Source organism: Gossypium arboreum, chromosome 5 (assembly GCF_025698485.1).
Source record: "Gossypium arboreum isolate Shixiya-1 chromosome 5, ASM2569848v2, whole genome shotgun sequence".
Classification (NCBI taxonomy): Eukaryota; Viridiplantae; Streptophyta; class Magnoliopsida; order Malvales; family Malvaceae; genus Gossypium; species Gossypium arboreum.
Genome location: NC_069074.1, coordinates 17,775,933 through 17,902,899, shown reverse-complemented (window position 1 = coordinate 17,902,899; position 126,967 = coordinate 17,775,933). Strand labels below are relative to the sequence as shown.

The following is a 126,967-nucleotide window of genomic DNA, read 5'->3' as shown; positions in this document are numbered from 1 at the left end:
TATATATATATATATAGATATGCTTTAATTGATTAGTAAATCTCTCTAATTGCTGATTAAGTTAGTAGTAAGACCAAACTACAGAGATGAGAAATTGAACGTTATAGCAGCTTGCGATTTCAGAATCCGGAAATTGAAGGAATTAGGGATTTGAAAAAAGAAATACGGCAATTTCATTGACTACATGCTCCCTTAATATAGGAGAATTCAACATCATAGGCTTGTTCTTCAACTGGCTGTATTGGGTTGGACTCCTTCTTTAATATGGGGCCTGCTTCCTTTTGTATGAGTTTGGTCTTGGTCGTCTGATTCAACTCTGCACTTGGGCTTATACCATGGATATTCCTCGACCCAGTTTCTTCATTTCCCCATATTTTGCTTCATTCGTAACAAGAAACAAGAAAGTAGAATTTACACGCCGCTCAAGTAACAATAGGTACCAACATTCTCAAGTAGATTTATCAGTTTTCAAGAGGATTGAGGACCTGCCCAATGAACAGAACCACTTCAATCACATTCTCATATCACCAAAACTAACAGCATCAACTTTTGTCCCTTCTTCACTAACTTCTATGAAAGACATGGAATAGGCTTGAAACATAATACTTATCCTCAGGCGAATCCACTATCTTTACAAGACCTCCTCCACAGAAAGGCAATTAAAGCCCTAATCTCTTCAAAGTCTAAATGAAGTTCCCAATTCTGAGATCTTGAATCCACCCACCTTAATTTGTAGTGGCCTTCTAAGAAACCAGATTCAGAATCAAAGCTTGAGGACATGTTTTTACACCCGAAAGACAGAAATACATGAAACAACAACGCTCAACTTCTCTTTGTTCATATGGAGTCTCTAGAACATTGAAACTGTCATAAACATTGATCCATTCTGCTAAGGCACCCTACCACTTTTACGGTAGAAGTCATCGTCTTTTGTTTTTAACGCAGCGAAAGTTTCATCGTGCATTACCAAATATAAGTCTGGTTGAAGGATCAACCGCTCTTGGAAGAACACCGCTTTTATAAGACCCCTAACCTCCTTTTCAATCTGAAACTTTTACTTTCTAAACCAAATAAATATACCAACCACATAAAAAGTGATTTTCTTTATATATCAATTTCAAGGAATATGAAAATTTTATTTTAAAATTTGAATATACCCATTCTAAAGTTTCGATAAATATACCTTGAAGATCTTTAGATTATATTTTTATCTTATTTATTTAAAAATGAGTAAACTTATCTTTAAATATTAGATTAAAAATAAATTAGTCCATTTGGTTAAAAATTTTGTCCATTTTATTGTTAACAATTGACGTAGATGTTAGAATAATGAAACAGTTACATGTCTTTTTAACAGTAAAAATAATTTTAACAAAAAGATCAATTTGTTGATTGATCTAACCTACATAGACTACTACTATTTTTTAAAAGGAACAAAATGTAATTTGAATTATAATATAATGACAATCATGATATTTTACCCATGCAATCCACAGATGTGAACAAAAATTCTAACTTTTGCAACGATTTGTTAAATTACCTCCTTCGCCGTAGAAACCGCAACACAAACTCCTAATCCTCTAAAGCTTCAGAAATCTTGAACCTTTCATCCAAATTCACCCACCCTCCACTTCTACCTATCTATATGGAATTTGGGTTTCTAACCCCTGGAATCCGATCATCATCATCTAATACGTAATCCATACAATACAAATAGTCCAGAAAAATTGTAATTAATGAGCACATAAGCAGGAGAGCTAAGAGTCAAAGTAATTAACACGTTAAAACCCAGGAGATCGTAATTTATTTCTCGGGTGAATTACATTTAGTAGTGAAGTAGTTAAACATGAATTGAACAGCTAAGAACAACTACGAAAACCAAACAAACAACAAAGCATAATTTACACTGGTTTAACATGCAGACCACTCAAGTAGCATCAGGCTCTAGCATCTGCAAAATACAACACATATTCTCCTGCCTCATGACCACAACGGAGTCATCAGTTTTCAAGAGGATTGATGACGTGGCCAATGAAGAGCACAACTCCAGTCGCATTTTCCCTGATCAAGAAGAGGAATGGATGGTCTGCCACAAAGTCTATAGTTTGTGGAATAAGCAGAGACCTGAGTGCTATGACAGCAGAAGTAGCAGCAGCAGCTTCAGTCCCTTCTTCATTAACTTCTACAAAAGACTTATGGAATATGTTTGAAACAAATAGGTCCCGACCTTGAGGCGAATCCACCATCTCTGTCAAACCTCCTTCACCAGAGAAAGGTAACACAAGTCCTAATCTTTTCAGAACCTCAGAAGCTTTAAGTCCAAATGAGATCTTGAATCTCGGGATCCTGAATTCACCCACTTCAACTGGTTGATGTGGAAGGTGGCGTTCTAAGAAACCAGACTCAGAACTCACTTTCTCTACCAAAGCTGGCAGACCATCTTTTGCATCTGGAAGAAAGAAATACATGGAGAAATGACGCTTATCGTTGCCTTGTTTATATGGAAGCCCTAAAACTTTGAAACCATCGTAGGCACTAACAGTTTGTTTCTTTTTGCTGGTCATAAAAGGCACCTTAACAGAGCTACCATTTATGAGGTGGAAGTCATGGTCCTTTGTTTTCGAGGCATCGAATGCTTCATTCCAAGCTCCTTTGAAATAGAGCGCATTAGCAAATATAAGTCTGGTTGAAGCATCAACTGATCCGGGAGGAAGAACTTCTTTAATAAGACCATTGGTCTCCTTCTCCGCCCACATATTTACTTCACCCGCCACTTGAACCGCCTTCAAACAAATATACCAACAAAATAAATGTTTTTTTTTCTTTGAGAAAATTGATAAAGAGCCCATTAACCTATCTTAATGCATTATTATGATTAAAAAAAAAAAGGCTCGAGCATTACTAGCCTACTACTAGCTAGTTGTACTGGAAATTGTTCATACATTTTCTATAGATAGTCAATATTTAATTATCATCAGTTTCAAAGAATGTTTGCAATTATTTATATAAAAAAATAACTCGAAATTGTTATTTTTAAAATTTTGGCTATGCCTTTCTAAGATTGGGACACAAAGTATCCACCATGTCAGAGACAGATTTGATTTTCAACTGTAAGGAACTAAAATACGAGACACTGTAAGAGCAAGAAACACATAGCAATCCAAATCTATCGGCAGAAACTAATTCTTAGGCACTTATTTTTCGTTCACTCGCCATTACTATTCAATAAGCAAGCAAAATAAGAGAAATAAATTACCTTGTTTTGAAAATCGACTAGCTTAGAAGCAGCCTTGTAGACGTTGTCCAGAACCTGTTTGAAAGAAGGCTTGAGAGGGAGAGACCGGTCAAACCAAACGCCGTTTGCAAATGACAATCGGGGACCACCGGCTGGATTTCCATCCGCCAAGACAACGGAAACCAGCTCGGAGGAGAAGGAGCTGAGCTGGTCGTTGGATTTGGACTTGAGGAAAGAGAGGAGCTGGTCGAGGGTTGGACCCTTAGCAACAGCGGCGATCAAGCTGAGCACAACATGGATCGACAGGGGCGAGAACACTAGGTTCGAGTCCTTGGCTTCAGTTTGGAGAACGTGTTTGGTCAGGGTCAAAGCGACGTCGGTTTGGCTAGTGATCGATTCACGGAGATCCATCGCCGGAATGTGAGCTGGAAACAACAGGTCAAGAGTTTTGGCTTTGATTAGCAGGAGTCAAGCAGGGCTGGTTTAGTTTTACGAGGAGCTGTCTACCGACTAGTAATTAATATTGTGAAATGGGATGTAAAAATGGACCGTCAGTGATGGCCGAAAAGAAAATGAACCGTCAGCGGCTTTGCCGCGTAAGCTTAGGACAACTTGTTTTGCTTAGGAATTAAGCGAAAGAGTCGATGCTGTCCACTCTATTTCTTTGTGGATTTTAAGGCTCGTTTAACAGCTCTCATTGGGCTCAAATCCAGTTCATATTCACTTTTCTAGTCCGCCCATGTATACTATTATTTAAGTTTTGATTAAATTTCACAAATTCATTTCTTACTAATTCCATCAGATAAATCATAAGAATGTCAAAAGAATTTTTAATCTTTAGGAATATTTTATTTTTTTATTTTTATAAATTCAATAATAATTTTCATGTGGTGAGATTTAAACCAATGTTATTTAAATTAATAAAATATTAATTTTATCATTTAACCATAATTTTATTTTTATTATAATATTTACATTTTAATTTTATTATAAATACTTTATTATCTTTACTATTATTTAAATAATTAATTAAGTTAGTGTCACGAGTCAATTGTGCACCAACTCTATTAGAAAAACTACGTTCATGTTCTTTTGTATTTAAAATAAATTATATTATTTGAGGTATTTTAGTTTTTATTTTAAAAGTTAATTAAGATAGGCATATACCGATATTTGAATCCATGCCCATTGCACTAGTAACATATTAAATTAATCACTCAACCAAAGTCTTATTTTGGTAATTTTGTACATTTTAATTTTACTCAATTTAATATCATACATATTTTATGAGCTATTATTTATTAGTTTTAAACCATATGTTTTATTGTTTAGTGTATGTCATTTCTAAGCACACATTTGCATTCGAAATTCGTGGTTTCTACATACGTGTGTGATAAAATATTAGTATATATAATGAGTTATTTAGTTAATATCACAAGTTATAAAATATTAATTTGATTGATGAATTTACTTAAACAACTAAATTAAAGTTGTTGATACAGTGATACAACAATGAGTGAATATATAGGAGAGGATGATGGTTGCTGTAGAGGTCGGTTCACCTAGTCGATAGTTGGGGTGGAGAGCCTGAAGTTATACAAAATGAAGATGAGGAGAGTATAAAGGTTGAAGGTTAGTTAGCAGAGTGTAGGGTTGGTATCTTAAAGAGTCTGTAACGGCCTAATTTTCAGTGGTGTCAGAAATGGTGATTTGAGATCACTAAATTCGACAAATGAGATTGAACAAGATAGTAATTTAATATTTATGAGTCAAGTAAGAATTTAGAAGAATTTGTGAAATGGTGAAATTAGTGAATTAAAAGAATTTATTAGGTCAAACGGGTCAAAAATGAGGTATCGAGACCTCAAAGTTGAAAATCGAGCTATAAATATTTTTATAAATATTTATGGAGTGTCATTGAGTTAGTATTAAAGTTTAGTTAGAAAATTTTAACGTTTGGATGGCTAATTAATTAAAAGGATTAAATTGAAAATAGCACAAAATTTGTTAAATTGTGAGTAAATAGCTTAAGTATTTAAAAGATGGATTTAAAGAGCAATTAGACCCAAAGGTTAATGGCTGGACGGTTTGGGTATGAAATAAGCAAGAAAACAATGTGAACAAGGGCAAAATTGGAAATAGATAAAAGTTAATAGTTAAATAATGATGTAATTGAAAAATCTAGACATTTCTTCATATTTTCTCAGCCAAAACGCCATAGAAGGTCTGGAGAAAGCTGGTTTTCATATTTTTACATCATGTGAGTCTAATTCTTGCTTTTTCTTGATAATTTTTATGTTTTTATGACTTTTACAATTAGGTCCACTTGTAGAATTCATTAGTTTTTGATTTTATGGGTGAAATTGGAAGTTACCCTGGATGTATAAGGAATTTTATGATGAATTATTATGAAATTTAAGTTCTAATTTCATATTAAGGTGGTTTTATTAAGTGATTTTGATAGGAAATGATATTTAGGACCTAATTGTGAAAAATTTGTGAATTGAAGGTTGCTGTTGAAATTCAGAATATAAAAGGTTTTGAAATAGTTTATAATGATAAAATAAAGTGTTAATTGAGAAAATTAGTTCAATTGATGGGTGAATTGAGTAGGGACTAACTTGTGAAAATAAATTTTGGGGTAAAAGTGCAATTTCAAAATTTGAACAGCATAAATTGTGAAGTGAAATAGAAATCAAATAAATGCTAATGAGTAGAAATATTTTATATTATAGATCAAGAATCCAAAGAAGAACGAGGAAAAGAAAAAGTTGCGGAATAGTCCCAAAATTTCAATATCTTCTACAAATTAGCGGGTAAGTTCATATGGTTGAATTTAGATGTTTATTTGTGAATGATTGAAGTTTATAATGTGTTATTATATACGAATTTGTTGTGGGATTGTGTAGATTTTGTTAATGAAAGAATAAATGTGGAAATGCAAATTAGGAAAAACGCAGGATTGGGTACGTTCAGTATCGTGACGTGTGATGAATTGATGGATAAGACCATGGTTGTTCCATGGCAAAGTGTGAAATGTAGGTATGGTATTATCCATCTTGAAATGTGAAATGTAGGTATGGTATTATCCATACTTGGTGTGAAATGTAGGTATGGTATTATCAAATCCATCTTGAGTTAAGAAATGTAGGTATGGCATTTCCCATACCGAGTTGAAAATGTAGGTATGGTATTTCAATAAGGAAAACCATACTGAGTTGTGAATCGTGGCATTGAGCAACGACATACTCAATTTAAAAACCGTTTCCTAATTTGATTATAAGAAATAAAGAGAAGTGATCCAAATGGAAGAGATTGAGTAGTTGTTCTTGTTGAGCTCAACTATGTGAATTATTATAACAATGGTTGTGAATCGCAGGAAACTTTAGTAAATGTTTTGGTATTGTTTGGAAATATTATGTTTGGTAAGCATTACTTTTAACCTATGAACTTACTAAGCTTCAATAAGCTTACTTGTGTGTGTTTAATATTTTTATGTAGATTGACTTGAAGTGAAGTGGGTAGATCGGATCAACACAACAAAGCACACTATCCAGATCAATTCCGGTAGCTTTTGTTTTATGTTTGAAGATTTATATGGCATGTATAGAGTTTAAATGAAATGAAGTAAAGATGTTATAAACTAGTTAACAACATTTTGTACTAAAATAGTTTTTGGTTAGTAGCAGTAGTCTGAGTTTGAAAATTCACCATAAATCATAAAAATATAATTATAGGTTGAATAAAATATGAAATTAAATCTTATTGAATCTAGTTTCACATAGAAGAAACGGTGTAAGCAAAAGGCTTTCATATCAGGAGATATTTGAATTTTGTGAGACAAGGTCAGAGTGATTTTGAACTCCCTGTTCTGATTTGTAAAAATCATTAAAATTATAAAAATTAATTAGGAGTCATACTATATATGTATGGATTCCTTATTGAGTCTATTTTTAATAGAAATAAACGTCTTGGTTATTTGAATTCTGTACATGGAGAAATTTGGTTCGTAGTGAACAGGGGTCAGAGCAGCCGAACCCTGAAACAGGGGAGACTTCAACTAATAAACTGTACTAATTGGCCCAACCAAAAATTCTAGAAAAAAATTGGTAAGTAGATATATGAGTATAAATTCAGAGAAAATTTACGGATTTAGATTTCGAGTTTTGTAACTCGAGATATGATTTTTTTTGCATCTGTAATGCAGTTGGACAGCTTGTCTAGAAAGTGTGATATAAATTGTTTGAATTTGTTTAAGTGCTCAAATAAGTTTAGTAATGCCTCGTGCTCGACTCCGGCGACGGTCTCGGGTAAAGGGGGCGTTACATTTATTGGTATCAGAGCCTGGTTTAGTCGATTCTCGGAACGAATTTGATGTGTAAAGTGTTTAAAAATACATGCCATATAAATCATGATAGTGTGATGTGAATGATCCGATCTAATTACTAATTTTTGTTATAGATTGTAAAGATGTCGATAGACCCGATGGTGCTAGTCGGGAAGAGGAAGTTAATAGTAGAATACAGACTTACGAAGGGAACAAGTGGTAATGTCCCGATTTCTTTGATGAGAGAGGAAGAACTTAAAAATATGATTTACGGATTAATGAATCGGTGGTATCATGAAACAATACAAGGAAGAAGTCAGCACAACAACCTCCTCCCCCCCTCTGTACCACGATTACAACCCCGGTTGCTCCTCCTTTAATAGATGAATCTAGCAAAAGAACACCAATTGAAAAACTCGAAAGTTTGGAGTGAAGAATTTCGAGGAGATCGGACGATGATCCGGTTAAAGCGAGTATTGGTTAAAGAGTTTGGAGAGAGTTTTTAAGCAGATGATGTGTTCTCCGGAGGACTATTTGGGATGTGCGGTTTCTTATTGAAAGAAGAAGCGTATAATTGGTGGGAAACCATTGAGGCGATGGTACTGCAGTAAACTTACACGGAATTCTTCCAAAACGAATTTAAGAAAAGTATGTGGGAAAAAGATATTTAGATAAGAAGAGAGAATTTCTTGATATTCGACAAGGGAATAAAACAATGGCGAATATGAAAGAGAATTTGTGTATCTCAGTAGATATGCTCGGGATGTTGTACCGACAGAGGAAGAAATGTGCATTAGATTTGAAGAAGGGCTTAATGATGAAATCAAAATGATGATTGGAGGTACAGAGATTCGAGAATTTGTGATTTCATCGATCGAGCTCAAAAGATGGAAGAAGTGTATAACGAGAAAGATGCAAAGAGAAAGAAGAGGTAAAGAGGTATACAAAAGAAGTTTCTCTAGACCAACTTCGACTTTTCCGCCAAAAGTTCAGAGATGATTCAGTCGACTGTTACAATCCCAAACGATCGAATAAAAGTAAAACGACTCAACAAGATGTCGGAGTAACTAAGAAACCAGCAGCTAGTGTTAGTAGTGTGCAAAATATTCCGAGACTTAGATGTAAAAATTGTGGTAGATTTCATATTGGTGAGTGTTGGGGAAGAGCCGGAGCTTGCTATAAATGTGGTGGAACTGATCATTTTATTCGGATGTCCTCAATTATTAAAAGAAGATAGAGAACAAGGGAGAAGCAAGCAAATACTCCTCGAAAGGTAAACGTTCGGGTCAAAGTAGTCTTCTTTGGACTGTTCATTCGGGAACGAGATCTGCTGACTCGATCGAGACAAGAGTACCAAGACGTATATACGCTTATCCGGCAAGGGAAGAAGCTTCGCTCCGGATGTGATAGCTGGTAATTTCTATCTTTTGATGATTCTGTATGCTTTAATTGATCCTGGATCTACACATTCATATATTTACCTTTGCATTAGTGTCGAAAAGAAAATGATATTGAGTCCATCGACCTTGAATTGCAAGTCACTAACCCACTAGAGCAAAGTGTGTTGGTTAATTTAATATGTCGGAATTGTCCTTTGAAAATACAAAGGTGTGAATTCTCTGCTGATTTAATGTTGTTACCTTTCCGAGAATTTGATGTTATTCTTGGAATGGATTGGGTGATTGAACACGATGCCATAGTGAATTGTAGAGAAAACGGATTGATTTAAAATGTCGATGGGAAATAGTTTCAATTGAGTTTGGGGATAAAAGAATGATGTCGAATTATTTCACTTTACTGTTCGGAAATTGATTCGAAAGGTAATGAAGCTTTTTAGCTTATATTCTTGATACTCGGGGTTCGAATTGAAGATGGAACAATTGTCGATTGTTAATGAGTTTACTGATGTGTTTCCTGAGGAATTACCTGGTTTACCCCCAGATCGTGAGGTTGAATTCACAATTGATGTAATTCCGGGTACAGCTCCAATATCAATAACACCGTATAGAATGGCACCAGCTGAGTTAAAAGAGTTGAAGACACAGTTGCAAGAGTTATTGGATAAAGGGTTCATCAGACCGAGTACATCACCTTGGGGCGCACCTGTCTTATTTGTGAAAAAGAAAGATGGTTCGTTGCGATTGTGTATTGATTACAGGCAGTTGAATAAGGTAACAATTAAAAATAAATATCCATTACCTCGTATCGATGATTTGTTTGATCAACTGAAAGGTGCTGCAGTGTTCTCAAAAATAGACCTTAGATCTGGGTATTATCAGCTGAAGGTTAAAGAGTGTGATGTGCCAAAGACTGCTTTTCGAACTCGGTATGGTCACTACGAATTTTTGGTAATGCCTTTTGGTTTAACGAATGCCCCTGCTGCATTTATGGATTTAATGAATCGAATTTTTCAGTCTTATTTGGATAGATTTGTGGTGGTATTTATTGATGACATATTGGTCTATTCAAAGACAGAATCCGAACATGCACAAAGACTTGAGAATTGTACTCTGATTTTGAGAGAAAAACAGTTATATGCGAAATTTAGTAAATGTGAGTTTTGGCTTCATGAGGTTGGATTTCTGGGTCATATTATATCAGCTGAAGGAATTCGTGTGGATCCAAGTAAAGTTTCAGCAATGGTGAATTGGAAAACACCGAAGAATGTAAGCGAAGTGCGAAGTTTTCGGGATTAGCGAGGATACTATCGCCGCTTTTGTAAAGAATTTTTCCATGATTGCTTCACCAATGACTCGTTTATTACAAGAAGAATGTTGAGTTTATGTGGTCTAGATGAATGTCGCAGAGCTTTGATCGGTTAAAGAAAATGTTAACAGAAGCTCCAGTCTTAACTCAACCAGAATCAGGTATACCGTATGTTGTGTATAGTGATGCATCTTTAAGTGGTTTGGGTTGTGTGTTAATGCAGTCGGGAAAGGTGGTGGCTTATGCTTCACGGCAATTAAAACCACATGAAAAGAATTACCCTACACATGATCTTGAGTTAGCTGCAATTGTTTTTGCCTTAAAAATTTGGAGACACTATTTATATGGTGAGAAGTGTTATATGTATACGGATCACAAAAGTTTGAAATACTTAATGACTCAGAAGGAACTGAACTTAAGACAGAGACGGTGGTTAGAGTTCTTTGAAAGACTATGATTTGGTTATTGACTATCATCCAGGAAAGCTAATGTAGTTCTTGATGCATTGAGTCGAAAGTCATCCTTGTTTGCACTTCTGCAATGAATGCTCATTTGGCTCTTAATGAAGAAGGTGTTGTATTAGTAGAATTGAAGGTAAAACCAATATTTCTTCAACAAATTGAAGCTGCAGAATGAAGATCCAAAATTGGTCTTTGAAATGACAAATGGTTCGGGATAATTTAGATTCGAGTTCAAGATTGATGATGAAGGTATATTGCGCTATCATAATAGGATTTGTGTTCCCAATAATTCGATTTAAAGAATGATATTCTTTCTGAAGCACATAATAGTATGTATTCTATTCATCCGGTAGTACAAAATGTATGGTGATCTCAAAAGACATATTGGTGGCTGGTATGAAAAGAGAAATTTCAGAATTTATTGCAAAATGTTTGATTTGCCGCAAGTTAAAGCAGAGCATCAAGTGCCAACGGGTTTATTACAACCCATTATGATTCTGAATGGAAGTGGGAGCATATTTCAATGGATTTTGTGTCAGGATTGCTGTGACTCAGAAAGAAAGATTCGATATGGGTGATTGTTGATAGATTGACAAAGTCAAGACACTTTATTCGGTCGAATAGATTTTTCACTTAATAAGTTAGCGAATTGTATGTGTCGAGATTGTGAGATTACATGGAGTTCCAATATCTATCATTTCGCATCGGGATCCGAGGTTTACTTCAAGATTTTGGAATAAATTGCAAGAAGCCTTAGGCACCGGATTGAATTTTAGTCTGACATTTCATCCTCAAACAGATGGACAAATGAGCGAGTGATTCAAATTTTAGAAGATATGTTAAGATGTTGTATACTCGAGTTTGGTGACAGTTGGGAAAGGTATTTACTGTTGGTGAGTTTGCTTACAACAATAGCTATCAGTCTAGTATAAAAATGACACCATTTGAGGCTCTTTATGGTAGAAAATGCAAGACTCTATTGTGTTGGTCTGAATTGAGTGAATCAAAATAGTTGGGGTTGATTTGATTCGAGAAACCAAGAGAAAGTCCGGATTATTCGAGATAGTCTAAAAGTCGCTTGGATCGTCGAAGTCATATGCGGATTTAAAACGAAGAGACATAGAATATGCAGTGGGTGATCGAGTATTTTAAAAGTTTCACCATGGAAAAGGGTGTTACGATTTGGTAAAAAGGAAAATTAAGTCCGAGATTCATAGGGCCATATGAAATTGTGGAAAGGGTTGGTCCTCCGCTTATCGTTTGGCTTTACCTCCGGAACTTGAGAAGATTCATAATGTGTTTCATGTGTCTATGCTAAGGCGGTATAGGTCAGATCCTTCACACGTAATTCCCCATACTGAAATTGAGCTTCAACCAGATATGACTTATTCAGAAGAACCAGTGAAGATTTTGGCTCGTGAAGTTAAGGAATTGCGGAACAAAAGAGTACCATTGGTTAAAGTATTATGGCATCGACATGGTATGGAGGAGGCAACCTGGGAAACAGAGGAGTCAATAAGATCACAGTATCCAAATCTATTTTCAGGTAACAAATTTCGAGGACGAAATTTTTAAAGGGGGAGAGTTGTAACGGCCTAATTTTCGATGGTGTCGGAAATGGTGATTTGAGATCAATAAATTCGACAAATGAGATTGAACAAGATAGTAATTTAATATTTATGAGTCAAGTAAGAATTTAGAAGAATTTGTGAAATGGTGAAATTAGTGAATTAAAAGAATTTATTAGGTCAACGGGTCAAAAATGAGGTATCGAGACCTCAAAGTTGAAAATCGAGCTATAAATATTTTTATAAATATTTATGGAGTGTCATTGAGTTAGTATTAAAGTTTCGTTAGAAAATTTTAACGTTTGGATGGCTAATTAATTAAAAGGATTAAATTGAAAATAGCACAAAATTTGTTAAATTGTGAGTAAATAGCTTAAGTATTTAAAAGATGGATTTAAAGAGCAATTAGACCCAAAGGTTAATGGCTGGACGGTTTGGGTATGAAATAAGCAAGAAAACAATGTGAACAAGGGCAAAATTGGAAATAGATAAAAGTTAATAGTTAAATAATGATGTAATTGAAAAATCTAGACATTTCTTCATATTTTCTCATCCAAAACGCCATAGAAGGTCTGGAGAAAGCTGGTTTTCATATTTTTACATCATGTGAGTCTAATTCTTGCTTTTTCTTGATAATTTTTATGTTTTTATGACTTTTACAATTAGGTCCACTTGTAGAATTCATTAGTTTTTGATTTTATGGGTGAAATTAGAAGTTACCCTGGATGTATAAGGAATTTTATGATGAATTATTATGAAATTTAAGTTCTAATTTCATATTAAGGTGGTTTTATTAAGTGATTTTGATAGGAAATGATATTTAGGACCTAATTGTGAAAAAGTTGTTAATTGAAGGTTGCTGTTGAAATTCAGAATATAAAAGGTTTTGAAATAGTTTATAATGATAAAATAAAGTGTTAATTGAGAAAAATTAGTTCAATTGATGGGTGAATTGAGTAGGGACTAAATTGTAAAAACTGTAAATTTTGGGGTAAAAGTGCAATTTCGAAATTTGAACAGCATAAATTGTGAAGTGAAATAGAAATCAAATAAATGCTAATGAGTAGAAATATTTTATATTATAGATCAAGAATCCAAAGAAGAACGAGGAAAAGAAAAAGTTGCGGAATAGTCCCAAAATTTTAATATCTTCTACAAATTAGCCGGGTAAGTTCATATGGTTGAATTTAGATGTTTATTTGTGAATGATTGAAGTTTATAATGTGTTATTATATACGAATTTGTTGTGGGATTGTGTAGATTTTGTTAATGAAAGAATAAATGTGGAAATGCAAATTAGGAAAACGCAGGATTGAGTACGTTAGTATCGTGACGTGTGATGAATTGATTGGATAAGACCATGGTTGTTCCATGGCAAAGTGTGAAATGTAGGTATGGTATTATCCATCTTGAAATGTGAAATGTAGGTATGGTATTATCCATCTTGAAATGTGAAATGTAGGTATGGTATTATCAAATCCATCTTGAGTTAAGAAATGTAGGTATGGCATTTCCCATACCGAGTTGAAAAATGTAGGTATGGTATTTCAATGAGGAAAACCATACTGAGTTGTGAATCGTGGCATTGAGCAACGACATACTCAATTTCGTAAGCCGTTTCCTAATTTGATTATAAGAAATAAAGAGAAGTGATCCAAATGGAAGAGATTGAGTAGTTATTCTTGTTGAGCTCAACTATGTGAATTATTATAACAATGGTTGTGAATCGCAGGAAACTTTAGTAAATGTTTTGGTATTGTTTGGAAATATTATGTTTGGTAAGCATTACTTTTAACCTATGAACTTACTAAGCTTCAATAAGCTTACTTGTGTGTGTTTAATATTTTATGTAGATTGACTTGAAGTGAAGTGGGTAGATCGGATCAACACAACAAAGCACACTATCCAGATCAATTCTGGTAGCTTTTGTTTTATGTTTGAAGATTTATATGGCATGTATAGAGTTTAAATGAAATGAAGTAAAGATGTTATAAACTAGTTAACAACATTTTGTACTAAAATAGTTTTTGGTTAGTAGCAGTAGTCTGAGTTTGAAAATTCACCATAAATCATAAAAATATAATTATAGGTTGAATAAAATATGAAATTAAATCTTATTGAATCTAGTTTCACATAGAAGAAACGGTGTAAGCAAAAGGCTTTCATATCAGGAGATATTTGAATTTTGTGAGACAAGGTCAGAGTGATTTTGAACTCCCTGTTCTGATTTGTAAAAATCATTAAAAATTATAAAAATTAATTAGGAGTCATACTATATATGTATGGATTCCTTATTGAGTCTATTTTTAATAGAAATAAACGTCTTGGTTATTTGAATTCTGTACATGGAGAAATTTGGTTCGTAGTGAACAGGGGTCAGAGCAGCCGAACCCTGAAACAGGGGAGACTTCAACTAATAAACTGTACTAATTGGCCCAACCAAAAATTCTAGAAAAAAATTGGTAAGTAGATATATGAGTATAAATTCAGAGAAAATTTACGGATTTAGATTTCGAGTTTTGTAACTCGAGATATGATTTTTTTTGCATCTGTAATGCAGTTGGACAGCTTGTCTAGAAAGTGTGATATAAATTGTTTGAATTTGTTTAAGTGCTCAAATAAGTTTAGTAATGCCTCGTGCTCGACTCCGGCGACGGTCTCGGGTAAAGGGGGCGTTACAGAGTCAATTCTTTTTTCTTCGCTCCTGAAGGTATTTACAGGTGAGGATTCCGGGTAAGGTGGTATTTATGGAAAGTGTGGGTGGATGTCTTTGATGGGACGAGGATGTCTGCAATGGAACAAATCTTGTTATTTATTCAAACTTGATGGTATGGAGTAGTTGAACGCATATGGTATTTGGTGACCAACAACTTTACGTTCCTAATAAAGACTTTGAAACCTGGACAATAGTTGGCCTGCACTTGCGCAGATGGTCATCCTAGCAGGAAAAACTTGTAGGGGTTCTCCCAGTTTGTTAATGGCAGGCCTATTATTTCGGTGCCTTTCTAGCTTGTTACGTGTCTTGACGGGTATAACAATATCTCCTTTCAAGTCAAAATGAGGGTATAATTAGATGAGTTTAGATTAAATTATTTTGAGTTCCGGACATAATTTATATTCAAATTTGAGTTTTTTTCTTTTTAAATATAAATTCAAATTAAAATATGGTTTTATTCCATTTTTACAGGTTGCTAAGTCATTTAAAGTCCTTTTCTTTTCAATAAAAGAAAAAAATTATTAATAAAAATCATAAAAAACAATTAATACATGAATTTTGTACGCATTAAAATTTACAATTACAACACAATAAACTACTAAAAGATACCTACTAGGCTGAAAAATTCAAAAATTAAATAGGGTACAATTGTGAAATTGTAAGAGAATTATGCATGTGCAAATCGCTTAGAAAAATAAATGTTAGTTGCTAAGTTATTGCTAAGTTATCATCAGAGTCATCATCTTCTTAGTAATTTAGAACATAATCATATAATTTCATACTATCTTAGCTTTTTTTTTTTAAAAAAAATTTATTCCTAATTCAAATAAACTTTTGGGAAAAAATTGATCTATGTTTCCTCTCTATATCTGAATGGGTATTGAAAATATCTGTATCCATGAATATTAGCTGCTTTATACTTGTTAGATAACAAGTCCAAGCATCATGTGGAGCCACAATAAATGAGTTCAACCCCCAAAGAAAGAGCTGGCTGACCCAAAAAACATCCAAGCTTGAAAGGCATTTCAACCTAGACAAGTAGGGATGAGGCTCAAAAGCCTTACACAGGCTCTCAACCCCACAAGCCATACTCCTAGCTTCTCTCTTGTTAGCATCCCCAGTTTAGCAAAGCAAATAAGGGTTAACATCCTTAAAAGAGCGGGAGAAACTAATCGATCTGAGCGGAAGCCCGGACAATCTTGGACAGTCAAGAAAGACCTATAAATACCAAAGCCATAAAGTTGACCATGGCATCACTAATTCTATATTACTTAATAGAATCTCTTTCTATTTTCTTCAAGACTTTCACTCACGTAAATATAAGAGGTGCTGCCTCAGAGCAACCCACCTGGAATGTTGATCTAGCTCAGTCTAATAGCCCATCATAAGTCGACCTCAGCAATACTGTTTCACTTTGCTTCAAATTTTTTTGCTAAGGATTTCTAATGTAATATAAGTTCATTTATGAGCATAATTTCGGTATATGTAATTCTTTTTCATACAGAACAGATTCATGTATTTATGATTTTAGTATATATGTTTATACAAGCGGTAAAATAGTGGTTTTAAAAATCTAGTAAAGCTGTGCGGAGCTTGGCTTTACCACAGAAAAAACCTCTGGTTCCTAATCGATTAATGTGAAGTTAGTAAAGTGATTTAGATTTTGTCATGATACTGGAAATACAATAACAATATATAAATATAACGGAGTGAAGAGCTGGAGCATTTGCTGTTAGTTATCCCTGTACCTTGAATTAGGGAGATTTGCGGATGCTTTGAATTCCACTGGATTAGAGGTACCTTGTTTGGTAAACCAATATGACCATGATTTCTTTATTCACCCAAGAAATGCTTGGCATTGGCAATTTGTTAAAGCCAACATGCATATGCGTCAGAATTTTTTTTAAAGAGAATCCAAAATAGCACACAGCCCCAAATGTTTTGTTCCAGAGCTCCTCACATACGAGGAAATCTATTTACCAAGCAAATTTTATATAAAAGAAATTATGCCTTTGTTGTTGTGTATCTATGTATTTTCTAATTTTAACAACAAAATAATGAAAATTTAATTATATTTCACTCCTATTAGAGTTAAATATTTTAAAATTATATTTAACTTAATTAATAACGTATTATTTAATCTAAATAAGAGTTTATCATCAAAGTAATCAAAGATTCAAGCACCAATGGCATCATGACAAAAGGTAATGGTTTTTTACGCCTCTAATTGAGGGCAATGGCACTGTGTGAGACGTGGATTACTTATTGTAACAGGGAGGAATATCAATTTTAAAGAACTTATTGCTGGAGTTTGAGATTCTACCTAACTCCATGAATAAAACAAAGAAATCCCAACAGTTACAGAGTGCACTTTGTATGGAATTTGTTTTGACCAGTTGCTTTTTTTTAGGGGCAATATTTGTATGCGAGTAGTTGCACTTTTTTTCTCTTTTTATTTCATTCAAAACATATGATCTTTCTTGTTTTCAAGACTTGTAGCTTTATACTATCATCTTCCTCTCTCTATATGTTCAAACCAAACCAATTGATCTGACATTAAGCAGTAGCCATCTCTTTACACTCTCTTCACCAGCAACATGCTAAGTTGGTCTAGCCAATTATTTTACATCTTGAGGATAAGGTACATTCTGTGCTCTCGGTTCTTAATCTCTTTGTTTTTGTCGTTGTCCCTTGACATGTTTCATTTGCTTTACTCAGGCTAATTGGTCTTGTATGGTATTTTACAGGGTATTTTAAGGGCTTTTAATGACCTGGCCAAGCAAGAACCAAAACGTGGAGGGATAAGGGCTACACTTTTTGTCTATGATAACCATTCATTTCTTTTAATTTCTTTCTTTCCTTTCCTTCTTTACTTTAGAAATTTGCTTGTCTTGTAATGTCTTTGATTCCTATTTGTTTATGATTTTCTTGGCAGCCATGGAATGGCTGGAGAATATGGCATTTATCTCAAATGTCATAAGCCTGGTAATTTACTTTTATGCCTACATGAACTTCAGCCTAACCAAATCAGCAACCACCCTTACAAATTTCATGGGTCTTTATTTTTAGTAGCACTCTTTGGAGGGTTCATCTCTGGCACCTATTTGTCAAGGATCAAGACTTGTGTCTTGTTTGGGTCCATAGAATTGCTGGTAAGCATATATTCCCATCATGGTCACTAATTTAGAAATAGAAAAATATTATTCATGTTGAAATTCAAACTCTAAATTTAATAATATGTTACATGAATCAATTATGTTAAATCTCAAATTTAATTCTACGACATATTTTTCATCACATGCTTCAACATAACTATAAAAAAAAAATGAATATCATGATCACCAATCAGAACAATTTCTATCATCAAAACATTTATTTTTCTTTCCTTAAATAGTTGTTGTTGTCTCAACTCCATGATTTGGCTCAACAAACCATTAAAAGAAAAGCCAGCAGCGTAATAGTATTACCAAAATGAAAAAGGGTCATATGACTTTCAATATTAAATATTCATTTGTATTTCGAGGTTTACATGCCAAATTCACTAATAGCGTGCTATCGAAAAAAATAGTTAGTATGTGGAAAGCCCTCTTGGTATGGAAATGTTTGATTTAATGCTTAAATTTGCAGGGATATGCAGCCTTAACTGCACAAGCTCATTTCCACCGACTAAGACCACCCTCATGCCAAGGTCTTGCAATAAGCCAAATAACTCAATGCCAGGCCGCTGATAGCGGCCAGGCTGCGATCCTTTTCACTGGTCTATACCTCGTTGCATTTGGCGCTAGCGGGGTTAAAGCAGCTTTGCTATCATTGGGAGCTGACCAGTTCGATGAAAGGGATCCTAAACGATCAAGCTTATTTTAACTGGGTTCTTGCTTAGTTTCGCCGTTGGAGCCATAATTGTGGTGACTTTCATCGTATGGATAAGTAAAAATCAAGGGAATGGCCGTTGGATGCATGCACGACAGCTGTTTTGGTTTCCATTGTATTTTAAAGCATGGGAAAGTCATTGTAAGGTAACAATGTTCCCAAGGGAAGCCCTCTAATTTGTATTATACATGTAATTAGTTTCATAAATTATATATATATGCTTGATAAGTGATAACCAAAATATGATTTTGTTCCACTTTATTAGGTATTTGTGTTGGCTATCAAAACCCAAAAGTTTCTACAACTAGGGATAGGAGAGAATTGCACTAGGTAGTAAGTGTGCACAATAAAATTCTTCCCAAAACTGATCAATTCAGGTAACCGATTTCGATAATTTTATTGCATATATTTTGTTATAATAAGTTGTAAATTTCACTCACATTTACCATCAAATTCAAACATGCAGGTTTTAAACAGAGCAACATTAATTGAATAAACCTCAGACGATGGATCAACATCAATAAACCTTGAACCCTGAAGACTATTTACAGTAACATAAGTTAAAGAAATAAATATCATAATTCGGGTGCTTCCAATTATACTCAGCGTTGTTTTCATGAATACTTGTTTAGCCCAACTCCAAATTTTCACCATCCAACAAAGCACAACCATGGGATACCTATATCGGATTCCATGGATGTCCATGGTTGTGCTTTGTTGGATGGTGAATGTAACGCCCCAATTTTCGGGAATTCTGTGAATGTTGACAAAATTTCATGCTTTTATTTTGTCATTTGTGAGTGAAATTATGAAATAGGACCTATGTGAAAATGTTTGAAAATGCTATAGGCTAAATTGAAGTGGCCAAATAAATAGGAGTGCAAAATAGGAGGATTTGCATGACAAACCTCTCATTTTACATGAAGTGGCCAGCCATCATGTTGTTGTAGACAAAATGCACACTTGATATCCATAATTTATGGTACAAATTGATACAAATTGATAATGGGTTAGGTAAATGTTCCATGACAATGGATTAGGTAAATATTCCATGATAATGGGTTAGGTAAATGTTTCATGATAATGGGTTAGGTAAATGTTTCATGATAAGAATTACATGTCTTTTGTATTAAAGAATTAATTGGATGAAATATGAAGTTTTATTAAAAGAAAAAGGGGTGTAAAGAACAAAGTTTTGTCCATCTTTGTTCATCATAGCTGAAGGTTAGAGAAGAGAAAGGAGAGGAGAAAGCTCTTGAGTATTCGGTCATTAGGAGGAGGAAAATTGAAGGTAAGTTCTTGGTACCTTGCTTTTATTTTGAGGTTCATGAGTTCTTCTTGATTCTACCTTAACTCTTGAAGTATATTTTGATTTTTGGTTGTGTTGTGAGCATTTGGTCATGAATTAAAATGAAGGAAATGGTTGTTGTTTCATGTTCTTTTGATGAAAAATGGAAGATATGTGAAGTTGAGCCAAACAAATGAGCATGCATGTGCCCTAGATGCTAAAGGGAAATCGGCTAACATGTTGTACTTTAAAATGATGACATGGAGATTATGCTTAAGTAAAATCATAGATATGTGATGATTGATTGGTGATATACATGTTTAAATAACAAGCATGCAAGTTAGGTGTGAAAGAGTGATTTGGTAATAAATCTGCTTGGGACAGCAGCAGTAACGTGACTTTGGGAAATCACCATAAATTGTGGGAGATGAATTAGAAGCTGAATAAATTATGTAATTAAAGCTTAATGAGTCTAGTTTCAAATGAAATAAACTAGAACATATTTTGAATTCTGTACAATGATAAATTTGATTCGTAATGAAGAGTGGTCAGATTAGTCAAACAGTGAAACATGGGAAACTTTGAGAAAAATCTGGTATTTATTGGCTAAACCAAAAATTCTGAAAATTTTATGGATAGAAGATATATGAGTCTATTTTCAGGGAAAATTAACGGAACTTGATTTGGAGTTTTTTAGCTCCAGTTATAAATAATTTAGTGACTGTTGCTCAGGAAGACAGCTTGCAGTGAAATTATGATTATGTGGTAAACATTGACAAAAATTTGTTAATGAGTTGCTTATTAATTTCTTATAAGCTTACTATGATCTGTAGGTGTGGTTGGTCGAATATTGTAAGGGGTTAATCGTAGTTCATATTTGAATAGTTAGATTAGCGTGTTAGTAATCCAATTGTAGGCGGTTCGTGTGTGGATCTCACAAGATATCGTCGCAAGCAGTGTGTAACTAACACCCTCTTTCTTAGTCTGGATCGGCAAAAGTCGAAAAGCGAAATGCCGAAAACCGGTATTTTGTAGATTTGCGAGTGTCGAATGCTCGTGAGGTAAATCGATTAATGTTTTTGGTAAGCTGCAATGTTTGGACCGCAAAGTGCATGATTTACGTGCTTCGATATTTTTGGGCTTAATGGGCCAAAATTGGAATGATGGGCCAACGGCCCAATTGTAAGAACCCTCGGTAGTGATTCTGTTAGTACGTGAAAAGTAGGAATATGCATGAAAAACCCTAAAATAGATAAATTCTGAAATACCTTTAAAAGTGGAAAATTTACGCTTTTACCCTAGTAGATAAATTACCAAATACCCCAGGGTTAAATTGACCTAAATGTATGTTTGATTGTTGTTATTTACTGCATGCCATGTTGTTATTATCGATGCATGGGATTGGGATATTGACGGAGGAAATCTTGAAAGTGGCTTGTCCACGTCTTGGAGGCTTTGCCTCAATTTATGATAGCCGAGCAGCAAGGCCGCACAGAATGTGTGGAGTGTTAAATGGGTGGGTTGAGCTATCCCACATGGAGTGTATGGCTGGTACGGGTGGAGTGTAGTGGTTGGTGGGTTGAGTAGTCTCCCCAAATGGGCTTGCATATGTTATTGATGTTGCATGTATTTTGAAATGGGCCTATGGGCCATACATCATTATCTGAATAAGGGCTAAGGCCCGGTTTATTGTAATCTGAAAGGGCTCGCCCATACCATTATTACTGAATGGGCTTAGGCCCAATAGGCTTGAGCTGACTTGGGCTTTGAATGGGTTTTCCTTACACACGAGTTTCCCAAACTCACCCTTTTATTTTCATCCACGCAGAAATCCCCAACCATAGTGGGCTTGGAGTCGTGAGGGAATTTGAGTGGCCACCCGCTCGAAAGTTTGATTTTCTTCCGGTGAATTGGACATCCTTTTATTTACGTTTGAAGTTTTGGGTTTTAAATGTAATAAGGCCGCTTAATTATTTTTGATGGTTTTAATATGTATTACTAAGATAGGTAATACTTATTTTAACTGTTGAAATTGGATAGCTTTAGGCGCGTTTTCAAAAACAACAGTTGATTTCAAAATAACACGACAACAAGCAAAGCTTAGTAATGAAAGTATTTTCCAAAATTAATCACTTTTCCTAAAATGACTTAATCAAATCGGTTTCCTAGAAATATCCATGACGTTAAGGTGTGGCAATGGCGATATGCATGTCTAGGATTGGATCCGAAGGAGCTTGGTACTTTAGCAATCCGATGGACTCACCACCTCTTTTTCGATTTCCTACCTGGTGCACAGCTTCCATTCACTTTAACCCTTAATGAATTAATCTTTTGAACATTAAGTACGATTTTCTGGACTTAGAATGGAATTTTTTTTTAACGTTTTTGATGTGGCGTGCCGGATCCGGCCATAACTTCTGAGCCGGATTTGGGGTGCTACAGTGAAAGTTTGGAGTTGGGCTAAACAAGTATTCATGAAAACAGTGTTGAGTATAATTGAAAGTGTCCATAGTTGTGCTTTGTTAGATGGTGAAAGTTTGGAGTTGGGCTAAACGAGTATTAATGAAAATAGTGCTGAGTATAATTGGAAGCATCCGAATTATGATGTTTGTTTCTTCAACTTGTGTTACCGTACATAGTCTCCGAGGTCTAGGGTTTATTGATGTTGATCTATCGCTAGAGGCATATTCAATTATTGCTTTGTCTAAAAACCTGCATGTTTGAATTTGATGGTTGTAAGCAAAATTTACAACTTATTATAACAAAATATATGCATTGAGATCATTGAATCCAGTTACTTAAATTGATCAGTTACAGGAAGAATTTCATTGTGCAAGCCTACAACCTCGTATAATTTATCTCCCATCCCTAGTTGTGGAAGCTTTCGATTTCTGATAGCCACCACAAATACCTAAAAAAGTGGAGTAATCTTTTGGTTATCACTTTTAAGCGTATATCTATATATAGTTTATGAAACTAATTACCTGTATAATACGAAGGAGAGGGTTTCCCTTGGGAACATTGTTATGGTACAGTGACTTTCCCATGCTTAAAGCCACAATGGAAACCAAGACAACTATTGTGCATGCACTGAACGCCCAATTCCAAGCCTGATTTGTACTTATCTACACGATCAAAGTCACTAATCGAAATCCGATATCTTTGAAGGATCGGGATGGTGTTGGTTTTGTCAACCATTTCCATGGCGGTTTCTGAAATTGTCGAAACGCGACGCAAATCCGTGGCTTGTCAGCACGATGTGATGGATTCTCTTCAGCCTCTTCCAATGAGTGTGTTTTGGCTTGGATACGAATATGCAATATTGAGTTATGGTTATATGATTGAGTATATGCTATTTTTCGAAACCATTTTTTTTTAAAACGGCGGTGTCGACTTAATTTTGGAAACGAAAACTAAAAAACGGGAATCGCCACCAATCCTTTTTGATGAGGTATGATCGGGTCACCTCGTAAAAGTGGTTGTTTTTAATAAATGATTTGATTTATTTAAACAACGATTTTGGTCCACGAAATTCAGAAAAAAAGGGGTTCGGGAGTTGGTTACGTACGAGGAAGGATTAGCACCCTCGTAACGCCCAAAAATTGGTACCTAGTTGATTAATTAGTGTCTTAGTGTCGAAAATTTGAAAACTTGAAAGACTTTAAAATACGATCCCTCTTTTTGTAAAAACACTCGAATATTGAAGACCTTCTCGTCTCGAAATAATAAAATGTCACATCCAGTAAGTTAAGACACGACATTTTGAACTTTTGAGAATGAGCTTGCCTTTTATTTAAAATTCGTGTATTTTAACCCCTTTTTTTAAAAAATAATATTTGATTATTTAGGGTAAACGAGGAAAATCAAAACTCAATAAGTTAGGGCACGATCTCTCGAACTTCCAAATACCGAAGATCGTCTTTATTTACAAAAATCTTATCTCGAGGTGACAAGATGTGATGCCAGATAAGTTAGGGCACAACACCTCAGATCTCAAAGAGTAAGCATTTTATTCAAACTCGTATTGCAATTTTAAAAGAATATTCCGTTATTTAGGTTAAATGAGAAAAATCGAAACCCAGTAAGTTAGGGCATGACTTTCTCGAATTTCCAAATACGAAACATTGCTTTTATAAAGGAATCAATTTTGGGTCGGGTAATAATTAATGTAACATAAGTTTGTAATAAAATGAGATAATAAAGAATGCATAAACAAATACAAATTTCGGTATTGACAGGCATAACAGAATAAACATAGACGCGAATGTGAAAGATAATGATAAAAGCAAAAATAAAATAAATGAATAAAACGAATAAGCTAAAATAAAAAGAAAATAATAAATAAGCTAAAAGTATTTAAAAATAAAAAAGAACTAGTCGTAAATAAATAAAGATTATATGAAACTATTTTAAAAAGGATAGTAACAGTGATGATAATAATAATAATATGAAAAATATAACAATAGTAAAATAATGATATTAATACCTAAATATAAATATGGATATAATACCTAAAATATAATAATAACGAAAATATAAATAGATAAGTAATAAGAAAATAAATGTAGATGAAAATATAATAATAGTAATAATACAATAGTAATAGTAATTACAAAATGATAACAATAATAATAATAATAATAATAATAATAATAATAATAATAATAATAATAATAATAATAACTGTAGTAGTAATTAAAACATAATAGTAATAATAATGACAATAAATATTAGCAGTAAAAAAATAACAAAAATAGGAATAATAATGATAATAAATAAAATAATAATAATGATAGTCGTAATAATGATAATGACAATAAATAATAATAGTAAACAAATAATAATAATAGTAGGAATAATAATGATAATAATAATAATAATAATAATAATAATAATAATAATAATAATAATAATAATAATAATAGTAATGATAATAAATATAAGTAATAGTAAAATAATAAAAACATATAATAATATATATTAAATTAGTTAATTTAATACTAAAATAGTGAAAATAACAAAAAAAATGGACTAAATCAAACTTAAAAATAAAATTTTGGGGTAATTCTGGAATAAAAATAAGGCAAGGGACTGAATTGAAATACGCCAATAACAAGGAGGGACCAAAAGGGAAATTTTCCCTTTCCTTCCAAAACACACAGCATCAAGAGGGACCAATTTGAGATCGAAACAAATTTCGGGGTAAAATTAGAAATAATGAAAAATCTAATTACAAAACAATAGAAAAGCTGAAGGGTTAAAAGTGAAATTAGTCCTTTCACTTAAAAACACGAGGATCCTGAGGCGGGTCGGGTCGGCCAAAGCAAAATGACGTCGTTTTGGGTGTTTAAGGCCAGCCCCAAAATAACGTCGTTTTGAAGGCCTATAAAAGTCAGAATTTTTTAAAAATAAATCTTTCTTCATTTGTTTTTTAAAAAAAAACTCCCCCCTTAATTTTTCTCTCTGCGGGGCTGAAAGTCCGACAAGAAATCCGGCCGATCGCCGCCTTGGCCTGCTGTGCACGGCGGTCGGAACTCCAGAAAAGGTATTTTTTTAAAGAAAAATAAAGAAAATATAGAGGTATTAATATATTTGTGTAGATTCAAAAAGAAGAAAAAAAGAAAATAAAATAAAAATGAAATCACCTCTTGAGTTGTTAACTGGAATTTCGTTTTTGGTTCTCTGTTTGTTTAATATTCACTCTCTATTTTGATTTTGAAAATCTATTGTTTTTGTATTGATTCTCCAAAAGAAAGAAAAAGATGCTTACATTGTATTTTTGATGGCTTTTATAGCCTTTTTACATTATTTTTTTTATTATTTGCTGTCTTTTCTTCTTGCAGGCGGTGGAGCAAGTGGAAGAGCAGGTGGCTGACAGGCGGTGGAGCAGGTGGTCAGAAGGCTAGGGGCAGCTAGCATTAGGGATTCTAGGTTTTTTTTTTTTCTGAAAATTTTAAAGTTTTGGGCTTCTTAGGTTTGGGCTAGGGCTTTTTTTTAATTTGGTCTTATTCATTTAATTGTTGGGCCACGCAAATTGGGCTTATAACACTATTATTGTATGAACTTATTAATTTATGCATATGAATCGAGTTATGCTTATATGATTGTAAGATGCTATGATCGTATAATTTGTGTTATAAGTTTCTGTTTCGTTTTTGTAAGTTGAACTTCACTCTTTAGTTATATCTAACTTATGTTACTTTAGGTATATGTGCAAATCCTGATGTTTTAAAAAATAATTTTTAAAAATTTCATCAAATGTTTAAAATATGGTTTCGACACTAGGTTTGATCGGATGTATTAGAGTTCAAGCTAGAAAGGTTTTTAACCATCCATAAAGATTTGGATGTTGGGAGAGGTGAGTATTTCGAATTGATTCCATTTGGTTTTGGTAGAAGGGGGTATCTTTGGCCTTCAAATTGTTCACTTGACGTTGGCTAGCTTTTTATAGGCGTTTGACATCTCCACTCCGTCGAATGCGGTGATTGATATGATGGAAGAAGCATATATGATCTGAGAACGGACAGCCTGCAAACTGATTATACCAAGACCTTTGAGAAATCTGATCACATAGTCAGATTCTTGATATTTCTTAACTATTTCCAGTACACCATAACAACAAAGGTTTGAGCAAGAACAAGATGGAAGTGGTCGAAAATTCAATCAGAGATGCAATAGATGCCACCTTGAGAAAAACGTTTGCAAAGATCATTCCAGACTTCGTACGCTTTATCGATCCAGAGATGAGAAAAACGTTTGCAAAGATCATTCCAGACTTCGTACGCTTTATCGATCCAGAGAATGCTACTCATTATTGAAGAGGAATCAACCAAGAAAGCACCATGGTGTCAGCATCTCTCCCAAACAGGATATGATGGAACAGTGCTCGGTACAGTTTTAAACATAATGAACATGAAAATAATGTAACAAGGATCTTGTTTGTTTTCAAGTAGAAGTCTAGATATTGAAATATTTTTTGGGAATTAGTTGGAATGTGTTCTTATCTATTAATAGGTTTTTGGTTTACACGACCCGCTGCGGCAAACGCTTGTCAAAAAGCATTTGTAACTAATCGAATAGGCGATTTTGGTTTATTATTAGGAATCTTAGGTTTTTATTGGACAACGGGAAGTTTTGAATTTCAAGATTTGTTCGAAATATTTAATAACTTGATTTATAATAATGAGGTTTATTTTTTATTTGCCTCTTTATTATTTTCCGCTTAATTGTATAAAAATTCATTAAAATCTTGTGAAATTGTACTAATAAGATATGTCTATGGTTTATTCAAACGGGTAAACATAGAATAAAATAAATAAATTTAATAACATATTCTACATTTGATATGCAAGCTACTCTAAACAACCGCTGCTATTTTTTAATTGAAAAATTGAAAAGTCTGATTAGGTATGATTATTTTGATGAAATAATATGTTATACAATAATTAGATATAAAATAAAAATAATTAATATATCTTAAATTTTAAATTTTAAAAATAAATAATAATTCTTATAAAATAATACTTTTATTAAAATAAATAAAAAATTACTAAAAATAAGTCATAAAATGACTAAATATTATAAATTAAATTAATTTATTACTAATCCATATATTAAAACATATATAAAAATAATACTCTTATTAAACGCAGTATTATAATGTAAGGAATTAAAGAAAAATATTTATAAATAAACTTCCAACATCAAACATCAACCATAAAAATATAAAAATAAATGTGTTAAACTCCCACAAGATTAATTGGATGATGAATATAAAATAATCAAATTAATGGTATACCACTAAAACTAGTTTTGTCCGTGTTAGGCTGCCCTTTCAAAAATAAAAAAGAGAATTCAGTGTTAGGCTGCGGCAAAATTGGAACGGGTGAAACTTGACTGTGCCCCAAAGTCGTGTTAGGCTGCGGCAAGTTTGGAACGGACGAAACTTCACTGTGCCCAAAATTGTTTAGGGTAAAGTTTATAAAATAGTGATTCTAATATTAGTGTATTTTTGTTTTGGTTATCTTAGTTTAAAATTTTTAATTTTAGTCATTGATATTATCTAAAAGTTAATATTTTGGTCACTTATTCGTTAAATCACTAATGAAATATTGATTTAACTTTTTTTTATTAACATAATAATAAATTTAGTCCTCCAATGTTTATGGATTTTATCAAATTGATTCTAATTCTAAAAAATTCAACAGATTTACACCTCAACTTTACACATGATGTCAATTTAGCATTAATTTTTGAAAATTTAAAATTTAAAAAATTAAAAATATTTAAATGTTTATTTTCGATCAAATACATAAGATTTTATAAAAATACATACAAAAACATAAAAATATTTATAAATAAATAAAATTTTCAACCTGAGGTTGAAAAAGATGATAATAATCAAGAACGAGTTTGTTGTGCTTAAGGTAGGGGTCTGACTGAGATATACAAGTGGCATGAGGTCTTGGAGACCTAGTAATTAGAAGGCCATATCGACAACTCAACAACTAATTCCTAGTTGCATGGTACAAGGATGGAATATGTAAAAATCAAGGAGTTCAAAGCAAGGTTATTGGTGCTAGTGTTTGCAGATGAAAACAATACCCAACATTTGAGAAATTTGACAAAAATTAAAGAATAAGTCCAGATGCATAATAAATAAATTATTATTATTTATAAAATAAAACAAAAAAAGAGAGAAAGTTTTGAATATGGTTTATGTTTTGATTGTGGATTTTAAAAAAATATTTTATTTATAAATTTATTATTTTCATAAATCAATGTGATGTTAGAAAAAATAGAAAAATGGGTTGTTTATAATTTTTATGTATTTTTATCGAAAATAAATTTTAAATATTTTTATTTTTTAAAATTTTAAATATTTATTTTGAAATTTTAAATATTTAAAATTTTACGAATCAAGATTAAATTTGACATAATGTGTAAAGTTGAGAGTTAAATTTATTAAAATTTTTAGAATTGAGATCAAATTAATAGAATCTATAAATATTGAAAAGCTAAATTTATTATTACGGCAATGAAAAATGGGCAAGTTGGCACTCCATTAATAATTGAATAGATGAGTAGTGATCAAAATATTAAATACTGATAACATTAATGACTAAAACAAAAAATTTCAAAATTGAGTAATCAAAATAGAAATATAATAATATTTGGGTGACTATTTATAAAGTTTACCTAATTTAGAACCGACGCCATGTTTTGTACGTTTTTATAAGTTTTTTCTTTCACATCACGAGACTTCGTTCAAAAACGCTTTCTAGTTTTATCATGGAACATGCAAAAAATTGATGAGTAATTTCATTGGGTTGATGCAATTGTATTCACAAATTCCTTGCTAGCTAAAAGATATCTAAATGCTTATATAGTGAAAATATGAAAATTTTTAGGAGAAAAAAATAGAGTTAAAAAATAAAATAAAAATAATAAACTCTCCTATTTTAATTCATTTCACTTTTCTTTCCGTACACCCATTATCTCCCCATGTCGTCCTCAAACAAAAAACCACAAGAGTAAAAAAGAAATTGAAAATTATAGATTCCACTGCATGAAATATCATCCTAGTAAATACTACCAATAGTAAAAGAAGTCAAGACAAGAGTTGACTGTTGTTGTGAAAGAGAAAGGTTTCAGAAGAAACAAAATGATGAGTCCAATACAAGATGTTCAAAACATATGATCCCTTCCTGTTTGTTAGACTTATAACTTTATACTATCATCTTCCTCTCTATATATAATTATCAAATCAAACCAACTGATGAGTCACTAAGGAGTAGCCATCTTTTTACACTCTCTTTACCAGCAACATGGTAAGTTGGTCGAGCCAATTATTTTACATCTTGAGGATTAGGCACATTTTGTGCCCTCGATTCTTGCTCTCTTTGTTTTTGTCATTGTCCCTTAACATGTTTCATTTCCTTTATTCAGGCTAATCGGTCTCTTATGCTATTTTACAGGGTATTTTAAGGGCTTTTAATGGCCAGGCCAAGCAAGAACCAAAACGTGGAGGGATCAGGGCAACACTTTTTGTCTATGGTAATCATTCATTTCTTTTAATTTCTCTCTTTCATTTCCTTCTTTATTTTAGAAATTTGCTCGTCTTGTAATGTCTTTGATTCCTATTTGTTTGTGATTTTCTTGGCAGCCATGGAAGGGCTGGAGAATATGGCATTCATCTCAAATGCCGTCAGCCTGGTAACTTACTTTTATGGCTACATGAACTTCAGCCTAACTAAATCAGCAAACACCCTTACAAATTTCATGGGGACTTCATTTTTAGTAGCACTCTTTGGAGGGCTCATATCTGACACCTATTTGTCAAGGTTCAAGACTTGTGTCCTATTTGGGTGCATAGAATTGTTGGTAAGCATATTTTTTCATAATAGCCCATAATAAAAAATAATCAAAAGATTGTGCATGAAATTTAAATTCTAAATTTAAAAAATATGTTGTATAAATAAGTTATATTAAATTTAAAATTTAACCTCAAGACATGTTTTGTTCTCGTCATATTCTCCAACATTATAAAACTAGTAAAAAAAAAGTCATATAGTTGACTAAGAGCATGTTCTGTAGTGCTTAAAAAAAGTACTTTTAGAAGAAAAGCTGCGCTAAACAAGTTGTTTTTTGTTGAAATTTTTAGCTTTTCAAAAGTACTCCTGAAAATGAGAAGTTAAAATTTTTAGCTTTTCCTCTCTCAAAAGTACTTTTAATGCTTAATTACTTTTTCATCCCTCCAATAACATAATACTTTCCCTTTTTGTGTGCTTAATTACAAATGTGTTAAAATCATTAATTAAAAATAAATTTTTAAAAATATATTTAATGGTTATATTTAAATATTTAAAATATAGTTTATATACTCTAATTAATTTTATAAATAATTAATATTTATTGCTTAAAATATTTAAAATTTATATTTCATATATTAAAATATTAACAACAAGTTATAATATTTTTTTATATTTTTACTAAAATATAATAATATTAAACAATTTAAATATTATTTAAGTGCATATTTGTTACTTGATAATAACATATCTAAAATGAACATTTTATTCCTCAAAAGCACTTTTTGACAGCAATGCTAAATATTCAAATTTTACATTAAACTTTCAAAAGTACTTCTCAACAATACTTTTCTACAACACTTTTCAAAAGCATTGTCAAACTAGCCCTAAATCAAAACTATCATCATTTTTAATATTAAATATTCATTTGTAGTTCGAGGTTTAGGTACCAAATTCATTAAATTGTGTGATATTGGAAAAAAAATCAAGTTAATACTTGAAAAGTAAGAAACAAAACTTAATTATTCGAAAAGAATTTTAAATTTAATCCTCTTGGTATGGAAATGTAGGATTTAATGCTTAAATTTGCAGGGATATGCAGCCTTAACAGTACAAGCTCATTTCCACCAACTAAGACCACCCCCATGCCAGGGTCTTGCAATAAGCCAAACTACTCAATGTCAGGCCGCTGACAGCGGCCAGGCTGCGATCCTTTTCACTGGTCTATACCTCGTTGGATTTGGCACTAGTGGGGTTAAAGCAGCTTTGCCATCATTGGGAGCTGACCAATTCGAGGAAAGGGATTCGAAACGATCAAGCTTTTTCAACTGGTTCTTGCTTAGTTTCACCGTTGGAGCCATAATTGGGGTGACTTTCATCGTGTGGATAAGCACAAATCAGGGTTGGGACTGGGCGTTCGGTTTATGCACGGCAGCTGTTTTGGTTTCCATTATGGTTTTAAGCATGGGAAAGTCACTATATCGTAACAATGTTCCCAAAGGAAGCCCTCTCCTTCGTATCATACAGGTAATTAGTTTCAAAAACTATATATAGATATACACTTCATAAGTGATAATTAAAACAATACTTTATTCTGTTTTATTAGGTATTTGTGGTGGCTATCAGAAACCGAAAGCTTCCACAACCAGGGATAGAAGATGAATTACACGAGGTTGCACGTGTGCATAATGAAATTCTTCCCAGAACTGAACAATTCAGGTAACCAATTTTGATGATTTTAGTGCATATATTTTACTATAATAAGTAAATTTCGCCTATATTTACCATCAAATTCGAACGTACAGATTTTTAGACAGAGCGGCAATTAAACATAGCTCCAACAATGGATCAACATCAATAAACCTTAGACCCTGGAGAATATGTACAGTAACACAAGTTGAAGAAACAAAGATCATCATTCGGATGCTTCCAATTATACTTAGTACTGTTTTTATGAATACATGTTTAGCTCAACTCCAAACTTTTACCGTCCAACAAAGCACAACCATGAATACTCATGTCCTTGGTATCAAAATGCCTGGTTCCTCCATCCCGGTTATTCCCCTAGTGTTCATGTTCATTTTTATCCCCATATATGACTGTGTTTTCGTACCTATTGCTCGCAAAATAACTGGAATCCCAACCGGAATCCGGTACCTTCAAAGGATCGGAGTTGGGTTGGTTTTGTCAGCCATTTCCATGGCGGTTGCCGGAATTGTCGAAACGAGACGCAAATCCGTGGCTCGTGAGCATGGCATGGTGGATTCTCTTCAGCCTCTTCCAATGAATGTGCTTTGGCTTGGATACCAATATTCAATATTTGGGTTGGCTGATATGTTCACATTTGTGGGCCTCATACAATTCTTCTACGAAGAGAGCTCGGCAGGGATGAAATCATTGGGCACGGCCATTTCGTGGTGCTCATCGGCTTTTGGTTACTACTTGAGCTCGGTGGTGGTAGATGTGGTGAATAAGGTGAGTGGGGGATGGTTGGATAATAACAATCTGAACAGAGACAAACTCGACTATTTTTACTGGTTATTGGCAGGGATGAGTGTGGTGAATTTTGGTGTGTATTTGGTTTGCGCGTCATGGTATAGGTATAAGAAGGTCGAAGTAATCTACAAAGAAAAAAATCATGCTGAGGGAAAGCAAGTTGAGATGTTAAATGCAGTTTAGTAGCACCAGCTTATAGTTGTATTTTCTACTCTTATCCACCTGTATTTTTCTATTCTCTGTGTACTTTTTACTATCAATTTTCGAAGTTTGTGGTTGCCCTTTCTTATTATGCCATTTTTAATATTTAAACCTATATCTCTTCTTAAAAGTATAAGTATAATATGTATTTTGAAAAAGGAAAAAATCTTGAAAATCAAAATAGAATCAATGAAAATTGTTTGTGTGTTCTGTAAATTGTTATTATTTAAATAACAATATATTAATTAAAATTATTGATGAATCAATATTTAAATTGTAATTTTATTATATACTTATTAATAATAATATATTAAATTATTTTATATTTTTATTAAAATATGTAAATTATATAATAAAGATGTTAACAATAAATAGTAAATATTATTGCCTTGTATTAGTATTTAAAATGTTTATTAAAAATTTAGAATATAAGATACTAGTTTTAGAAAAAAAACTGAAGTTTTAAAATAAAAATCGAATAGTTAGATGATTATTTTGCAAATTTTTCATAATTTGGTGACCAAAAAGAAATTTACTAATAATTAAGTAACTACTCGTGTAGTTTAGCCTATAGTATCATTTGTGTGAGAGAGATTTGGAGTTGTAGATGGGTTGGATGGGCCATTGTATGGTGTTTCTCAAGTTAGGCGAATTTAAAATATGAAATTTAATTTTACTTGAGTTTATTTATTTGTAAATGATTAAAGTTTTTCATTTTCATTTTTTAATAAAATAATCCTAATTTAAATTAATATTTGATAATCTTATATTTTTATTAAAATTCTAAATATGGAAATTGAACATATTTTTTAATGTTTATATTGTAGTATTATATATTATTCTATAGTTATTTTTATATGATATGATACGATAAAATATATTATGATATTAAAAGCAAGTTGTGCCAAGCTTAGGCTTTAAAATTTAAAGTCCAAGTCTAACCAATATTTTAAATGGGTCTAATCATCTAGTCCTAACTCATTTTTCCTACTTAAGTATTTTTTTACCTAAACCCTCTAAAAGATGAGGTTGGGCTTTAGGTTTAGAAAAGTAAATATACTTCTATGTGAAAAAATTTTACCATAAAAAGGGACAACACAGACAAAAGAACATGATGGAACATAACAACAATGTGAGCATTTAGTTACACCATGTTTAGGATCTTGCCTACCCATGTAACCCATCTCATCGTTCTAGGGCTTTATTATAAAACCATTTACCTTGGAGAATTTAAATGCCTTCGTCTCCAAGGAAATCAAGTGGCTCATAATTAATCCATATTGTTGCCTACAATGGCTTCCCTATATGGAGATTAATTATCATTCTCCACCCTAAAAGAATGTGAGAGAAAATTTCAATCTCTGAAACAGGATAAGTGATCCCTTCCCCCGCCCGATTGCATTAAAATATGCTACCGGCACTATAAAACTATGTTCATTATCAAATATATTTATGTAATCTTCACCAAATTAGTGGGTATTTTAAAAGATATATGTTACTAAAAACGGCAACCCTAGCTAGGTTTAGGGTTTCCAGCTGGTACATTTTTCCTATTATGAAATTCAAGAAGAAGCCCTTCCAGAAGACCAAAACCTGTTGAATTATTGAAGGTATAGAAAACATAATATTAGAGTAAAATACCTAAAAAATGGGGTTGAAAAGGAAGTGGTGGCCAGCACATGTAGAGATGATAAATTTGTAGTAAGTATTCATTTATTCCTAGTTCTGCAATCTGCACCCAAGTGTTGGGGATAATATTTTTATAGTAAATATACATTCAAAACCTTGATTCACGATCAAGAATAATAAGCGGCGGGAAACAATGGGTAGTAATTTAAATGTCAAAAATGATGATTGGAGGGTTACAATTTAACAAATGAAACAAGTACACAGCAAAGTACTAAGAAAGTCTTAAAAAAAAAAAAAGAGGGTGGTGGGGATTGGATCCAGATTCGCGGCTATTAGAATATCTCCCTGTATCTTCCATCGAGTCAAACTAATAAGGTGAAGTTTAGTTTACTCATGAGAGACTGAGATCAGGTAAGTGCTGAGATTTGGGAGAGGGAACACAACAGAAGCCAGAAAATTATTTTTTTTTTCCGTTTCCTACGTACATCTAGCTGCCCCTTGTTTCCTTGTTGTTCATCTTCTTAAGATTTACTAATTATTAGAAAATTTTGATTAGTTTATATGGAAAAAGAAAAAAACAAGTGATAATAATTAGTGTCTGCAATGATGGATGTAGTCTGTAGAGGCTCTGATTAAAGGTTTTGAACCAACTTGAATTTTAAAATTTGATAGTTTATGCAAGGAAAGAAGGGTTGTTCATACGAGAGGGAAGGAAAGGCTGGATAAATGTACTTTACGTATATATATATATATATATTCATAGGGGTTTGATGTGTCATGTCCCTCTAGACAGACACTGACCCACAACCAGCGTTCTCTTTCTGTATTTCTCTTTTGCATCCTCAAAGAAAGAAGAAATTACAAGCTCTCAGAACAAAATGGTAAATGTCTCTCGTTCTTCATGAACTGAAAGCATCCGCCATCCTTTTTTTTTTAATCATATTTTTTTGCTAATAACCATCACTTTCTTTCTTGTGACACTGCCAACAGGAAATCAGTAGAGATGGTGATAATAAACAGTTATCAAGGCAGGACAAAAGAGTAGGAGGAACTAAAGCTGCACTTTTCGTCTACGGTAATTAACCATGATATGCCCTAACCTTCATGAAATAATTTGCTTATTATTAACTCGATTGTGAGAATTGATTGATGTGTATATGCAGGGATGGAAGGGCTGGAGAACATGGCGTTTATTGCAAGTGCAGTGAGCCTGGTGACATACTTGATGGGGTATATGAACTTTGGGTTGACCAAATCTGTAAACACAGTTACAAACTTCATGGGAACATCATTCATTCTAGCACTCTTAGGAGGAGTCATTGCTGATACATATTTGACAAGATTTACCACCTGTGTCCTGTTTGGATTCCTGGAATTGTTGGTACGTTATTGTTCATCCTTACTCTCTTACATGGAAATTGGAATCACCCCCATTAATATTATATGATTAACCCCATTCTCCTGTTTCTCAAACGAAACTGATCACTTGCCGCAAATCAAAGCTTCATACCATTTCAACTGTCTGTTTGAAGTCCAATTCCGAGGGCTTTTTGGCCTAGAAAATAAAAGAAGAAAAATTCCAAATATATAAAAAGTAGATAGAATTAAAACAAATTTTTAACTTCAAAATTATTATTAAATTATTCAAGAATTAGCGTTTTATAACAATCATAAATTTTACTGTATATCCAAATTTATGGCTTATTTATATGATATATATAAAATAGTTATTTCATGATCATGAAGATAAGTTTCAAACAAGAACTAAATTATATATGTTTTATGATATTAAATGAAACTGGCAAAGGTAAAATTTTATCGTTTCTACAATCAGCTCTAAAATACTTTTCATATATACGAGTTTGAGAGGGTTTTTTTTAGGTAAATTACACAACTGGTCACCCAACTTTGATTTGGGCGCGTATCAAAAATAAAAAAAAGTTTGTAATATAGGCACTTTCGTTACATACTTTTATCATATTAGTCACCCGTAATTAATTTGTCATTATATACATTCATTTTATTAACTTAACTTTAGTAATTTTTTAGAGGGAATTGAGTTATTCAATTGTTGATGAGATGAAAACTAACATTTTCACATATAAGTCAATTCCATGTAAAAACTCAAAATTTTCCTCCAAAAACCCAAGTAATTTTCTATAAAGCCACATGTTTTTCACTTTTATTGAAAAAACTAAAATTAATTCTAAAAAAAAAAAGAAACTAGAAAGACAAAATGGTTTTTCCCTATACAAATCAAGGTTTTTAGAACCGAACAGGTGGTTGGATTGGACAGACTACCAAGTCGCTAATCCGGTCAATTCGATTAAGTAAATTATTAAAAAAATTCATAAAAAAAATTGGTTTAATCTATTCAATGTTACACACTATCATAAACTATTCTGGCATATATTTCTAAACTCTACTTACACTACAATTCAGTCCTAAAATCAACTAAATCATAACTCTTATACCAATAAATGTAACACGTTCATTTCTAGGTCTTACACAAGCTTATAAAGCTCTTTTGCTAAGCTGAGTATGAAGCAAGATCAAAGTGTAAAGTTTTTAAAAGTTTAGGACCGATGCCACAACCTTAAGATTCCTTGTCATGACGTCACTCACTGCCGAACAACATCACGACTTCAAAGACCTCTCGTCGCAAAATTGCCCCTATTTTTAAGTAATGTCAGTTCATTCCGAACATGTTTTCATCCCATCTTCAACAAAAATAAGGTCATTTAGCTAAACCAATTAACAACCAAATAAATTGATCAATCAACCATTCAATACCTTACCAACTAATTATTCACATTTAGCTATATACATGAGTATTACATCTAAACCTACCAAAATGCATTCAATTTCCAACTCAACACAATCATCTTACCAATTGAAAACCACCAATTTAAGAGATTGGCATTAATAAGTCAAAACATATACTAAATTACACAACATACTTATCATGAACCTTACCATTCCTACAACATTGTTTAGTTTACTCAATTCAAATGGCCTAAATGATAGTTTAACATACCAAACCATTCAAAGGTCAATTAATCATTCATACATTATCAAGCTTAACCAAAATATGTATTATTAGTTTATATACCAAAATATACATCCAACATTAAATCTCATTATAAGCACATGATGCCATCCACTTCAAAATAACCACAAGCATACTAGGACCCATATGTGCATGCTGCATAGCCTAGACTCAAAATGAACATATAATTATCATCTTTAAATAGTGTGTGCTTCCTAGTTGATCAGACTCGGCAATTCCAGGAGGTGCAAATCTACAAGGAAGTAAACAACTAAGGTAAGCATCTGGAATGCTTAGTAAATTCAAATTGAAACTAAAACATACCTCGATTATTAAGGCATAATTAACTAATCTATTTGGCAACCAACTTAACTATCCTTTGGCACATTATGACATATCTATAAATATATCAACATCATCAATCAAAAGCATTAGTTATATTCTAGAATCATAAGAAATATCAAAAATTAAACAAATTCATGTAACCAGTCATATATCAAGTATCATCAGATACCCTTTCATTTCTGTTCCATAATTTAATTTTCATTTTCAATCAACTGAATATCACCCGATGGAACTATAGTAAAACAAACTCGAATACACGGGAGCATGTTGTACACGCAAGCTGCCATTATAACAAAAATGCTCACACAAGCTGGCATTATATCGAAGTTACCAGTTCGGGCTAAACCTTCGATATGTATAACCCGAGAATCTGCAACAAATGCTAGATCTCACAATAACATGCATAATCCCTAATTAAACACGCATATAACCCTAATGACATGCCATACGTATCCTAACCTTTTACTAAGTTCACTTGGGCATCATTTCCATATAATTGTCAACACCAATTTTTGTATGTAATTTAATTTCTCATTTCCGAGTCATATAATTAATCAATATTCACATTTACATCCTGAACCAATTCCATGTAGCTAATATTTATGACTTTACAATTCAGTCCATTTTGAGACATGTGTGTCAAATTCACTAATTCTACTCAATTCTAATATATAAGTAAAAATTCAAGTTTCATTCGTATATAAAATAAAATAGAGGGGTAAGTTTCATATGAACTTACCTGTTCAAAACACATAAAGTGGATACTATAGGGACTTAATCCGCAATTTTAGCTTTTCCCCTATCGACTCCACTTCGATCTAATTCTCGATCTAAACAATTATTTTATAACATTAATCAATGCCAAATATCTCCATTTTGTGTTATGATATGCATGAACCTATATAACTTGGTTTTTCAATATCCCTAATTTTTTCATTTTATTCAATTTAGTCCTTAAACTCAGGATAGTCATAACTTTCAATTTCAAACCTCAAATTAAAATCTAATTTCAATATTATCATTAGGGACCTTAACTTTCAATTTTTAACATAATTTTATAATAAGTTTTACAGTTATTCAATTTGATCCTTAATGCAATGAAGTTAATAAACAAGCTAAAGTAACTTTACAATCTAGTCCTTTTTATATTCTAAGCTCAAAATCTATCAATTTCAAGCCTAATTCTTCAAGAAATCAATAATGACAACTTCCACAAATTTTAACAGTTTTACAAATTGTACATGTGCTAGCTAAATCAGTCTCCCATGACTCCAAATTTATAAAAATTACAAGAAAAAGACTTGGAATCAATTTAATATTGATGGTCGAATGTGATTGAAGCAACAAACCCTTTTCTCCTTTGTTTTCTTAGGTTTGGACAGTAGAGAGGAAGAAAGTGGTGACAAAACTCAACTATCTTGCCCTTTTATACTATGCTTGGATGTTAATTAACTTGGTTTAATTAAGTTAATCATGTTTTAACCAGATTAATTAATCATTAATCAAGAATTAGTGGAATCTTCTGTCATCTTCCACTATTTCCTATTACAAAATGGATTTATTATCATTTTATACATTTTTCTAATTGCTATTTAAGTCCCCAAGCCTCTTGACAATTAAAGCTCTATAACGATTAAAATTTTATAATTTAGTCCTTGGACCTTAATTAACTATTAATTCGACTAAATTTCTTGAACAAACTTTAATACATTTTTATATTACCCTTTTAAATATTAATGTTTAACATTTACAAACTCAGTTTACGAAAATGGGGTTCCAAAATTGCATTTTTCAGTACCATTAAAAATTGGGTCATTACATTCAACTAGTCCAAACTGGTTTCTAGGTCAGTTGGTTTGATGCCTTTCTCCAAACCAAGAACTTAGTTGATTCTTGATTCAACAAATCGATTCAATCTAGTTCAAACAACCCTAGTAAAAATCCAAGTTTTCCTATAAAAATCAGATAATTTCCTGTAAAACCCCAAGTTTTTCCTTCTTACTTTAAAAATTAAAGTTAATTCTAAAAATGAAATGAAAAAAATAACCTACTTTTTTCTGTAAAAATTCAAGTTTTTCTACAAAACTTAGGTAGTTTCCTATAAAATGTCATGTTTTTCCTTTTTCTTTTACTAGGAAAAAACTAAAATTAATTCTAAAAAGAAAAATAAAAGAAATAAAAAAGATAACATGGTTTTTCTAACTCAAAATTTTCATTATAAAAACTCAAGTTTTCCTTAATTGAAAGAAAAAAAAACTAAAACGAGTTCTTAAAAAAGGAAATTAAAGAGATAAAGTGAGTGACCAAAATAAAAACTTATAAAAATTTGGTGACTAAAATGAGTGTATGTTATGACAAATTAGCGGCTGGTGACTAAAATTATAAAATTATGCAACGACAATGACCAAAATGTTAAAATATGAAATTTTATGATTAAATGATCAACTATGTAATTTACTTTTTTTAATGTATTATCATTTTGCTCTTACGTGTTAGAACTCGAGGAAAAGAGAGGTCAATCCTTGTTACTATGGGAAATTAGATTAATTGCTTGAATTATATAATTAATAAAGCTTATGAATGGTGGGATGATTGGCGTGATGATTTTTTCTTTCATTTACTGTATATATATCACACACACACACATATATATATATTTAAAACACTACTATGTATATATGATGCTTTCATGGAAGATATAATGCTAGAAAAGAAGATGATTATGATTTTAAAACACCCAAAATAGATTAAATTATCTTTATTAACATGAGCATTCCATGAGCAGCTTGCTCCACATGCTACATCTCACGCAAACATAGCATTAGGTCAGGATTCCATGTCACAACAAATGCACATTTTGACAATGGCTATATATAGATGATCAATCAATTTCTAGAACGTTGATAGTTAAAGCCATGGTTTATTTAGAATTATATATATATATATATATTAGCTTGTCTTGATATAAATAATTCAATAATTAAAATCATCTTATCTGACAAAACTTGACATGATGCTTTTGAATATTAAGGGATATGCCCTATTGACAGTACAAGCACATTTCGATCAACTGAGGCCAACTCCTTGCACAGATATTTCAAAACAATGCGAGGCTGCAAATACTGGCCAAGCAGCAATTCTTTACACAGGTCTATACTTGATAGCGCTAGGAACCAGTGGGGTTAAGGCGGCTTTGCCACTATTGGGAGCTGACCAGTTCGACAGCAAGGACCCTAAAGAGGCTGTGCAACTTTCAAGCTTTTTCAATTGGTTCATGTTTAGCCTGACGGGTGGATCTATAGTTGGAGTCACTTTCGTAGTGTGGATAAGTTCTAAAAAAGGTTGGGACTGGGGTTTTGGAGTGTGCACCATAGTAGTCTTGTTTGCAATTGTGTTGGTTTGCATTGGCAAGCCATTTTATAGGGATAATGCACTTAAAGGAAGCCCCATAATTCGAATCCTACGGGTAAGTCTATTTCTAATTTTCCATCATAATAAATAGTAGTAATTTTATTTTCCAAGTGAATCATGGCCTCTATTTTGCTATTTGAAGGTACTTACTGCATCCATCTGCAACCGATACCTTCCAATACCAAGAAAGGAAGATGAACTTTATGAGGTTTATGACAAAGGAACACAAAATGAAACTCTTCAGAGAACCAATCAGTTTAGGTACACATTTTATAATTTAGCATGTTTCATTCGTTGAAAAACTAGCCTTAACCTGAATAGATTAACAAAATATACAGATTCTTAGATCGAGCAGCAGTTCATGATTTGACCACTTGGGGTACATCAGCAGCAATGACTCCAGGACCTTGGAGGCTTAGTACGGTGACCCAAGTTGAAGAAACCAAGATCTTGCTGCGCATGCTTCCCATCGTATTCAGCACAGTTTTCATAAATACTTGTTTGGCTCAACTCCAAACATTCTCCATACAACAAAGCATGACATTGGACACTCATATATTTGGTTTTGAAATCCCTGCTTCCTCCCTTCCTGTCATTCCCCTAGGATTCAACCTCATTTTCATTCCGATTTATGAACGCATTTTCGTTCCACTAGCCCGAAGAATAACAGGAATTTCAACAGGAATCCGGCATCTTCAGCGGATTGGAGTTGGATTGGTGCTTTCAACAATTTCCATGGCAATTTCTGGTGTGATGGAAAACAAACGTAAATCTGTGGCTGTTAAGCACAACATGGTAGATTCTAATGAGCCACTGCCAATGAGTGTGTTTTGGCTTGGATTCCAATTTGCCGTGTTTGGGTTGTCTGATATGTTCACATTGGTAGGGCTGCTAGAGTTCTACCATGCGGAGAGCTCAGCAGGAATGAAAGGAACAAGCACAGCCCTCTCCTGGTTTTCACTAGCATTTGGGTATTTTATAAGCTCGATAGTGGTGGAGGTGGTAAACAAGGCCAGCGGGGGTTGGTTGGCTTCAAACAACCTCAACAGAGACCAATTGAACTACTTCTATTGGTTATTATCAGGGTTAAGTGCTGTTAACTTCGTCATTTATTTGGTGTGTGCATCTTGGTACAAGTACAAGAACGTGAAGGAAACGAAACAAGAAGAAATTTCTATTCATGGTTTTGCTGCTAATTAAGGTCTCAAGAGGCTACTACTTAAAGATTTTACCATCAATGATATTGATGTAATAATAAGTGAATCACATGAATAAGATCTATATTGTAATACCTCGAAAATTTTTATAGTCCTTAATATAGTAAAATAAGGAAATAAAGTGACAAAAGGGAAATTTTGAGTTATGTCAACATTGGGAAGTATATTATGATATATTAATTTAAGAAAGGACTAAATCGTAAAAGTGAGAAAATTTTTGTTACACAAGAGTAAATAATCAAAATTTGAGGGGTTAAAACATAAATATGAAAAAGTTAAAGGACCAATAGTGTAAATATTTTAAGGCTGAAATGATCTAGAAACTAAGAAAAATGGATGAATTAGGACCAAATTGAATAAGTGAAAAATTGTGAGGGACTAAATATAATTATACAAAATTAAATGATGACTCAAGGATGGAATTTTAAAAGATCATAAAGGGCAAAATGGTCAATTAGAAGGAGAGAGAAATCTAAAAAGCAATGATGATGTGAAGATATTTTAGATTAATTAAATAAATATTAGTTTATTAATATTTTAATTTGATTTTTTTAAATTATATTTTATTATTATTTTATTATTATTTCATGTAATATATAAGGAAATAAAGATGAAGAAATCTCTTCATCTTTCCCATGCATCAACGTGAGAAAAAGAGAGAAAGAAAGAAAGTTTGGTTTTCTTTACAATTTGGTCATTTCATAAAAAATCCACCATTTTCATCTAGAAATCAAAAGAGTTTCCATAGCCATCAAGAGAGAAAGATAACAATGAGACTATGGGGAGCTAGAATATCAAGTTAGATTCAAGAAATAGAAGCTGGAGGAGAGAGAGAAACAAGTTAAAGACTGAAATCAATAGAACAAGGAAAGAACATCAAGATTTCAATATATTTTAATGTTTGATATTATTGAAAAAGCATGGAAACGATGTTATAGTAGAGTTTTCTTATATAAGGCTTTATTTTCTTGATATGTTAGTGAAGATAAATAAGAGAGTGAAGGGAAATATTATAGAGAAATGGAATGAGAGTGTTATAAATTTGGTAATTAATATTTTGCATTAAAATAGTTTTAGATAGCAGTAGTGGTCTAAATTTGAAAAATCACCAAAAATTTTGGAAATCAAATTAGATGTTAAATAAAATATGAAATTAAATTTTGTTGAGTCTAGCTTCTCATAGAAGAAACGGTGTGAGCAATGGAATTGTAAATTATGAGATATAATAAATTTTGTGAGACAAGGTCAGAATGATTTTGGATTCCCCTGTTTTGAATTTGAAAAATCATTAAAAATTGTATAAAAATATTTTGGGGTTTAAATTTATATGTTTAAATTTTTAATGAGTCTATTTTCAATAGAAACAAATGGGAACATCATCCAAACCCCGTACTAAGAGATAATTAATTTTTAGTAAAGAAAGGTCGAAACTGTCAAACAGCAAAACAGGGATAAATCCAAAGATTTTACTGTACTTATTGGATGAATTATAAATTATGAAATTTTTATGGTATAATTATATTTGAGTCTAGTTTCAAAAGCATAAAGCGGATCTTAATTTGGAATTCTGTAGCTCAAGATATAAATAATTTAGTGACTATGACTTAAGTGGATAGCTTGACATGAACATATACGTAACTAGTGGAATTATGTATATATTAAGGATGTGGAATGGAGAGAGGAGGAGGAAAATAAATATATGAATATTTAGCTAGCAAGGGTTTACATTAAAAATGGATAATTTACATGTTTTATGCTCAGGGATTAAATTGAATAAAAGTAAAACTTTAGGGGTAATTTTATAAAAATGTCAAAAAGACCAAATTGAAGGAAATGAATTGTTTTATTGTTTAAATTAATAAATTGAATGAAATTATTAATTTAAGATTGGGTGAAAATCGGGGGAAATAGAAATTTACCAAAATACCCCTGAATCTTGGTATTTCTGCAATTTAGCCAGGTAACTTTGTGTAACTAAATTTTGTATATTTTTATGCTTGTATTGTATGTGTACATATAAATTATATATATACTATGAATATATTTGAAATTATTCGCATATGTCTAACAAAGCCCAATAAATGATAATGCTCGATAAGTGACAAATTCTAGTTGAATATAGATGGATGAAGGTGATTTCCCATATGGAATGAGGTCCTGCATGTGTTACTGTAGGATTTAGCTCGGACGAGTAATCCTTGACCTCATTACAGAAAGAATTTAGCCCGAATGGGTAATCCTGATATAAGCCTTCTCGAGCATATGTTAAAGACAGAATCTAGCCTAGACTGGTAATTCTGATCTTATGTTGAAATCGGGATTTAGCCTGGACTGGTAATCCTAATTATATGTTGGAGATGAGATTTAGCCTGGACTGGTAATCTTGATCTCATTGATTATATGTTGTAGACAGGATTTAGCCTGGACTGGTAATCCTGCTACATAGTTCTTGCGAGCATCCTGATTGGTAGTGAACCTGCATGTGTTGCACACTACCATAGCTCTTTGTGAGCATCCTGTTACATGATTCGATCGGTTGTGATCCTGTATACATTCTGGACACAAACGCAGCTCTTTGTGAGCGTCCTTACATGGCTCGCTTGAACTCTTTGAGACATGGCTATCCGGTGCTCCTGTTACATGGCTCTTTGTGAGCAATTATGAGTTTCCTGATTTAAAAGTTCTTTGTGAACTTCTTGAGATTTAGCCTGGATGAGCATCCAGATATGTGGCTCGAGAGTGTGCTTTCCAATTATGTGCCCTAAAGGGGTAGTACTGGATACAAATTGACGGATTACAGACTTGTACACTTTAAGTGTACTATATGAGTATCCATCGATATTTCAAATAAATTTAACGGGTAAAATTCTGACAAGGTTAAATATAAACTAAAGATAAGTTACCATGGAATGAAATATGAGATATGAAAATATGACATAAGTTAACCGAAATTGTTCCAAAAATTTTGGTAATACTCCGTAACCCTGTTCCGACGACAGATACGGGTTAGTGGTGTTACATATGTACGTCATAATGAATACGTTTTAATCCAGTTTTAGGCATTTCTTTCTCCAAAATATAAAGGTCAAGCTGCCAAGGGTGCATGTAAAGATTTCATGCGCAAGACAAGGCTTTTGGTTCGAAAAATGTGGAGAAAAATATTCTCCCTTTGATCAAACGAAGAACAAGACAAAGGTATTTTCCTTGTTACAAATGAAGATAAAGTTCATAATCCAAATATAGGATTGACATTACATTCACAGGCCCACCAAAGTTGGGAATCGGCCTGCACAAACATTGACCATCAGCTAACACCTTTCTTCAACAATCTCCTATCTCTACTTTTACTTAGCTTAAGACCTCAGATTATTCTCAATTCAGTTCAGTACAAAAGGGATGCCCAAATCCTTTTAATAAAAATTATATTAAGTACCCAAGTTTGAAAAAGCATCGGATATGAGAGAAATCATTTGGTTTTCTTTCCTCGATTCTTCCAAATCCTTGTCAAAGAAAATTTGACACTCTAATTACAAGAAAAAATGTGAGTGGCCTACAATTGACCGTTAATAAAATTAAAAAAAAAAATGATGAATGGATTATCCATAATAAAACATGCACCATGGCAATAAATCCAGGTGCGAATTCACTGCAGCTTAGACGCATATAAAGTCTTTCAAGTTATTTCAAGTGTCAAGAAACTGCTACAGCATTCTTCCCCACATTCAAGTCATATATAGTGGCTGAAACTTTGGATGGAGGCCAATAGCAAAATACAGATCTACCCACAATGTTTTTGATGGGAAGTGGACCCCTGAAAAACAAGATAATTGGAAATAAGATGCAAATTATAAGAGCTTACAGTCCTAAAACAGCAAGGCACACCATGCATACATTCTTTTTGTTAGGTTGAAGAATCATGTTTGTAACAAGCCGATTTTATTCAAATCGGAACAGTGGTTTTGGGACCACAAATCTGAAGTCAAAACATTTATTTTATTATTTTATTAAAGTTTACAGCATGATAGAATTATTGTGTGAAATTTTCATAAAAAAATTTCTCTGTTTGAATGCTTAATTTGGTAAAAAAGGACTAAATTACGTAAAATATAAAATGCATGTTCTACTAGTTAAAGATGTCAAATAGCTTTGGATTTTAATTATGGTGGCCTTAAATGGTAATTATACCATTAATTTTGTAAGTGGACTTATATGGACATATTTTTGGTGTATTAAATGGTTTATTATTAAGGTTAATTATGTAATTTGGTTATTAATCATAAAATAAATAAAACAAAGTTAATTAAAAGTCCGCATTATCATTTCATAATCGAAAATTAAGAAGAACAAGAAGAAAAATAGTGTTCTTCATTTGGCTAAGCAAAATTCAAGCAATTAGGTATGTATTTTGATCCGTTTTTAATGATTTCTATGTTTTTGATATCGTTGCTTCGTATTCTAGCTAGCCTATACCTTAACTTTCGAAACTGTTAAAGATTTATCATGTTTCTATTGTTGAATATTTGAGTAAATTGATATTGATGATAGATTATGAAGGTTTATCGATAGATTAACTAGTTTTGTAAAGTGATTTTTGACAAAAATGTCAAAGAGGGATTAATTTGTGAGAATGTAAAATTATATGGGTAAAAGTGTGAATAAATTGAAGATATGGACTGCTAGTATCATGTAGTATATTCGAATAGTATGAAATTTCACTAAATTGCATGAATTTGCAATTTTATGTGATAAGGACTAAATTGAAAAAAATGTAAAAGTTTAGGGGAAAATGTATAAAATAGCCCTAATGTGTGTTTTAGACTAAATTGAATAAATAGTTGATTAAATAAGCTGATTTTGATAATATTTAGATCAAGATAAGCAAGGATTGAATCTAGATCGGAGAAAAGGAAAGGTTGACGATTAGCCAATATTCGTTATCCGAGCGATACGAGGTAAGTTCGTAAAATTAGAATCGAACTTTTAAATACTTGTAATTATTTAAAATGAATGTATGTAATTGAATAAATGATCTACTTGAAATAAGAATACCGATATAGTCTGATGCTTACCGAGCTCCGTTTGAACCGTAGGAATTCGTAGGATGTGAGTGACATGTCACTAGGGTTACTATTTAGGTTGAGATCCTGCATTTGTTGCGGACTCACCTCATCTCGTATAAGCTTACCGATATATCAGCTCGTAAGAGTTTACTGTTTCAGCTCAATAGAGCTTATTGTCCATTAGCTCAGGAGGAGCTTACTGATCATAGCTCGAAAGAGTGAATATGAAGATGAATTGACGGATTACCGAATTAATACACTTAGTGTGTATCACCCGAGTATCTATTGATATTCTAATAGGTTCAACAGGCATAATTCTGTTAACAATTATACGGATGAATTCCTGGTTATATAAATGAATTGTCGATTATATGAATGAGAATGAATTGTTACATATGTTATACAAGTTACATGAATTGGTATGATATAATATATTGATGTATGAAATTGAGATAAAGGTTGATTATATGTACTTATAAGACTAACATTTTGATGAATGCTTGTGTATAGGCATTTGGCAAGTGAAATTGATATACTTTTTTTAATTGTTTGATTATGTTTAAATGGTAAGTTAAATTCTGAATTGTACGGGCTTACGAAGCTATAAAGCTTACTCTGTTTCTTTTCCGTGTTTTATAGAGGTTCGATAGCTCGCTCAATTCAGATAAAGTTGGAGTTACGCATCACACTATCCAGTTGTTGATTGGTAATTTTGAACTTATGGATATTTGTAAATATGGCATGTATAGGCTAGTTATAAAGATGATAGTTATAGTTACTTAAGGTGGTAATTTTGGTACATGTTGTGGTATATGTTAAAGCCATGTGATTTGGCTTAACTTAGTATAATGTTTTGATTGTATATAAGTACTCAAATATGGTATGTTTTGGCAAGTAGAAGATGAAATAGAAATATGCAATATTGTCTTAATATGTGATGGGCATATGAATGGTAAATGCATGATTTTAATTAGGTATTTGAATATTATGTCAAATTGGTATAAAATGTGTATGAAATGTTATGGATTGGTTGCCTATTGGGTTATAAAATGTTGCAAATTTGAGCTTGATTAGGATGTGCAAAATGGGTGGCAAAATGGCTTTGTAAATAGCCTATTTTTGTCCACACGGGTAGAGACACGGGCATGTGTCTTGGCCGTGTGTGACACACGATCATGTTATACGGTCATGTGCCCCCTGGTGTTGAAATTAAATGAAGTTAGTATGCTCTACATGGTCTCACACACAGGCGTGTGACTAACCGTGTGGTACAAGTCAGTATACCCCCTAATTGGCAGACGGCCTAGCACATGGGCGTGTGACTTGGCCGTGTTGCATAAGTTAGTATACCCTACAGGTTTGGCATGGCCTAGCACACAGCCTGACGCACGAGCGTGTGTGGCCACTTTAAAGGGCACACAGGCTAGACACACGGATGTATGGTTGGCTGTGTGACCCAAGTCAGTATGTACCCCCTGTTTTCACACAGACGTATCTGGTGGTCGTGTGAGACACACGGCCTGCTCACACGGGCGCGTGTCCCATGTTTTAAAAAAATTTTCAAAGTTTCGTGATAGTTTTATAAGTTATCGGTTTAGTCCTGAACCGCTCCTAAAGCATGTTTTAGGCCTCGTAGGTTATTTTAAGGGACCAATTGATTGAGATTGATTGACAATTGTATGAATTTATTGAATGCATAAGAAAAGTACGGTTGTATGTGTTATAAGTCTAGTAATGCTCCATAACCTTATTCCAACGTTGAATACAGGTGATGAGTGTTACAATGTTGCATCTTTTGCTTTCATGGCTTTTCCAATGCATTCTAAAAACCAAATAGTCATTAGTATAATGTTGAAAATTTTGAATTACCAGTAATGGGAATCAAAGCTATTGTTACAATTATCCCCCAACACGAAAACATAACCTTCAGGCACAACCTGTAAAATCATCCAAAATAAATGATGAACTCTATTAACCACTGTGATTGACCCAGTGACCATGTAGTAAAGTATGATGAAGAACCAAAGAAACAAAACAAATAAACAAAGACAGTGTAAATTTATAAGACACTAACCATTTGATCCATTTTGTAAGCTAATGGCTCTAGAACAAAATCTTCATCTTGTGCAACACCGTTTATAAATAATTTGCCATCACAAGCCTACCACAAATTCAATATGGAATGTCAGCAACAGTTATCATTATACCTTTTACAGAAATATCGGGATAAAGTTAAAGAAACAAAGAAAAAGTGAAAATGAATTACATAATCTTAAGAGCTTACTTCAACACAATCCCCAGCCTTAGCAACTATCCTTTTAAAGAAAACATCATTTGTACTGTATCCATATTCCTGCATATTGAAATAAAATCAATAGCTATAAATTGATGCAAATGATTAAGTAATGAAATTAGAGCTTAACGAAAAGCAAACTTCAAGACCTACTTGCAAGATAGGAGGTGCCCTGAATATAACAATATTGGAAACTTCAGGCTCTCTAAAGAAATATGAAACCGGTTGATATAAGAATTAATGAAACAAATTAAACAAAACATTCGAAATTTCATTGCTATTAAGGTGGTTGTTTTAGAAATCAAAGATTTTTACCTTCTCAGCCAAAATGCGGTTGCCAACACCCAAATTAGGGTACATAGAAGCCAATAAAATAGACCTTGGCTCGGCCATAAACGACTGAAATAGTAAATTAACAGTTAAAGTTGTAAAAGCAGCTTTGGCATCTTCGGAGCAAACGTTTAACACCCTCAAAATCCAATGCTTTTAGCAAGCGCTTTGGGATCCAACTCCAAGCTCAAATTTCGGTCATTATTGCTTGTTGTTCATCCTCCATCCACCTCACTACTGTCCAATTTGCCAGGAGTCGGTTCATAACACGGAAGCCACTTTGATCCCTGCAAGAAAGGGATAATCGAAGTGGCTTTAAAAGATGCAATTCCTATGGTGGTGATCGAGGAATAAGAACCATATGCCGTTGACTTTATCAGAGAGATCAAACCCACGATAATCAGATTCTTGCAACCGTCGTTAAGGATCTCGGTGGGCAGGGTAGAGTACATGCCCGACTGAGGGTGGTGCAGATCGGCAGCGGCATGGTAGGTACAGGGAAGGTAAGAGTCGATGTCGGCCTTTTTGTTTGGGGAAAGGAAACGGAAGTGGAGCCAAATTCATGGGCGGAACGAGAGGAGCACGATCTGAGACAGAAGCCAGCGGTGGAGGCAAGGTTCTGGGCAACGTAGCTGGAGTAAGTGAAGGTAACGCGGATAGCCATATTTAGGAATTGGAAAAAATAGATTAAAAAGGAACGGACTGGGTTCGGAAATGAAAAGGTTGATCTTCAAAACACTAACAACAAATGAAAACTAGTTTGGAGTAGATGATCAGTGAATGAGAGACGAGGGCAGGGAATTGGAGAGTTGGGCTAGGTCAGTGAAAGAGAAAAGGAAGCGTTTTTTTAAATTGTAGAGTGGGGTTGGGTTTAATTCAGGGAAAGGACGGTAGAGATTGTGGGAAACCTGAGCTTTATCGGCACTTCCAAGAAGAGGGAACCAGGCTCAGCTGGACAGGGACAAGGTTTGCGATTTTTGGGAGGCAAAAATTGAATAACGTCCTACACCAGACTGCTTTTATAAGAGACGACGATTATTTTTATGCACTCAACTTGTGAAAAAAAAATAAAATAAAGAACACACAAATTCTTACGTGGAAACCCTTTCGGGAAAAAACTACAGGCAGAGGAGAAGAAAATTCACTATGTCGAATTCAAATTATTACAAGAGGAATAGAATATGTCTATTTATAAGCTTGTAAAGCCATATTCTAGTAAGACTGAAATACCTTATTCTAATCAATATCAAATAGATGAAATTTAATAAGGTTCAAAAAACCTTATTCTAAAATAAAATAAAAGAAGTTTAACTCTATATGGATTCTTCTTTTATTTTATTTTATCACTATATTTTATTTAAATAAGAATTGGTTACTTAATTCTAACACGACTAGTGAACTTGTTTGCTTCCATATTTACTGAAATTTATCATTTAAAAAATCCAACTCAATTAAAATACGAAAATTTAAAGTTAATCAAATTTTATTTATGAAATATTATTTTTGACTCTGACAATTTTAGTATATTATGAATTCTACTTACTTAAATCTCTCCATTATATTTATATATATATATATATATATATATATTTATACTATAATAAAAATTTTAATAAAATTCATCTCACCACCATCAATTATATCATGAAAATGGCAAAAAAAAAAACAAGTACATAATGAAAGATAAAATATATATAGTAAAATTAAACTTAAAATATTTATATAATTTACTTAAAAATATTTACCATGGCATAATCATATAAAAATAAAATAACCATCCAACTAAACTATAGTGAACCACAAAATATTTGTGTTCAAATTTTAATTAACACAATTTTCAAATTTAATCTTTAAAATAACTCCAATCACTTAGAGGTAATAAATAAAATATTATATTATTTAAACATTACAATATTACAGTACATCCACAATATAAATGAAAGAAAAGAGTTATATAATAAATATATTTTAAAAAATTGATATAATTAATAAATGAGTTTTCGATTGAATAGATATTTGACTTCAAATTATATCATGTGTATTTATATTTCTATTCTTCTATATGAAATTTATATAAAATTTCAAAAACTTCATTGAAATAATATAATTTACTTTGTAAAGTAATAGTATTTTGTCATTGTTCAATTAGGTTGGTATTTAATTAACTTGCGATATCAAATTCAATAAAAAAATTAATATTAGTAGGGATAAGCATTTAATTTAAAATATTTTTAATCATTTTTTCACCATGCACCACATTGTCGTATGTAATTATATGCGTAGGTCTCTGAGTTTCATTATATATGTGAAGTTTCAATTTGTTGACATTAGTTTTAAATTGTATCGGTCGTTAGTCCATTAATAGCTTGATTTTACTTAGTGATTACTCAAACAATTAGTTTGTGATAATTTGATACTTTAGTTACTAGGATTTGTATTTGTAAAACTTAAAAAATATATATTTTCTTTAAATTTCGTTATTTATTAAAAATTGAGTTTCGTTTGAGGTTGGTTTTGGGATTTGTGCAAAATGGAGGGTATTTTAACAATGGATTGCCAATTCCAGTTTGACCAATATTTGGGTAAGAAGTGAGAAGACGAATGAAATGATGTTGCTTCTTGTGTTTTTCTTCTTCAATTATCCAAGCAATTTGGAAATTTGTGCTGCCCTATTTCACAACAGCAGCAGCAACCCTCTTCCTCTTTGGATAAACGCTTCCAGAATTTGAGGCTACTCCAGAAAAATGATGGATTCCCTCCAAACTTGGGAAAACTAGAGGTCCCCAGTTTTTTCAAAACCACGTAATATTGAGATTTCAAGGGTTTATCATAATGCAGCTATAAGGTTGATTGGCATTCAATGTTTAATTATTCATTTGAAAAGTAGAATAAAAATGAAAAAGAAATTCATATAATGTTGCTGTCATTCTTACTTATCAAAATTTGAATTCTAAGTTAGTGGAAGCTTTTGGGGGATTGAAGACAAAATGTGAAAGGGGGAGTGGATGAAATTGCAAAGCATGAAAGTAAAGGGAAGAGAAGCGACAAATTTGGGGTGATGTTTTAACTTTAGGAAGTGATGTAGGTGTGAGTGACGTAAGCGCATACATCAGCTGTGAATGGCTAACCAATCATATTGACTCATCCCATTTTCACCTCTCTTTTTCATATGTCTTGCTAACATTAATTTATTTTCTATTTTTAAATTATTAAAATCATTTATCCTTTTAAATAATTTTATTGTTCCACTTAATCACATGAAATATTTATTATTTAAGTTGGAATCAATTCTGTACAGACTTTCTCTGTATTTATTTTAAATTTAATTTATCTTGTGGTTTTTTATTTTATTATAATTATAATTATTTAAAACTATAGTAGTTATATGCGTAACTTTAAAACAAAAACATTTTATTGCTCTTATAAAAGTACATTTATTGTTGATTACATAATTTAATTTGTATCCACCTCGTTAACGATCGAAGTTAAAAATAATTTATTTTTATAAAATAGATGCATTTATAAATGTCATTTAATGTGCTAAAATCATTATATTCGATATTTACTCATTCATTTCATTTATATTGCGTTTGTGTAGGATTATCATTTTTCTTCATCTTTTACTATATAATTTAGCAATAAATTAATTTTAATAAGTAATACTTAGCTATTTTTATGACTTATATTTAGCGAGAGGTAGATATTATTTTACTTATTTTGAAAATATCTTATTTTTTACAAGAATTTTTACTCATACTTCCAATTTTAAGTTTAAATTTATTTAAATTACTCTTTATTTTATGTTTAACTACTTTAACACATGCAAATTAAATAACCTTTTTCTCGTGTTATTGTACAAGTAACCAAACATAGCATTAATTGGGAAATGTATTGCCAATGAGGTTTTTGGCATAAGTTGCAAAAGCAGAGGCCTTAAATTTGAGTATATAGATTCAAGATCTCTAATGTACAATTAAATGTGTGGGTTTTCGAGTTAGATCATGAGTTATTGCCATGTGTGGATTTTAATCTGGCTAGTCAGTTCGTAGTTTACTCGTGTTGTCATAATTTGGTTTTTTGTTTGAGTTCGTAGTATATTTTGTGTTATAATAGTTTAATTACAACTTTCAAAAAAAATATAAATTCATTAGTCTTTTAAAATTTCATGTCCTCATCTATTTTACGGTCTGAGACTAATTTATTTGGGTTAGAGGTAATATTAAGTAAAGTTCTCCCAATAAGGATATTCTAAAATTCAAACGTCCAAAATGTCTAAAGAAGAAGTCCAGTGCCACTTCATATTGGTTTTCATGTTGATAAACATTTGTTCAACACTATCGACTAAAAGTTTATATATGGTAGAAGAGCCACTTATGTGATTGTTGGGTCAATTGACCTAAAACAAATCAAAAGAATATTTATATATTTTAACTGTACTTGTAAACTTTCAAAAAGAAATTGTAAATGTAATTAATTTTTTGAAATTCATGTCCTCATCTATTTAATGGTTTAAGACTAATTCTATTTAGTCGGGAGATGATATTCAAAGTAAAACCCATCTAAAATCGATGAATTTAAGATTCAAACTTGATTTAAATACCTAAAGAAAAAGTATACTACCACTTCGTAATGATTTTCATGGTGATAGATGTTTATTGAACACTACTAATTGGAAGTTTTTACACAGTGACAAAGCCACCTATGTGACTGTTTGGTCAATTGACCTAAAAAAATTCAAAAATAAAATATTATATATTTGTTGAATTAATCAAGCAAAATTTTGAAAATGGCACACCGAAATTTTAAAAAATATATTTTACAAAGCAAAAAAAAAAAGGTAAACTCCAAATTTAGTCACTTATATATGGTTTAAGTTACATTCTGATTACCGAACTTTAAAAATTATGATATGGTCACTAATATTATTAAGTTGTTACATTATGATCACTAAACCGTTAACTATCACTAATGATATAATGGTAAGTTAATATGACACATTATATCATTATTTTATATACAAATCTTAATGGTCGAACACTCCAAAATTTTAATTCCATTTTTTTTATGGAGTTTTCACTCCAAAATGTGAATAAAATTTTGGTTTCAGAACTACGTATCATAAAGGACACTAAAAGATGGCAAATAGCTAGAATTGTTAAAAAATCCAAGGATATAATAACTAGTTTTCTGGATGAATGAAAGACAGAAAGACCCTTTGAATTAGGCAAAAGAGAAAAAAAAAATCCTTCAAAAAGGAAAAACTTTTCCCGAAGTTAATATTATGAACGGTATACCAAGAATGCTAGTAAATAATGATTCCTCATAATTATATAAAAATCATATACGTATTCGCATGCAATCAAATATGAAGTTGTCAAAGGATTCAAGATTTTGCCAAGAATCCTTTGGTATATCCCCTTAATAAGCTTGCATTGATTTTATGAGTTATTATAGCAAGTTTAATTAGAAAGAATATTTTTGTGAAATCCATGAGTGAACAATAAGAAAAAAAATAATTTAATAGATTCTAACACATAAGAAAGTGTCACAAAAAATTATAAAAAGAAGTAGGAATTATTAAATTTATTTGATGTGGTTTATTTTATTTAACCATATTACTCTACGCCCTATATGTACATAAATAAAAGTTTAGCCTACTTTTATCTTTAAAATGTGGTGAAGTAGTTATCTTTACCAAGTTTCTAGGAGGTTTACCTTGGTGTGTTTTTGTTAGTATTAGTTTCTATTTGCGTTACGTCCCATATTTGGGCTAAATTTTAGGAACATGAGATTTATAAAGAATTAAGAGTTTTGGGTTGGTTGCACTATATTTTAGGAAAGAGAAATAAAAATGCGTCCAGCAAAGTATTTATTTTAATTTTTTTGATACATTAGTTCCTTTTGTCATATAGTTAATATTAATGGTTTTGTTCTTAACTCTCGAGTTTGATTCTTTTTTTACTCACATTTGTTTTTTTATTTCATATTATTTCAAGTTTTTTTTAAATTAATGTTTTAGCATAACATTTTATTTGATTAGATGGTTAAATAATAGATATTTCATCTTTGAGTCTTAGGTGTGATTCTTCTTCTAAGCACATTTGTATTTTTATTTTATGTTGTTTCAAATTTTCTATTTTAATTAATAACTCTTTTATTTATAAAATCAAATAATAAATATGTAATTATATAATAAAATATATAATTTATATATATCATTATCTTAAAAATATTTGAATTTAACAACTATTTTATTTATATAAATAAAATAATAATTATATAATAAAATATATATTTTATATTTATCATTATTTTAAATATATTTTATTTTTTAAAAATATCAACTAATTTTTTGATATAGTTTTCTTTATATATAATATTTATATGTCAAATATTTATTTTCTCCACCTATATTGTGGGTATGGTACTTTTTAATATTATAAAATCAAATAATTATTTCAAATATCATTATGTTTATATGTGAAATATTTTCTAAAAATTACAAAGTTAATTATTTCAAATATTATTAGACCATTCAAATATCATTATTTTTTCAGTTACAATCTTTCTCCAAAATTAACCTATTACCTTAGATATCACAGAAACTGACCCAAAATACTAATTGTTTTTTTAAATGGCATTTTCCTAAAATTTAGCCCACATATATGTGAGTTATAAGACAAGTGCATTGCTAGATAGAGGAATATGATATTGAACATAAAATTGAACTCCAAGTTACTTAAGAGAATGATAGATAATTTGAAACTTGATTTTCGTGTATCGTTAATGTAAGGGGGTCTTTTACGGGTTTTTGATTGTCACCAATTGATTAACCAGAGTTTATCATTAAAACAATCTAATGATAAAAAAATTAGGATACAGTTATTAACGGTGAATCAAAATAATGAATTTTTGGTTAGTTTTTAAAACTTTCAATTTTGCGGTAAGATAATGACATTTTATGAAGCAATTTGTAGTGTTTTACTCATAGTCTATCATTTGTGCGATGTCCATGTGATGTATTAATGATGGTTTACTGTTCTTAAAATATCTCTTACTAAAATTGTAAATGTATATTTTTAAAAGCAAAGTTTAACAAACATCTTCTTAAAAAAAATACTAAACCCATTTTTTAGGTTAAAGTCTAAAAGCTTTTAAATTGAAATCAACTATTTAAAATCAAATTTTGAAAATTTTTAAATTAAACATTTTTATCGATCCTTGGAAGATTTTTAGAGTACAGATCATTCTTCAAAATCAAATCTCAACTGTTCTTGAAGCATATCTCATTAAACTATATAAAATCTCGAACTAGTCTTAAATAATTTCAAGAAAGTAATTTTTCAAAATCAAAATCATCCTTAGCATTTTTATTGAAAAGTCTTATTTTGATACGAAATTTGTATATAAATTTTAGCTAATTGTATTAATACTTTTAGTTTTCACAAAATATGATGAATTTTTTTTTATAAATTAAATTAAAATTAACTTCCAAGTGTTTGAGTTGATGTGCACCATAACGTAAATTAAGTTTTTAAACTTAGTGAAGTATACCTTTCCAAAAAAATCATCAAAATTTTGATGGTGAATATAATATCTTAAACCCAAAATCACCTCACATCTTCTACATGAATCTAATGTTAATTCTTTCTTTGAAAAAACAAAAGATAAATGTAACTGTTAAGTAAAGATTAGATTAAATTAATCCCTTTAATATTAAATGAATCAATTTGGTCCCTTTTCTATTAAAAATAATCAAATAAGATAAAATTTCAATAGAGTTAATATTTAGGGTTAAAAATATCATTTACTATTTAACAAAGTTATATTTTGAAAGCTTCTTATGATTTTACAGATAAAATATTTTGTTTGGAGTTAAACTATAAATTAAAAAATAATTTTTATGTAAATTTTAAACTAGTAAGTGTTAATTATATTCAAATTTGGCCTCATTTGATTCTTTTTAATGGTAAAAGGATTAAATTGATCCATTTAATATTAAAGGGACTAATTTGGTCTAATTCCAATAATAGAGGGACTTCTTAAATCGTTCACCAAAAAAATCTAATTTTAATTTATGAATAAAAGAAATATTTTGTGCGAAGTTTAGTTTAGTTTAGTTAATTCATATTATCATTTTTAAAGAATTAAATTTAGTTTAGTTAAGTTTTAATCTTAATATCTACTGTTGTTTTCTTTTGAATAAGAAAATAAGAACAAAGCTTGCCTTTGGGTATTGTTGGTATGGATATATTTTCCATCTCTCAAAACCAACATAAAAATCTTATCAAAGTTCTAAGGTTAAAAAAGGATGGCAGGTTGAGGATAGTACTTTGACAAGTCTTTAAGCAAAACATGGCGAGGGGTTTGACTGGAATATTACAGTAAATGGGATATAGAGTTTGGTGTTCCCACTCTGTATATATTAAGACAAGAAATTTTCGAAGCAATATCCAAAATAATATGCAAGGCACCTTTGAATGTTGTGGTTGACCACGGCAACATCTGAAGGAGACATTGCCCATGGGCCCACACCCTCGCATATTGGGCTCGCCGCGGTAGCCTCAACCGGTAACTTTTCCTTTATGTTTCATATCCGAGTTAGTAGTAGTCATTACCCAACGGCATCCTTCATAGAGAGAAAAGGCAAGAGTCCAATACTTCCAAGGATGTTCACGTTAGTTGTGAACCTGTAAATTGAAATTACATTCAAATCCCAGATTAGGTAATTCAATTTGGGTAGTGATACAGGGAGGGACACAATGGAAATTACATGGTGAGTTTCCTAGGACTTTGGGTGGTATTAATTTAGGGAAAACGTTAGACTACCCATTCTGCTGAAACAAGACGTGGTTGGCGTTGTTGATAAGCACGTCTTTTCGAGTTTGAATGTCCTATTATAATAATCACCGAAAGAAAGTTTTTGGTTATTAAGGGGAAATAGTTGGTTGCTTATATTGTCCAAATTATAATTTTAGTTGTACTTGTCATTATAAACTGAAATTTATAATGTGAAAACAATAGATAGAAATCACTATAAAAAAACGATGATTAGGGTTCATCCTCAAAATTTCTTGGCAAAAGTATTTTCATTACGACTTAGAATGACAAGGAGATGAACACATGATCACATTGGATTGGGTTTACTTAATGCTTTACGAATTACTTTAAAATTAAGGTTTTATCCCATCACTCCTATTGTTTATCCTTCTTTTTTTTTAGTATTTTTTGGTAAAATTATATTTTGGTACTTATATTTTTTTGTCTAATTAGGTGCTTGAACTTAACTTTAAAGTTCAATTTAGTATCTAAAGCTTGATCCAATTAAGTATTTGAACTTAACTTCTCGATTCAAATTGATACATGAAATTAATTTTTTAATTTTTTATTCAAATTAATGCTTACAGTAAATAAATTATTTTAATTATAAAACTTAATTAAGTAGTAAAAACTTGGAACCAAGTGCATATTTACCCATTATTTTATATACGGGAAATGTTGTGTTATTGGCTCATTAGAAAGCCAAGTTAGGTATAATGTAAGAATTGAACTGTTTTGGTGTTCATCTTGATTTTACTCATTCCTTGCTTAAATATGGTGGGAGTGAGGGTGTAGTAGATTGGACGCATGCGATGGCAGAGAGTTTGGTTCCTGTCCAGGGCGCCTGTTCTGTGGTTGTAAAACCTTGGGTTGGAACTGGGTCGCCACTCGCGGTTGGATTGGTGCATGCTCTGTGACACAAGCGTCAGTGACTGAGTGATGGAGTTGAAGCTTGGTTGGTGGAAATGGAAAGGGTCGGTGACTGTTTCTTCTTGGATTGGAATACTAAAATTAAACATATCAACATGATTTAAGGATATACTAAAACAGCTCAAAATAACATTGAATGGGATAATGGGACCATCAACCCGATTTCATTAAATTCTTGAAATATGGAAGAGGCAAAGAAGGCAATAGTGCCGGTTCTTGGATTTCCTTTCGGCGGGTGAGGTCCAATTCCTTACCTTTCTTTTTTCTAGGTTTCCCAAAGTGGCAATAATAAAATATAGAAAAAAGTAAGATTTTAAGGATGGAGGTAAGAGTTGTGAAGCAGTCCACGTGAGACTATGGCACGTGGTCTGTCGGTAAAATCTGACATTTTCCCATTCCATTTTTTCAAAGTTAGCGCCTCACAAATATCGATAGCAGTAGGAGTAGGAACATTACATAATCCTCTACCGCTTTCCCACGCGCGCTTTTTCTTTTGCCCTTTCTCCTACTGCTGCTAATTTTGTCTAAAGTCTTATGATTTTCCAAGACGTACTGTTTTTCTTTTAATATTTTGCAAGATTTTTATCCTAAAGCTGAAAAGAAAAAAGAAACATAAGGATGAATTACCCATAAGAATCCTCAGAAGATGTAAACATTCAACTAAGCATTTAGTAGCCTTCATGCTTCTTTTACTCTTCCCCTATTCAAATAGCCAAAGAGAAAGTAAAAAGCGGTCTAATGTAATCATGAAAAAGGCAGTTTTTGCAATAATAATAAAGATGTAAAACGATTAGCTTTATCAAAGTATAACATTTCTATAACACAGTATTTGGCTCAAGTAATTAACAGTCAATTCTTTTACTTATTCAAATGGAAAAAGGAAATACATAACGTGTTAATAGTTTACAATTAAAATGGCGAGAAAAAGTAAATTAAAAAAATGGTTGGCTACTAAATTACTTACTGCAATGTGTTGATGACAAGGGTTTGGATTTGTTAGTTAAACTGAAGAAAAGATTGACGACAAGAGAATTACGTCCATTAGTCTTAACACTCTTTTGCTTACAACTTCACGCCCAAGTGCAACGTTATTATCTCGGTCACCCGCCCCACATCGCGTGTAGCATTCCCGGCATACTCTATAACCGTAAAATCCGGGAACAAGAACATCGGACCCACCAAACCAATCACCCCTAAATACAGTCTCAATCTCTCTAAACCTGACTACTTTATCATCTAATGTTACTTACCCTCCGCCCATCAATCAAAATCATACCCGTCCACATCAAATCTGGTTTTAAAGATTGTAGACAATAGATTGAAAATGCATCGCCACCGTCAAATTTGGTTCTATTCTTTTGATCAACGGTTGTGATTCAAGATGTGCAAAATTTGATGCTACCAGCTCTTTTTTTTTTTTTAATTATTATCTTTTTTCTGTCCAGTTTCACGTACTGCAAAACCACTGGGAACAAATATAAAGGCGACCCAGAATGCTCCATTATTTCTTCTTTTCAGTTTCAGGTGCACAGTGAAACACAAGGCTTTCACTTTTTGCATTTTCAAGTGATGGATGAGCGGCCTGAGACAGAGTTGATATCCATTCCAGCAACGCCGCGAGTGTCAACACCGGAGATACAAACGCCGTCGGGGCAGAGGTCGCCGAGGCCAGCCGGGCAGAAGTCGTCGACAGCATGGACTCCAACGTCGTTTATATCTCCCAGGTTTTTGAGTCCGATAGGGACTCCAATGAAGAAGGTTTTGATCAATATGAAAGGTTACTTGGAAGAAGTGGGTCATCTCACTAAGCTTAACCCTCAAGATGCTTGGCTTCCCATCACTGAATCACGCAATGGGAACGCTCATTACGCCGCGTTCCATAACCTGAATGCTGGGGTTGGGTTCCAAGCTTTGGTCTTGCCTGTTGCTTTTGCTTTTCTAGGCTGGTATGAATATTTTCCCCCACTAAAAGCACTACCCTTTTGGACTTTTAAATTTTTTAGCACTAGCTTGCATGTTTAACGTTCATTTAGAAGTTGCATTTGCAAGCAATTTCTATTATTAATGTTAGAAGGAGAATATAGGAAAAGCAAACAGACTCCATGGCATAAAACAATGGTGTTCCTATTTGACTCTTTTTTTTTTTTTACTCAAAAAATAACAAAAAACTCTAGAATTATTGTTGATTACTAATGATTTTTTGTATCCATTTGCTAGTTTGAAGTTGTATTATGTTCAGCTACTGTTTCATTTTCTTGCAAGTTTATTTCCATTTTTACAGCTTTTATCACCTAGGAACATACTGCTATCCACGATATCACATTAATGTCTTTTGTCTCTTTAAGGTGACCACTGTCTTTTTTTTTTTTTTGGTGGAAGATACTCTGTTTCTGCCTGCCTAGACATGCAGTCATGGAATTGGACTAAAGTTGGTGTGGATGTGGTCCTTCCCATTTATCCTTATTACCCTCTTTTTTTACGCTAATATCAAAGATTTGAATTTAATAAAAGAAAGAAATGATCTCCTTGCAACAAGTCTTTGTATTTAGATTTATCACTAGTTGAATTACTGTAGAGAATAAGATATTCCGGGTCCACGTATTCTTTTTGGTTCTTTTTATGGGTGTTTCCTTTATCATTGATTATTATTATGATTTTTGCTTTTTCCCGGTCTAAGATTCCTGATATCCATTTCTCATGATTTTATACCGCATCATATAATCTGATAAGCATGTTGCAGAATAAACTATGTTCGCCTTTATGTTTTGAATTTATGAACGGGTGCTTTTATTTTTTATGCTCCCGGGAGCATTGACTTGAACCTAATTGACAAGATTAACCAAACTTTGGTTGAATTCTGAAGAAACTCAAAAGCTGTTCACATTACCCATGAATTTGTCATATACAGTTGGCTTGGTCTTCCAGTACTCTAAATGCAACAACTATAAAGGCAAATAGAAGAAAATTTGAATACTGTTAACATGATGTGGTTGTTTGTGTAGGAGTTGGGGTATATTGTCGTTAACTATTGCCTACTGTTGGCAACTTTACACCTTATGGATTCTGGTTCAGTTGCATGAAGCTGTCCCAGGAAAGAGATACAATAGATATGTGGAGCTCGCACAAGCTGCTTTTGGTGAGAACAGAAGATCCCCTACACATTTAACCCTTGTCTGCTTGTTTAAACTCTCTATTTATAGCATGATAGAGGAGGAAGAAGAAGTTAACATGCATGATCATCGTTTGTCATGAATGGCTGTAGCTAGTGTTGCAACGTTGCAAGTTGAGTTTTCATGTCAAATGCTAAAGTTATGCAGCTGACTTTGAGCTTTACAAGTTACTTATTTTCTGTCGTTTTTGTAACATTTGGATACATAGGAAACTAAACGACTTGGAAGACCCTTTCAGCTCATGCATTCGTCTCAAGTCTCACAGATTACTTCAATACAACTAGAATTTTGTTATGTGACTTTTAGGAGAAAATTTTAAGTAAATCAACTTTATGCAACATGTAAACTTCAATACATGTAATATTACTCCTTTTTTTTTTCTTTGCAGGAGAAAGATTAGGTGTTTGGCTTGCTCTCTTCCCTACAGTTTATTTATCAGCGGGAACTGCGACAGCTTTGATTCTCATAGGAGGGGAGACCATGAAACTGTTCTTCCAGGTTGTCTGTGGCCCTCTCTGTTCATCAAATCCTCTGACGACGGTTGAGTGGTATCTGGTGTTCACGTCATTGTGCATTGTCCTGTCTCAGCTCCCCAATCTTAATTCAATTGCAGGGCTCTCTCTTGTAGGAGCCATCACAGCCATCACTTACTCCACTATGGTGTGGGTGCTCTCTGTTAGCCAACAAAGGCCACCCACAATCTCTTATGAACCTCTCTCACTGCCATCCTCTTCTGCAGCTCTCTTCTCAGTCATGAATGCACTTGGAATCGTAGCCTTCGCATTCAGAGGCCATAATTTAGTTTTAGAGATCCAGGTGTGCACACTGTTATCTATGAGATTTCTTGGAAGCCGATGGTCATTCTTATTTTCCAAGGATGATAATTTTATGTGGCTTCTTTTCAGGCAACAATGCCATCAACATTCAAAAATCCAGCTCATGTGCCCATGTGGAGAGGAGCCAAGGTTGCTTTTTTCTTCATTGCCATGTGCCTTTTCCCTGTTGCCATTGGAGGCTTTTGGGCTTACGGAAACCTTGTAAGTATCCTATCTTTTCTACATTGATGGATTAAATCGTCTGCAATGTCAATCTATTGCTTATTACACTTGTTTGTCTTTATTTAGATGCCTTCAGGAGGGATTCTGAATGCACTTTATGCATTTCACAGTCACAGCATTCCAAGGGGACTCCTTGCCCTCACTTTTCTTCTTGTGGTATTCAACTGTCTCAGCAGTTTCCAAATATATTCAATGCCGGCTTTCGACAGCTTTGAGGCTGGATATACTAGCCGTACGAATCGCCCTTGCTCGATCTGGGTTCGTTCTGGTTTTCGTGTTTTCTACGGATTTGTGTCCTTCTTCATAGGGGTGGCACTCCCATTCCTTTCAAGCCTTGCTGGACTGTTAGGAGGACTCACCCTTCCAGTTACATTTGCTTATCCTTGTTTCATGTGGGTTCTAATAAAAAGGCCTCCGAAATACAGCTTCAACTGGTACTTCAATTGGATCCTGGGTTGGTTGGGTGTTGCCTTCAGCCTGGCCTTCTCTATTGGTGGCATTTGGAGCATAGTGAACAATGGACTCAAGTTGAAGTTCTTCAAGCCCAATTAAGAAGAAAAAAAAAAGACACTTCCTTATATATATAAAATCTATATATGTACTATTGTGATGCAAAGTTCAAATCGAATGATATATAGTTTCCTCCTGATTCCTTCTTCTACTCATTGCATTGTCTTCACATCTCTTCATCCTGTCTCAGACAATGAAATAGACTGTCCATAATGTTACAACTATTTGGAGCCTTATTTTGTAAAATTATGCATACAATAAACTCCACAAACTTGTTGAATCTAGGATTTGAGTTGGACATTATTAAAACATTGCAACTATCTTAGCTAACAAATACCTTAATTTGAAATGAAATTTCATGAATTAAGTTTGATGATTAACCATGACAAATATTGAACCTACCCTACTTCCACTCCAAACTTAAAACCTCACTAGCTTTCACCTGTACCACGCAATCAGTGATGGCATTGGATTGGTTTTCAGTCCCACCTCAAATGTCACTAGTTGATCTCGATGGAACCATATTATTAGTTTTTCAAAGGGTCCAAATGACAATGAAAGGAGAGCGGTACCCCTCCCTCTGAATTCATAATTGAGTGCTATTATTACCACTCTTAACGTGCAATTTCTTCTCCCTAAATTACTCTCCATGGCTGCTGTATGCTTTTTTTTTTTTGTAAAATCTTGTCAGCTTAATTATAATAAACCAAGTGCTTAAACATTTGTCAAATGCCCATGGGTGATCAAATGAGCCACTGCAATTATCATGTTGACATCATGATGAAGCAAAATGGGGATTGTAATCAAAACACTGTATAACATCATGTATGGATAATGAATCCGTCAATTACGGGTGCGCATGCAGACATATAGTAACTAAAGTTTTCATTGTCCCTGTCCTTTTCTGCAGGGGAACTCATCTAACATAATAAACAAAAAGCAAGACAGAAATCACCAATGAAGCTACTTGGGTTAAAACACTTGGAGTTGTCCTCATCAGTCCTCACTAATGGACAACCTGGAACATTCTACACATGCTGTAAGGTTATAAAAAGTGGGTGCATTTCAGTTTCTGATTTGGCAAAAGCTGCCGAGCATTTGACTTAGCACATTTCAGCTTCCAGTGGTATTCTTGGTTTTTATTAAAGTAGGTTTGAGTGGCGATGGAATTGGATGGTTCTTGGAAAGACAGGTCTTAGCTCCTTGCACTTTTCTGTTCATTTTTTTTTAGTTTTTAATTGCTTCACCCCCATTGTCTATATGGTACTAGAAAAGGGATGAATATGTCTCGTATATAAAAGTGGGTCTAACACCAATCCCCACATAGATGATGGAAAATGATGAATACACCTGACAAAGTTCCATTTTTTTAAACATTTAAAGAATGCACTTTGGTGCATATTACCAGGCTGCTGCCTTAATAACCAACCTCCCACTATCCCAGAGGAAATGATTTTAGGACATAATAATTGACCCCCCCATCGTTATAATCATTGAATATCAATATCAATACTATATGTACTAATTTGTTTATAACTACAAATAATAAACGTCTTATTTAAAATAGCATATATATCATAAGCTAGAAGGTTAAGCCTATGAATATAAACATAAGATAACTTAAAAAAAGAAGTAATATGTAATTTAATCCGCCTTAAAAAGGGTAAAAAAGAAGAGAAAACCCGGAAACATGGTCAATATTCTATTGTGTTGGTGTTATGTCGAATCGAATAGCAGTTAAACAACTGTGGTAGTCAGAGGCCATTCTATTTATTCTCACATGCAAAGCATATTTGGTTTCTTAAATGTTAAAATCCAGTCAATTTACAACTTACGGCATGAATGATGAAGCTTCATCATATTATATTATGATGGGGTCGCGTATATGAGATGACTGGAATTGGAAGGGCCCAACTAGGCTTGGGGGAATGGTTACGTTTTCAGGTTTGAATTCAATAGCTTCCGAAATGGGAAGAGTTTTTGGAGAGGAATTTTGCCCTACTGATTAGTGATAGATGGGCATGTAGGGACATGAAAGCAACAGCTTTCACTACAGAGCAGATGTGAAGAAGATGCTTCTAAAACGGTCCCTTGGTTGGTGGAATGTCACTCAGGTAACAAGCAAATTTTCAAACCAGACAAAGGGGTTAATTAATAATTTCTTCTTCTAGGTGTCATTCTAAATTCCATGCCACTCCAGGTCCACCTGCTACCTGTTTTCCTTGTCTGGAATTAGTAATTTGAAAGCTCAAATGTTATGCCCCTATGGTTAATGTTAACCGTCCGTATCTGGTTCAAAAAGTGATCAAATCAAATAATAAGAATTTGGTTGCTTTTGAGAACGGTACAATTGGTAGTATAGCATGAGCGGATAATCAAAATGCTTGAAAATTTTGGCTAGATTAGAACCTATATCATGTTAAAGTGAAGAAGTAGTGGGTGACTAGTGGGAGCTGAAACCTGCAGACAATTCTTCGAGAACCGAAACTCAAATGCTCAGACTGTTCTCCTGCAGATCATTCAATGGAATATGGAAATCACACACATTCCAAGGGAAAAAAACAAAGAAGCTAGTGTTGAGATTTTATGCAAAAATAAAATAAAATCTATTCCTATAATGAAGAATATAGGAATCCATAACAAAACTCTGAAAGAAAAACTGTGGTTTATGCATTCATTTCTTCAAAGATTTACAGAGTCGTCAAAAAACGAAACCCTAAGAACATAGGAATCCACTACCCACCACAACAAGGCCACACTTTGATCAACAGTCTATTATCTACTCTATTATAATCGTTCCTCTCTATAAAAGCCACAACACCACTAACCAGCAAACTTTTCAATCGCGATGGCACAAAAACAAACAGTTAAAATCGACACCTTCGTTTTTTTACTCGAAATGGCTGAATCCTTTTTCCTCACTTCAAACCTTTCCCTGGTGCAGAAATTGCAAGCCCTGGCCAACCAAAGCATTCCCCATCACTTAATCCTCCGCCACCTTCAACATCGCTTGTTGCTTGCCATGTGTTACACCCCGAATTATTTCCACCTACGGCACCACCGGACCCACCACCACCACCTCCACCACTAAAGCCACCAAGATAACCATTTCCAGGATAAGCCCAAACCCCATCAAACCCTGAACCAGCTCCAAATCCGTATCCACCAAGCGTCAAGTACCCTTCTCCCTGCGAGTTCAAGAACGAAGTGAAGCCTCCATTGACAGGAAGGTCCACGGTTTCATTCAAATTCACGTCGGCCAAACCCATTTCAGGTTTAATTCCGAGTCCAGGCATAACGGGGGCAGGGTTAACAACAGGAGCGGACTCAGCTTCATGCGTCAAGCTCGAGGAAGAAGAAACTGCAACGGAAGGAGAAGAGCCAGAAGAACAACGTGAGCGCTTGGAAGCCTTGCGGGTCCCGCCACCTACCGGCACGTTACGGAGAGTTCCTCCTTGAGTCCAGTAACGGCGGCATGCCTTGCAGAAGTAGCGAGGCTGAGAGAGGTTGTAGTTGTTGTAGTAGCAGAACTTGGTGTTGGTGGAGTCGCACCTAGGGCATGGAAGTGGCTCCGTCAGCTTAGGTGGTGGGTGGGACGCCATAGTTCCTGGAACTGCAACCTGACGCCTATCGCCGGAATCAGCAGGCATTGTTTTAAGTGGGTGTGGAGAGAAAAGAGATGAGTGAGAGAATGAAAGGGAAGGGAGAGATGTTTTTGGAAGTTATAAAAGAGAATATGGGAGGAGTTTTGTTAATGTTGGATTGGATATAAAAGCTAGAGCAGAGGAACTGAGAAACCTGAATATAATAATGGCTTTTTCGCTGCTATTTATATACCCTTCTACTTCTACATCCCCAATCTACCTTTTTCTTTTTCACTAAGTGCAACAATTTCCCAAGCAATTTTATTTCATAATTCCTCTGTTAAATTTTGAAACGCTGACGGTCAAGCTTTTACTATAATGTGGACTGTTGTGTTAGAAGAATATAAAATATTTTATTCTTTTAATTTTTTTTTAAAATTTGTTAATGATATTTTCAATAATCTTGTTCCCATCTTCTATTTACTAATTCCAAGTTTTAAGTTATAATGTGTTGGATGAATATGTCACCTCATATTTTACACATTTATCACATCATTTAATGAACCAGATTTAATCATTTCTTTTAAGGATTCATGTAATTTTTAGCCTTCAATATGTTTGCTTTCATATCTACTTTTTCCTTTATTTTGAATTGTTTAAACATGTAATGATGTCATCTTTTAAAATTATATAATATCATTGTTTAGAATTTTAAAAGAACTATATTTTAAATTTAATTTTATTTCAATTTTTAAATTTTAAATAATGATACGGGATAGTTTTATTATATGTAAATTGTGTTGTTTGTGATTCCAAAAAAATAAAAATAGACAAAAAGAAATACAAATATAAAATGGGTCTAAGTTAACAAATTAAAATTATATTCTAACTATTATAAAATAATAATTTTACCTTTTTAACATTAAAAAATAATATGAAAAAATAAAAACGAAATGTAGTGGGGCATTATAATACAAAAACGTAGAAATGTAAGAGAAGGGGATTATTTAATGTAGAACGTAGGAGGAGAGGTATAGTTAAAATACTAAAAGTGGATGGACAATATAATTTTGTCGGGCAGCGTGAGAAACAATTATTGGGATTGCCTGTTGGCCGGCTACTCTGAACTCTGCCCCTGTTAGCCGGATTTCTCGGTTCCCGAGATCTCTGCTCCTTTGATTTTGCTACTCTCCAATTTCTTTATTCGCATATGTTGGAGTTCTCAGTTTTCACCCTTTTGTATTTCTATATTTACATATTACAGTATCATTCTTTAATTCTAATGGTGTCTGTATTTCGTATGGTTTTGGCTTCTCTTCGCTGTGGGGACGCTGCTTCACCCTTTTTCCTTCGGGTGGGCGCATATCAAGAGACTGGGTTTGCCTGCCATGGACACCGCAGACAGGGTTCGAGAAGGCTATGACCGTTCAATAGGAGACGTGGCAGATAGAATGATGGTTACTGTTAATAGCCAAGCAGGCGTGCGGCTCCAATGTCTTGCACCAGTCTACCAAACAGGAACTCTGACTCGCATCTCTTGTCTCTTGTCAGTTTCGAGGTGCGTATACTTCAAATACGTTGGGCACGGCTTTTAGCTAAGGGGACCTGTTTTAGACTGCCCATGCCACAGTGTATGACCCTCACAAGAACCAAGGTACATTAACATTGACTTTCGCTGGTTGTGCATTAATTCATAAGTTGCATGAATATTGTAAGAAACGAATATTCGAGGTGAAGGTTAAGGGTGTGTTATACTTCACTTCTATTTGGGCCCAACGCTAATCCTCCACAAAGTAAACCAATGCAAGGATACTCCACTCATAGAATTTAGTCGCGGTCTCAAATATTGACAGGTAATTACTTAGTGGCCCAAAGGCATACATTAGTTCTTACTATAAGCTGATGCTTCATCGAAGCTTTATTTATTTATATTTTTTTAAATTAAGAAAGCTGAAGGTATTCCCTCTTATTCTCTAGGTTTTAGCATTGCAAACAGTGGATGCAGCTTCTGAGATGTCAACCCGACTGTATCCACTTTCTCTTCTTCTCCATCATTCAATCTCCACTCAAATTCCTGCACCAACCTACCAATCGTTACACAAATCAGAAATATCGCCTGAAGAGAGCCTGCACATGCCCTTTTTCCAGCTCCAAAGGCCATCGTCTTGTATATATCCAAAGGGTCGTATTTCTCATCCATAAACCTCTCTGGATTCCACTCTTCTGGGTTGCCCCAGTGATTCTTGTCCATGTTACAGCCATAGATATTAACAGCAATCTGCTCAAAACATAGTGTCACTTTAATATGCTTCCTTTACAGTGACCATTTTAGGTAAAAGAAAAATCAACCTTACTTCCTGCTGGTATATAATACCCTCCTATTTGGGTATCTTCATGAACATGTCTTAAAGGAACCAATGGAGTCGGACTGTGCTTCCTCAGGGTTTCATGGAAAACAGCATCCAAGTATCGGAGTTGGGATAAATTTTCTTCCTTAACCTTGTTACAACCACAAACCTTTCTCATTTCATCATACAGACGATCCTGTTAAATTTGAAACAAGAAATTCAGAATCTTGTCTAAAAACAACAAAGGGAATTTAGTAATTAAAACAACCTGTCGGGTTGGATCTTTAGCAAGCTGATACATGGCCCACTCTGTTGTGACCAAAGTAGTATCTGCTGATTCAGCGATTGTCTCCCAAACCAACATTGTTATTTGCTCCTTTGTAAGTGTCTTTGCTTCAGATAACAAGTAACTTAGATAACAATTCACTTCCTGTATTGATCCAGCCAACTTATTAGAAATGATAAATATCAAAAGAAAAGAAAAATTCCAACACTAAGCTAAGAAGAAAAAAGAGTACCTCCACCGAATCGATTCGTTTAATCTGTTCCTTGATAAGGGCATTCATGACTGTCATCATCTTGAAAAGCTTTTGTTGGATACTCATTTCAATTCTCGCAGATATTTCGATTCCAGCAAATGATGACGCTATAGCTTCAATTCGATTAAACTTTGTTAGGAATCCATTTCAAGTCGGGGAAGAAATCTCGCCAATCTACCTCAATTATACCCGCCATCATGTCAATGACTAGGATTTTATACATCTCTTTTCTTGATAAAGTTGTACCAAGCTCCTCCACATAAATTGATTGCACATCTTCTCCCAAAGCCTGCAAATTCAAACAAATTTTGTCATCTATGAATTCCTTACTCCCCGTATCTTCCATTAGCACAAACTCACCTGCTTCATTGCCAATCCATAAAGTTCGGACTCGAATATTTCCCTGAAGTTAACAGGGCGGAGAGGATCTTCCTTGAGCAAAACATGAAATTGGCTTGATATGTTTTCAATCATGGTTTCTCTATGATGTCGATGTCGTCTCTAAGAATAAAACGAACAATACATGATGAACAAGGTAAAACCAAATGGAGTTGGTCAAAAGTTTGAAACGAGAATGGCACAGAAAACACAAACATAGAATATCATATAGTTCATAGACTCCTTGACAGCCAACCTGAGCATTTGAACCCAAAGTATTTCTCAGTAAAAATCGCTTGGCCATTTTGTGAAACTCGTTGTAGTCACTTGTTGCAACCACGCTTTTATCAATGGTTAGAGTCTTCAAGGCGTTTGATAGATTCTTTGTTGAAATGGACGAAAACCTGGTTACCATGGCCTGCACAGTAAAAAAAAAAAAAAAAAAAAGAATTTGACAAAAACCAAGATAATATCTTTAACTTAAATTTATTTTATATATTATCAATAATTGCCAATGCCTAATAAATTTTTTTGCTTGACCTAATTAAACTAAAATTAAATATTATGGAAGCATTACCTTTTGTCAACCAAAATTTATCTTATATAAACTTAATAATAATCTATTGCCTAATTAGAAATTAAATTAAATATTATTGAAGCATATCTCTTTGAAAACCAAAATTTATCTTACCATAACTATATATTTTTATATTTACTTAATAATAATTAATACTTAATTAAAAATTAAATATGAAATTTATCTTACAATAACTATATTATCTTATATAGTCTTAATAATATTTAATGTCCAATTGAAACTTAAATTTTAAGTTGTATGAGAGTTGATAGTGACACATTAGAGTTGAAAAATAAATAGAGTTAAGAAGAATTTAAACAAATATTATTTTATATTATTAAAATATTCATAATTTATGTTAGAAAATATTTGTTACTAAATATTTATAAATTATAATCTATTCATTTATTATTAAAACATTAATCTAAATTATTTTCAATAAAACATTAAGGATATTATTTAAAATTTAAAATTATTTTTCTAATTTTATTATTAAAATAAATTTTTAATATTTAATATTTGTTCAAAATAATAAATTATATAAACTATATTAGTAATTTATTATATATGATTAATGATAAATTTTACATTTTGTTATTAATACAATAATATTTTGCATATTTATATTAATTTTATATAAAAACATGTTATTGATAGCATAGTTTTTTTTTCTTAATATCTTATGCCTTATAAAAGAGAAATTCATTTTCATAAAATAAATATAAGAAAATGCACAAAATATTTTTATAAATCATTTGTCACAAAACAAATACACTCTAAATAAGTTTTGAGAATTTATGGAACTTAAAGGCCCAAAATTCTGCTAGGTTTAAAGGCCCAAAACCTTCAAGAGATCTCCATGCTAAGATACTGAAATATCGCAGTTTGATTATTGTAAATAAAATACTTTTTAAAGATGATTAAAATATTATAAATTATAATTAAAGTAACTGCACATTGTAGATTAATACCATTCCATATCCCTTTTTGCTTTTCTTTTAGTTAATGAATTATGCATAAATATTCTTTTTAGTCCGTCAATTTAAAACCTAAATTGTTAAAAATTCAATTTAAATATAGATATCATAATATTTGAAATTATCTTTCTTCTCTCATTAAGCCATGATTTTATCTATACAACAACTTATGAGGTGCTGCTATGATTTTATCTATTTAACTTTTTATTTTTATTTTTACTATAGATGAAGATGCAACGAATAACTTAAATTTTACTTAAGAGATGGGAAGGAGTTTTCCAAAGGAAAAACTTGAGAATAACATTGTTTGCGTTCTCTGTCCCATCAAAAATAAAATTGCTATAATCTTATTATCAACTATATTATTTTAAATGGAAACTTTTGTGATATAATTTACAACGAATGATATCGTAAAAAGTTTCTTTACACTAGTTTCAAATATCATGTGCGTTACATGAAATATTATACATTTTTAATTAATTAATATTTTATAATGTTAAAATATATAATGAGAATTAGTTTAAATTTATATTAAAAGTCAATTAATTTTGAAAAATGATTGAGAGAATAAAATAAAATATTTAAAATAATGAAAAAAAAGAATTAATACATAACACTATTAAAATAATACACAAATTCAAAACTATATAAGACAATAAATACAAAAGATATTTACACTAAATTAATAAGAACATTTAATAACAATGATTAGAAAATAATGGTTGAAATTTAAATTTATTTTAAAATGTTTTCCACCAGCACCAAACAAATTAATAATGGATAACTAAAAGACGAATTTAAGATTGTTTGATTCACATAGTATAAACAATTAAAAAATATTTCTCTCTTTGGTGCTATTGTTGTTAGAATATGATTCAATATTTTCATTTTAAATAACCTTTACTTTAATGCTTCATTCTTTTTATATAATTCTTACTTATTATTATTAAAATTTTCTAATCTTTTTATTCATAAATTTTCTTAGATATTGCTTGATTGAATATATCTAACTACTAAATTTACTTTAAAAATTAAAGTTAAATTTTAATTGGTATATAACTCTAATAATAATTAATATGCTTAGAGTTCTATTCAATTAATAACTTTAATTTACATAAATTAAATTATAATCATTTTAACTAATAATTGTAAATTAAATTATAATTATAACAACTTTTCTTATATTTAACGCTTAAAGTTTTATTAAAATTACAGTTTTATTTTAAATTAGTAAAACCTTGTTTAAATCAAACTTTTAATTAATTATTTTAAATTATAATTATATATAAATTTGTAATTATCACAATTTTATTAAATTATTATCATTTATGAATATATAATCATCCCAATTTATATTTTACAGTAAACTTTTTAACTAACAATTCTAAATTAAATATATAATTATCTTTAAATGTCAATTTAATAATATGATGAAAAATAAAGAGTACATTAGTCGATTCAAAAGTTCCTCTAAACTCGTGCTTATATATAATATATTATAGATTAGTTCTCGATATCTCATTCGTTGCATGTGAGTTGAGATGTTTAATTTTTTTTTAACATTAATTTCATTATAGGTTCTCATCATATCTGTTCTTTTTATACCATGTCTAAAACTACCCATAGCCTTTTCCCAACCTTTAAAAATGAGGATAACGCGCTTTAGTGCACTCGAATTCACGTTCTCCTACACTAACAATAATGCCATTACTAATCAAGTCAATCGAGTTTTAACCCAATTTTCTATTATGCTATTTGAATATAAGTAAATTATATTAACAATAAAAATTCAAAATACAATTAATGCCTATATGTAAATAATAATGAAATTTTTAATTTTTATAATGAAATTATAAATATAATTATTAAACTTATATAATAACGAAAATATAAATATATATAATAATTATTAAACTTATATAATTAATATAATATTTTTATAACATAATATATTCGGGCCGGGTCGGGTAAAAAATCTTACCCAAGGCCTGACCCATATAGAAAACTAGCCTTAAATTTTACCCAAACATATTTTTCGAATATTATATTTTTGTCTAAACCTTCTATTTTTTTTTTGAAGGACGTTTGAACATAGACAGATGAAAAAGGATTAGCAAGTCTAGTCACAATTTAGATTCAAAATACTAAATTTAAATTAAATAATTGAAATAATAACAAAAGTGCAGTTGAATAAGCTAGAAAGGGTAATTTTAGATATAATAAAATTTGCTATATTTCTGCAAATAAAGAACTACCCTTCGTAAGATGTCCATGCAATGCACTGTTATTTGTGAATGTTGGAGTAATGAATTGGCTGATATCAGGAGTGATGTTGAGAGTAATGAAGCCAAAATAAAAGAAGACAGGAAGGAAGCAAAGCGCTAACCTCTTTGGCGGTCGGGGGAGAATTGAGCACAACCACAGTAGAAGCCCCGGTCCTGATTGAATAAACTGCTCCATATATTGTCGAAACCATCCTTAAATTTTCGGAAATAAAAGGGGGAATCGACTTTTTAAAAAATGAAAACGTGGAGTAGCCACCAATCTTTTTTGTTTAGGTGTGATTGGATCACCTAAGAATTTGGTTATTTTGATAAAATATTTCTTTTTATTAAAACAACGATTTTGGCCTATGTAAATATGAGAAAACGGGTTTGGGAGTTGGTTACGTATGAGGAAGGATTAACACCCTCATTACGCCCAAAATTGGTACTAAATCGATTAGATACTGTCCTTATGTCTAAAATTTAAAAATGTTTTTGAAATGTGGTTCCTTTTAATAACATTTGAATAACTTGAGTTGGTCGTCAAAGTCTTCTTGTTTCAGAGGAATACAGCATCACATCCAGCACGATAGGACATGATCCTTTATACCCTCGAAAACACTATAAATTTTTACTTCCAAAAGTTTATAAGTTGACAATTACAAAAGAGTGCCCAATTATTAAGTCCAATGAAAAATCGAAACCCAGCACAGTAGGGCACGATTCCTCGAATTTCCAAACATTGAACATTGCCTCGCCTTAGAAAACACGAGTGAAATTCCAAAGGAATATTTGATTATTTTGAACAAACGTGAAATCAAAACCCAGCACGATAGGGCACTATTCCCCGAATTTCCAAACATCGAATATTGCCTTTGCTTTAAAGAGTTTTTAAAGACGTGAGTGAAATTCTAAAGGGATATTCGATTATTTTGAACAAACGGGAAATTGCAACCCAGCACGATAGGGCACGACTCCCCAAATTGCCAAACATCGAACATTTTCTTCATTTTAAAGAGTTTTTAGAAAACATGAGTGAAATTCTAATGGGACATTCGATTATTTTGAGCAAACGAGAAATTGCAACCTAGCACGATAGGGCACGATTCCGCGAATTGCCAAATATCGAACATCGCCTTCGTTTTAAAGAATTTTTAAACGAATGATTATAAAACTAGCTTAAAACGCATTAATTCGACTTGAAATAAAACGGAATTAATCTTAAAAACTTGAACCTTATAAAACAACATTTCGCAAACCAAGTAGAAAACAATGATATGGAATAATGTACACACATAAGATACAATACCAATTAACAAACTAATAACCAAGTATGGCTAATCTAAGGCAAATGTAGTCGAAATTCTAAACATGGATGGAGAATAATTGATATAACAATAAGATGAATAAACAATATACGACGATAATATACATGGCATAATATAAAACTATCAATGCAAGATGTATAGAACAAAGTAGTAATTTGAAGTTAAGGTGATATAAGACATTTCTTTAAATAATGATGAATAAATGAACACATAATATATAATGTTGACCAACTTACATAAAAACTAAGGATATATAATTTTGAAATAGATTTTATAGAATAAAAGTTTGAATCAAATTACATGTAAAATGTTTTAAACATAAATTCATTCAAAAATTGACAAAGTACATGTCAACTTAAATAATATATATAATATGAAAGGATAATAAAATACATGATAATCTATAATACACAAAATAGATTTACAAAACATATATACATAAATAACTTTAAAATAATTATTTGTAAAAACATAGAAATACATACGAGATTATGTTAACTTTATAATAAATTACATAATAGATTTAAGAACGTGCTTATATATATATAAAGAAAACTATATGTATAAAATACATAAATTTAATAATATATATAGATCAAATATAGGTATCAATAAATATATATAATAATAATTTAAAAGATATATTACGTAAGACTATATAATTAAATACAAGAATAAATTTAAAAGGAATTATATGTATAAAATAATATAATATTAATGGTATGCATGAAATAAAAATAACTTTGTTATACGATGTGTATATACATATATCTATATAATGGTGTATATATAAAAACATTTATAAAAATAGTATACAAAAATGTGAAAGTATGATTACCAAAATTACAACAACTAAGAAAATAAATGATACGAATGATGCAACTTATACAAATAAACAAACACGAATAAAAAAACATGAAGTGAATATAAAAAGAAACCAAATTGAAATCAAATTAAAAGGAGGAGGATAGTTTAAATAAAATAAACTGTTGAAATAAAAAGGAAGGACCAGCGCGTAACGTGTGCGAATGCGCTGAGACCAAATCTGGAAATAATTCAAACCCCAAAACGCAGCGCTGAAGCACGGACCAAAGTGCAAACACACGCAAGTTGTAAGGATAATTTTAAAAAACAAAGAAATACAAATAGGAGCTGATTAAAATGCACCGCGAAAAGGGAAGGACTAATATTGGAAATAGCCCTCAATGACCAAACACGCGGATTTTGACCATGTGCGGGTCGGGTCATCAGGCTGTAGCTCCTTGAACGCTGTCGTTTTGAGACCATTAGTTTGGCTTAAAACGGTGACGTCTAAAGGGCCCTTATAGTCACCGAAACAAACCCTAAAAAAGTTTGCAGCCATTTACAAAAAGAAAAAAAGAAAACCTAGGTTGCTCTCCCAACCCTTCGCCGACTAACAGCCTTTCGAAGGTCTGTTCTCCTGCCTCTCCTTTCTACTCATACAAGGGTCAATCGAGGCTTCATCGAACCGAAAGATTCGTGAGTCTTGCTCACAAACCCCGAATCGCCATTTAGTTTCGATCGTGGTGGAACCAACGAGGATTCGAAGGCATCAAACGCAGGTAAGTTTCGTTTCTTTTTTAGTATATTCGATCAAAAGGGTAAATCAGAAAGTAAGAGAGAAATAAGGGAGGAAAATCGTGAATAAATCACCTTCTCTATTTTCGTCTATTCTGATTGTTTTTCTATTGCGTATATTGCCTGTTTTCGTAAAAAAGAACCCATTTACAATCGAAAATAATAGGCTTTATAGCCGAATGTTTAAAATAAAATACAATTTTTTGTTTTTTGTTTTCGTATTGCCTATTGTTGCTGCTGTTGTTCTGTCTGTTTCTTCGCAGGTACGGAGGCCCATTGGCGCTGTGGTACGTGGCGCTTGACGTGAGGCGTGACTGCTGGAGCGCTGGAGCGTACGGAGTCAGTCTTTAGGTGCACGGAGGCCGTACATGGGGGGTTGTCTGGTTGCAGTGCAAAAGTAGGGAAGAAACCCTAGGGTTTTGGTTTAACTGTAACACCCCTTACCCGTGTTTGATGCCGGAACAGGGTACGAGGCATTACCGAACTTAATCACTAATCATCGTATAAAAACCGATTCATAATTAATAACATAATCAAGACTATCTACATTAAATGACTTTATACAATAGAGACCTTCAAATAACATAGGTCAGTGTTTTAAGCCAATTCCTAGCAACTTAATAACAATTAAATGAGTCTCCATACATGCCAAAGACTTTAAATACTTTAAAACTTTTATATATCGATCAATAGTTTGATAGTGTGATTTAACCTCCAGCGACTTCCAACTCGAGCTAACATCTGCGACACTATAGGAAAAAGGAAAGGAAGGGAGTAAGCATTATAGCTTAGTAAGTAAGTATGTAAATATTAATAAACAATAAATTATCATACTTTAAACAAAGTCACAATATGTTCCCTGAATATTACCATCACAAACACATATACTTTCACTATTACAATCTTAATTTTCCTTGAAACTAGATTCACATATATTCTTACCATAAAATTTTAAAAATTTTTGGTCTAGCCAATTAGTACAGTTTATTCATTGAAGTTACCCCTGTTTCACTACTCAACTGTTCTGACCACTCTTCACTACGAATCAATTTTCTCCTCGTATAGAATTCAAAGGATGCTCTCGTTTATTTCATTTGAAACTATACTCATTAAGGATTTCAAGAATATAAATTATATCCCATAATTATTTTTTTTACAATTTTTAATGATTTTTCCAAGTCAGAACAGTGGATCACGTAGTCATTCTAAACCAGTCTTTCAAAAACTTAAATATCTCATAATATAGAATTCCTTTGCTTGCTCTGTTTCTGTTATATGAAAATAGACTCATTAAGCTCTAATTTGATATCTCATTCAGTCTCTGATTCAATTTCTACTATTTTTGGTAGATTTTTAGATTCACGTCACTGCAACTATCCAGAACAGTTTTATTGTCAATTTTGATCTTTCACACTTCAATTATATTCATCACTTTCCCATAACAATCTTTCCAATTTCCAATCACATATCGAGCATATTTCTCATAAGTTACACATGTATATACTGAAACTTATCATCACAAAGTCATACACAATTTTATTTAATCAATTTCCCAGTTGAACGCTTTGAAATAATAACAGATACGCAATGGTATCGCACACAGCCCACCTTTAAAATCGAAGCTCTCTTGTACACATAGTGGCCTTCACTTAGCACCACTCATGTGACCTAGCTCGATTGTACACATAATTTTGGCTCTCTTGTACACATGGTGAACACTTAGTACCACCCATGTGACCTAGCCAGTTTATCTCGTAGCTCTCTTGTCTACATGGTGTCCTTCACCTGGAACCACGCATGCGACCTAGCTACATATATCCCGTAGCTTTCTTGTCTACATGGTGTACACATAGTATCACCCATGCGACCTAGCTACAACATAATGTCTCATAGCTCTCTTGTACACATGATGTGCACTCAGCACCATACATGTGACCTAGCTACATACCATCTGTATCATCCAATCTTTCTGAAGGTTCAACCGGGATTTCTCTCTCTTTCTAATACTTGATTCCATACTTTTAATAGTCAATTATGATTCAAAAATCAGCTAAAATACATAAAATATGCTGAAATACAAAAACATAATAAAGATAATGTATTATTTACATACAAACTTACATACTTTCTTATTTCCATGTCGAATTAATATTGAACATTTAAATCATCATAATTATACTTACTTTCAACACCTCGACAATCATAGTAAATATATCAATTTTACATTGAAACATGCATAAATTAATGCTTATTATACATATGAACTTACCTCGATACTAAAACGGCCATTTTACCAACTTTCCCGATTTCGCTCTTTCTCCCATTCTAGATTCAAATCTCGTTTTCCGGGATTATTGAGCTTGGAAAGCTTGAAAACCCTATCCATGGCTTCCCCCATGCTAATTTCGGCCTCCATGAAAAAGATGAGTCAATTTTAGCTTTATTTTCCCTTTTTATTTCTTTTAATTGCCAAATGACTAAAATGCCCTTAAAGCATTTCTTTAAAATTTTGTCCTATTCATGCCCATTTTTGTCCAAACGAAATATAATGGTCTAATTCCATTTAAGGACCTCCTCTTTAAACCCCCATTTCAATCAAGTACTAATGAATTAAAACACATATTTTGCAACTTTTGCAATTTAGTCCTAAAAGTCCAATTAAGCACTTTATCAGTAAAATTACTTAACGATATTTTTATACAATATTTTAATCAATAAATAAACCTTAAAACATAATCGGAATAAATTTTTTGACTTCAAATTTGTGGTTCAAAAACCATCGTTCCGTTTAGGCCCTAAATCGGGCTATTACAGCAACTTCTGCAAATAAGCCCTAATAGGCAAATTAAACATGCAATCTATAAAATTTCTTATCAATACTCTAACACATGCATCTAATCACTCGGTTAATCATAAAAATTAATCGAAATAAACTTTTCTATCTCAGATTTGTGGTTTCGCAACCACTATTCCATTTAGGCCCTATTTCGAGATGTTACATTAACATTTTTGGGCCATTTGGGCCTTGTAACTTTGGGCTGTTTTACAAATGGGTTTGTAACTGGGCTATTGGGTCTGATATGTAATGGACTGATAATTGGAATTTTATTATTTTGTTTTTTTATTTTATTTTGTATTTTAGTTCTTCTTTGGGCCCGGGCAAATTGGCCTGTCTACATATATCTCTGCCCATTTTGTGAACGTCTTGTGAGGCTTCTTCTCTTTCAGCTGCAGCAAATTTCCTACAATTGGCAGCCCCGGTACCACTGCACCAACCCCATCATAATACATCTCAAATCTCATTCCTTGTTGATAATCACTCAGAAACTAATAAAGATTTCAGTAGAAAATTAATATCCCCAGAAAGAAAATGGTACCTGGGACGGTTGGAAGGGTGGTAGATCCTATCTTGCGACCCCATAGCACAAATCTTTTGAGGAAAATTAAGAAGAAGACAGCAGCGAGAGAATAGAGAAAGGGGAGAGTTTGGCAGTACTCAAAGATACGTGCCATTGCCATTATTTTTACAAGCTTTAGCGACTTGTAATTAACTTGGATCTGGTAGTAAAGTTGCAGTGTGATGTAGGAGGACAAGTGATGAGTAGCAAATTAAATATTGCGGTGCTTTTGCATAATGACGTTAGCTAAAAGCAAGTCAAAATTGCTCTTTTATTCTTCCAATAGTTAGTGAGGCGGCTAATACATTGAAAACTTAATAAAAGTCCAAGGAAAGCAATAGTTAAAAATTAACTATGTTCTCTTGAATTGAATAATTATTGATTTCAATGCGGGTTTACATTTGGGAAGCATGTGTTATATAGAGGACCCCAATCTAGTTTGAAAACTTTTGACAACTAAATAAGAGCTTTGGAAAAACTACCAAAGGCCTGTTTTCATTCAATAAGCTGTCCTTTGAAATATCATTTTATTCACATATATAATAACGGTAATTACATGTTATTATTAACTATCATGATAGGTCAGCCCAAATTAAAAGTGATCTAATTTGGTTAAAATAAAGTGTGGGTTAAATATGTGTAGATACTCTAGTAATTGAGTTCTAATTAAATTTTAATTAATAATGGGCTAATTAGAATTTGATCTGTAATACCCCATACCCGTACCTGAGACCGGAATAGGATACGAGGCATTACCGAGATTTCAGAATAATTTCAATTAATTTATATTATTTAGTATTCATTTTCATGTTTCATGTAACATCCTTTTCATATATTCAATTCAAAATATCATATAAAATACGATACAATACTTAGATTGTCATATTTACATGATCATCCAGGATATACGAACCTACCTGACTAAATTGTAGAAATACTAAGATTTAGGGGCATATTGGTAATTTATCATTTTTCCAAATTTCACCCAATCTAAAATTGATAATTTCATTCAATTCATTAATTTAGATAATAAAACAATTTATTCCCTTCAATTTAGTCATTTTTGACATTTTTATAAAATTGCCCCCTAAAGTTTTACTTTTATTGAATTTAGTCCATGAGCTTAAAACATGCAAATTAGCCATGCTAACTGAATATTCATATATATTTTCCTCCTCCTCCTCTCCATTCCACATCCTTAATGTATATAACAGACTTGTAAGTAACATTATCTATAATTTTTATTATTTACTTTTATGGATATTCAAGCTGTCCATCTGTGTCGTAGTCACTAAATTATTTATATATGGAGCTATAAAACTCCAAATTAAAATCCGCTAATTTTTCCTGAAACTAGGCTCATATATATTCTTACCATAAAATTTTCAGAATTTTTAGTTTAGCCAATAAGTACAGTTTATTCTTTAAATTTACCCCTGTTCTGTTGTCTGACAGTTTCGACCCTTCTTCAATAAAAATTAATTATCTCACAGTACAAAACTCAGATAATATTCCTGTTGATTTCTCCTAAAAATAAACTCATTAGGGATTATAAAAATATAACTTTAAGCCTCTAATTATTTTTCTCCAATTTTTGGTGATTTTCCAAAGTCAGAAGAGGAGAACCCGAATTCATTCTAACCTTGTCTCACAAAATTTATTATATCTCATAATTTACAATTCAATTGCTTATACTTTTTCTTCTATAAGAAACTAGACTCAATAAGCTTTAATTCCATATTTTATTCATTCTCTAATTAAATTTATACAATTTTTGGTGATTTTTCAAACTTAGACTACTGCTGCTGTCCAAAATAGTCTTAGTGCAAAATGTTGATTTTCTACTTTTAATTTCAATTTAATCCTAACTAAATTCACTTGTTTTTCTATCTTAATTCATACTTTACTTCTACTCAATTTTTAACCAAACTTAGACATAATTATCTATTTTTCGTCATAAAACCATAATTTCAAAATTCTTTCAATTTAGTCCTTAAAGCATAAAACTTATGAATCACTTTACAATTCAATCCTTATATCATTTCTAACTTGAATTTCTATCAATTTAGCCCTTAATTCATCATTTTATTTAACATGGATAGTATCTAGAAATCTAATAACTTTCAAAATATCAACTTAATTTCATCAAAACTTTGTTCTGAAACTTCTAAAACATCAAAATTAAGTAAAAAGGGCTTGATTGACTTACCTATTAAAGCTTAAAGCTTCAAACCTCAATTTTCCCTTTTCCCCCTTTCTTTCTTTTCTTTCTTTCTTTTTCTCCCCTGCTCTCTGTTTCGTTTCATTCTGTTTCTTTTCTATCTTCCTTTTTTTTTCTTTTTCTTTTTCTTTTTTTTTTATTCCATTTGTTTTATATATAATATAATAACAATAAAATCTATTAAATAACCAATATTTATTTAACATTTGTATCCATTTATATCTTTACATTTGCCTTTCTTTAATCTATTTATTATATAAATATCTTTTACTTAATACTAATATATAATTTAATAATATACTTATATGATAAGTAAATATACATATATTTTACAATTGTATGTATATTAATATTACACATGTCACCATATCCATATACACCATACATTTGTCTTTTCTTAATTTATTTCAAAATATAATAATATAATTAATTTAATTTGTAATATAATAAAATAATAACATTAATAATATATTTATAATTTAAACAACATAAAAATCTTTGATTTTTATGTTTTGCAGCCTTATTCTTTAGAATAGGCTAAATTCCTATTTAGTCCCCTTATCTTGTTTAATTCTGTAATTAAACTTTTACACTTCATTCAACTCAATCATTTTTCCTAATCACTCTTAATTAAGTTAAATTTACTTAATTAAACTCTAATTAACCACTCATTTTACTTCGTAAATATTTTTAATAAATATTTACGAATCCATTTTTCATAAACAGAGATCCGAAATTACACTTTTTCAGTATCGGTAAAATTCGGGTCATTACATGATCATTAGGAAAGAGAGAGCAGATATTCTCTGAATTTCTTGTGTGTTAATTTGGAAGATCAAATCCCTAAGATCTGGTAAAACTTCAAGCAATTCATGGATCCAGGTACGCTTCTACATCTAGTTTTTTTCTTGATTTATTCTTGATGATTTGAGATGATAGATCTTGGTTTATTAAGTTTTATTTCAGATTTATTTTACAAATTCTAATACGTGGCATTCGAGCTTTGTCATATTGAATCATTGAGAATGAATTGATTCTTTATTATTTTGGATTGATTCGTTTTCTTTTTTAATTTTATGGATTTGATATTTTAATTATATATTATATTGAATCTTTGAGATTCTGATAAATTTTTGGGTTTTGATTCTTTAAATAAAGTTTTAGGGTTTTATAAATATAATCTAGTTTAATATTTGCATATGCTATTCAAAAGATGAAAGTTTGTTTATTTATTTATTTATAATCAATTGATAAAAATGATTTGTGAGATTTCTTTATCTTCTTTTCACACAATTATTTTATAAATTTTGGTTAAAGTCATTATTAAATTAATTAAAGTTACAACTTACAACTTTTTGCAATTGAAGAATTCTAATTGGGTTGTATAATTGGTTTTGAAAGTTAATTCACTTGATAATCGAATAAATGAGTGTTTGTAAAATTTTTTTTCACACTATTTTTTAAATTTTCTGTTTGTGGTCGAATATATATAGAATTATTATCTTTTGTCTTTATTCATAATGAATTATATTCACCATTGAATTTAATTCATATATCTGAAATGATTACTTTTGGTTTCTGTTATAATTATTTTATATAAGTTTTAGTCCTTATGGAACTCGACTAAAATTAAAATATTTGGGATTTTTTAAAAATATGGTGGCTATGAAATTTCATAAATAGTTGCTTGTATAAAGACTTATATAATTTTGGATTCTTTTTATATTTAGTGGTTATAGATTTTTTTAAGTATGTGTGCGTATAAAAAGTTTTATGATAATGTCTTTAGTCATGAATATAATTGTGTGTATATTATTATAATTGCGTGTATATATTATGTGTGTATATGTATTATATGCATATCAATGATTTTGAGGATTAATGCATGATTATAGTTTGTATGAATAGGTGTTTATAACCATTATTCAATAAGATATCTTTTATAGTTTAATTGGTGAAATTAAGTTTTGATGGATATCATTGATGTTATGATTATTTTTTTTTGTTATGGTTATATATTCAATTTTATGGATGTTTTGGTGCAAATTCATGTCAACTATATACACAATTAAATATTTTGGTTTTAAGTTTGGTTCTATAATCTTAGGTTTTGGCATCTTTTGGTTCCAAATATTTGGTTAAATTATGATGATTTGGTTTATTGTATGAATTGTAAGATATGCCAACTATTATGATTTTGTTTTTTTGAGATTTATTGGCTTGAAAATATTTTTCAAGTATTCATGTGAATATTTGTTTAATCATAAATACAACTTTGGATTTACATGGTAAATTTAGGGTAAGTTTTTCTATTTAATTATGAATACATGTATATGCGTGAATTGCTTTGGTGTTTTTATCCATCCCAATATTATGAATACATGTGCTTGTTAATTATTTGGCTTTGAACCATTACATTATTTATGTTTGGTTTTGATATATATGGTTTTGGAACAAAAAAGAAAATAGTTAAAAATTAAGGTTTTTGGTTTTTATTGTATTATTAAGACAATCTTATTTTCAGTTATTTCAGAGTCTATAAAGCAATAAAAAATAGTTTTGACATTTAACTATTGGAGAAATTTTAAATTTGAATATTGGTATGTTTATATATTTTTAAATTAACTTAATTGAAGCTATAAGTAACCAAAGTGATTTTTTTGTATAAATTATTTTGTTTTAAAATATAAAAGGTTGTGTGCATGTAACTTAAGTTATGTTAATATTGATCAACCCAAATAAAAGTTAATAATATAACATGTGCAACTATAGTAATAAACATGTGACAATTATTCGGTTTTACATGTAAGCAATAAATTGGTCCAAAGGAAGATTTATGGTTTGACATGTTCTTATTGTCAATATTTGATTATTACACCAATATATCACTTACAAGTTAATATTTTGTCTAAAGATAAAATTTTAATGGAGTGTTCGATATCTTAAGACAAGGTTTACCTTTATTCAAATTATTTTGGTTAAAATTGAAGTCTTATATGAAGTTGTTTATGGTTTATGATTTATTCAACTATTGTTATATTTGCCAACATCATTGTATATTGTTTTAGGATATATATATACATATATATACTATTATCTTTTGATTTGATTGAAAGATGAAATTAAGAGAAATATTTTGAAACAAATAAATTTAGATTTTGGCTTTAGGTTTTAATTAAGAATGTCTAATATCTATAAATAGATTAGTTGAAACAAAATGCCACCAAAGTGACCTCTTTTGTGTAGATTAGTTTATTTAAAATATCAAGATAACTATATGTTTTTGTACTGATGCATGCGTTTATTAATTGACCCAAAGGTAAGTTTATTTGGCAGAATTTCAACGACATCTGTGGTGATAAATGTGTGACAATTATAAAGTACTTTATGTGAGCAATATGTTAATCCAAAGATTAATTCATTGTTTGACATAATTTATTGTTAATGTTTGATTGCTACAACAAGAGTACCGTTTACTGTTAATTTTACATTCCAAAGACTTGATATTGATTTTGTGCTTGGTATCTTGAGATGGGATTAGCCATTATCCTAAATTTATTGTTTACTTATGAATATTGATGTGAGCTTATTTTTATTTATTTTTTGTTCTATATTCAGCTAATTCATCTTCTACTGCCACAATATCTGCTAATATAAATTCTATACCCATGCTTAATGGGACTAAATTCCCTTGACGAAATTGAGAAACGTTTTGCTAAAAATAATAATGTTGAAATGACATCACTTCTGACTTCTTTGATGTCTATAAAGCATAATGGTTAAGGAAATTCTGAGTGATTTTGTAGCACCCCAAACCCGGCCCAGACGTTATGGCTGGATCCGACATGCCACATCGAAGCGTTAAAAACATTTTATATTGTTGATCCAGAAAAACCTACTTAGTGTTTTAAAAGATAATTTCATTATAGGTTAAAGTAAATGGAAGCTGTGCACCAGGTAGGAAACCGGAAAAGAGGTGGTGAGTCCATCGGATTGCTATACCAAGCTCCTTCGGATCCAATCCTAGACATGTATACCGCCATTGCCACACCTTAACGTCATGGATATTTCTAGGAAACCGATTTGATTAAGTCATTTTAGGAAAAGTGATTAATTTTGGAAAATACTTTCATTGCGGAAGCTTTGCTTGTTGTCGTGTTATTTTGAAATCAACTGTTGTTTTTGAAAACGCGCCTAAAGCTATCCAATTTCAACAGTTAAAATAAGTAATACCTATCTTAGTAATACATATTAAAACCATTAAAAATAATTAAGCGGCCTTATTACATTTAAAACCCAAAACTTCAAACGTAAATAAAAGGATGTCCAGTTCACGGAAGAAAATCAAACTTTCGAGCGGGTGGCCACTCCAATTCCCTCACGACTCCAAGCCCACTATGGTTGGGGATTTCTGCGTGGATGAAAATAAAAGGGTGAGTTTGGGAAACTCAGTGTGTAAGGAAAACCCATTCAAAGCCCAAGTCAGCTCAAGCCTATTGGGCCTAAGCCCATTCAGGTAACAGTGGTACTGGGCCAGAGCCCTTTTCAGATTACAATAAACTGGGCCTTAGCCCCTTATTCAGATAATGAGATGGCCCATAGGCCCATTTCAAAATACATGCAACATCAATAACATATGCAAGCCCATTTGGGGAGACTACTCAACCCACCAACCACTACACTCCACCCGTACTAGCCATACACTCCATGTGGGGAATAGCTCAACCCACCTAGCCCAACACTCCACGATTCTTGACCTTCTTTGCTCGATTATCGATAGAATTGAGGCAAAGCCTCCAGTACGTGGACAAGCCACTTTCAGTACTTCCTCCGTCAATATCCCAATCCCATACATCAGATAATAATAACATGGCATGTAGTAAATAACAACAGTCAAACATGCATTTAGGTCAATTTAACCCTAGGGGTATTTCGGTAATTTACCTCTTAGGGGTAAAACTGTAAATTTTCCACTTTTAAAGGTATTTCAGTAATTTATCTATTTTAGGGTTTTTCATGCATATTCCTACTTTTCACGTACTAACAGAATCATGTACCGAGGGTTCTTACCAAATTGGGCCCGTTGGCCCATCATTCCAATTTTGGCCCATTAAGCCCAAAAATATCGAGGGCACAGAAATCATGCACTTTGCAGTCCAAACATTGCAGCTTACCAAAAACATTAATCGATTTACCTCACGAGCATTACTTTTCATAAATCTACAAAATACCGGTTTTCGGCATTTCGACTTTTCGGCTTTTGCCGATCTAGACTAAGAAAGAGGGTGTTAGTTACACACACATTTGCGACGATATCTTGTGAGATCCACACATGAACCGCCTACAATTGGATTACTAACACGTTAATCTAACTATTCAAATACAAACAACGTATTAACCCCTTACAATATTTGGCCAACCACACCTACAGATCATAGTAAGCTTATAAGAAATCAATAAGTAACTCATTAACAAATTTTTGTCAATGTTTACCACATAATCATAATTTCACTGCAAGCTGTCTTCCTGAGCAACAGTCACTAAATCATTTATAACTGGAGCTACGAAACTCCAAATCAAGTGCCGTTAATTTTCCCTGAAAATAGACTCATATATCTTATATACATAAAATTTTCAGAATTTTTGGTTTGGCCAATCAATACCAGATTTTTCTTAAAGTTTCCCATGTTTCATTGTTTGGCTAATCTGACCACTCTTCATTACGAATCAAATTTCTCATTGTACAGAATTCAAAATATGTTCTTGTTTATTTCATTTGAAACTAGACTCATTAAGCTTTAATTACATAATTTATTCAGCTTCTAACTCATCTCCCACAATTTATAGTGATTTTCCAAAGTCACGTTACTGCTGCTGTCCCAAGCAGATTTATTACCAAATCACTCTTTCACACCTAACTTGCATGCTTGTTATTTAAACGTGTATATCACCAATCAATCATCACATATCTATGATTTTACTTAAGTATAATCTCCATTTCATCATTTTAAAGCACAACATGTTAGCCGATTTTTTCCCCTTAGCATCTAAGGCACATGCATGCTCATTTGTTTGGCTCAACTTCACCTATCTTCCATTTTTCATCAAAATAACATGAAACAACAACCATTTCCTTCATTTTAATTCATGACTAAATGCTCACGACACAACTAAAAACCAAAATATGCTTCAAGAGTTAAGGTAGAATCAAGAAGAACTCATGAACATCAAGATAGAAGCAAACTACCATGAACTTACCTTCAATTTTCTTCCCCAAGTGACCGAACATTCAAGAGCTTTCTCCTCTCCTTTCTCTTCTCTAACTTTAGGCTATGATGAACAAAGATGGACAAAACTTTGTTCTTTTCACCCCTTTTTATTTTAATAAAATTTCATATTTCATCCATTTAATTCTTTAATACAAAAGACATGAAATTCCCATCATGGAACATTTACCTAACCCATTATCATGGAACATTTACCTAACCCATTATCATGAAACATTTACCTAACCCATTATCAATTTGTATCAATTTGTACCATAAATTATGGATATCAAGTGCACATTTTGTCTACAACAACATGATGACCAGCCACTACATGTAAAATAGGAGGTTTGTCATGCAAATCCTCCTATTTTGCACTCCTATTTATTTGGCCACTTCAATTTAGCCTATAGCATTTTCAAACATTTTCACATAGGTCCTATTTCATAATTTCACCCCCTTTTTCTTATGGAACAAAAATTAACTAAAATTGCCGGGTTCTATCTTAAGCTTAGGCCTTCTAGAGGCCCACTAACATAATTAAACCTATGCCAACATTCACAGAATTCCCGAAAATTGGGGCGTTACAGATTTAAGGGCTATAAATTTTATGATCCCATAATAAGGAATATTTTTGAGACGAGAACTGTAACTTTTTTTTAGGATGTTGAGTTTGGGGGGAGAAATAAGGTTAGAGACATTGCTTTTGAGGAGGAATTGGATTCTAACTTAGTTCCTATTATCGCTTTTAATGATGTTTAGGTTTTCATAACTATTATTGATTAAGAAGTGAATCTAGAACCTCAATAAGACAATATTGAATAACTCCTTATTCAAGATGAGGTAATTGTTCCAGAAGAACAAACTCAACAACCTCAAGAATGAATGTCATTAAAAAGGTCCACTAGAGAAATGATTATAATGAATTTAGTGGAATATTTTGACATTAAGCTACATCAGATGAATATTAAGTTAATGATTTCTGAATGGTAACATTGATCATACATTTTTATGGTGCAATTAGAAAGTTTTGTGTCTAATGATGCAAAGTTAATGATTTGCAAAAAACTTCTTCTATGGGCTTAAGCAAACTTCTCGTCAATAATATTACAAATTTTAACAAATGATTATCTCATTCGGTTTAGAGATGAATTTTATTGATAATCGTATATACCATAAGTTTAGTGGGAGTAAGGTTCTATATTTGGTTTTATATCTTAATGACATGTACTGCTTGTCAATAATAAGTATAGTCTCAATCAATGCCCTAAGAATGATTTTGAGATTACAAAAAATGCATTAGATTTTTTACATTTTAGCAGTAGAAAGTCTAATGCATGTTCAAGTTTGTATACATTGGAATATTGTGTACACTGTTGGGATGTTAGGCAGATATTTTAAGCAACCCTGGTTTGGACCATTGGATAGCATCCAATAGGTTATAAGGTATTTTCAGAGAACAAAAGATTACATGCTCACATATCGGATGTCTAATCAGTTAGAGATCATCAGGTATATAGACTCCTATTTTGATGGAATATGGATACAAGATTTTGTCATTAAGGTGTAAATTGTGAAAACAAATTGTAGTCTTTTATTCCAATAGCAACAAGAGCACATCAAAGTAAAAACACATAGACTTTAAGTTCTTGGTTGTTAAAGTAAAAGTTCAGAGTGGTTAAGTGCTTATAAAGTATAGTAGGACAAACTCTATGATTGTGGATCCGCTTACTAAGGAATTACACCTAAGGTTTTATAAGAGTGCATTGCTTATATGGGTGTAATGTCATTTAAAGGATATTTAGTTTTAGTGGGAGTTTGTATTTTTGAATGCTTTTATGTTATAGACATATTTTCGGTTATTTCACACTACAGGAAAATAGGGCTTTAGCGGCGTTTTATCAAAAAAACGCCACAAAAATTATAAAAAACGGAGCAATAGCGGCGTTTTTTGTTAAAACGCCGCTAAAAACAGAGCATTAGCGGCGCTTTTGGTAAAACGCCGTTAAAAACCAGAGCATTAGCGGCGCTTTTGGTAAAACGCCGCTAAAAACCAGAGCGATAGCGGCGCTTTCGATAAAACGCATGAAAGTCATATAATCCCTAAAAGGGATTATATACTAAATATATATTTTGGGTAAAATATAGGCCCAAAATATGGGTTTGGGCAAAAAATGAGGCCCATTTAGAAAATGGGCGGGCTTGAAATAAACTTTTTGCCGGGCCCGGCCCGAATTATATACTAAATGTATATTTTTTTATTTTTAATCATATTGATATTTTATTTTTAATTTTAATATAATCACTTTTTATTATATTTTCAATTTGTCTATTGTTTTAATAATTGTTTTAATATCATTTTTTATTTGTTTCTTGTTTTAATATTTGTTTTAAATGTATTTGATGATTTATTATATTTTAAAATTTTTATTTAATTAAATAAGTTAAAAAAATTAATATGGGCCGGGCCGGGCCGTGCTCAGGCTTAACAATTTCATTTCGGGCTGGGCTTGGACAAATTTTTAGGCCCATATTAAATGTATTTGTTTTAAATGTATTTGATTATGGTTTAAAGGTGGTTTAAGGGTTGGGGTTTAAGATTTAGGTGTTAGGGGTTAGAGGTTAGGGGTTAAGGGTGAGGGGTTCATGGTTCAGGGCTTATGTTTTAAGGTTTAAGGTTTAGTGATTAGAAGTTTAGGGTTTAGATTAGTTAGTGTTTTTTAATTATATGATAAATATTTTCTTATATAATTATAAAAGAGATAGTATTAATTTTAAAATATTGAATTAATTATCATTATAGTTTAGGGTTTAGGGTTTAGGGTTGAAAGTGTATGAGTTATTATTTTAAGGTTTATGGATTATGGGTTTATGGATTATGATTTATGGTTATGTAAGAGATAATTTCCCATTTTCCTAATCCGAATCTTTAAAATAATCACCCTTTTTCCCCAATTCAAAATCCAAAATCCCGATAAATGTTTCTTTTTCTAACAATGGTTTAGTGTGCAATTGTATACATGAACTTTAATTTGATCCAGTTCTTGTAAATTATTAACTCAATTATTGATATAACATCATTTTATATTTATATATTGCATACATAAATATTTATATTTATCCAATAGAAAAATATATTGATGTATTTATTTTTAAAATTTGTATGATTAAATCAAAATTAAAGTTTTAACTATACATTTAAACCACAATTAGAATTTCACGTCTACAATCACACATTAAACCGAAATTCATATATAACTCTAAGATGTATCTCTATTAAAATTTAGGTGTATACATATAATTAAATGCCATTTATATAAAAATCTAAACAACTAAAGCGGACCATACTTAAAAGAATAATACTTGTATTACTATGTCATTTTGTATTTTTTAATTCATCGATTTCATTTTATTTCATTAAAGTTTCCTTTTGTATTTTATATGATAATTTAAAATTAAAAAATCTTGAAAAAATTTTAAAATTTTAAAAATAAAAATAAAAATAAAAAATAAAAATAAAAATAAAAAATAAAAAATAAAAACTTAAAAATTTAATATTTAATATTTTAGTTCATATTTCAGTTAAAAATTCAATATTCAAAAATTAAAAAATTCTAAAAATGATAATATCAGACAAAAATTTATAAGAAAAATAGAAAAAATATGTTAAAAATGAAAAAAATCAAAATTGAGCGAGTAATGGCGTTTTGAGTAAAAGCATACAAAAAATTGGACTATAGTGGCGTTTTATTAAAACGCCATAAAACACTTTTTATCCCGTTTTCAAAATCCGCTCAACGAAAAAAAGAATTTTGGTTACCCGCTTCTCATCTTCTTTCTCATCTCCTTTTACTCTCAAAATTTGCCCCAAATTTCCCTAAAGAAGCTTTGCTTTTTTATTATTATGTTTTCAATTATTTTCAGTTATTGAATGTCTTTCCCTAAAGAAGCGTAGATTGAAGAGTACAGTGTACTAAATTAGGGTTTATTCGGCTATGAATTTTAATTTCTATATTATGTTAATTGCAGGATGATTCATTACTTGCTGATGAAAAGCTTAAGGCTCTACAAGAGGAGGTTCGTTTTAAATGGTTTAATATAAATATAATCCCTAATTCCATTTTTTCTAATATAATCCTCATTTTCTTAATAGCAACTTCACTTTTTTTTCTTTTTATAATGTTAGATACAACGGTTTCTTCTTGTGAAGGAGTTGATTGTTTGAAGCTTAATAGGTTTCATAAATTTTGCAAAAACCAGGTTGAGAGAAAGAGAGAGTTCATCATATGTTTGAAGAAGCGAAGCGGAGACTTGATTTAATTATTGCATATGGCATCGAATACAAAAACTCTCTTGCATTTCGAGGATCCGCTCTCCTTCGGTATGTTTTCTGGGTTCTTTTCTTTTCATCAAAGTTTGTTTCCATTGATCATCATTGTCTAAGGTTTAGCTTCTTGGTTCTGCATCATTGGCTTGTTTCTCTACTTTTAGGAACACCTTTGGTGTTATATAACTTTTTGGTTTTCTTGAGTGGTAGTATCTTGATTTCTTTAACTTCTTTTGGTTCTTCCTTCACGGTTATATGATGTTTCTATATTGAATTTTTTTATCAAAGACCCTCTAACAGTTTCATCATGACCATGAAAAAAAGGGTAACTTCAAGCTTCGCAATCTCAAGAAGAAGTGTGAATTGCACACATGCAAGTATTCTTTGTTTTAGAGTTTAATTCACTAATTTAGAAATCACATTGCTTAAACTCCGGTTTCAGTTATAGTGATGAGTGCAAACAAGGGTGCGCTCAATGCAGAGAAAGTCTCTAAAGTTACTTCTAAAATGACTGGTAGGAACTTTGATGGGTAAACCTCATATCATAGCAAACTAATCTCTTTAAATTGTCCATCTAAAATCTTCAAAGCTAAACTCCATTTCTAAATTTTCTTGAGAAGATTTCATCAACTCAAAATTGAGGATAAATTGGTTTGGAACAGATAAGAACGTTCAGAATAAAGGAAATTGTTGTTTATGAAGGGTAATTACTAATGAAGTGAGGGAGGTGGAATTTAGAGATCTTTGATAAATTAAGCTTAAAGCTTGGGTTGTTTATGTTTATATGCATAAGCTAAGTAGAGGCTTAATAATGTATGGATGCTTTGTGGAGTCCCTGTTTTGAATTTTAGAATCATATGTAATCTCTTTAAAAATTGGCATTAAATTGTTTTTAGGTTTTATAATAACATTTCTCTTTGTGATGTTATTATGCAACTTATTTGATTTAACGTCTGGATGCTTTTAGGAGTACTTGTTTTGAATTTTAGAACCATATGTAATTTCCTTAAAAATTGGCATTAAATTGTTTTTAGGTTTTATATTAACATTTCTCTTTGTTATGTTGTTATGCAACTTATTTGATTTAAAATTTTAAAACATTTATTTACTTAAATGTTTTTGCAGGAGCAGGTTTTATTTGGTTTAAGATTCTCTAGCTTGACAATGTTAAAGCAAAATTCGGTTGGGTAATTTCTTATGTCTACTGTAATGTTCTTGATTTTCATTGTAATTTTCACAGACACATACTCTCTTCCACTTTGTCATAGGGACACGAAGGAGTCAGTTATTTGAATTTCCTCAACTTAATGGCAATAATAGTTGTGGCTTGGCTTACATGTGAAATTTACCTTGTTCTGCATTAATTTTGTGAAGTACCACTAACCAATGACAAATTTAATTTGCATTTTGTTTTCTTTTGCTTTTTTATAAGTTTTGCAAAAATTAAGTCCAAATGTTGATTCTTAATTTGATATGTAATTAGCTCTAATTTCAAATAAATTTTTTCTTACCTTATAATGTAGGCTGAGAATGGGTCAGGTGAGCAAAGTTGTGGAGGTTGAAGGTTTGGAAATTTATTGTAGCATCTGCAAGGATGCTGCCAAGGATTTGAGCTTGAGCAATACTAGGGTTCGAATCTGGTTCAATTCACACAGTGTTGGTGATAAGTCTGAACATATAGTAGAGCCATTCAATGTATCACTGTCTCTTTTGGTATGCAAATTTTATTGGAGCTTTTTAATTCTTCTGCTCAAGATTTATCCCTATTTGAATTTCATTGTAGTCTCTATGTAATGTTGGTATTGGTTGGTGATTTCTATATATCTTTATATGTCTTTGAAATGAAAAGAGTAGTCTGTAGCAAAGCTAGGGAGCTGCTTTAAGGCAATCATAGTTATATCTTTTATGAACTTTTCTCTTGTGATTTTTGTTGATCTTTGCTTGTGATAACAAGACTCTTTTGTTCTATTAGTCTCTTTTATGACTAAAATCGGTTAACATATAGTGATTTTATTATTCGTAACTCTCTCTGCCTATGCCTTATGTTTTACTTGCATCCTTAATGTGGGCATCATGTGAAGCATGTCAGCATCTTGAAAGCGTTTTTTTTTTTAAATTTCATTACCTTTAGCGGCGTTTGTGGGAAAAGCGTCGCTACAGGTCATAACCTTCAGCGGCATTTTTTTAAATAAACGCCACAAACTTTAGTGGCGCCGTCTATAGCGGCGTTTTTTGCGGCGCTTGTAAAAACGCCGCTAAAGACCTTAAAAAACACCGCTAAAAGTTAATTTTGCTGCAGTGTCAGTTTAAAGATATTAGGTTTATTTTCTGCAGAAATGAAGTTTATTTGGTTTATTTACACTCTGATTTTGGTAAAGTTTGATCTCACTAAGGAGGATCAGTTGAAAATAGAAATGTTTAGATCATATTGCATGTAATTTTCATGTTACATATCCATACTATACTGAATTTTAATTACAGTACTTGTTTCTATGCTTTACTGGCATCTAGCATATCTAGATAACGTCCCTCTAAAATCAGAAATGCTTATGGTTTCTTTCTGTTTTCCGCTACACTAAAGGATAAGAATACGAACGTAAGGTCAAACCAACAACAGTATGAAAACAAAGTTTCTGCTTTATCTGGTGCTAAGAAAGATTTGCTTTCCTGAATCCTACTTACTTTCAAATAAAAACTTTTAGAAGCCATCTTTAATAAAAGAATATAATATACCCCAAGTCATTGTCACCCAACCATTGTCATTTTGACCCGCAAGCCTCCATGAAGTTTTCTACCTGCTCCTATTCCAAAAAAAAAAAGGGTAAATAATAAAGAAAGGAACTCTACAATAATACTTTCAATTGTAAAACCTTGTTCACCACCTGCTCTTAGTCAACCATTGCATAAATTTGGGTTTTACAAATAATTAAGAAATGCCATTAAATCAAGAAATAGCTCCGAACACGCCATGCTAACTTATTTTATATTAATTAATAATTCATTCACTATTTTATAAACATTAAAGTATTTTTACTAAATAAACTCTCAAAAATAATTTAATTAAATTTAATATTGAATAATATTTGTTTACTATTATTAATTTTTATCAAAGCTCGAAATCTTTAAGTTTTTTTGGGGTTAAAAGCGAGGATATTTTGTGATTTGGTAGGTCAAAATATGCTATAAGTTACTTTTCATAAATTTAAAATTTAGTTCTTATACTTTTATTTTTAAGAATTTAGTCTCTCTATTTTTCAATTTCAAAATTTAGGTATAAAAACCTAAGCATAAGTAGTAACTAATTCCCTTGTCGTGAATATTTTCCAAAGAGATAAATGGCTGGTCATGAAATGAACTTTATTCCCATGAGCGGGATCAAAATCCCAACCTCATAATTAAGGTATGAGGTAAGCAACTACCACACCGCACCTCATAATTTGTATATTTTCAAACCTATACATTACTTTTAGATGCTTTTTTGAGAAAATAATTGCCAAACCATTGAATTAAATTAAGATATCTACCGTAAAATAAATCAATTTAATCTTTATATTCTTCAAAAGACCATATAAATTAAAACATAGTTCATATTCACTATTTAAAATATGATATCAAAATTATTATTTATTTACAATCACGAATTCAATTGCTTGGTCTGCTAATGAAAATAAAATCGATCCAACCCGATAAAAAATGATAGAATACTAAAAATATGAGGAAGTATAAAAATTTTTGAGGAATACAAAAAAAATGAAGAAGTATAAAAAAATGAGAAAATATTAAAACTTACAAGGGAATACAAATATTATGAGAAAGTACCAAAATTTTGAAGGAATATAAAATATATATATAAGGAAGTGCAAAAGATTATGATGGGATACTAATTTTGGTTTGTCTTGATAAATTTATTTATTTTATTTAAGTATTTATATTTTTAAAAATTATCGTGAAATTACCCAATTTTGTTGAAAATATAATAACTTAATTTGTCACAAAATCTAATTGAAAATTCTTAATATTTAAAAATAATTTTTTACTCCAAAATCTTATCTCATATCAAATTCTAATTTCAAAACCATACAAAAATATAAAGAAATATCAAATATTATAAAAAGGAATTTATAACATGTAAGGTGTTGAATGGGTAAAAGCTTATGATAAACATTTATTATTTTTCAGTTACAAAATTGAGCATGAAGATTGAAAGAAAAGAAAAAAATATTATTAGCAAGTGATCAAGATACGTAAATTATATTGATATTTGGTATTTTAATTTAATTGTAAGACAGTGAAATGGATAGGTAAAGTGAAATTGATGATTTGTTTGATCAATTGAGAGGAGCTTCTGTATTTTCGAAGATTGATTTAAGATCAGGCTACTACCAGTTGAGAGTAAAAGAAAGCAACGTTCCAAAGACAGTTTTCCGTACAAGGTATGGTCACAATGAGTTCTTAGTAATGCCATTTGGATTGTCAAATGCTCCAGCTGCTTTTATAGATCTCATGAATCGTATCTTTCAACCGTATTTAGACTAGTTTGTAGTAGTTTTTATTGATGATATACTAGTTTATTCGAAGTCAGATTCAGAGCATGATCAGCATCTCAGGATTGTACTACAGATATTACGAAAAAAACAATTGTATGGAAAACTCAGCAACTGCGAATTTTGGTTGTCAGGGGTTGTATTCCTAGGTCATGTAGTATCTGCAGATAGAATCCGAGTTGATCCAAAGAAGATTGAAGCGATTGTACAATGGAAACCACAAAGAAACGTATCAGAGGTACATAGTTTTCTTGGTTTAGCTAGGTATTATAGAAGATTTGTAAATGGATTTTCGAAGATAGCTTTGCCGATGACCAAGCTACTACAAAAGAATGTACCATTTGTGTGGGATGATCAATGCCAAGAAAGTTTTGAAAAGTTGAAGCAAATGTTAACAGAGGCACCAGTTCTAACATTACCAAAGTCGGGGAAAGATTTTGTAGTGTATAGTAATGCTTCTTTGAGTGGTCTGGGTTGTGTACTGATGCAGGTTGGAAAGGTAATAGCCTATGCATCTCGTCAGTTGAAACCACATGAGCGCAACTATCCAACTCATGATTTGAAACTAGTAGCTGTGATTTTCGCTCTGAAGATTTGGAGACATTATTTGTACAGTGAAAAATGTTACATCTATACCGATCATAAAAGTTTGAAATATCTCCTCTCCCAAAAAGAATTGAATTTGCGACAGAGACAGTGGATCAAGCTTTTAAAAGATTATGATTGTATCATAGACTATCATCCAGGAAAAGCTAATGTAATGGCTGACGCTTTGAGTAGAAAAACCGCAATTGATTTGAGAGCAATGTTTGCACGGCTCAGTATCTGTGATGATGGGAGTTTGATAGCTGAATTGAGAGTTAAACCAATGATGTTCGACCAGATTAAATCAGCTCAATTGAAAGATGACAAATTGTTGAAGAAAAGAGAGATGATACAGACAGACGGTAGAAAATTTCAGCATTGATGCACATAGATGCTTAAGGTACCGAGATCGAGTTTGTATTCCTGCTAAATCTGAATTAAAAGAGTTAATACTCTGAGAGGCACACAATGGTTCATTTGCTTTACACTCGGGAGGCACAAAGATGTATCGTAATCTACGAGATTCGTATTGGTGGCCCGGAATGAAAAGAGATATAGTTGAATATGTTGGTAAATGTCTTACATGTCAGTGAGTAAAGGCGGAACATCAGGTTCCTACTGGGTTACTTTAGCCGTTTAGTATTCCTAAATGGAAATAGGATCTTATCACAATGGATTTTGTTATGGATTGCCACTGTCGACGAGCAAAAAGAATGCTATTTGGGTAATAATTGATCAACTTACTAAGTCAGCGCATTTTGTAGCAGTGAGAACCGATTGGTCACTTTAGAAACTGGCTGAGGTATATATTCGAGAAATAGTTAGATTGCATGGTATTCAATATCTATAATCTCAGATTGAGATCCTCAATTTACATCAAGATTTTGGAGAAAGTTATATGAGTCACTAGGCACACGGCTTAATTTCAGTACAGTATTTCATCCGCAGACTGACGGACAATCCGAACGGGTAATTCAAATATTAGAAGATATGCTTCGGGCTTGCATCATTGATTTTGAATCAGGTTGGGAACCTTATTTACCTTTAGCTGAATTTGTGTATAATAATAGTTTCCAATCAAGTATTCAGATGGCTCCGTGTGAAGCATTGTATGGACGAAGATGTAGATCACCTGTGTGTTGGACTGAACTGAATGAAAGAAAAGTTATTGATCGGAATTGATTCAAGAAACATAAGAGACAGTCAAGAAAATACAAGAGAGATTAAAAGTTGCATTTGATAGACAAAAGTCCTATATTGATTTGAAACGACGGGACATTGAGTATTCAGTTGGGGATAAAGTATTTCTTAAAGTTTTTCCATGGAAGTAAGTGTTGAGATTTGGTCGGAAAGGTAACTTGAGCCCTCGTTATATTGGGTTGTATGAAATTGTGAAAAGAATCGGACCAGTTGCTTATCGATTAGCTTTACCTCCGGAATTACAGAAGATACATGATGTTTTTTATGTTTCAATACTACGTAGATATAGATCAGATCCTTCTCATGTCATTTTATTGAAGATATTGAGATTCGACCGGATTTGTCTTATGAAGAAGAACCAGTTGAGATTTTAGCAGGGGGATAAAAGAATTAAGAAATAAAAGGGTTCCTCTAGTAAAAGTGCTATGGAAAAGTCATAAGGTGGAAGAAGCGACTTGGGAATTGGAAGAAACTATGAGAGCTCAGTACCCCCATCTATTCTCAGGTAAATTTCGAGGACGAAATTTATTAAGAGGGAAGAAATGTAACGACCGAAATTTTACGGGCACCAGAAAAGTGAGTTTAGGGCTTTCGTATTAGGAAAATGAGTTCATAAATATTTAAAAAAAAATATTTACGAAGTTAGTTGTGAGTTGAATTAGATTTTAATTGGGTGAATTTATTTTTAATTAGAAGTAATTAGTAGAAATGATTAAATTGAATAGAGCATAAAAGCTTAATCATAGAATAGAGAAAGGATAAAGGATTAAATTAGTAATTAAACTAAATTAGTGACATATGTAAGTTAGAAAATAAATACACGTGTATTTAAATAATTAGTACAAATGTATATAATATATAAATTTACTTATATATTAAGTAAAAGATATTTACTTATTATTATTATTGTTATATTTTATCTATTAATTGAGTTAATGATAAATGTATGGTGATGAATTATTACATGTGTACATGTGTGTATGAATACACATGTAGTATTTTATTTGTATTAATTAGATATTTTATAATTAATTATTAATTAGTAAATGAAAGAAATAAAAGAAAAAAAAAAGAAAAAAAAAAGAAGGTGCAAAGAAGTCACGAAAATTAGGGGAAAGAAAGAACAAAAGAAAAGAAAAAGGAGAAATTAGGGTTTGGAAGCTTGAAAGTTAAATTGGTAAGTCAATTAAGTCCCTTTCTTAGTGATTTTGACATTTTTGAAGTTCTAAAGTTGAATACTTTTGAAATTTGTGTGAAAATACTGAAAGATGATAGATTTTTAAGTAGGGTTTATGTTGAAATAATGATGAAATTGGGGTTTAATTGATAGAAATTCAAAATTATGAAAAAATGATAAAAATTTGATGGTTATATTAAAGTTTTGATGGAAATTGAATAAGGAAATAATATGAATTATAAAAAGGAAGAAGATTAATATAGTTAGGACAAATTTGGGATTTAGGTTAAAGTTGCATGGAAAGTTATTATTTTCTATAAAATATGTGTGTTATTAATTAATTATAATTATGCTAATTTTCGTAGCAAACAAAGAAACCGAGACGTTGAATGCAAAGGGAAAGGAAAAAGTGATCGAGGAGTAGCTCGAGAAAATATCAGTTTGTATTACCTTAATTCAAGTTATTTATTATTAAATGTTTAATTTTAATATATGTGCATGAAAAATGAAATTGAGGTAACTAGTGATATTTGAATTGAACGAAAATTGGATTTGATTGATGAATGTATATATGTGTGAAATTGAATTGTATAATGATTTGTGGTGAATTTGAAATTGTGATTGAATTGTTATTGCGATTGATTTGAATTCAAATGATTATGATCAACTAAAAGTGAAAATGATATGAATATGTGATTCCGATACCCTATTAACTAGTCGGGCTAGGGTGGATATAGTTGGCATGCCATAGGATAAGAAGAGTTCAGGGATTCTTTGACCTCGAGTCGATGAGACACTTGGTGTGTCACATTTGCTTTGGATAGATTCGATGAGGCGTTGGTTGTCACTTTGCTTCGGCTTAGCCGATGAGACGTTGGTCGTCACTTATTTACTTCGAACTAGGGGTGTTCAATCGGTTAACCGACCGGTTACCCAATCCAAAATAACATTAACCGAATTAACCAACCTTTCAAAATTTTTAATCGTTAACCGAACCAAAATTTTTTCAAAAAAATTAACCAAACCGAAAATTTTTCGGTTAATTCGGTCGGTTAACCGAATTAACCGAAAAATATATGTTTTTAAATTTTTGGTTAAAATAAGTATAAAATTAACCGAATTACCCGAATTACCCAAATTAACCGAATTAACCGAATTAACCGAATTATTTGTATAAAATTATATGTTTTTTATTTTTATTTTTAATTTTTATTTATTAAATTATTTGTAATTTTTATGATTGGGTTGGGTTGGGTTCTTGAGTTAATATATATTAGATTGGGTATTTAGGTTTATGTTGGATTGGGTTTGAGTGAATAGTGGGTTATTTATATATTATAATTTTTTTATTAATTTTTTTAGGTTAACTGAATTTTTTTGGTTAACCGACCGGTTTCGAACCGAATTAATCGTTAACCGAAAACTCAAAAAAATTTTAACCGAACCCCAACCGAATTAATTCAGTTAACCGACCAATTGACCGAATTCGATCGGTTAACCAAATTTTTTCAGTTTTGTAACAGCCCGATTTTGGACCTAGTCGGAACAATGGTTTCGGGACCACTATTCCGAGGCCAGAGAAAATTATTTTAGTATTATTTTATGTGTTATAATATAATTTTATAAATACATGTAAATTTTGGTAAGTTAATTTTAGCAATTTCTAGTCCAATTTCGAAAAAAGACTAAATCGCGTAAAAGGTAAAAGTTGTGTTTTAATACCTAAAGGTGTTAAATTGCCTTGTATCTTAAATTGGGGGTCTTTAAAGTGAAATTAGGCCATTGAAATTGTGATGGCCGGCCATGGGAGAAAAAAAAAATTGTTGAAAAGTCAAAATTAGGTGAAGTTGGTCATCAATTTTGACTAGTTTTATTATTAACAAATTAAAAAGAAAAAGCTATCATTTTTCTCTTCTCCTCCACCAAAAATGGCAGAAAAGAAAGGGGTTTTGAAGCTCTGAAATATCAGCCACTTACATCCCTTGCTAGTAAGTGATTTTTAATGTCTTTCTTGATGATTTTTACATTTTTGGAACCCCTAAAGCATGAGCTTTCATATGAGGGGTCTATTTTGCAAAATGATGAAGAGTCTAGGGTTTTTCCATGAGAGTAAATGTGTTGTTTTCTGTGTTTTTATGGAAGATTATGAGTCCTAGTTGTCTAATAAACAACTTTTGTGAAAGAAATTGCATGAAAACACCTTAAAAAGGGCTAGATTGCTAAGTTGTAAAATGAGTTGTAAATGTGTGAAATAGTTGAAATTATGAGTTGCTATAGTTATGAAAATGGTTCATCTAGACTCAAGGAGTAAATAAATGTGATAAAAATTATTTTACGAGCCTAGGGGTAATTTGGTAATTTTGGAAAAATATAGGGGCAAAATTGTAAAAATTGCTCAAGTGTGTCAATGGACTAATTTGATCAGTACATTGTTTTAATAAGTTGAATGTGATATTTTAGATGATGAAAATCGAGATTTGGACCTAGAACGGAAAGAAATCGAGTAAGGGATAATTACGTCTTTTTTTACCTTTGTGGTATCGAGGTAAGTTCATATGTAAATGTTGGTAACATAGTTAATGTAAATGTTGGTAACATAGTTATTATTTTAAATGTTTTGATGTTATTTAAATGATATGATAATTATTATGAGATATTATACTTGTGATAATTGTTTGATAATATGTCAAATTATATGATACACTTGGAAAATGTGAAATACTACCGAGTATTGGTATCGGCATTCCGTAGAAGATGGTTGAGACACATGATTGGGAAAAAGGTCCCGTTGAACCTTAGGAATAGATTAGGATACAAGTGACATGTCACTAGAATATTTGGGCATCCGAGCTCGTTGAGTTGAGTCCGAGTTCACTTATGGATGCAAATGTTCGAACTCGTTGAGTTGAGTCCGAGTTCGTGAGATGTAACTAGGCATCCGAGCTCGTTGAGTTGAGTCCGAGTTCACTTATGGGCGGGTTACATGGTAGCTTGACTACATATGTGGCACTTATGTGCAAACTTTCCATGTATCCGAATTATATTCCGATGTGTTCAATGGGTAAAATTCTACTCAAATGGAGGAATACTCGAGATGAAAGGGACGTATTGATAAATGTTGTGAAATGGATACTTTGAACAGGTATGTACTTAACCCTCTGGTTGAAAACTCGACATAACAACAAAATGGTAAGATGGTAAATGAAAATGTGATATGAATGTCTCGGTGATGATTATACAAATGATGTTGTATTAATTTTGTGAATAATGATCATGAATGAGTAATTTAGCCTTGACAGATTTGAGTTACTGCAGTAGTGTAACTTTGAAAATACACTAGAAATAGTGGAAAATGAGTTAAAGGCAGAATAAAATATAGGATTAAAGCTTAATGAGTCTATTTTCACATGAAAGAAATAGGGGAAGAAAAAGAATTTCATATTGTGTGATATTTGAATTCTTGTGAAACAGGGTCTGAATGAATTCGAGATCCCCTATTCTAACTTTAGAAATTCACCAAAAATTGTAAAAAAATTATTAAGAGTCATACCTTACATACATGGATTCCTTATTGAGTCTATTTTTAGGGGAAATAAACGGCATAGTCGTTGGAATTCTGTACAGGGAGAAATTCGGTTCGTAGTGCACAGGGGTCAGAGTGGTCATACCCTGAAACAGGGAAGACTTTAACTAATAAACTGTATCATTGGCCAAACCAAAAATTCTAGAAAAAAATTAGTAAGTAGAAATATGAGTCTAGTTTCAAGAGAAATAGACGAGAACATTATTCAAGTCTTGTACTATGAGATAATTGAACTTTAGTACAGAAGGGTCGGAACTATCAGACAGTGAATCAGGGGTAACTTTGAGGAATAAACTGTACTATTTGGCTTAACCAAAAGTTCTGGAAATTTTATGGAAGAAAGGAAAATAAGTCTAGTTTCATGGAAAATTAATGGAACTTAATTCGGAGTTTCATAGCTCTAGATATAAATAATTTAGTGACTATTGCTCAGAAAGACAGCTTGTAGTGAACTTGAGAATATGTTGTAAACATTGATAAAACAAGTTAATGAGTTGCTTATTGTTTTCATATGAACTTACTAAGCGAAAGCTTACCCCCCCCTTCTTTCCCATGTTTCCTAGGGTTGCCAGGTTAGCTTGGGTTGGAGTTCGTCGGAGATATTATCACACTGTCAAGCTAACATTATTGGTGTAGTGATTTCAAGTACTTTGAGCCTATGGCATGTATAGGAGTTTAAATATTAGAGTATGTGATATGGCTTTAGCCATATGTGTTGGCCTATTTTGATTATGGGGTTGTAAATCCATTTTAATTATGCATGCATGTGCTATGGTATTATGTGATGAGTTTATAATGATTATAGCATGAATGTGGTAAAGATGTGAGTAAAATCTATGATATCTATTGCATGTGAAATTGCCATAATCATGACATGTTAGAAATGTTTAAGTACCTAATTTTGCCATGTTGTATGTTATTGTATAAGTATGCGTGCATCTGTTGTGAGTGTGACAAAATGGCTTGGAAAATAGCCTTGTATTTGTCTAGGTTTTTGGACACGGGTTCGGGACACGAGCGTGTCCCTAGCATACGGGCGTCTGCTCTATACCCACACGGGCGTATGAAGCCTTGATGCAAGAGATTTTCTAAGTTTTCCATGAGTTCTCGGTTGGGTCCCGAACCACTCCAGATGTATGTTTTGGGCCTCGTAAGCCCGTATATGGGACAAATTGTATGTGAAAAGAAAAGTTTTTAATTATTTGAGATTTCATGGCCCTGTTTAGTATAGAAGTGTTAGTAAAAGTCAGGTAGCACCTCGAACCCCGTCCCGGCGTCAGATGTGGGCGAGGGGTGTTACAAGTTTTACCCGAATTTTGCACACCCCCTACTTCGAACTATCCAATGAGCCGTTGGCCGCCACTCTGGTGTGTTTGGTTGGATCCGTGTATCCTTCAAAGTCCGAGTTATGTTAATAGGGGAAATATATGTGATGAGAAAAATCAAATGAAATTGATAAATTGATTTATTGAATGAAATGAGAAAATGATATTGTAAGATGAAATGAGAAATGCAATTTGTGCTATGAGATTGAAGGCATCAAACCAAAGTTCATGAATTATTCATATTTGAAATGTGAATTGGATAATTATCTGTGATTGAGAGATGAACCAAAGGTTCATGAATAGTTGGTAATGTTATTGATGAGATATTGATTCAAATAATGAAAATGATACAATGGAAATATGATAACTTGGTACGAATTATATGCATGATTTGTTAATTATCTATGCATGTTTATGATATTTTATATTTGCTAAAATTTGAATTATGGTAATGCCACTGAGTATTTCCAATACTCAGCGCACGGTTTGTTTCTGTGCGCAAGCTAGGTGTTGTTGAAGTTCGGTTCAGCATCCGAGTCAATCCCGACCTCAACTTAATTTCTGGTGATGAATCTATCTTTTGGAAATGTGGCATTTATTAGGTTTTGTTTTAGTTACTTTAATATATTTTATGTTTTGGATGTAAGGTAATTTGTAATTTTTAAAAAGTATTTGAAATTAATAAATGAATGTTATTTGATCAAGATTTATAAGTCAATGTTTTGGGCATGAATTAGGTGTGTTTAATATGTGAAAATAGTTTAAAAATGGTGAAAATTTAGGTTCACATGGCCAAGTCACATGGGTGTGTGCCCAGGCCGTGTGGCAAAGTCAGAATTGCCTACAGGTTAGTCCCACGGCTGTGTGAGCAAGTCAGATCTGCCCACGGGCTGGCCCCATGGGCAGGCCACACAGGCATGTCCCAGGCCACGGGCGTGTGCCCCTATTCTCGAGGAAAAGTTTCCAAAGTTTCCGGTTTAGTCCCAAATCACTTCCTAAACTTATTTTGGGCCTCTAGGTCCATATTAGGGACTTAAAGATGGAATTTGAGAAATTTTAAATTGAAATACAGATTTATGACTCGGTTTTGTTCGTTTATTAGTGTTTAATTTCGGTAATGCCTCGTAATTCTGTTCCGGCGACGGGTTAGGGTTAAGGGGTGTTACATATATAATGTCATCATCAATTAGAATGATCTTACATATCTATTTGGTACCATTATCGTTTAATACTTCTTCTTGAGATACTTTAAACTTATCAATACTAATAATTTTCATTCTTTTTATCCATGATTTTTCTTAGAGACTACTAATGGATACTATTTATAGATCTAAACTTAAATTTTAATTGATATATGAATCTAACACTAATTAAGTGATAATTAAAAGATAAAATCATTCTCTATTTATATACTTAGATTTATTTTATTAGGTTAATAAATAGGAAGATAAAAAAGTTAACTTATAAAAATAAAAATAAAATAATTCGAATTTCTTAAAATAATATTTTAACCTTAATTATTAATTTATTTTGACTTATTGTGTAGGAGTATGCTTAGGCTTTTATTCAAGTTATAAGGCTTTTTCTTCGGAATAATATGGAAAAAAATTGATTACCGGAATAATATGATTTTTATTAATTACCCAAATAATATGAATTGACATGGAGGCTGACGGTTTGGGGTGACAATGATGCATTTAACCTATTATAATCAAACATGGGAGCATCGTAAATTCAAATCATCAACCGTCATTCCGGTTTGGGGTTCCCATGCATAGTCTAAATCTTATTACAGACAAAAAAAAAATGTGTACAATGATTGAATAAAAAATTCCCATTAGCTTTTTCCTTGTACTTTCCCACTTGATTTGTCAAACCTCGTTAAATTTCTGGTGTTTTTTATTGCTTTATATTTATCTTTCAATATTTGTAGAGTATAATTATTGTAATAGGCTAATTTTGGCCTGGGCCCCTAAAAAATAATAACCGAAGCCAAATGATACAATCGGTCGAAAACAAGCCAAAAAGGGCCAAATTGAAAGACAATCATTAAATTGTGGCCAAATTAAAAAGATGGAGAAAGCCAAGGAGTTACCAAATTTTGTTGACTTGGTAAAAGGCTAAAAATAGGAAGATATGATTTTTATTTTTATTTTATTTTATTATTAAATTAGTTAGGCTATTTTTAGTAAACTCCATGTATATAAATAGGGGTATTTTGTTCTTTGATGGGAGGACTGGAGGGGATAAGGACTTTTTGGTATTCCTACTTCAATTTGGAGTTGGATTATTCTCTCTTTTCCTATTTCTATTGGAATTGAGTTATCTTCTTTTCTCTTTCAATTACGTGAGAATTCTGTCCATTTCATTTCAATTTTTTTGTTTTTTTCTAAATTCGTCCAATGGCTTTTAACCCTTCCGTTTTTTATTGTTTTACAATTAAGTTGTCATTATTCTTAATTGTGGCCCTAAAATTTATTTTGACTACATTTTGGTCTTCCTTGAAACTGTGTGTTTTGGAAGGTGGGGATTATTTTCCTTTTGGTCCCTCCTTGTTATTCACACGTTCAAATTGGTTCATTTCCTTTTATTTATTTTTTATTTGCCCCAAAATTTTGCTTTAAGGTTCGACTTAGTCCTTTTTTTATTTTCGCTATTTTATTATCAAATTAACTAATTTAATATATTATTGCTATTATTTTTATGCTTCTATTTATATTTATTTTGTTATTCTAATACTATTATTATTTATCTAATTTTTATTTATCTATTTATATTTCTACTATTATTATATTTCTATTTATTATATTTTTATTTCTATTTATATACTAATATTATTTTCATTATTATTTTTCTTATATATGTTTTTTACTCTTGTTATTAACATTGTATTTATTTTTTAATTTTTTTACATTTTTGTTATTATCTATTTTAACTTTTTATATAACGCTCATTTCAAATGTTTATACATTATTTACTTTAATATTTTCATATATTATATATTTCACACTTTTTTACACATTATATATTTGAATTGTTTATATATTATTTTTAAAGAGTTTTATATATTATTTTATCTTGAATGGATACTAATTTTTTTAAAATTATTTTATATATTTTAGATTGCTTTTATAACATCCATTTTAAATCCTTTTATGTATTATTTGCTTAGAATTGTTTTATATTTTATTTTAGATTTTCTTACTTTGTATTTATTTGTTACTTGTGATTCATTATTATAACATTTTGTTTATGAATTATTACTTTATGTTGTACATTATTATTCCATCCCATTTTATTCGCTTAAAAGGTCGTGTTTTAATATTGTTTAAGTTTTAAAATCATTTTATTCAAAAGTTTTCAAAATAAAGCAATACTCGGTATTTGGCATCTTCGAGAAGATTATGCCCTAACTTGCTGGGTTTTAATTTTCCTCGTTGAATCTAAGTAACCGAGTATCCTTTCGCAATCAAAACGTATAAGTTTCAAATAAAAGATTATTCTCAGGAATTCGAGGTTTTGTGTCCTAACTCACTGGATATGACATTTTTTATCTCGAGATAAGGATTTCTAAAAAATAAAGGCAATGTTCTATGTTTGGAAATCCGAGAAATCGTGCCCTAATGTGTTGGATTTAGATTTTTTATTGGACCAAATAATCGAATATCCTTTTGTAATTTTCAAATGTATGAGCTTTTAGAAATCAATAATTGATCGTGGTTTCGAAGATTTAAAGAATCATATCCTAACGTGTTGGATGTGATATTATATTCCTTCAAAATAAGAGAATTTTAATGTTCAATTTAAGTTATTCAAATGTTTTAAAAGAAGTTGTATTTCAAAATATTTTTTAAAATTTAGACATAAGGACATTGTTTAATCAATTTGGTACCAATTCTGGGCATAACGAGGGTGCTAATCCTTTCTCGTATGTAACCGATTCCCGAACCTGTTTTCTCAAATTTTGTAGGCCAAAATTGATATTTTAATAAAATAAAATGTTTTATTGGGTGGCCCGATCACACCTAAACAAAAAGGATTGGTGGCGACTCCAAACATTGCTTTAAAGTTGATCCCCGTTTTTCAAAATAAAAAATGGTTTCGATAGCTTGACGACTCCACTGGGGACCAATAAGAGAGTCAAGCCGTAAAATTGATTATTTCTGTCCTTTTGTTGAAAATTGAAAATTTGATTTGAAAACCATGATTCTTTTGTTACATTTGTTTGTGATCCCTATGTTTGCTAGAATACTCTTGCATTGCATTGCATAACCGTTGTGGTTATACCTTTTAAGTGAGAGTGAGAAACTATGCCTTCGTGAGGTTATCACCTCCGTATGGGTTAGTGGACTACTTTCGGGTACATCCGTACCTATGTCTTCGTGAGGTTTTCACCTCCGCATGGCCATAGGGAAATTGTATTCCCTTGAATTGAACTCGATCCACATGAGCCTATAATAGGTGAGGATTGAGGAATCTGCTGGTTTAGGTACCCTGTATTTAGAATCAAACTGCATATAGCGAGCCTTAAGAGCCCACCCTAAGTAGAGCCACTCCAAACCCTAGTGGTTACCCAAGTAGGTGCTCTATTTGCTATTTATGTATTTGTACTGACGTGTTTTCTTTTGTTTTGTTTATGATTGCATTGCATTTTCATCATAGAAAAGAGGTGTTGATTCACGTTCAGTTGCTAAATAGAGAGCTTGTCATGGAAAATGAATTTCTTGATAAAGTGGAATACAATATGGTCGTCCAAATATGGTCCAAGTAAACACGATAAGAGAAGGATGAGAGTCCACAGAGGAGCACACGACTTGGATTCAAGATTCAAGCCAACAAAGATTATTCTAGAACCGGCAACGTCTCTACTTACTTAAAGAAGCTGACGAACATCAAGAGGATGAGTGAGCAAGAAGTCGTAGCCCAGATCAAGCAAAAAGGAGATAATTTGTAAGATTTGATTTTAGCGTTTGAATATGAAGAAAAAGATCAATGACTTCGCCTGGAGTATACGGGCAAGGCCGTACATGTTTCCGCTTTATGTAAAGAGATTTGTTATCTAGAAAAGTTGTTCTAACAGAATTGAACCAGAATCAACGTCTCTTTTTGCATTCATTTCATGCATTTGCATTATATCGCATCATGTGCATTAAATTTCACAAAAGAACCCAAATTAATTAGAAATCATGTTATAGTTACCTTGGAGCATCACTACTACACACGGAGAAAAACTAAAGTTATGGATCAAAAGTTGGAAAAACTTGGAACAAATGCAAAAAGAAATACAGAATCAGCTGCAAGTAAAGATGCAAGAGCAACTGGCCAAGATTCAGCAGGATATGAAGGATCAGATGTTAGAATCGCAAAAGAACATGATGAATCAATTAATCCAGTTACTGCTTGGAGGGCTAGGAAAAGGAAAGAGCCCTATAGTCAACCCCGGGGATGACAGTGAGAACCCTGTCTACCCACTGGGTTTTGCCCCAACAAATATCCCAGTACAGCCCAACGCATATCCTCCTAGGGTGTCTGTCAATATCAGTCCTCAGCATCAAGCCGGTGTTTCGGCATTAACAAACTTTTCGACAGGCTCAGGCACCGGAGACAATCCGGTAAATCCCGGTGTTCTTGATTTGGATGACATGACAGAGGTAGAAAGGGCAAAAGAAGAACTCCCAAAGTAGCTGGAAGACCGATACAAATAACTGGATGAGAAGTTCAAGGCACTGGAAAGCGTTGATTATCAGTGTGGTATGGATGCTAAGGAGTTAAGTCTGGTTCCGAATCTAATGTTCCCTCCGAAGTTCAAAATGCCAGAGTTTGAAAAATACAATGGAACCAGCTGCCCTTAGGCCCACATCACGATGTTTTGTCGGAGGATGACTAGTCATGTCAATAATGATCAGTTGTTAGTTCACTGTTTCTAGGATAGTTTGAATGGGGCTCCGGTCAAATGGTACAATTAGCTGAATCGCACCCAAGTCAAATCATGGAGGGACTTAGCACAGGCCTTCATGAAGCAGTATGGCCATGTGACGGACATAGCGTCTGACAAGATCACTTTACAGAGTATGGAAAAAAAACCAAATGAGAGTTTCCGGTAATACGCCCAAAGGTGGAGGGAAGTTGCTATACAAGTTCAGCCACCTCTCCTAGAAAAAGAGACTACCATGCTTTTCATCAATACTTTGAAAGCCCCGTTCATCAACCATATGTTGGGAAACACTACTCTGAGCTTTTCAGATATAGTAATGTCCGTGAGATGATTGAAAATGAGGTAAAGAGTGGGAAGATAAATGCGGGAGAAAGCCCTAAAAGGTCAACCCCGATAAACAAGGAAAATGAAGTGAACATCATGAGCATGCCTTCCAAATTGGTCAACGTAGACCAGCCGAGAGCTGTAACCACTAGCTATCAAGACTTTTCAAGGCAGGAATCCAACTCGAGGCCAAATACAGAAAGGTTCAGATTTACACCCATCCCGATGTCATATAAGGAGTTGTATCAGAATCTTTTTGATGTGCATGGGGTGTCTCCGTTCTACTCGGAACCCGTGCAACCTCCGTTCTCAAAATGGTATAATGAGAATGCTCAATGCGAGTACCACGCGGGAATAATGGGACACTCAATCGAAAACTGTACTACATTTAAAAAGTTAGTCGAAAGGTTTATTGAAATGGGAATTGTGAAGTTCGATAATTCCCCAGAACCTAATCGCTCTGACAATGAAGTGAATGCAATATTTGAAAGTGGGGACAAAAGAGTTGCGGGACAAAAGAGTTGCGATGACTTGAACAAGTCAAAAGCTTGAAAGGAATATTAGGGAATCTGAATGACATATCCGAAGAGGGAGCCAGGGAATAAAAGTTTCCAAACCCTTGCATACTTGGGAATGTTTTGAACAATGAGACTGTGGAAGAGATTCCTATATTTATAGAGCTAATTTAGAGTAATATTCAAAACACGCCTGTTGCTTAAAGCCTAGAAGCAATAAGAATCCTTTTGTGAAATAGGCTCGTGTCCAGAATCTTTATTTCAATAAAATGCATCTTTTTAAGTAAATATTCTTTTGTTTTTTCCATTTCATGCTGTACAAATAATTATTCTTAGATTCTTTTGTTCATTGGACTTTCTTTCAAATATTATTTTATTCTTCATTCATGATCATATCATAACAATAATCATCATTGGAATCATTTATTATTTGGAATCTGCCTTCATACCTGCAACAGGTCCCCATATATCAATGACGTGAGTGAAGCTGTCATTGACTCAGAGTCTCATTTTGAGTGAGATATGTGTTTAAGGGGATCTCAGGATTTTGAAGATGACAAATATTGTAACTTATCTCCTGATTTGTTAAGAATGGTAGAGCAAGATGAAAAACAGATCCTACTCTACAAAAAGTCAGTGGATAGTGAGCCTAGAAAAAGAGAAAGAGGTAAAGATCGGAGCCAGCATCACCGCAAAGACAAAGCGAGACGTCATTGAGTTATTTCAAGAATTCAAAGATGTTTTCGCATGATCGTATCAAGATATGCCTGGGCTACTAAGACTTGTGGATGCTAAAAAAGGTCCATACGGTGTTAGAAGGACACATGCTAATGTTTTACGTTAGCCAGGCTAATCATGAGGTTTGGGTACTGCTGATCCACAATAGAAGGGAATTGTATCAGTTATGTCGTAAATGTCAAATAGAGGAAGACAAGATTTATGTGCCTCCTTCATTCCTTCATAGACTTTCTCTATGTGGGGCATGGATATTATTATTAGGCCAATCTCGTCAAAAGTTTCTAGCAGACATCGTCATCTTTGTGGTCATCGATTACTTCACTAAATGGGTGAAAGTCGCTTCATATGCCAATGTTATAAAGTCAACAGTCATCAAATTCCGTAAAAAAAAAGATCATGTACCGACAATGAATGCCGGAAAGGATCATATCTAACAATGCACAACATCATAATATCAGAAGTTCGCAGTCTGTTCAAGACCAGACACCATATCACCCTAAAATGAATGGTGCAGCAGAGACAACAAAAAAAAAGTTCGTAGTAAAAATGCCATTTAGCTGGCCATAGTTAGGAAACCCTGACATGTTGCCATTTGCTTTTACTATTATGTTACCAAAAAGAATCTACTACTCAATCGTGCATGTATGTATATTGGGATGAGATGAGAATTTTATTTTAGGGACCAACTATTATTTTTTAATGGGTTAAAGTATAATTTTATTATGTCAAATTCTTTAAGGGGTTAAATTAAAAATTTATGATCTTAAGGGACTAAAGTATAAATTAACAAAAGTGTGCTTCAGCATGTTATCATCTAACAGCAACGACAGGATGTGCATCGTGGAAAAGTGAAGAAGACATTTATTTCATTTTTCTACAAAATTTTAAATAATTTACTAATATATATAAAACAAAAATGATATCATGATAGTAAAGTTTCACAATTCACATGCAATACAAAACAAGCTAAATCATTATCATCAATTATCAATACCCGTTTTCATTCATCAAATACTTTAGTTCATACCATATAAATTTAATTGGGTTTCTAAAATAAATACAATAATTTTTACACTTAAGCCTATAATTTTTAAAACATTTTATCAAATTAAAAGAAAATTTAATACACAATTTTAAAAATAGAAGTATATAAATAAAATTTACATATTAATATCTTAATAAAACTATCATGAGCAACCATAGATATAACTTTCCTAGGTTTTAGATTGTATTTTATAAATATATTTTTGAGAATTTAGTTTGTTTAAGTTTAATTTTTATTTTTGTTTATTTTTAAGTAGATAAAATAAAATACAATTCGACTCTTAATATAACGGTTTTATAATATTTTAATAAAATAAGGATGAAATTTTAAGAAATAAAAATGGTTTCACCCTTAATTTAATTAGTAGCATTGTTTAAAAAAAATGAGTTGAGGAAAGTTTATTAAAGAAAAAATGGGGTGAATAGGGATAGCAGAGACAAAACATAATGCAAGCGGGAAGCAGCCCATTAGCCCACTCCCCCAACTATAAATCGTAGATTTCAGTATCCGCACCTACTTTGGCTGGGGAAGTCTGATGACATCCCCCTCCCCTCCCCTCCCCTCAACCGAAACCTATAAGGCTCGTCCTTTTAGACGTCTCTTCTCTACACTTTTAACCTTTCAACTACTCCCTTTGGTCTTCAGCCTCAGCTCATCCATCTCTAAAATCCTCTCCATCTAAACCCAAACGATTGTCTCCTGATCATTAGATTCCTGACTCATTTTGCCTTCCCATTTTACATCCTTTGGATTCTTCGTTGTTTCTGTGCAGAAACAATGAATTGAAACGCAAAGCATTTATTCCATAAATACAACCCCCTACCCCCCAAAAAAAAAAAAACCGGTCTTTGGGTGTGGATCTGTGTGGTTAAGCAAATGGGAGATTCTTGTAAGGATTGTAGAAGCAGGGAAGAGGAAATCTTTTGGACCCATTTTCAGTGCATTCATTTCTCTCAATTTCTCCGTGGTGATTTTCTTCATCAACTTGTGAGTTCCATTGCTTTGTCTTTTTTATTGTTGTATTGTGGCTTAGTGAAGTAGAAACCCAAAGAAATCAAGGAGGTTGCAGTACCCTAGTTCATTCATGTCTTTTAACACATTTTATATTTTGGTCTAAAAGAGATGTGTGGAGGGGTGTTGGGCAGGTATTAGCAGTCAATTGTACCTTTCTTTGGTTTGTTCTTCGCTAGAAAATTCTGGAATTGTTGCCTTGTTTACCTTTGATAGTGAACCTCAACTTGTATTGCAGGAAATACCAGAAAAATTCGCTAAGAATATTAGGAAAAAGCTTCCTGAAACCGTCACTGTTAAAGGTCCTAGCGGTATCATATGGGATCTAGGACTGACTGCAGATGGTGATACCTTGTTCTTCAACGATGGATGGAGAAATTTTGTACTAGACCATTCTTTGGAAGAGAATGACTTGTTGATCTTCAAGTACAATGGGTTGTCCCATTTTGATGTTCTTATGTTTGAGGGCCAGAGCTTGTGTGAGAAGGGATCTTCTTATTTTGTGAGGAAGTGTGTGCATCCGGAATCGGAGAATGGATACCAAAATAAACGAAAGATTGATGAGAACCCTGATGAAATTGTGCACAACTCTTCACGGTGTGGTCTAGAAAGCAGTCCCGAGAAATCTACTAACAATGAAATTGGCACAGCGCCATCAAGGGGACCTATCAACACTGCACCTACTAATAAGAAGACGCGGTATACAGGTTCTTCTACTAAATCGATCTATGCTAGGCACCTTGGACGCAAAGAACGTTGTACTTTTCCTGGAGAAGTGAAGTTCGAAACTGGTAGGGTAGAAGCACTTCTAGAAACTTTTTCTATACATAAGACTTGCTTTCCACGGTAAATTTAACTTAAGTTTCCCGACACTGAAAATATTATGGTCTTTGCAAAGAATTTTGGAACTTCTTGGTAATTTATTGGATGTTCATTTGTTGCGTCTTGTTGTTAGACTCTGGATAGGAATGTGCATTTTAATGACCAAAATGAAAAGCAGTAGTATTGCCTTTGGTAGAAAGCTAAACTGGGTGACGTTGTTACTGTGTCTTAAACCCTGATTCAGAGTTTGATGGTGCAATAATGGATGAAGGTGACTTTAGCCCTCCCCCTACATGTGATAACGGGCCTTTGACTCAATTCGAGAAAGCAAATGCTGTTGCAAAGGCACAGGAAGCATTAACCAGAGATGGTTTTATGGTGGTTATGAAGCCTACACATGTATGGAGACGGTTTTACATGGTAAATTTCATCCCTGAACTTGATAGAGAAAAATACCCCTTTGCCGCATTAAAATTAGATGATGGTGTTAAACCTCCACCTTGTTTATTGTCTGGGTACATGCAGGCAATCCCTGTTGCCTGGACGGCTAAACATCACTTAAAAGAAAACACAGATATCATTCTACGCATTAACAAGCGTACATGGAGGACCAGATATAATTATCACAAAAATCGTGATTGTGGAGGGCTTTCTGGTGGTTGGAAGTGTTTTGTGAATGACAATAATTTAATAGAACATGATGTGTGTGTATTTGAGCCTTCCAATATAGGAGGAAAATCTATCATCCTGGATATTATCATCATTCGGGTTATGGACTCAGCAGTTCAAGCACCGGTTCCTCTGACCATAACACACCCTGCCTCTTGCTAAATCGCAGCAGTTACCTCTCAGAATCTGCCAGAAATGAAATAGCAGTTTAGTGATGGCATCATCTCTAGGTACGTCCAGCTATGAATGTTTGATATGTTGTGAAGTTGTAGTTTAGAATGTTGGTTAATCTGTGTTGCTACTACTGCCTGATGGAAATCTGGTTGTACTTTTATGTATGTTTTAGATGATTATTGTTCTGCCATTGATCTCTTTTTCCATCTCTGTGAGGTTTGTTGCTAGAGTGGTTTCATTATCAATCATATTGCTGTTTAGCTCACCTCTTTATCTAATCTCTAGTGAGGCCTAACTCTTGACATGCGTATTTACTTGCATTTCATTAATGATATAATAGTAAGATTGTAGCAGCTACGTTTCATGTGAAGGTAAGATTGCAGCAGCCTTGTTTGCTTGGTATGGGTATTAATATTGTAATGTCTTTTTTTTTTTTTTTACACTAATCATTTGTTTGGTTGTGAAATTCAACTCAATACCTACATTTAATTTTTATGTTTCCCACTCCATTTTGGCTCAAAAATAAACACTACTGTCGTCTTTTTCCTCCATTTATTCTAATATAATTTTTATTGATATATATTTTTCAAAGTTGTATAATTTAGAAATTTATGCAGATCTCTTTTTAAAAAGAATGATCGCAACTTTCAATTTTTAAATATATTATTCCTATAAAATTATGTACCGAAATTTGTTTATGCTTTATTTTAAAAATATTTTCATAAAAAAATGGCCATATTTAAGAAAAAAGGGTCCTGAAAATCAACTTTTATAAAATATCTTTACTTATGGAGGTACAGAATTATAACAACTATTTTTGTACAACAAATTTATTTATCAAACATTGAATTATTTAAGAATTGATATGATGATAACTATTTTAGCATTGCTAATTGAATTAAACTTTTCCTTGTGTTATTAAACTAACCAATCAAATCAACCAAACGAGGCGCAAGTATCATTTCTCTACTTCTATAGAGATACACAATTTGAGTTTTGTGCCTTTGGTAAAGATCTAACAATCTAACGATCATGTTAAATGGTTCCAACTTGCAACGATGACCGAACTTTTAAACTACAAAGCTAGAAGGTAACCGGAATTTCATAGGAGACAACAGAGCAGCCTGAGGGAAAAAAGAGGAACCGACAGGCAATGAGCATCGCATCGCTTCAAACATAAGATGACATAGAAGGAATCAACTTTGTTCCTCATACGTAAGGCCTTTGGCATGCAGAAAACAATTGCCAACTAATGAAAGCCATCACCAAAGATGTGAATAACTCAAAGCCTACCACCTTTGGAAAGTGCCATCCCAATCCTCGCCTTGGGTAGCTATAAAAGGAAAATTATTTTCACTTGAGAATTTAATGCAAAGTCCATTCATATAATCTAAGGATGTCCATGGGAGGGGTTAAATTAAGGGTAGATGTTGTCAAGTTAAAACAGACCTTGTAATGGATGGCATGGTTGCAACAATTCCAGCGCATGCATATATTATGGGAATCAAAGTCTTGGGCTTGTTCTTTCTGAGCCAAATCAAAGATCCCAATGCTGCAAGAGATATACTCAACACCTGAAATGAGAAATGGATAAAGATGTCCATAACGAGAGATACAAGTGGTGATTTCGGAATTGATTAAAGAAACCAAATTCTAATATCTATCACTATTCTAATTTAGGAAAGACAGTTGCGAATAAACCTACTGTGCAGAATGAAGAATGCCTAAAAAAGTTCCAAAAAGCAATGTTCGAACCATTAAAGAAATAAACATACCAAATTTGCATTTGCTTCTAGGCCTTGCAGAATGTAATCCCAAGTGAATTCTAGTCCCCTTGCTCCCACCCAAAGTGGTGCCAATCTATGTAGCACAGAATCAGCAAAAGCCCATCCTATCAACGGGGAAAGAAAAGAAGAACCCAGCAAAATGTTCTGAATGAAACTCATCTCCACATTTTCAAATATATAATTTCATCTATCATTACAGATTTCAAATTTTGATCCTCGACAATTAACTAACCCTTGCATAATTGGCAAAACTAGCATTAAACATTCACGAATATCGAGCAATTTCAATCATCTTGGATAGCCTGAACATTTTTTTCATACCATAATATTTATTTTGTTTGTTATAAATATCACAGCTTGCTTCTAGTAATTCAACTCACCAATAATTTAGATGATCAGAGGAATGGTGACAGACTTAAGGGTCAAAAACCACAAATGCAAAACTATGCTTCTTTTTTCTAATTTTTATTTGCAAGGGGGAGAGATATCAGGAAGGGAACCACTGAATTTCAACCTAAAGGACTTGAGTCATAATCACACTCACCAAGTCCAACAGCTTGAAATTTATGATTTTGAGAGATGTTCCTGTGAGTCAACTGTGTTAAGGCAAAATAAAGTCCAGCAACATCTATAAAACCAATCAGTGCTTTCAAAAGTTCCTGAAATGTATAACCAACAAATTTCTCCATAAGTTTGAAATATATAGATTATTTATAATGACTCATGCGGTATAACAACCGATATCTCTAACGCACCCATATGCAAATGCAGCCAAGAAAGAAGTAAAAGTTTTCACATTATTTTCTAGCTAATAACATCATCTTCGAACTAACCACAACAGTAAATAAAATCAAACTGCCACAAAACACAATAAAAACTTGAAATCATGTATAACTAGAGCAATTTTTACATTCCTCCATGTAATTCCCATTTCTGAAACTAGAAAATGGAAATACCTGGTATGGATCAAAGCCATCATTTTCAGACACCTGCAAAAATGTTGCAAGGCAAACGAGCTGCCACCATAAAGAAACAAAACAAATTAACCATCAAAAACACTAGGTATAAACACGAATAAGATTGAAATCTAGCACAGAGTTCAGCGACAAAGATATTTACAAGCTGGACAGACCTTCACCAAAGCTGTTCCAAGATAAACAAGAGCGGCTTTTACAGAGGTACCAAGAGTATCACACTCTGATCTGCATCAACATGATTCACTATTAAGTCAACTGATATATATATATATATATATATATACATAATACTATAATTTAGTAGATAAATAACAATTTCGTTCAACAAATTTAACTAACCAAATTCTCAAAAAATCAACTACATAACAGTATAAATTTTCTACTAAATCTAATTAGTTCCAAACTAAAGCCGTCGAACATTTTAATCATACTCTTTTTTACCTTTTTTCAGTACTAATTTTGCTCATTTTTTCTTATTGCAGGGAGATTTTTATTCCCTAAAAAACCAGAATCATTTCCCTCGATAAAATATTTTCCTAGTTTGAACAAACAGATCGAAGTTTAAATTCTCTAATTAGAGCTCACTTTCGTGGAGAATTAATAAATTAAAGACATCATTAAAAGAAATAAATCACAGATTACCCGAAAACCAGATAAAGAATCGAGTAAAAAGGGAGGCGGAACATACAAGGGAGTGGCGGAGTAGTAGACGGCGTGAGGACCGAAGGTGAGTATTGCACAGTTGAAGAAGTGAAACATCGTCATGTTTTTTCCTGTGATTTTTTGCGAGTCTCAATCTGATCGCAAACCGGTGATGCTTCGTTTGTCTCCTCAACAAATTTCGATTGAGGAATCTGTTAAAAGGGACGCTAAAGAACCCGTTACACTACGAGCCTGGAATACGCCTTGAAGCATCTATTTGGGCTTTTGGGCTAGACAGCAATGATAGAAGATGGATATTTAAATTTAAGTAATAAAATTGCTTCATTAAAAATATTAACATGTTTTAAATGGTAAAACGTGTCATTCTTTTTCTCTGTTTTGGTACCTGTGATAATTGGGGGGTAAAAGATTAAGCTATGCCACACAATTTTATGTATTGTATTATTTAGTATTTACTGTGTAAATTTTGATTTGAGATGAACCAAAATTGATAAGAAAACCCAAAAGAGACAATTCAAATCTGTGCATCATTTTTATTTTATATAAAATATAATATCTATTATCTTATTAAAATAAATACATTATGATAATTAAACAACTTTCAGAAATTAAATAGTACTAGTTGATGAGAGTTACTTCGGAAACAAAAAAGTAAAGTTGATTTTTTTTTTTTGTTATTCTCTCAATTCGAATAAAATGCAATTGGATCTAATATGTATAAGTTGTTGATCAGAATCTATATGGATAGAATTTATTGTGGGATCTTGAAAAAAAAAGCAAGTTCTGCTAGGCCTTTATCTTCTTTTTTTTTTTTGGTTCATTAGGGTTTTTATTAGTTGGAACTTCTAGTTATCTTGATAGGAATTTGATATTTTTATTTCCGTCTCAGCAAATAGTTTTTCTTTCCACAAAGAATCGTGATGTCTTTCTATGGGATCGCAGGCCTCTTTATTAGTTCCTATTTGTGGTGCACGATTTTTTTAAATGCAGGCAGTGGTTGTGATCGATTCGACAGAAAGGAGGGAATAGTATGTGTCGTAACCATTTTTTGAAAAAACAGGTCGGCTTGTTTTGAAAATGAAAATAAAAAACGGGAGTCGCCACCAATCCTTTTTGATGAGGTGTGATCGGGTCACTTTATAAAAGTGGTTATTTTTAATAAATGGTTTGATTTATTTAAACAACGATTTTGGTTCACGCAAATCAAGAAAATAGGTTCGGGAGTCGGTTACGCACGAGGAAGGATTAGCACCCTCGATACGCCCAAAATTGGTACCTAGTTGATTAATTAGTGTCTTAGTGTCGAAGATTTGAAAACTTGAAAGAATTTAAAATACGATCCCTCTTTGTATTAATGCTGATATAAAAATGATCGAATAAATTAAAACGGATGTTAAAGACCCTCTCATCTCGAAAATGTCACGTCCAATAAGTTAGGACACGACATCTCAAACTTTGAGAATGAGCTTGCCTTTATTTAAAATTCATGTATTTTAACCCTTTTAAAAAAGGATGTTCGGTTATTTAGGGTAAATAAGAAAAGTCGAAACCCAGTAAGTTAGGGTAAGTTTTCTCGAATTTCCAAATACCGAACATTACCTTTGTTTACAAAAGATCTTATCTCGAGGTAACAAGATGTCATATCCGGTAAGTTGGGGCACGACACCTCGAATCTCAAAGAGTAAGCATTTTATTCAAAACTCTTATTGCGGTTTAAAAGAATGTTCCGTTATTTAGGTTAAATGAGAAAAAGTCGAAACCCAGTAAGTTAGGGCATAATTTTCTCGAATTTCTAAACACGGAACATTGCCTTTATAAAAGAATTAATCTTGGATTGGGTAAAAGTTAGTATGTCATAAGTTCGTAATAAAATGAGATAATAAAGAATGCATAAATGAATACAATTTCGGTATTAACAAACACAAAGAGAAGGAACATAGAGGTGAATATGAATAATAATGATGATAAGAACAAAAATAAAATAAATGAATAAAAAGGAAATAATGAATAAACTAAGAAATATTTAGAATTAAGAAGAATTATTAGTAGATAAATAAACATTACGTAAAACTATAAAAAAAGATAGTACAGTAATGATAATAATAATAATAATAATAATAATAATAATAATAATATTAATAGTAATAATATAAGTAATAAATATTTTAAAGTTTGGAATGACGTACAAAAGTATGTATATATGTAAATAAAGAATATATAATTTGAATGAGTAAAAGTAAATCAGTGCATTTAGTGAGGAATAGGTAAAATAATATAATAATAATATAATAGTAATAATAACAATGGTAGTAATAATAATAAATAGTAATAGAGGTAGGATACTTTAAAATATAATAATAATAAAATATAGGTAGATAAATTAGATAAAATAAATATAGATGAAAGTCTACTAATCGTAATAATACCATAGTGATAATGATAATAAAAATTTAGTAATAATAATAACATATTAAATAGTAAAAATAATAACAGTGATTTAAAATAATAATAATAATAATAATAATAATAATAATAATAATAATAATAATAATAATAATAATAATAATAATGATGATGAATATAAATGATAATAATAATAATAGACAATATTAAATTTACCACAAAGTAATAAATAAGTAAATGAATAAATTATAATGATAACCATAATAAAAGAACATAAAATATATGTAAGTAAAAGTATAACAATAATAGAGGATAAAACAAAATGAACGAATATAAAATGCATGTAAATTAAAAAATATAAAATGAATGTATAATAAAATAATATAAATAAAACATAAATACCAATAAACGGTTTAACCAAAACTTGAAAACAAATGAATAAATTAATTAAATAATAAATGAAACAATAAAAAAAATGAAATCAAATAGACTAGGGGTTGAATTGGAATTAGAAGGAAAATTTTGAGTTAAAAGTATAATAGAATAAAAGCGAAAAGGACGAAATTGAAGTTTAATTGAAAATTTTGGGACAAATCGAGATGGGACGAAAATATAGGGACTAAATGCAACACGCGCGAAAGGATAGGGGCCATATGGGGAAATATTCCAGTACCCAAAATGACACCGTTCAGATGTTTATCTGTTAAAAGGTTCAAGGGTTCAATTGAAACAAAGTGAATAGATTGTGGGGAAATTGGAAAACAGGAAAAGGACCACATTAAAATAGCCTCAAAAGCGGAAGGACCAAGGGCGCAAATAGACCTTTGGTCCAAAAACGCGCGGATCCCCTAGCGGGTCGAGTCGCCTGCGCGGGTTGAGGGCCAAACGGCGCCGTTTTGTGATCTCGAAAGTCCCATTAAAACTACGTCGTTTTATCCTTATATATAAACTAATTTTAACAAAAGAAAAGGGTCATTTTTGCTGAAAAAAAAAAAAAAAACTCAAGAAGTCCCTTCCTCTTTTCTCTTTGGGGTACTGCTTGCTCATGGGTCCGGTCATCGAACGACGCCGATCACCATACCGCCATCGTATTACGGTGGTAGGAAACCAAAAAGGGTAAGATTTTCATATATTCTTTTTTTTTTGTCTATAAATATGTACGTATATGCTGTTTTTAAAATATAAAATAGAGAAAGATATGTATAAATAGGTCCGAAAAAAAGGAAAAATAAAAAGAAAATAGATAAACCTTTGATTTGAAATATTTGAACTTCCTTCTGTGTTTTTTTTGCTACGATTTTATGCTTATGTTTAAATCTGTTTCTTGTTGATAAAAGACTGCCTAATATTTTGTATTAGCCGAGAAAAGAAATTGCCGAATCCTTTTCTGATTTAAGCTTGGTTTTTTAAAGCCAAGTTACATGCTTTCCCTCTTCTCTCTCCTTTATTTTATATTATCTGTCTCTTCTTCACTTACTTTGCAGGTGCAAGTGGGCGGTGGTGATGCGACCGTGGCGGTGGAGCAGGTGGTGGCAGAGGGTTGTTGGCCCTAGGGCGGCGGCTAGCTAGTTTTTAGGGTTTTTCACTTTTCTTTTTTTTGTTTTTTAAAAAAATGTATTGGGCTAGGGTTGGTGATTTAATTTTGGGCTTGTTGGGATAAGTTTGAGATTGCGCTAATGTAATGGGGTTAGGTTGGTCTTTTAGTTGGTCTATTGGGCTTAGTCAAATTTGGGCCTATACAATATGTATTTTTCGTTGGGGTTTTCTTAGAAAAAATCGTCTTATGTTTCTACAAATTTTTTTTATGAAAGATATTCAATCCATCAGAATAGAAGTTAAATAGGGTATTTATACTCTTCGTGTCCTTTATATAAACATTTAAATATAATTCTTATTTCAATTATCCACGTAGTTATATATTAAATTTTTTAAAAATATTGAATTTATAGAGTTTTTATAAATGAAATAATATAGAGAGATAAGTTAAAGAGGTTAGAATTTCCAAAAGACTTGACCTAGCACACTCCATTTAGAAATTGTATAGAATGTCTCAAATTGTTGAACCATCTTTTTAATTATCGTTTCATGAAGTTACCAAATCAACTTATTTGCAATACACTATTCTAATATCAACTTATTCAGTCTTGATATCATTTTACAAAGGAATATGGTATGGAAAATGTTCATAAATAGTTTTTCTTTTTCAACGGAATTCAGGACCAACTCTGAAACGCATCATGGGGGGATGTTTTTATTCCTTCCTGAAAGTGAAATGTAGAGAATTTTAATTACTTGATGTTGACATTCTCACTTTAATTTTCTCACATGCTATTAATGACTACTTTGACATTTTACTAAGGGGAAAAAGAGCATACTTTCTGACCATATTACCAACGGAAGGAAATTTGAAGAGAGAAAAACATCAAGCTTTTGTTTTTTTTGGACCAAAATAAGAAATTTAAAATAAAATGTGGTCCAAAAAGGACAGTGTCACGAGAATGTTGACAAGGTACCTGCCGGTAACACTATAACAAAAAACAAATTTATTACTTCCTTCAAATTGGCTTCAGCAGATAATTAAATTAAATAAATGCTATGACAAATATATTGGTTTGTGCATGAGGTCATCAAGATGCAATACAATCTAACTTCCATTTTTCACTACGTTTGATTTTAGCCTTCAC

The 126,967-nt window shown here is 32.0% G+C and overlaps 8 protein-coding genes, 2 long non-coding RNA genes and 2 pseudogenes across 11 annotated transcripts; 7 read left to right on the top strand and 5 right to left on the bottom strand.

Moving 5' to 3' along the window:
* Window positions 1-1,773: 1,773 nt before the first annotated feature.
* Window positions 1,774-3,907, bottom strand: LOC108453706 (serpin-ZX). Its single transcript, XM_017751973.2, has 2 exons — window positions 3,257-3,907; window positions 1,774-2,783 (listed from the first exon to the last, which is right to left on the bottom strand). The coding sequence occupies exons 1-2, from the start codon at window positions 3,644-3,646 to the stop codon at window positions 2,001-2,003; spliced, it is 1,173 nt and encodes a 390-aa protein (XP_017607462.1). The 5' UTR covers window positions 3,647-3,907; the 3' UTR covers window positions 1,774-2,000.
* An 8,176-nt stretch (window positions 3,908-12,083) lies between these two features.
* LOC128293116 (uncharacterized) lies at window positions 12,084-14,440 on the top strand. The gene is made up of 3 exons (XR_008283187.1): window positions 12,084-12,275; window positions 13,383-13,464; window positions 14,151-14,440. It is a non-coding gene; the product is annotated as an uncharacterized LOC128293116 (long non-coding RNA).
* Window positions 14,441-16,057: 1,617 nt separating this feature from the next.
* Window positions 16,058-26,989, top strand: LOC108450941 (protein NRT1/ PTR FAMILY 4.6-like; annotated as a pseudogene).
* Window positions 26,990-29,884: 2,895 nt separating this feature from the next.
* On the top strand, window positions 29,885-33,293 carry LOC108473331 (protein NRT1/ PTR FAMILY 4.5-like). The gene is made up of 6 exons (XM_017774822.2): window positions 29,885-30,001; window positions 30,149-30,227; window positions 30,337-30,554; window positions 31,574-32,008; window positions 32,088-32,200; window positions 32,287-33,293. Exons 1-6 carry the CDS (start codon window positions 29,999-30,001, stop codon window positions 33,158-33,160), a joined length of 1,722 nt encoding a protein of 573 aa, XP_017630311.1. The 5' UTR covers window positions 29,885-29,998; the 3' UTR covers window positions 33,161-33,293.
* Window positions 33,294-35,970: 2,677 nt separating this feature from the next.
* On the top strand, window positions 35,971-42,934 carry LOC108471485 (protein NRT1/ PTR FAMILY 4.6-like). The gene is made up of 4 exons (XM_017773098.2): window positions 35,971-36,188; window positions 41,233-41,667; window positions 41,755-41,873; window positions 41,951-42,934. Exons 1-4 carry the CDS (start codon window positions 35,973-35,975, stop codon window positions 42,810-42,812), a joined length of 1,632 nt encoding a protein of 543 aa, XP_017628587.1. The 5' UTR covers window positions 35,971-35,972; the 3' UTR covers window positions 42,813-42,934.
* Window positions 42,935-46,519: 3,585 nt separating this feature from the next.
* On the bottom strand, window positions 46,520-51,176 carry LOC108471486 (probable thylakoidal processing peptidase 2, chloroplastic; annotated as a pseudogene).
* Window positions 51,177-61,223: 10,047 nt separating this feature from the next.
* Window positions 61,224-65,224, top strand: LOC108470565 (lysine histidine transporter-like 8). Of its 2 annotated transcripts, XM_017771916.2 has the most exons (6): window positions 61,224-61,630; window positions 61,708-62,208; window positions 63,265-63,398; window positions 63,821-64,248; window positions 64,338-64,469; window positions 64,557-65,224. In XM_017771916.2, exons 1-6 carry the CDS (start codon window positions 61,587-61,589, stop codon window positions 65,040-65,042), a joined length of 1,725 nt encoding a protein of 574 aa, XP_017627405.1. In that variant the 5' UTR covers window positions 61,224-61,586; the 3' UTR covers window positions 65,043-65,224. The 2 variants fall into 2 exon arrangements, with proteins under 2 accessions (XP_017627405.1, XP_017627404.1); XM_017771915.2 differs by having other exon boundaries at window positions 61,224-62,208.
* Window positions 65,225-67,648: 2,424 nt separating this feature from the next.
* Window positions 67,649-68,904, bottom strand: LOC108472425 (dof zinc finger protein DOF3.4-like). Its single transcript, XM_017773941.2, has one exon. The coding sequence runs from the start codon at window positions 68,648-68,650 to the stop codon at window positions 67,919-67,921; it is 732 nt and encodes a 243-aa protein (XP_017629430.1). The 5' UTR covers window positions 68,651-68,904; the 3' UTR covers window positions 67,649-67,918.
* A 1,646-nt stretch (window positions 68,905-70,550) lies between these two features.
* LOC108471487 (ent-kaurene oxidase, chloroplastic-like) lies at window positions 70,551-75,879 on the bottom strand. Its single transcript, XM_053027487.1, has 8 exons — window positions 75,790-75,879; window positions 72,106-72,267; window positions 71,832-71,972; window positions 71,661-71,760; window positions 71,451-71,584; window positions 71,201-71,362; window positions 70,934-71,128; window positions 70,551-70,862 (listed from the first exon to the last, which is right to left on the bottom strand). Exons 1-8 carry the CDS (start codon window positions 75,877-75,879, stop codon window positions 70,551-70,553), a joined length of 1,296 nt encoding a protein of 431 aa, XP_052883447.1.
* A 28,295-nt stretch (window positions 75,880-104,174) lies between these two features.
* On the top strand, window positions 104,175-106,728 carry LOC128293201 (uncharacterized). Its single transcript, XR_008283317.1, has 3 exons — window positions 104,175-104,300; window positions 104,773-104,857; window positions 106,459-106,728. It is a non-coding gene; the product is annotated as an uncharacterized LOC128293201 (long non-coding RNA).
* A 9,541-nt stretch (window positions 106,729-116,269) lies between these two features.
* LOC108474094 (B3 domain-containing protein REM16-like) lies at window positions 116,270-118,718 on the top strand. Its single transcript, XM_017775998.2, has 4 exons — window positions 116,270-116,764; window positions 117,027-117,579; window positions 117,855-118,030; window positions 118,136-118,718. Exons 1-4 carry the CDS (start codon window positions 116,654-116,656, stop codon window positions 118,439-118,441), a joined length of 1,146 nt encoding a protein of 381 aa, XP_017631487.1. The 5' UTR covers window positions 116,270-116,653; the 3' UTR covers window positions 118,442-118,718.
* Window positions 118,719-119,346: 628 nt separating this feature from the next.
* On the bottom strand, window positions 119,347-122,159 carry LOC108471138 (uncharacterized). Its single transcript, XM_017772730.2, has 7 exons — window positions 121,906-122,159; window positions 121,373-121,442; window positions 121,197-121,256; window positions 120,785-120,899; window positions 120,229-120,344; window positions 119,903-120,027; window positions 119,347-119,786 (listed from the first exon to the last, which is right to left on the bottom strand). The coding sequence occupies exons 1-7, from the start codon at window positions 121,980-121,982 to the stop codon at window positions 119,663-119,665; spliced, it is 687 nt and encodes a 228-aa protein (XP_017628219.1). The 5' UTR covers window positions 121,983-122,159; the 3' UTR covers window positions 119,347-119,662.
* Between the last annotated feature and the right edge of the window lie 4,808 nt (window positions 122,160-126,967).

Excerpts from the sequence above, each read along its gene's own strand:
- LOC108471138 (XM_017772730.2), bottom strand. The coding sequence starts at position 121,982 with ATGACGATGTTTCACTTCTTCAACTGTGCAATACTCACCTTCGGTCCT. Across the intron at positions 121,257-121,372 it reads TTGGAACAGCTTTGGTGAAG|CTCGTTTGCCTTGCAACATT; the intron begins GTCTGTCCAGCT and ends TTATGGTGGCAG. Across the intron at positions 120,900-121,196 it reads ATGGCTTTGATCCATACCAG|GAACTTTTGAAAGCACTGAT; the intron begins GTATTTCCATTT and ends TATACATTTCAG.
- LOC108453706 (XM_017751973.2), bottom strand. The coding sequence starts at position 3,646 with ATGGATCTCCGTGAATCGATCACTAGCCAAACCGACGTCGCTTTGACC. Across the intron at positions 2,784-3,256 it reads TAGTCGATTTTCAAAACAAG|GCGGTTCAAGTGGCGGGTGA; the intron begins GTAATTTATTTC and ends ATTTGTTTGAAG.
- LOC108470565 (XM_017771915.2), top strand. The coding sequence starts at position 61,658 with ATGCTACCAGCTCTTTTTTTTTTTTTAATTATTATCTTTTTTCTGTCC. Across the intron at positions 63,399-63,820 it reads GCTCGCACAAGCTGCTTTTG|GAGAAAGATTAGGTGTTTGG; the intron begins GTGAGAACAGAA and ends TTTTCTTTGCAG. Across the intron at positions 64,470-64,556 it reads TTTGGGCTTACGGAAACCTT|ATGCCTTCAGGAGGGATTCT; the intron begins GTAAGTATCCTA and ends GTCTTTATTTAG.
- LOC108471487 (XM_053027487.1), bottom strand. The coding sequence starts at position 75,879 with ATGGTTTCGACAATATATGGAGCAGTTTATTCAATCAGGACCGGGGCT. Across the intron at positions 72,268-75,789 it reads CTCCCCCGACCGCCAAAGAG|GCCATGGTAACCAGGTTTTC; the intron begins GTTAGCGCTTTG and ends TTTACTGTGCAG. Across the intron at positions 71,129-71,200 it reads CTAAAGATCCAACCCGACAG|GATCGTCTGTATGATGAAAT; the intron begins GTTGTTTTAATT and ends CAAATTTAACAG.
- LOC108474094 (XM_017775998.2), top strand. The coding sequence starts at position 116,654 with ATGGGAGATTCTTGTAAGGATTGTAGAAGCAGGGAAGAGGAAATCTTT. Across the intron at positions 116,765-117,026 it reads GTGATTTTCTTCATCAACTT|GAAATACCAGAAAAATTCGC; the intron begins GTGAGTTCCATT and ends CTTGTATTGCAG. Across the intron at positions 117,580-117,854 it reads AGAAGTGAAGTTCGAAACTG|AGTTTGATGGTGCAATAATG; the intron begins GTAGGGTAGAAG and ends ACCCTGATTCAG.
- LOC108473331 (XM_017774822.2), top strand. Across the intron at positions 30,555-31,573 it reads TTGGGTGCATAGAATTGTTG|GGATATGCAGCCTTAACAGT; the intron begins GTAAGCATATTT and ends TTAAATTTGCAG. Across the intron at positions 32,009-32,087 it reads CTCTCCTTCGTATCATACAG|GTATTTGTGGTGGCTATCAG; the intron begins GTAATTAGTTTC and ends CTGTTTTATTAG.
- LOC108471485 (XM_017773098.2), top strand. The coding sequence starts at position 35,973 with ATGGAAGGGCTGGAGAACATGGCGTTTATTGCAAGTGCAGTGAGCCTG. Across the intron at positions 36,189-41,232 it reads TTGGATTCCTGGAATTGTTG|GGATATGCCCTATTGACAGT; the intron begins GTACGTTATTGT and ends TTGAATATTAAG. Across the intron at positions 41,668-41,754 it reads CCATAATTCGAATCCTACGG|GTACTTACTGCATCCATCTG; the intron begins GTAAGTCTATTT and ends TGCTATTTGAAG.
- LOC108472425 (XM_017773941.2), bottom strand. The coding sequence starts at position 68,650 with ATGCCTGCTGATTCCGGCGATAGGCGTCAGGTTGCAGTTCCAGGAACT.